The sequence below is a fragment of the Oncorhynchus mykiss genome, chromosome 27 (genome assembly GCF_057628025.1).
Source record: "Oncorhynchus mykiss isolate SJ-2025 chromosome 27, ASM5762802v1, whole genome shotgun sequence".
Lineage (NCBI taxonomy): Eukaryota > Metazoa > Chordata > Actinopteri > Salmoniformes > Salmonidae > Oncorhynchus > Oncorhynchus mykiss.
The window spans coordinates 42,500,501-42,644,679 of record NC_143048.1 but is presented as its reverse complement, the minus strand read 5'-3'; the positions used below and the strand labels follow the sequence as shown (position 1 = coordinate 42,644,679).

The following is a 144,179-nucleotide window of genomic DNA, read 5'->3' as shown; positions in this document are numbered from 1 at the left end:
TCAAATAATCCCATGTATTTGATCCCAGGTCTGTTTGTGTGCAATTGCATCGTCTGTGGATCTAGTTCAGTAAATGTTCATATTTCGATATTTGTTTCCTGACCTTGAAAGCAGTCAATGGACAAGGAGCGACTGCAATCCACACTTTGATTTTTGTTAAACTAGCCAATGCAAACATTTAGCAACATTAGCATTTGGGGATCAAGTCAATCTCAAAGACTCTTCCTAGAACAGTTTGGCCACCCAGCCAAACTGAGCAATCGATTTCAACAAAGTACTGAGTAAAGGTTCTGAATACTTATGGAAATGTGATTTATTTTAAATACATTTTTTTTAAATTCTAAAAACCTGTTTTTTGTTTTGCGATTATAGGGTATTGTGTGTAGATTGATGAAGACATTTTTTTTATTAGTACATTTTAGAATAAGGCTGTAACTTAACAAAATGTGGATAAAAGTCAAGAAATCAGAACACTTTTTCACTGGAAGTGAATATTTTCATGTTCAAACTGTGGTATTAATGAGACAATTGTCAACATCAAGGGATGCATGGATGAAAATCTTTTGTCAGTCAAGCCCCTAAATGTCTTTGAATATCGGTTTCCAACAATTAATTTCTTCATGCTGCCACTCATCTGGCAACAGGGACACTTTTGGTAAATATTTTTCTAAACCCTCATTCATGAGTTGGACAAGTTTCAACTGATCCTTACATGAGTTGGACAAGTTTCAACTGATCCTTACATGAGTTGTCTTGTTGTTTCTTAATGATCCCCCAGCCTATTGCACCAACGTATTGCTAGTTACTATTCTAAAACCGATTAGAGCTCTAACGTTAAACAATAATGAACTTAGCCGATTGCCTTGCGGTACACCACACTCAAATGAATTTGCATGAGAGAGACTTCCATTAACGAAAACCTTCTTTGTTCTATTAGAAACTTAACTCTCAATCCATGATAAGACAGAGGATGTAAATCCACCTACGTTTTTTCAGCAATATGTTAAGATCAATGACATCAAAAGCTGCACTGAGGTCTAACAAAACATCTCCCACAATCTTCTTACTATCATTTTTTTTACTAGCAATTTACTAGCAACCCCAACAACAACTGCTGCTCCCCAGGCGCTGATGATGTAGATGTTGATTAAGGCAGCCTCCCACACCTCTCTGATTCAGAGGGGTTGGGTTAAATGTGGAAGACCCATTTCGGTTGAATGAATTCTGTTGTAAAACTGACTAGGTGTCCCCCTTCCCCAGATGATGACGATTGTGATCAGGTTGTGACATGCCAGGGAGTCAAGGATCGCTCTCTTGACGACACAGGTTTATGTTTGCCTGTGTTTATGCTACAATAAAGTTATTGTAATTGTTATAACTATTAATCATAAGTGAATTATCAATTTAATTAATATTGTATTATTTTTTAAATATTATTGGTCATGTTGCTATATTTTCAACATAGTGACAGCTAGTAATGGTTGGTATTTGATTCTTCGAGAGGAGTCTATGTGGTTCCGGTTCTGACTCCGGTTCTGACTCCAGTTCTGACTCCAGTTCTGACTCCAGTTCTGACTCCAACTCTGACTCCAACTCTGACTCCGGTTCTGACTCCGGTTCTGACTCCGGTTCTGACTCTGGTTCTGACTCCGGTTCTGACTCTGGTTGTGACTGGTTCTGACTCTGGTTCTGACTCCAACTCTGACTCCAACTCTGACTCTGGTTGTGACTCTGGTTCTGACTCCAACTCTGACTCTGGTTCTGACTCCAACTCTGACTCTGGTTCTGACTCCAACTCTGACTCTGGTTCTGACTCCAACTCTGACTCTGGTTGTGACTCTGGTTCTGACTCCAACTCTGACTCTGGTTCTGACTCCAACTCTGACTCTGGTTCTGACTTGTTCTGACTATGGTTCTGACTCCAGCTATGTGTCCTGCTGTGGGGGAAGTCTCTGCAACAGAAACAGGATTGGCTATATGGGGACCTGCTTCTGTGTTGTCAAAAGTGTAAAAACATTTTCACTCCCAGGCCCACTAGAGTACTGTGGGGTCTGTTGCTTTTTGCTCATTAGAAGGTGGCTGAATATGAACATTCTGACACACACAAAAAAAAAACTTGATGGTGTTGGTAGTGAACAGAAACTCTTCTGGAAATGTTGCAATGGATTTATTAAACTTGTTAATGAATTTGTTAATAAAGCCAATTTACGTGTGTGTGTGTGTGTGTGTGAGTGCGTGCGTGCGCGTGTGTGACATATCATTATCTAATTATAGCTGTGTCAGTCATAGCTGTGTTACTTATCAAATGTACAATTGTTAAGGCTTCTAGGAGTAGTGGGTGGAGGAGTCAGGCGCAGAGAGCAGGTTTAGTTCCGAACGTGGATCTTTATTCCAAAGACAGTGAAAACGGACATGCCAAACACAAGGGCGCATGAAATAACCCGTCCAAACAAAGAGGACTAAACTGTCCGGAAAAATAGAATCCACAAATAATCCAAAACCAAGGGCCTAGTGCCCTTAAATAGCCCACACACAAAACTAAACTCAAAACAGGTGTAACCAATCAGACCAAACTAACAGAAACAAAAAAGGGAATCGATGGTAGCTAGTAGGCCGGCGACGACGTCCGCCGAGCGCCGCCCGAACGAGAAGAGGCACCATCTTCGACGGGATTCGTGACAACAATAGGTTTTGTGTGATCTTGTTGGGATGTATTGTGAAATCTAAACAGGCTGCAAAGTATAGAAACAACTTGGCTGACTTGCTTAAACAAATGTGGTTTCTACTGACAATTGAGATGTACAAACTACGGCGCAAGGGGACGACGAGTAGATAAGAGGAAATCAGTCATCTCAAAAGTGCTGAACAAACAGTTATATTGACTACGTCCGTCCTAGCTTGCTCATTAATGTCTTAATTGAAATTACAGATTGTCTCTTATCTGCTCGTCGTCCCCTCATGCCATAGTTTGTACATCTCAATTGTCAGTAGAAACCACATTTGTGGTTAACCCTAAACTCCCTAGAAATATAATATGACCTTTTGGGGACCAACAAAATGTCCCCAGTTGGTCCACATTTTTTTTGGTTTACAATTCTGACGTCAGAATAGATGTACAAGAGTAGTTAAACACGTCCACACACGCTGATATTTAACGTCGATAGGTGTACATGTACAGTGCTTTCAGAAAGTATTCACACCCCTTGATTTATTCCACGTAATTTTGTGTTACAGCCTAAATTCAAAATGGATTAAATATTTTTTTAATTTGTTCTCACCCACACAATAATATACCCATCTACACAATACTCCATAATGACAAAGTGAACACATGTTTTTAGAAATGTTTGCAAATGTATTGAAAATTAAACACAGAACTATTTAATTTACATAAAAAGCACCTTTGGGAGCAATTACAGCTGTGAGTTTTTCTGGTTAGGTTTCTAAGAGCTTTCCACAACTGGATACTGCAACATTTGCCCATTATTCTTTAAAAAAAAATCTTCAAGCTATATCAAATTGATTGTTGATCGTTGATAAACAACCATTTGCAGGTCTTGCCATAGATTTCCAAGTAGATTTAAGTCAAAACTGTAAATAGGCCACGAAGGAACATTCAATGTCTTCTTCATAAGCAATTTTAGTGTAGATTGGGCCTTGTGTTTTAGGTTATTGTCCTGCTGAAAGGTGGAATTAATCTCCCAGTGTCTGGTGTAAAGCAGACTGAACCAGGTTTTCATCTAGGATTTTGCCTGTGCTTACGTAGCTCCATTCCATTTATTTTTTTATCCTGAAAAACTCCTCAGTCCGATTACAAACGATTATGAGCATACGCACAACATGATGCAGCCGCCATTATGCTAGCAAATATAGAGAGTGGATTTTCCCAAAAATAGAACACTTTGTATTCAGGACCAAAAGTTATTTGCTTTTCCACATTTTGCCACACCTTAGTTTTCTCCTATCACAGCCATTAAACTCTGTAACTGTTTTAAATTCACCATTGGCTTCATGGTGAAATCCCTGAGCGGTTTCCTTTCTCTCTGGCAACTGAGTCAGGGAAGACGCTTGCATCTTTGTAGTGACTGAGTGTATTGATACACCATCCAAAGTGTGGTGAATAACTTCAACATGCTCAAAGGTATATTCGATGTCTGTTTATTTAAAAAATAATGTTTTACCCATCTGCCAATAGGTGCCCTTCTTTGGGAGGCAATGGAAAACCTCTCTGGTCTTTGTGGTTGAATCTGTGTTTGAAATTCACTGCTCGACTGAGGGACCTTGCAGATAATCAATCGTATGTGTAGGGTAATCAATCATTCCAAAATCAGTCCGTGCAACATATTATGTGACTTGTTAAGCAAATATTTACTTCTGAACTTATTTAGACTTGCCATAACAAAGGGCTTGAATACTTATTGACTCAGCTTTTCATTTTTTATTCATTTGTGAACATTTCTAAAAACATCATTCCACTTTGACATTATGTGTAGGCCAATGACAAAACATCGCAATTGAATTCATTTTAAATCCAACACAACAAAATGTGGATAAAGTCAAGGGGTGTGAATACTTTCTGAAGGCCCTGTAAATGACGATGAGTGGTGAGATCATTCGATCTCTCTTAAGACAGGTTTAAATCTAACGAGAAACCTGTCACTGCAAATTACCCATACTTAGAGCTTCACAGTGTGTGTGTGTCTTGCTTATTTGAGCTTTCATGTGAGATTGCATCAGCCCAGCCTCCTCCCCTCCACATCCTCTCTATTCCAGAATAATATCAAGAGGAAAACCAAGAGCACAGAGGTACACCCTTAAGTAGGGGATCACACACTGTTCACAAAAGATAAAGCACTCTAACACAGTCCTACTGTCTCTGTCTCTGTCTCACACACGCGCGCACACACACACACACACACACACACAGAGGCTTACAGGCTCCAGGAGACAGGGCTCAGGAAGTGTGTAAGTTCTGAGTGTGTATGCTTTCTCTCTGTGGCTGTTTTATACTCTGACATTTAACGCTTCAACTATTCATTTCAGATCATCTCAATGTTACTGCAGCTCTGTGGCAGTAGCGCCGTGTGTGTGTGTGTGTGTAAATGCATGCAATAATGGATCAGTGTGTAAATGTAACTTTGTGTGTGTCAGGATGACCGTAGATGTCCAGTCTTTTAGACCATAGGATGTCTGTATGTAGTATGTAAAAACACACTCAATGTCTGAACAATGTATTCCAGAAATTCAATTTTAACCTGTTTGTGACTTGGCCAGTGAGTTAAGAACAAATTCTTATTTACAATGACAGCCTACCAGGGAACAGGGCGTTTACTGCATTGTTCTGTACAAGAGCTTTTTATTTTGTCAGCTCTGGGATTTGATCCAGCAACCATTTTTGGTTACTGGCCCAACACTCTAACCACTAGGCTACCTGCCACCCCCTCTAACCACTAGGCTACCTGCCACCCCCTCTAACCACTAGGCTACCTGCCACCCCCTCTAACCACTAGGCTACCTGCCACCCCATCTAACCACTAGGCTACCTGCCAACCCCTCTAAACACTAGGCTACCTGCCAACCCCTCTAACCACTAGGCTACCTGCCAACCCCTCTACCCACTAGGCTACCTGCCACCCCCTCTAAACACTAGGCTACCTGCCACCCCCTCTAACCACTAGGCTACCTGCCACCCCCTCTAAACAATAGGCTACCTGCCAACCCCGCTAACCACTAGGCTACCTGCCAACCCCTCTACCCGCTAGGCTACCTGCCACCCCCTCTAAACACTAGGCTACCTGCCACCCCCTCTAAACACTAGGCTACCTGCCACCCCAAATGTCAAGACGCCAAAATATATGCTTGTCAGGCAATATTCAGCTTTTATTATGTGTCATATGATATTTCTCAGCTTGAGTGTGAAACTTTTATATCATCGTTTTCTACTGAAGGTACTGTAAGGTTATATATCTCATTAAGTCGGAGAAAATATCTGATAAGTAGACTTTAACAGTAATTTTGCGTGACCCAGAAGAAAAGGTACATATGACATAGCAGCATGTTCTAGGAAAATGGAACAAACATATATCGAATTGCAGGTCACGTTGCCATCTTGTTTTTCGATCTTTTGAGGTTGTAGAGTACAATCTGTTCTTAAAAGAGAGTTGTACTGTTCATCAGTGCTTCAGCTCAGCATGAAACACACCGTTACTGTCTTACTGGCCTTTCTGCTGCTCCGCGCTGGTAATATATTACACACCTTTGATTTTGTTAGTTATTTGTTAAATAAGACTATTGGGTTACTTTGTTTGAATGTTTCTTGTAGCCGTCTCTTTTTCAGCAGCTCATGGTCTGCGGTGCATCACCTGTAAAGATCCAGCAGACCCCACCTGCTCAGAACCAACCCTGGAGACCTGCGGTGCATCACCTGTAAAGATCCAGCAGACCCCACCTGCTCAGAACCAACCCTGGAGACCTGCGGTGCATCACCTGTAAAGATCCAGCAGATCCCACCTGCTCAGAACCAACCCTGGAGACCTGCAGTGCATCACCTGTAAAGATCCAGCAGATCCCACCTGCTCAGAACCAACCCTGGAGACCTGCGGTGCATCACCTGTAAAGATCCAGCAGACCCCACCTGCTCAGAACCAACCCTGGAGACCTGCAGTGCATCACCTGTAAAGATCCAGCAGATCCCACCTGCTCAGAACCAACCCTGGAGACCTGCGGTGCATTACCTGTAAAGATCCAGCAGATCCCACCTGCTCAGAACCAACCCTGGAGACCTGCAGTGCATCACCTGTAAAGATCCAGCAGATCCCACCTGCTCAGAACCAACCCTGGAGACCTGCGGTGCATCACCTGTAAAGATCCAGCAGATCCCACCTGCTCAGAACCAACCCTGGAGACCTGCGGTGCATCACCTGTAAAGATCCAGCAGATCCCACCTGCTCAGAACCAACCCTGGAGACCTGCAGTGTTCCACAAACACCAGCAGCTCTCTGCAATCGTCCGGTAATATGAAAACCTCTCGGACTGCAGTTGACTACTTTCATTCATCATTTACATTGTACATTTGAATGAACATACAATGTAGTATTATTATTGTCAAATGTTTAGTTAAAACTCTCAAAATCTGTGACTGGAATTGTTTTCATTAATTATGTTCGCAGTTTATTTATTTGATTTATTAGGATCCTCGTCATTAGCGATGCCATGGTGACAGCTAGTCTTACTAGGTCCGACACATAACAAAAAAATACATTACAGAAAGAAAATAGACTTTAAAATGTACAGTACATTTAAAAACATGATCATGTCGTGTGTGTTTGTGCGCATGTATCAGTTACACATACTGTACATGTCAGTAAATACACACAACAAACAGGTCACATGGGGGAGAGGCATTGTGCTGTGTGTTGCTTTATGTGTTTTTTGAAACCAGGTTTGCTGTTCACTTGCGCTATATGAGATGGAAGGGAGTTCCATGCACCCGTGGCTCTGTATAATACTGTACGTTTCCTTGAATTTGTTCTGGACCTGGGAACTGTGAAAAGACCCCTGGTGGCATGTCTGGTGGGGTAAGTGTGTTCTGGACCTGGGGACTGTGAAAAGACCCCTGGTGGCATGTCTGGTGGGGTAAGTGTGTTCTGGACCTGGGAACTGTGAAAAGACCCCTGGTGGCATGTCTGGTGGGGTAAGTGTATTCTGGACCTGGGAACTGTGAAAAGACCCCTGGTGGCATGTCTGGTGGGGTAAGTGTATTCTGGACCTGGGGACTGTGAAAAGACCCCTGGTGGCATGTCTGGTGGGGTAAGTGTATTCTGGACCTGGGAACTGTGAAAAGACCCCTGGTGGCATGTCTGGTGGGGTAAGTGTATTCTGGACCTGGGGACTGTGAAAAGACCCCTGGTGGCATGTCTGGTGGGGTAAGTGTATTCTGGACCTGGGAACTGTGAAAAGACCCCTGATGGCATGTCTGGTGGGGTAAGTGTGTTCCGGACCTGGGGACTGTGAAAAGACCCCTGGTGGCATGTCTGGTGGGGTAAGTGTGTTCTGGACCTGGGGACTGTGAAAAGACCCCTGGTGGCGTGTCTGGTGGGGTAAGTGTGTGTGTCAGTGCTGTGTGTAAGTTGACTTTGCAAAAAATTATGAATTTCCAACACATTGTTTCTTTTAAAAACAAGAATTGACGCAGTCAGTCTTTCCTCAACTTTCAGCTAAGAGAGACTGGCATACATAGTATTTATATCAGCCCTCTGATTACAATGAAGAGCAAGAGGTGCCACTCTGTGCTGCAGCTTAACTAGGTCTCTCCTTGCAGCACTGGACCACAGGACTGGACAATAATCAAGATAAGACAAAACTAGAGCCTGCAGAACTTGCTTTGTGGAGTGTGGTGTCAAAAAAGCAGAGCTTCTCTTTATTACAGACAGACCTCTCCCCTTCAGTTATGATGCCCAATTCCTGTAATAAGTGGGTATTTTATTAAGTACTATCTTATTAAAATATGATTATGATTAATTTGATTTTTTTTACCTTTCAGGTTCAAACTCAAGTATCACTGAGAGGATCGTGAAGGGATGCATGGACGACAGTCATTGTCAGTCCATCCCCAAAATGTCTTTGAATATCAGTTTCCACCAATTCACTTCTTCATGCTGCAACAGTGACACTTTCTCTGGTAAATGTTCTTCTGTACTTTGAACTTCATTGTTCGTTGTTGAATTAGATGTATTTAATGATCCTTACATGAGTTATCCTGTTGTTTATTCAGGCGACCCCCACAATGGACTTCAGTGTGTTTCTTGCACTGAACCAGAAGATGACGTTTGTGTTCAGCTTGTGACCTGTCAGGGAGTTCAAGATCACAGTCTTAACGACACAGGTACAGTACGTGCACAGCGTTTGTGTTTGCCTGTATTCATGCTTTACTTTTAGTCCATGTAATTATTACTTACAATTATAATCAATCTTAAGTTTATTTGAATTATCTGTGTATTATTCATATTTTATTATTTTTGATAATATTTTTAATGTTGCAATATTTTCTCCATAGTGACAGCAAGTAATAGTCGGTCTGTGACTCTCCGAGGCGGTGTCTCCGGGAATCTGTGTGACTCCGGTTCTAACTCTGGTTCTGTGTCCTACTGTGAGGGAAGTCTCTGTGACAGAAACAGTGCTATGAACATGGACAATGCTATGAATGACAACCAGTCTGTAGCACTTACAGTCCTCACTCTGCTTGTTGGGCTAACAACCACAGCACTTCTAATGACAACAGGATGCATTAGTTGGATAGTATTACTGTATTGCAGTCTTGGTGGAAAAATCTAAATAATTGGACTAAAAAGTAGGGTAGTTGTATAGACACATCTATGGACACAATGTGTAAATCAGCACTTGAATTTCATTTAAAAAAAAAAAAAAATGTGTGTGTCTTGTTTATTTGAGCTTTGAAGTGAGATTGCATCAGTCCAGCCTCCTCCCCTGTGGCTGAAGCGTCGTGTGTGCGCATCTGAGAGAGAGAGAGAGAGAGAGAGAGAGAAAGAAAGAAATAGTTCTGATAGAATGATCTATGAAGAGCTGCTATGTATAGATGGCCCAACTTCACTCCAATTGAGTGAGTGTACATGTGTCTGTTTGGGGCTTCTGTATGTTTATTGTATTTAACCAGGCAAGTGAGTTAAGAACAAATTCATATTTACAATGCCGGCCTACCAAAAGGCAAGAGGCCTCCTACGGGGACGGGGGCCTGGGATTAAAAAAAATAAAAACAATATAAATAAGAACACACATCTCTGTACTGAGTCTTCATATCGGGGTGGCAGGTAGCCTAGTGGTTAGAGCGTTGGACAAATAACCGAAAGGTTGCAAGATCAAATCCCTGAGCTGACAAGGTAAAAATATGTTGTTCTGCCCCTGAACAAGGCAGTTAACCCACTGTTCCTAGGCTGGCATTGAAAATAAAAATTTGTTCTTAACTGACTTACCTAGTTAAAGAAAGGTTAGAAAAAATAATAATTGAATGTGTGTCTGGGCCTTCTGTGTTTGAATGCAATCAATCTGTCTCTGTACTGAGTCTTCATATTGAATGTGTACATGTGAGAAAGAAAGGAGAAGGCTGAGTGGAAAATGTATTATATGCTTTCGGTCTTTGACAGGGTTTTTTCTCCTGCACACAACATATATATTTTTTTGTCTTAAATTCGTTAGCCTACTTCCCTTTGTTGGTGAATGGTTAACAGTACTACTCCTAGTAGGAGTGGGAACTATGGATGAGATTCTTCAATGAAGTGTTTGTTGTCATTCAATGAGAGACTACTAGTTTTCATTCACATTTTTTCACTTGAGAATTACTGCACCAAACATCAACAACAAGACCTCCTCAGCAAAAGCATCAAAATGTATTACAGATTTCTTGATTTTATACATTTTTCTTAGATTAATTCGTCCTTATTTTTGAAGAAGTGTTCCTTGGAATGTTGTAGGCTACAGTAGCTCAAGAGGAACAAACAACAATTATATTGACCTGGACACACAGTGCCTTCAGAAAGTATTCAGACCCCTTGACTTTTTCCACATTTTGTTACTTTACGGCCTTATTCTAAAATTGTATAATAAAAAAATAAAAAATCCATCAATGTGCACACAATACCCCATAACAACAAATATTTTTTTTTGTAAAAAATAAAAACCATTTTTGCTTATTTACAAGTATTCAGACCCTTTTCTCTGTACTTTGTTGAAGCACCTTTGGCAGTGATTACAGCATCAAGTCTTCTTGGGTATGATGCAACAAGCTTGGCACACCTGTATTTGTGGAGTTTCTCCCATTCTTCTCTGCAGATCCTCTCAAGCTCTGTCAGGATGGATGGGGAGTGTTGCTGCACAGCTATTTTCAGGTCTCTCCAGAGATGTTTGATCGGGTCCAAGTCTGGGCTTTGGCTGGGCCACTCAAGGACATTCAGAGACAATCCTACGTTGTTTTGGCTGTGTGATTAGGGTTGTTGTACTATTGGAAGGTGAACCTTCACCCCAGTCGGAGGTCCTGAGCACTCTGGAGCAGGTTGTCATCAAGGATCTCTGTACTTTGCTCCTTTCTTCTTTGCCTCGATCCTGACTAGTCTCCCAGTCCCTGCCGCTAAAAAACATCCCCACAGCATGATGCTGCCACCACCTTGCTTCATCGTAGGGATGGTGCCAGGTTTCCTCTAAATGTGACGCTTGACATTTAGGCCAAAAAATCTTGTTCCTCATGGTCTGAGAATCTTTAGGTACCTTTTGGCAAACTCCAAGCGGGCTGCCATGTGCTTTTTACTGAGGAGTGGCCACTCTACCATAAACACCTGATTGGTGGAGTGTTGCAGAGATGGTTGTCCTTCTGGAAGTTTCTCCCATCTCCACAGAGAAACTCTAAAGCTCTGTAAGAGTTACCATCGGGTTCTTGGTAACCTCCCTGACCAATGACCTACTCCCTGATTGCTCAATTTGGCCTGGCGGCCAGATCTAGGAAGAGTCTTGGTGGTTCCAAATTTCATCCATTTAAGGATGATGGAGGCCACTGTGTTCTTGGGGACCTTCAATGCTGAAGAAATGTTTTGGTACCATTCTCCAGATCAGTGCCTCAACACAATCCTGTCTTGAGCTTGGTTTTTGCTCTGACATGCACTTTCAACTGGGGGACCTTATATAGACAGGTGTGTGCCTTTATAAATCTATCAATTGAATTTACCACAGGTGGACTCCAATCAAGTTGTAGAAACATCAAGGATGATCAATGGAAAAAGGATGCACCTGAGCTCAATTTTGAGTCACATAGTAAAGGGTCTGAATACTTAGGTAAATAAGGTATTTATGTTTATTACTTTTAATATGTTTGCTCAAATTTCTAAAAACTGTTTTTGCTTTGTCAGTATGGGATATTGTGTGTAGATTGCTGAGGATTTGTATTTATTTAATCAATTTTGCAATAAGGCTGTAACGTAACAAAATGTGGAAAAAGTCAAGAGGGTCTGAATACTTTCCGAAGGCACTGTATGTATGTGGAATCAGACTTAACAAATGTAGTGTGGCACTCCAAGGGGACACTCAGAATGACGCATCAGCACTCTACTTCCTGGTTAACACTGAGGACCTGTTACCATGGAGACACTGATTGAAGGTCACCGTGGGTGACTGCATGAGAAAGAGCACACACACACACACAAACCCTAGCGGTTACAGTGTTGTGCCAGTTACCAAAAGGTTGCATGTTCGAATCTCCGAGCCGAAAAAGTGAAAAATCTGTCGATGTGCCCTTGAGCAAATCACTTAACACTAACTGCTCTAAGATAGACCCTGGCCGTGACCCTAGTCTCCGAGGGTATCTTAGGGAGAGAGGATAAGGTAAAACCAAATATCCAATTCACACTTGTGTATTAATACACACTTGATGAGAGGTGCCACTAGAGGGACCTGTTGGACTGCTGGTTCAAACCTGTGACACGCTTTTACACAGAGGTTAAAAAATACATTTCAAATCAAAATGTTATTTGTCGCATGCACCAAATATGAAGTGTATACTTACTGTGAAGTGCTTGCTTACGAGCCCTTCCCAATGATGCAGAGTTTAAAATAGTAACACAAGAGGAATAAAATACACTAGAATGGAGCTATATACAGGGAGTACCAGATCAATGTGGAGCTATATACAGGGAGTACCAGATCAATGTGGAGCTCTATACAGGGAGTACCAGATCAATGTGGAGCTATATACAGGAAGTACCAGTACCAGATCAATGTGGAGCTATATACAGGAAGTACCAGTACCAGATCAATGTGGAGCTATATACAGGGAGTACCAGTACCAGATCAATGTGGAGCTATATACAGGAAGTACCAGTACCAGATCAATGTGGAGCTATATACAGGGAGTACCAGTACCACATCAATGTGGAGCTATATACAGGGACTACCAGATCAATGTAGAGCTATATACAGGGAGTACCAGATCAATCTAGAGCTATATACAGGGAGTACCAGATCAATGTGGAGCTATATACAGGAAGTACCATGTCAATGTGGATCTATATACAGGGTGTACCAGTACCAGATCAATCTGAAGCTATATACAGGAAGTACCAGTACCAGATCAATGTGGAGCTATATACAGGAAGTACCAGTACCAGATCAATGTGGAGCTATATACAGGAAGTACCAGTACCAGATCAATGTGGAGCTATATACAGGGAGTACCAGTACCAGATCAATGTGGAGCTATATACAGGGTGTACCAGTACCAGATCAATGTGGAGCTATATACAGGGAGTACCAGTACCAGATCAATGTGGAGCTATATACAGGAAGTACCAGTACCAGATCAATGTGGAGCTATATACAGGAAGTACCAGTACCAGATCAATGTGGAGCTATATACAGGGTGTACCAGTACCAGATCAATGTGGAGCTATATACAGGGTGTACCAGTACCAGATCAATGTGGAGCTATATACAGGAAGTACCAGTACCAGATCAATGTGGAGCTATATACAGGGTGTACCAGTACCATATCAATGTGGAGCTATATACAGGAAGTACCAGTACCAGATCAGTGTGGAGCTATATACAGGGAGTACCAGTACCAGATCAATGTGGAGCTATATACAGGAAGTACCAGTACCAGATCAATGTGGAGCTATATACAGGAAGTACCAGTACCAGATCAATGTGGAGCTATATACAGGGTGTACCAGTACCAGATCAATGTGGAGCTATATACAGGGTGTACCAGTACCAGATCAATGTGGAGCTATATACAGGAAGTACCAGTACCAGATCAATGTGGAGCTATATACAGGGTGTACCAGTACCATATCAATGTGGAGCTATATACAGGAAGTACCAGTACCAGATCAGTGTGGAGCTATATACAGGAAGTACCAGTACCAGATCAATGTGGAGCTATATACAGGGTGTACCAGTACCAGATCAATGTGGAGCTATATACAGGAAGTACCAGTACCAGATCAATGTGGAGCTATATACAGGGTGTACCAGTACCATATCAATGTGGAGCTATTTACAGGGTGTACCAGTACCAGATCAATGTGGAGCTATATACAAGGAGTACCAGTCTGAGGTCCTGAGTGCTCTGGAGCAGGTTGTCATCAAGGATCTCTCTGTACTTTGCTCTGTTCATCTTTTCCTCCATCCTGACTACTCTCCAGTCCATGCCTCTGAAAATCATCCCCACAGCATGATGCTGCCACCACCATGCTTCACCGTAGGGATTGTGCCTGGTTTCCACCAGACGTGACGCTTGGCATTCAGGCCAAAGAGTTCAATCTTGGTTTCATCAGACCAGAGAATCTTGTTCCTCATGGTCAGAGTCCTTTAGGTGCCTTTTGGCAAACTCCAAGCTTGCTGTCATGTCCCTTTTTCTGAGAAGTGGCTTCCGTCTGGCCACTCCACCATAAAGGCCTGATTGGTGGAGTGCTGCAGAGAATTTTGTTCTTCTGGATTTTTGTTCTCCAGAGGAACTCTGGAGCTCTGTCATTGTGACCATTGGGTTCTTGGTCACCTCCCCGACCAAGGCCCTTCTCCCCTTATTTCTCAGTTTGAACGAGTCTTGGTGGTTCCAAACTTCTTCCATTTAAGAATGATGGAGGACACTGTGTTCTTTGGGACCTTCAATGCTGCAAAAATGTTTTGGTACCCCTTTCCCCAGATCTGTGCCTCGACAAAATCCTGTCTCAGAGCTCTACGGACAATTCCTTTGACCTCATGGCTTGGTTTTTTGCTCTGATATACACTGTCAACTGGGGGAGCTTATATAGACAGATGTGTGCCTTTCCAAATCATGTCCAATCATTTGAAGTTATCACAGGTGAATTCCAATCAAGTTGTAGAAACATCTCAAGGATGATCAATGGAGACAGGATGCACCTGATCTCAATTTAGAGTCTCATAGCAAAGGATCTGAATACTTATTTACCTAAGGTATTTCTGTTTATTACCTTTAATACAATTGCAAACATTTCTAAATACCTGTTTCTGCTTTGTCATTATGGGGTATTGTGTGTAGATTGACGAAGATAAAAAAGTATTTAATTCATTTTAGAAAAAGGCTGTAATGTAACAAAATGTGGAAAAAGTCAAGGGGTCTGAATACTTTCTGAATGCACTGTATAGTATTGTGGATGTACATAGAGCCAGTGCAAGATGGGGTCAGTGCAGATAGTTCATTCTTTTTCTATTTAGCAATCTTATAGCTTGAGGGGTAGAAGCTGTCTCAGAGCCTGTTGGTGTGAAAGTCGATGCTCTGGTACCGTTTACCGAACTGTAGCAGAGTGAACAGTCTGTGGCCTGGGTGGCTTCAGACTTTGCAATTTTTTTCAGACCTTCCTCTGACATCGCCTGATACAAAGTTTCTGGATGGTAGGGAGCTCGGCCGCAGTGATGTACTGGGCCATCCGCACTACCCTCTGTAGCTCTTTGTGATCGAGGGCGGTGCCATACCAAGCGGGGACGCAGTGATGTACTGGGCCATCCGCACTACCCTCTGTAGCTCTTTGTGATCGAGGGCGGTGCCATACCAAGCGGGGACGCAGTGATGTACTGGGCCATCCGCACTACCCTCTGTAGCTCTTTGTGATCGAGGGCGGTGCCATACCAAGCGGGGACGCAGTGATGTACTGGGCCATCCGCACTACCCTCTGTAGCTCTTTGTGATCGAGGGCGGTGCCATACCAAGCGGGGACGCAGTGATGTACTGGGCCATCCGCACTACCCTCTGTAGCTCTTTGTGATCGAGGGCGGTGCCATACCAAGCGGGGACGCAGTGATGTACTGGGCCATCCGCACTACCCTCTGTAGCTCTTTGTGATCGAGGGCGGTGCATTTGCCATACCAAGCGGGGACGCAGTGATGTACTGGGCCATCCGCACTACCCTCTGTAGCTCTTTGTGATCGAGGGCGGTGCCATACCAAGCGGGGACGCAGTCAGTCAAGATGCTCTCGATGGTGCAGCTGTAGATATGTTGAAGGATCCGAGGGCCCATGACAAATCTTTTCAGCCTCCTGAGAGGGAAGAGGGGCTGCCCTCTTCACGACTGTACGGGTGTGAGTGAACCGTGTTAAGTTCTTAGTGATGTGGACACCAAGGAACTAGAAGAACTCGACCTGCTTCACTCCAGCCCCGTAGATGTGAACGGGGGCGTGCTCTCTTTCTCCTGTAGTCCACGATCAGCTCCTTGGTCTTATTGACGTTGAGGGAGAGGCTGAGGGAGTTAATAACTTCCCGTTGGACTGGTGTTTCAACCCCATGACCTGCTGTTACACAGAGGTTAATAAATGTCCTGGAGCCAAAGTGAAATGTAGCCAAGGCCTATCATTTAGATACACAGTCTAGATCATAATCACTTCTTGAATTTTGGCAACGGGATACTGCATTTTCCCTTATGCTCACTTACGGTGAGTAGCAAAAACATTGAAGAAGCTTAAACTCAGTGATGATGAATGCTACATGAGGAAATTCCAGATGAACCTCTAAAGCTGGTGTTGGTATTTGGTATTTATTAGGAATCTCAATGATCGCTGTAAAAGCATCAGCTACTCTTCCTGGGGTCCATATGAAACATGACCCATGACATAATAAATAGCACAGAACGTTATTAGTCAAGGGCTGAAATACATACATTTAAAACAACACACATAGTTCACATTATCAGTAAATTCACACTATATCTATGTCTTATACAAATTACAATACACAATATATAAAATGGCTGTGTCTCTGAGTTGGGGGACCCTTCATTGACAACGGTGGCTGTTAGCTAGATACTGTAGCCTACCGTTTCCTCAAAGTATTGAGTGCCGAACCCTGTATTAGCAATCCCCTTTAGGATCATCACTGATCACCATAATGGATCCCTGCTGCGCCACCCTGCTTAATGGAATCAATTACCATAAGAAGAAAAGGGAAATAATTGAATGGAAACAACAGAACTGTCATGTTGTGTCTTGTCTCTGTCCTTTCCCTTCACCCTGTCTCCCTCTGCTGGTCGTTGTTAGGTTACCTTTTCTCCCCCGCTTTCTCCCAGCTGTTCCTTGTCTCCTCTAACTACCCATTCACCCCGTTTCCCACCTGTTCCCTTTTTCCCTCTGATTAGGTCCCTATATCTCTCTCTGTTTCTGTTCCTGTCCTTGTCGGATTCTTGTTTGTGTTTCATGCCTGAGCCAGACTATCGTCATGTTTGCTGTAACCTTGTCCTGTCCTGTCGGAATCTGCCGGTCTATCTGAGCCTACCTATGTTTGGTTATTAAAGAAGCTCTGTTTAAGTTAGTTCGCTTTTGGGTCCTCATTCACTCACCTTAACAGAAGAATCCGACCAAGAATGGACCCAGCGACTTCGGATCCTCTCCACTCAGCCGTCGGGATCCAGGGAGCGATGCTAGGCAGACACGAGCAGGAAGTGTCTGCTGCTCGACATGCCGTTGAGACCCTGGCCACCCAAGTCTCCAACCTCACAGAACAGGTTCACCATCTCCGCCTCGATCCACCGGCCACTTCCAGGGCTTTCGAATCTCCGGAGCCCAGAATCAATAACCCGCCGTGTTACTCTGGGGAGCCCACTGAATGCCGCTCGTTCCTCACCCAGTGTGATATTGTGTTTTCTCTCCAGCCCAACACTTACTCCAGGAGCACTGCTCGTGTCGCCTACGTCATATCTCTCCTTATTGGACGGGCTCGTGAGTGGGGCACGGCAATCTGGGAGGCAAGGGCTGAGTGTACTAACCAGTATCAGGACTTTAAGGAGGAGATGATACGGGTTTTTGATCGATCTGTTTTTGGGGAGGAGGCTTCCAGGGCCCTGTCTTCCCTATGTCAAGGTAATCGATCCATAACAGACTACTCTATTGAGTTTCGCACTCTTGCTGCCTCCAGTGGCTGGAACGAGCCGGCTTTGCTCGCTCGTTTTCTGGAGGGTCTCCGCGCAGAGGTAAAGGATGAGATTCTCTCCCGGGAGGTCCCTTCCAGCGTGGATTCCCTGATTGAACTCGCTATTCGCATTGAGCGACGGGTTGATCTGCGTCACCGAGCTCGTGGAAAGGAGCTCGCGTTCTCCGTTGCCCCCCTCTCCGCATCACTACCATCTTCCTCTGCCGGCTCGGGAGCTGAGCCTATGCAGCTGGGAGGTATCCGCATCTCGACTAAGGAGAGGGAACGGAGAATCACCAACCGCCTCTGTCTCTATTGCGGTTCTGCTGGTCATTTTGTCACTTCATGTCCAGTAAAAGCCAGAGCTCATCAGTAAGCGGAGGGCTACTGGTGAGCGCTACTACTCCTGTCTCTCCTTCAAGATCCTGCACTACCTTGTCGGTCCATCTACGCTGGACCGGTTCGTCAGCTTCCTGCAGTGCCTTAATAGACTCTGGGGCGGAGGGCTGTTTTATGGACGAGACCTGGGCTCGGGAACATGACATTCCTCTCAGACAGTTAAGGGAGTCCACGGCCTTGTTCGCCCTGGATGGTAGTCCTCTCCCCAGGATTCAGCGTGAGACGCTACCTTTAACCCTCACTGTTTCTGGTAATCATAGCGAAACCATTTCTTTTTTGATTTTTCGTTCACCTTTTACACCTGTTGTTTTGGGCCATCCCTGGCTAGTTTGTCATAATCCTTCCATTAATTGGTCTAGTAATTCTATCCTCTCCTGGAACGTCTCTTGTCATGTGAAATGTTTAATGTCTGCTATCCCTCCTGTTTCCTCTGTCTCTTCTTCACAGGAGGAGCCTGGTGATTTGACAGGGGTGCCGGAGGAATATCACGATCTGCGCACGGTGTTCAGTCGGTCCAGGGCCACCTCTCTTCCTCCACACCGGTCGTATGATTGTAGTATTGATCTCCTTCCGGGAACCACTCCCCCCCGGGGTAGACTATACTCTCTGTCGGCTCCCGAACGTAAGGCTCTCGAGGATTATTTGTCTGTAGCTCTTGACGCCGGTACCATAGTCCCCTCCTCCTCTCCCGCCGGAGCGGGGTTTTTTTTTGTCAAGAAGAAGGACGGGTCTCTGCGCCCCTGCATAGATTATCGAGGGCTGAATGACATAACAGTTAAGAATCGTTATCCGCTTCCTCTTATGTCTTCAGCCTTCGAGATCCTGCAGGGAGCCAGGTTTTTCACTAAGTTGGACCTTCGTAACGCTTACCATCTCGTGCGCATCAGGGAGGGGGACGAGTGGAAGACGGCGTTTAACACTCCGTTAGGGCACTTTGAATACCGGGTTCTTCCTTTCGGCCTCGCTAACGCTCCAGCTGTCTTTCAGGCATTAGTCAATGATGTCCTGAGAGACATGCTGAACATCTTTGTTTTCGTTTACCTTGACGATATCCTGATTTTTTCACCGTCACTCCAGAATCATGTTCAGCACGTTCGACGTGTCCTCCAGCGCCTTTTAGAGAATTGTCTTTTTGTGAAGGCTGAGAAGTGCACTTTTCATGCCTCCTCCGTCACATTTCTCGGTTCTGTTATTTCCGCTGAAGGCATTAAGATGGATCCCGCTAAAGTCCAAGCTGTCATTGATTGGCCCGTCCCTAAGTCACGCGTCGAGCTGCAGCGCTTTCTCGGCTTCGCGAACTTCTATCGTCGTTTCATCCGTAATTTCGGTCAGGTGGCCGCTCCTCTCACAGCCCTTACTTCTGTCAAGACGTGCTTTAAGTGGTCCGTTTCCGCCCAGGGAGCTTTTGATCTCCTCAAGAATCGTTTTACATCCGCTCCTATCCTTGTTACACCTGACGTCTCTAGACAGTTCGTTGTCGAGGTTGACGCGTCAGAGGTGGGCGTGGGAGCCATTCTTTCTCAGCGCTCCCTCTCTGACGACAAGGTCCACCCATGCGCGTATTTTTCTCATCGCCTGTCGCCGTCGGAACGTAACTATGATGTGGGTAACCGCGAACTGCTCGCCATCCGGTTAGCCCTAGGCGAATGGCGACAGTGGTTGGAGGGGGCGACCGTTCCTTTTGTCGTTTGGACTGACCATAGGAACCTTGAGTACATCCGTTCTGCCAAACGACTTAATGCGCGTCAGGCGCGTTGGGCGCTGTTTTTCGCTCGTTTCGAGTTCGTGATTTCTTATCGTCCGGGCTCTAAGAACACCAAGCCTGATGCTTTGTCTCGTCTCTTCAGTTCTTCAGTAGCCTCCACTGACCCCGAGGGGATTCTCCCTGAGGGGCGTGTTGTCGGGTTGACTGTCTGGGGAATTGAGAGGCAGGTAAAACAAGCGCTCACTCACACTCCGTCGCCGCGCGCTTGTCCTAGGAACCTTCTTTTCGTTCCCGTTCCTACTCGTCTGGCCGTTCTTCAGTGGGCTCACTCTGCCAAGTTAGCCGGCCACCCTGGCGTTCGGGGTACGCTTGCTTCCATTCGCCAGCGTTTTTGGTGGCCCACCCGGGAGCATGACACGCGTCGTTTCGTGGCTGCTTGTTCGGTCTGCGCGCAGACTAAGTCCGGTAACTCTCCTCCTGCCGGCCGTCTCAGGCCGCTTCCTATTCCCTCTCGACCGTGGTCTCACATCGCCTTAGATTTTGTCACCGGACTGCCTTCGTCAGCGGGGAAGACTGTTATTCTTACGGTTGTCGATAGGTTCTCTAAGGCGGCCCATTTCATTCCCCTTGCTAAGCTTCCTTCTGCTAAAGAGACGGCACAAATCATCATCGAGAATGTGTTCAGAATTCATGGCCTTCCGTCAGACGTCGTTTCGGACAGAGGTCCGCAATTCACGTCTCAATTTTGGAGGGAGTTTTGCCGTTTGATTGGGGCTTCCGTCAGTCTCTCTTCCGGCTTTCACCCCCAGTCTAACGGTCAAGCAGAACGGGCCAATCAGACTATTGGTCGCATCTTACGCAGTCTTTCTTTTCGCAACCCTGCGTCTTGGTCAGAACAGCTCCCCTGGGCAGAATACGCCCACAACTCGCTTCCTTCGTCTGCGACCGGGCTATCTCCTTTTCAGAGTAGCCTCGGGTACCAGCCTCCGCTGTTCTCATCTCAGTTCGCCGAGTCCAGCGTCCCCTCCGCTCAGGCTTTTGTCCAACGTTGCGAGCGCACCTGGAAGAGGGTCAGGTCTGCACTTTGCCGTTATAGGGCGCAGACTGTGAGGGCTGCTAATAAGCGTAGAACTAAGAGTCCTAGATATTGTCGCGGTCAGAGAGTTTGGCTCTCCACTCAGAACCTTCCCCTTAAGACGGCTTCTCGCAAGTTGACCCCGCGGTTCATTGGTCCGTTCCGTATTTCTCGGGTCATTAATCCTGTCGCAGTTCGACTTCTTCTTCCGCGATACCTTCGTCGCGTCCACCCGGTCTTCCATGTCTCCTGTATTAAGCCCGTTCTTCGCGCCCCCGCTCGTCTTCCCCCCCCCCCCCCCATCCTTGTCGAGGGCGCACCCATCTACAGGGTCCGCAGGATTTTGGACATGCGTCCTCGGGGCCGTGGTCACCAGTACCTTGTCGATTGGGAGGGGTACGGTCCTGAGGAGAGGAGTTGGGTTCCCTCTCGGGACGTGCTGGACCGTGCGCTGATCGAGGATTTCCTCCGTTGCCGCCAGGTTTCCTCCTCGAGTGCGCCAGGAGGCGCTCGGTGAGTGGGGGGGTACTGTCATGTTGTGTCTTGTCTCTGTCCTTTCCCTTCACCCTGTCTCCCTCTGCTGGTCGTTGTTAGGTTACCTTTTCTCCCCCGCTTTCTCCCAGCTGTTCCTTGTCTCCTCTAACTACCCATTCACCCCGTTTCCCACCTGTTCCCTTTTTCCCTCTGATTAGGTCCCTATATCTCTCTCTGTTTCTGTTCCTGTCCTTGTCGGATTCTTGTTTGTGTTTCATGCCTGAGCCAGACTATCGTCATGTTTGCTGTAACCTTGTCCTGTCCTGTCGGAATCTGCCGGTCTATCTGAGCCTACCTATGTTTGGTTATTAAAGAAGCTCTGTTTAAGTTAGTTCGCTTTTGGGTCCTCATTCACTCACCATAACAAGAACAAAGTCCCGAACGCTTGACCTGGAAGAAGACACAACAGAATTAAAGATCCCTATAAGGGAACCCCCCCAAGACACTACCATGTCAATTCTGTCCTACCTGCCCAATAATAGGATTCTATTATGAGAAACTAGACACGGAACCCTTTTTTGATGCAGAATCAATAAGGGGTGGAAAAGAGGACAGGAGAGAGAAAATATTTTAGGGACCATCTGTTGAGCTCACGAGAGAGAGAGAGAGAGAGAGATGTAGTATCCTTTGTTTGTGTGTGTGTATGTATATATGCTGTCTCTCCTCTTTAATGAGCAGTCAGGAAATTAATAATTAGCACACATGTGCACCTGGCGCTGTCCTTCTCCTCAGGGTGTATCACTCACTCCCCCACTGTAATTATTCTGGTGTACACAAACACAAACAGTAGCTAGCGCACACGCTGGGTGAGTCCCTGTCACAACACAGCTGACTGCTAATCTAGCCTATTTAACACTGCTACTGACTCCTGCAGGTACACAGCAGCCATTTAGTACTTACAGTAGGTTACAGTCACAGGAGAAAAAGGAGAACCATGAACTGAAAACCCCAGTCCCTCTGTAAATAAATGAAAAAGCATCAGCAAGGTTTGGACTTTATTAAGTCAGTCCAAAGTAAACTCAGATCCAGAATCAGCAGAGGAGATTATCTGACTAACTTGTTGTGATCCACACGTTGCCTCCCCAGGAAGCTTTTTAAAAGCCATTTTAGACCAATGGACTACTATTACTGGGAGTCCTGTCCAAAAACACACGCAGTTGGGGAAGAATTGAGTTACTCTGCTAAAAAGAGTTTAACTGTATGTTCAAAAGAATGAATCAAAACAATTTTTTTTTGACTGTGTCTTGAAACTTCAATTCAGACAGGGTTGAATATTTAATGTTTGATCCCATTTAAAATTCTGGCCAGGTTAGATAATGTTTCCACAGGAAGAACCTCAAATTAAATGATTCTCGACAGGACGTGTTGTTTGGAAAGAAAATACATTGCTGTAGTTTCACTTTAGTGCACTAGAGGGCAGTGGTTTTACATGGGACAAGGCTCCATGCATATAGAGGGCAGTGGTTTACATGGGACAAGGGTCCATTAATATAGAGGGCGTGGTTTTACATGGGACAAGGGTCCATTAATATAGAGGGCAGTGGTTTACATGGGACAAGGGTCCATGCATATAGAGGGCAGTGGTTTACATGGGACAAGGGTCCATGCATATAGAGGGCAGTGGTTTACATGGGACAAGGGTCCATGAATATAGAGGGCAGTGGTTTACATGGGACAAGGGTCCATTAATATAGAGGGCAGTGGTTTACATGGGACAAGGGTCCATTAATATAGAGGGCAGTGGTTTTACATGGGACAAGGGTCCATTAATATAGAGGGCAGTGGTTTACATGGGACAAGGCTCCATTAATATAGAGGGCAGTGGTTTACATGGGACAAGGGTCCATGAATATAGAGGGCAGTGGTTTACATGGGACAAGGGTCCATTAATATAGAGGGCAGTGTTTTACATGGGACAAGGGTCCATTAATATAGAGGGCAGTGTTTTACATGGGACAAGGCTCCATTAATATAGAGGGCAGTGGTTTACATGGGACAAGGGTCCATGAATATAGAGGGCAGTGGTTTACATGGGACAAGGGTCCATTAATATAGAGGGCAGTGGTTTTACATGGGACAAGGGTCCATTAATATAGAGGGCAGTGTTTTACATGGGACAAGGCTCCATTAATATAGAGGGCAGTGGTTTACATGGGACAAGGGTCCATTAATATAGAGGGCAGTGGTTTACATGGGACAAGGGTCCATGCATATAGAGGGCAGTGGTTTACACGGGACAAGGGTCCATTAATATAGAGGGCAGTGGTTTACATGGGACAAGGGTCCATGCATATAGAGGGCAGTGGTTTACACGGGACAAGGGTCCATTAATATAGAGGGCAGTGGTTTACATGGGACAAGGCTCCATGCATATAGTGATTTTATCTCTGGCAATGATTCAGTTTATCAATCCCACTCCATCTATTTATCTCTATAGTCTCTCGCTCTCCATCCATCTTTCACAGAGAGAAAGAGAGAGAGGAGACTGAGACAGAACACCATAGAGAGGAATGTCCGTGGTGGTGGTGGGGTCAGTTTCTCAGCAGGAGAGTAACAAAGCCTCAAATGACTGCAGATGTACTTCTCTCTCAGGGAACTGTGGCGGGAAGGAAACCACAAACAAACAACCACTTCAGATTTGGATAGAGATCTTTCCTATGACATGTTACAAAGTGCTCTGCAGAAACCTAGAACTAGAGCCCCCAGAGGAGTCAATGGGAGGGAAGAACTCCTTTGATAGGCAGAAACTCAGAGAGGAACCAGATCAAACAACCTATGATTCACAGTGATGACTGTCAGTACCAGGGGCCGGGTGACATTGGTGTTGAATCACATTTATTTTCTATGAGGAAATGAACTGAAGTGAGCAGCTGGTTCTGTGTCATATCTAATTAGAATCATGACCATCATTTAAATGGAAACAGAGCTTGGGAATTTTTACAGACAGTCAACATTGTAATGCCCCTTTATACGTCATCAGCAAACCACAGGCACACACACACACACACACACACAACCCAACGTTTATCCATAAAAGTCAAATTTCAAAGGTTAAGTTAAGGCATTAGTTCCAAATGGTTAATGTAAGGGTTAATGTTTGGGACAGGGTTAAAACCCCCAAAATCAAATACGAGTGTCTAGCACTGAGATTGAACAGCTGATCCTCAGAACCGGCTTACACCCATCACCTACACATATTTACAACACCCTAGCAAGCCGCAAGACAACTTGATGTGAAGAGCGCTCACTGTTGCTCCTAGTGGCTGGTTTCTACGTCATCTCCCGACTTCCTGGATACCTGGACGGATGTCGAATTTGACCTTGGACCTTGAGCAACCTGGCTGTTCACTCATCAAATGTACCCCGTGCCTCCCTTTCAGGTATGCACACACACACAGAAACATTTTAACCTCAGGTCATGTCTTTATCCAGACAGAGGGCAGTGGGTTTGTTTTGTCCCTGTGTGTTTTATCGGTGTTAGAGTGGCTGGTGGTCTGTGCCAGGGATAAAGCACACTCTCTGAGAGAAATGTCAAGCGCTCGTGACAGATGAAGACTATCAGAGTACATTCCCCTGGGTCCAGACCAACACACACACACACACACACACACACACACACACACACACACACACACACACACACACACACACACACACACACACACACACACACACACACACACACACACACACACACACACACACACACACACGTCCTCCAATGCAATAACACCTATATGACAGTATTATAGTGATGAATCAAGTACAGAAAAGAGTGTACCTGAACAACGGTCAAATCAATTTGAGTAACGTCATTGTGTATTCAACGCAGTTTTACGTCATCAAGCAACAAATCAACCTGCCTCTAGCAACTTACCCTGAAAATTAGTAGCCAACACTGCAACTAACTCTTATTCCTGCCTCTAGGCAAAAATATGCCCCCTACTCCAAATGAGTTCTGCTTTAATCCTATCATAAGAGTAAAACCAAACTTTCCAATTTTCTCTACTCCAAAATGTAAACGTATCATGTACATATTTATTAGAACATTTCGATGGGCACAACTATATCGTAATTGTCTCTTCGTTATTATTTAGAATTCATTAGATTTAGGGAACTGTCTCTTCTATGATTCAGCATTTTAAAAATCGACTCCATTCCCAATACGTTATTCCAGAGGGCCATTTAGGCAAGACAGCGTATTCCAACGATATCGCCCCGCTATTATTTAGCATGGATTGGTCTTTCAATTTAACCTAAACAATCTATTAAGAAAAAATGCAATTCATCCCTTCCTTCTATCAATTTGAACCAAACAATTAAAACGTTATTAAAACGTTCAGTTTATATCTTATACAAACACTAGCGGCCGTATCTTTCCAGGCAAACCATAGAAATAGTTGAATTACAATCAAAAACTCCGGCTTTAGTCAGAGAATTTACCGGGAACCAAACTCAGGTCTCAAGCTTAGAAGGCAGCTATTTAACCACCATCACTATTGGAATGAAGGAGCCTCCCCGCCAACAACCCTGTTATTATAATTGTCTGTAGTCGCAAACTCCGGCACCGAGACAATTCCCAGAAAATAGTCCTAATTTAAAGTCCAAGCTTTTCCCCAGCTCTCTCTCTCTCTCTCTCTCAAAACCCGGTATGTAACCCTCGACCTGCTGTTTCCCTTGACTTTCTCCCTTTCTCTACCTCTATTCACTCTCTCAATAAGTTTGCTAAATCCTGTCCTAGTTCGGTTAAATCTTTCCTGACTTTCCCTAGAGTAGCAATAATTATTAGATTCCTGTCTGTCCGCTCTCTCTCTCTGCTCTCTATCTACAGCCCACTGTAAAACGACCTCTTCCCCCTGTCCTGGGGTTCCCCTCTTCCTTTTACAGCCACCCAATCCTTTTTCTGTCTCATCTTCTTCTATGTGTGTGTTATTTTCTACCGCTATCCAATTACTATAGTTATGTTCTACAGTATATTTTTACAATCTAGGTGTATATATTTCTATGATCTATGTATGTGCTGTTTACCGTTACCTAGTTACTATAGTTGCACTCCTGCCTAACTATGTGTGTGTCTCTTTAATGCTTACAATCTACGTGTATGGAATTCTATATGCGTTTCTCCTTTCTAGAAACGTTATCTATAGCGTTGACTGTCGATTGGACATTAGATCTCACTTGCACAACTATAAGCTATTACCCAGGGGCTATACATTCCTAGTTAACCTCGGGTTGTTTTAGAGGGCTTTTAAAGTACCCAAATATCTTGTATCTCACTCCGCTACATTAGGTTTCCCTCTCCTCCTTTTTTGGATATTATTTCAGTATTGAATAGGTGAAGTTATCCTGTTCGCATAGAATTACCTTCCTTTCTCACCAAGCCTAGTTTATATCCTCACCTGTTTTAATATATCTACTGCTACTTTTCATAGTCAGACTACTTCCCATATACAGATAGACTACTTAGGTTAGGACTTTATTTAGGTATGTCTTTTGAATTGATGGCTATCCTATTTGTACAAAATTACCGTCCTATCTAACAACACCTACTATATCCCACCCTTAATAACCCTTTGGCTTGCAAGGCAAGGATCTATTAATATATTTTATTTATGGTAGTGCACCTTACCTCAGGTCATTTCGGACCTGCCACGTTATCGATATTGGTAAATCTGTTTGGAATAGCGAAGCTCCTATTATTGATAAATTCTAAACATTTTAGAACATCAAACCAAAGATAACTGAAATCATTCCCCCCAAATTCGAGAATAAAGACTACGGACCTTGTCGCAGACTGGGAAAAGCAATGTTGGGGTGTATACCGGCCTGTTAAGGAGCCCCAATGTCAGGGGACAGGACTTTGTTTTACGGGACCACAGCCCACCCGTGCACGGTTCTCGGCTTGTTACCTTCAGATGACAGGGACAGATATTTAGATCCGGCTTCGAAGGACCAATTGTTAGAGGAATTTAATTCCTATAAGTTCATTAACCAATTCAATTGTAACAAAGCAAAACACTTTGTCCGTTTCTAAGAATTTGTAAAGTTCTTATTTGCATAAAATAGACAAAGATCAGTCAAAAAATTACTCAGTAGCGTTTATTCCCGAGAGCTCTGAACATAAACCATGTACATTGGTTTATATACACCTCACATTTTGTCATAAATGTCCCTCCTCCTCTGAGATACAAAATAGTTCACAAGCCTTCTCACATTGTCTGCCACCTGTTAAACAATCTACTACAAGCCCAAGGTCTCTCCCCTCCCTGGGTAGGGACAGAATGTCCTGTAAGGAACACAGTATTCCAGCCGGTCTGAAGAAAGCTCCATTCGTTTCTAGCAAGGAAGAGAAAGTCCTTGTTCTAATTCTTGACTAAAACTACACACCTTATATTCAGTATTATGATTATAATAAGATTCATAGATTCATATAGTAACAGAGTAGTATTCTGTTTAGTTATAATTCTAAGCTAAATGTATATATATAATTTAGTCATTATTCATAAAAATCCCATAACAAACGTCCCAACAGCAAGTAGGAAAATAGTTTCCAGGCTGGGCAGGGCCTGGAAACTAACCATTATACTCTCTCCAACTCAGCACACAAACCAAACAACAAAGGCAACCAATACTGGGCCTATCAAACTCAAACACAATATGCAAACCAAACACGTACAGAATTTAACATTACCTCCACGTTCTCCCAAACTGTAAAGGCAGATTTCCTCTTCGTCTGAAGAGGAGTAAGGATCGGACCAAGACGCAGCGTGGTAAGTGTTCATGACGATTTATTAAAAGCGAACTGAACACTGAAATACAAAACAATAAACGATGTGATGAAACCCGAAACAGTACCGTGTGGCGACAAACACTCACACGGAAACAAACACCCACCAACCAACAGTGAAACCCAGGCTACCTAAGTATGATTCTCAATCAGCGACAACCAACGACACCTGCCTCTGATTGAGAACCATACTAGTCTGAACACAAAAACCAACATAGAAAAACAAACATAGACTGCCCACCCCAACTCACGCCCTGACCATACTGAAACAAATAATAAAATAACAGAACTATGGTCAGAACGTGACACAAACCAATACATTCAAAGATCCCGGATGAGCTCCCACTTGTCACAAACCGGCTCAAAGCCCGTAACAAAAAGGGAGACAAGGTGGAGATAAGGAGTAACAAAATATATATTTATTAAATAAAGTAAACTAAATACAATATACAATGGTGTGTGTGATCAGTAATCAGTAGTGTAAGTGAGTGTTTTGCATGCATGAATGTGATAATGCAGGGTGTTGAAAGGTGCCAAAGCAAACAACCAAAAGGCCTCCATGATACACAACAAAATCTGTAAAGGTGTCTGCATGGAGAGAGTCTCCCTCATGAATGGGAAAGTGGTGTATTTATCCTGGGACACACCGGGCCCAGGTGTTTCCCATGTAGCTGACGACCCTCCCAACTCCGCCCACCGGCATCCTAATAAGGAAACAAGAACAAAGAGAGAATACGGCAGACAGAGTGGGCGGGTCGTCACACCCGTAATAACAATGCACAGGAAGAGACCCGTAATAACAATGCACGGGACGAGACCCGTAATAACAATACACAGGAAGAGACCCGTAATAACAATGCACGGGAAGAGACCCTTAATAACAATACACAGGAAGAGACCCGTAATAACAATGCACAGGAAGAGACCCTTAATAACAATACACAGGAAGAGACCCGTAATAACAATGCACGGGAAGAGACCCGTAATAACAATACACGGGAAGAGACCCGTAATAACAATGCACGGGAAGAGACCCGTAATAACAATACACAGGAAGAGACCCGTAATAACAATACACAGGAAGAGACCCGTAATAACAATGCACAGGAAGAGACCCGTAATAACAATACACAGGAAGAGACCCGTAATAACAATGCACAGGAAGAGACCCGTAATAACAATACACAGGAGGAGACCCGTAATAACAATGCACAGGAAGAGAGCCGTAATAACAATGCACAGGAAGAGACCCGTAATAACAATACACGGGAAGAGACCCGTAATAACAATGCACGGGAAGAGACCCGTAATAACAATACACAGGAAGAGACCCGTAATAACAATGCACGGGAAGAGACCCGTAATAACAATGCACGGGACGAGACCCGTAATAACAATACACGGGAAGAGACCCGTAATAACAATACACAGGAAGAGACCCGTAATAACAATGCACGGGAAGAGACCCGTAATAACAATGCACGGGACGAGACCCGTAATAACAATACACGGGAAGAGACCCGTAATAACAATGCACAGGAAGAGACCCGTAATAACAATGCACGGGAAGAGACCCGTAATAACAATGCACAGGAAGGGACCCGTAATAACAATGCACGGGACGAGACCCGTAATAACAATGCACAGGAAGAGACCCGTAATAACAATACACGGGACGAGACCCATAATAACAATGCACAGGAAGAGACCCGTAATAACAATACACAGGAAGAGACCCGTAATAACAATGCACAGGAAGAGACCCGTAATAACAATACACGGGACGAGACCCATAATAACAATGCACAGGAAGAGACCCGTAATAACAATGCACGGGACGAGACCCGTAATAACAATGCACAAAACACGCAGCTCGAAAGTCAAAACAACAACACATGTACTCACAGGACCAACGGACATTGAAACAATTAAACCGACCAAGACAATGGGGAGCAGAGGGCACATATATACAATTACTAATCAGGGGAAATGGGAACCAGTGCTTAATTAGACAGTTCAGTCAAGCCTAGAAGGTTGGTGAAGTAGAACCGCACGGAATGAGCAGCAGTACAGGCTGGAATCCATGACACAAAAATAAAAAAAAATACCATTGGAAGTTTTTCAAACTGAGCCAAATACTGCTACAAAACAACATATGTCATGTGGGAACAATTAGAACAAGATAATCGGTTCATTTTCAAAATAAAAAGTCTAACACATACACAAACCAAGGTTGTTCCATTTTAATTCTTGTCAGTTCAATAGATTGGAACATGGAATTTCTCCATAGAGAAATGGATTCACAGAATTGATTGGAAATTACATTCCCCAACTAACAAACACATAACTCCTATCTGTTGCCCAACTATCTACTAGCTACTGTATCTCTCCCTTAGTCTGAGATCAAAGGTAGTCTGAAAGAAAATTGAAAACCTCCAGCTGTTAGGTAAATCAGCTTGACCTTAACAACCTCCAGCTGTTAGGTAAATCAGCTTGACCTTAACAACCTCCAGCTGTTAGGTAAATCAGCTTGACCTCAACAACCTCCAGCTGTTAGGTAAATCAGCTTGACCTCAACAACCTCCAGCTGTTAGGTAAATCAGCTTGACCTCAACAACCCAAGGTACCCAAGCAATGCAGGTGTAGAAGCACGGTGGCTAGGAAAAACTCCCTAGAAAGGCCAAAACCTAGGTAGAAACCTAGAGAAGAACCAGGCTATGAGGGGTGGCCAGTCCTCTTCTGGCTGTGCCGGGTGGAGATTATAACAGAACATGGCCAAGATGTTCAAATGTTCATAAATGACCAGCATGGTCAAATAATAATAATCACAGTAGTTGTCGAGGGTGCAGCAAGTCAGCACCTCAGGAGTAAATGTCAGTTGGCTTTTCATAGCCGATCATTAAGAGTATCTCTACCACTCCTGCTGTCTCTAGAGAGTTGAAAACAGCAGGTCTGGGACAGGTAGCACGTCGGTGAACAGGTCAGGATTCCATAGCCGCATGCAGAACAGTTGAAACTGGAGCAGCAGCACGGCCAGGTGGACTGGGGACAGCAAGGAGTCATCATGCCAGGTCCTGTGGCATGGTCCTAGGGCTCAGGTCCTCCGAGAGAAAGAGAGAAAGAGAGAATTAGAGAGAGCATACTTAAATTCACACAGGACAACGGATAAGACAGGAGAAGTACTCCAGATATAACAAACTGACCCTAGTCCCCCGACACATAAACTACTGCAGCATAAATACTGGAGGCTGAGACAGGATGGGTCAGGAGACACTGTGGCCCCATCCGATGATGGGTCATGATAGGACTGTGCCAGCTGAGGAGGGTACAAAGGTGGCACTGCCAACATGGGAGAGAAATGTGTGTGTTTGCATGCGTGTATTAGTATGTGTGTTTGTGTGTGACAGTATGACAGCATCTAGCACACAGCTTCCTTTGGGATGGATTTTAAGTATGTGACACCTGCATTGTCAAACATCTCAATCCAAAATCATTGTTCCCCCTTTTTGCTCCACTCTTCTGGGAAGGCTTTCCACTAGATGATGGAACATTGCTGCTATAACAGCCTCCACTCTTCTGGGAAGGCTTTCCACTAGATGTTGGAACATTGCTGCTATAACAGCCTCCACTCTTCTGGGAAGGCTTTCCACTAGATGATGGAACATTGCTGCTATAACAGCCACTCTTCTGGGAAGGCTTTCCACTAGATGTTGGAACATTGCTGCTATAACAGCCTCCACTCTTCTCGGAAGGCTTTCCGCTAGATGATGGAACATTGCTGCTTGGACTTGCTTCCATTCAGCCACAGGAGCATTATTGAGGTTGGGCAGTGATATTGGGGGATTAGGCATGGCTCACAGTCAGCCTTCCAATTCATCCCAAAGGCATGTTGATCTTAGGCATGCGTGTGGCTGCTCAGCCATGGAAACCCATTTCCTAAAGCTCCCGACTAACAGTTTTTGTGTTGACGTTGCTTCCATAGGCAGTTTGGAACTCTGTGGTGAGTGTTGCAACTGAAGACAGATGATTTTTATGCCCTACACGCTTCAGAACTCTACAGTCCCTGTTCTGTGAGCTTGTGTGGCCTACCACTTCGTGGCTGAGCCTTTGTCGGTCCTAGATGTTTCTACTTCACAATAACAGCACTTACGGTTGACCGGGGCAGCTCGAGCAGGGTAAAAATTTGACGAACTGACTTGTTGGAAAAGTGGCATCCTATGATGGTGCCATGTTGAAAGTCACTGAGCTCTTCCGTAAGGCAGTTATAATGTTTGTCTACGGAGATTGCATGGCTGTGTGCTTGATTTTATAGACTTGTCAGCGAAGGGTGTGGCTGAAATAGCCAAACCACTAATTTGAAGGTGTGTTCACATACTTTTGTATATATAGTGTATATATAATCTTTTGTTGCAGAAATGCAGTCTTCATTTTTATTTTTACCCCTTTTTCTCTCCAATTGGTAGTTACTGTCTTGTCCCATACGGACTCGGTAGAAGCGAAGGTCAAGGGCCATGTGTCCTCCGAAACATGACCCTGCCAAGCCGCACTGCTTATTGACACACTGCTCGCTTAACACGGAGGCCAGCCGTACCAATGTGTCGGAGGAAACACCGTACACCTGGCAACCGTGTCAGCATGCATGAACCCTGCACGCCACAGGATTCGCTAGCTCGCGATGGGACAAGAACATCCCTGCCGGCCAAACCCTCCCCTAACCCGGACGACGCTGGGTCAATTGTGCACTGTCTCATGGGGTCTCCCCGGTTGCGGACAGCTGTGACACAGCCTGGTCTGTAGTGACGCTTCAAGCACTACGATGCAGTGCCTTAGACCGCTGCGCCACTTGGGAGGCCCTAGAAACGCCTTCTTGTACATGTAAACTTTCTGATGCCTTAATTGCAAATTTATATGGGATTTGTAAATATGAATAAAACATGTATCATAAACTGACCCAATGGGCACACACTGGTTGAATCAACATTGTTTCCAGGTCCTTTCAATGAAATTGAACCAATGAGGAACAGACATTGAATTGATGTCTGTGTCCAGTGGGTAAGGAGAAAGCCCTGAGCTATTTAGATCTGTGATTGGCTGAGATAATGGAGGGGGAAAATAGAGAGGCTACGTTCCGGAGGACAATGTCCCGCTTTTACATGTGAATTCTTAAAGAGATGGGTGGGGTTAAGGTTTAAAAGGGTGTGAATGATGCTGAATGGGCATAAACAAAGAAGAGCTAGAGACGCCAGAGAGACTCCAGAAAGTTTAAAAATAATTCAAGGGCATTTCCTCCCACTTGTCTACAAAGTGGGATAACAAGTTGATCAAATGTCAAAGAAGCACAAACTTTCCCATGTTTCCCCAACTGCAGCCATTCTGGAAAATGTGTTATAAACAAACCTTCCTGAATTCGATCACACATATTCCCGGAGGAAATCAAACGAAACAAGCAAACAGTCGAGGAGGACTAACCACAATAAGTAATGCAATATGCTCACAATGACTCCAACTATTTTAAAAGGCTACAGGATGTGGATTCATATGCATGCTATTATTATGGGATATATTTAATGTGAAATCCATCAAATTGTTATCTACGCAATCTTCTGTAAAATTCTACTGAACCACTTTGCACAGACGCTAATTCAACCTAGCATGATGCTGCCACCACCATGCTTCATCATAGGGATGGTGCCAGGTTTCCATTTTTCAGGCCATAGCGTTCAATCTTAGTTTCATCAGACCAGAGAATATTTTTTCTCATGGTCTGAGAGTCTTTAGGTGCCTTTTGGCAAACTCCAAGCTGGCTTTCATGTGCCTTTTACTGAGGAGGGGCTTCCGTCTGGCCACTCTAACATAAAGGCCTGATTGGTGGAGTGTTGCAGAAATGGTTGTCCTTCTGGAAGTTTCTCCCATCTCCACAGAGAAACTCTAGAGCTCTGTAAGAGTGACCATTGGGTTCTTGGTCACCTGCCTGACCAAGGCCCTTCTCTCCCGATTGCTCATTTTGGCCGGGCGGCCAGATCTAGAATGAGTCCTGGTGGTTCCAAACTTCTTCCATATAAGAATGATGGAGGCCACTGTGTTTTTGGGGACCTTCAATGCTGCAAAATGCCAGAAATGACACAATTCTGTCTCAGACTTCTACGGACAATTCCTTTGACCTCATAGCTTGGATTTTGTTATTATTATTATTAGTTATTACAAAAAACATTATGTGGAATTGTGACCAAGTGATTGTTGATAACATCCTCAATCAATTTTTCTGTTAATTCTCTGCTTCCTGTCTCAAAATCATCCAGACACTCATTCATATTCTGTTTCTGAGTGTGTGTGTGTGTGTGTGTGTGTGTGTGTGTGTGTGTGTGTGTGTGTGTGTGTGTGCGTGCGTGCGTGCGTGTGTGTGTGTGTGAGTCTGTCTCCCCATGTGTGCACTTACCTAATGCTTGATCACACGTTATATTGCACCTTATGTCACTTATATTGTCTTCATCCTCAATGATGACAAGAATGAGCAAGAAACAGCAATATCAGCATTATTCCTACACTATACAGTAAATAAAACAGACAACATGTCATGAAAACCATCATGTTCTAGGTTATTACATTCTCTACCATCCTGTAGGTTATAACTCCAACACTGTTCCTGCAGAGCTATCATCCTGTAGGTTATAACTCCAACACTGTTCCTGCAGAGCTATCATCCTGTAGGTTATAACTCCAACACTGTTCCTGCAGAGCTATCATCCTGTAGGTTATAACTCCAACACTGTTCCTGGAGAGCTACCATGCTGTAGGTTTTAACTCCAACACTGTTCCTGGAGAGCTACCATGCTGTAGGTTTTAACTCCAACACTGTTCCTGGAGAGCTACCATGCTGTAGGTTATAACTCCAACACTGTTCCTGCAGAGCTATCATCCTGTAGGTTATAACTCCAACACTGTTCCTGCAGAGCTATCATCCTGTAGGTTATAACTCCAACACTGTTCCCGCAGAGCTACCATCTTGTAGGTTTTAACTCCAACACTGTTCCTGGAGAGCTACCATGCTGTAGGTTATAACTCCAACACTGTTCCTGGAGAGCTACCATGCTGTAGGTTTTAACTACAACACTGTTCCTGGAGAGCTACCATTCTGTAGGTTTTAACTCCAACCCAAGTTTTAATTCCCCTGATTTAGTTAATCAACCAGCTGATTATTAGAATCAGGTGTGCTAGATTAGCATTGGAGTGAAAGCGTACGGGAGGGTAGCTCCCCAGGAACTAGGTTGGAGAGCCCCCCCCCCCAAAAAAAAGCCATATTGCAACCTATGTGTTGTGATAATAGTATTGTTTTCTCTATAATCTGTTAATTCATATGCCTTGACACTGTGATATATAGGCCCAAGGCCGAGACAATAAGAAGACACAGTGGCAGAATAAATTCAACCACACCTTTGTTTCATCAAAACCAGAGAGCAAAAACTGTCAGGTGAAGTCCACAAAAAATATTGCAAGGAATAAACAGTTACATGACCTACAGCATGGTCAAACAAGGTAATGTTTCCAACATTTTTGGACTACTTAACAATTATTGATGTAGAACCACGGAGAGTTACCACAAGTCACAAAGAAAACGGGAGCTGCCTCCACTATTCCTGCACCATTTCAATTAAAACATTTCAACATCATCAAATCACCTCTGCTAAATGGTCTATGCCTCTGTCATATAGTACACACTTTTAGTGTTTGTTGTCCTAGGCTACCTGGCTAAAATGCTTGCTTGCTAGCCTAACTACCTTTCATGGGAAATGATGCGCCAGACCAGCTAGTTAACATTAGCATATTACGTCTAGCTTCATGTTGAACTTCCATCCTCTCAGGCCAGGGGCACAATGTATGAATAGCCACCGGAGGACAACGAAACAACGAGATGCAACCATTTTTTTTTGTTGGTAAATGTCGTTTGGCTTCTGATGTGATTGGTCTGAAGCCAAATCCAAACTGACTTACCTTGACACCTTATTTGGTGCGTCAGAACCATTGACAGTTGAGCTCACCCAGTTTAGCTCAACGGTGGTTGGCTACTATTTTATATTATTTGGGGAGAAATGTATGTTTAAAAACAATATATATTGGTCAATTTTGGGGGGAAGCCTGGCTTTCCTTGGCATCCATGAATACACGTCACTGGTTGGAGACCCCTGCCCTGTCTCAATGCCTCGTCTTCTATTTCCCACTGTTTTCTGCTCTCTGCTTTGGCCCAGAAACCCCATCTCTCTGTTTTCTCCTCTCTGCTTTGGCCCAGAAACCCCATCTCTCCGTGTTCTCCTCTCTACTTTGGCCCAGAAACCCCATGTCTGTTTTCTCCTCTCTGCTTTGGCCCAGAAATCCCATTTCTCCGTTTTCTCCTCTCTTCTCCATGACAGGAGGAGCTTAGTGTTTATTAAATCCCTCACTCTGAGTGACAGCTGAGCCTCTCCTCTGATGCTCAAGTGTGTGTGTGTGAGTGTGTGTGTGAGTGTGTGTGTGTATGAGTGTGTGTGTGTGAGTGTGTGTGTGTGTGTGAGTGTGTGTGTGAGTGTGTGTGTGAGTGTGTGTGTGAGTGTGTGTGTGAGTGTGTGTTAGTGTGTGAGTGTGTGTGTGAGTGTGAGTTTGTTTGTGAATGTTTCTCATCACTGCTTGTCCACGCCTCTTAGCAGAAAGATCCAGAAAATGATAAAAGGATGTTGGGAGTGAACTTCTTAAAAGGACGCAGTGACCTTATTAAAAAGCACTTAAGAGGACAGCTCTTTATCCTGCGTATTTTGAAGAGACACACCTTCATAGATTTGCTACAGTGGTTGGGCCTACGGTTTGTATTGAGCCTTGTTTCACCATCTAAACAGTCTGAGAACATGGTAATCTCATTCAAAGCAAGAGCCTGGGTGAGAGTAACAGGTGAGAGGAGAGGGGTTGACTGAGCTTATGCATGCAACTACAGAGTAATCTAGGAATTTGTAGGTATTTATAAAATGGATCCATAAATTGTGTAATTTGTCAGTGACCTATCCCTTTAAGGGAGTAGGGAAATTGTTGAGGGGGGGGCGATTATAGCGTCAAAAAGGTATTGGAGCAGGGCTTTCTACAGACAGGATTTCAATTTGATCAGTCTTTTGTTGCCGTGAATTTTCCTGAACCACTGGAAATGTAGATGAGCTTGGTGATTTACATAAATTCACTGAAAACCCACACTAACATACTGTTATATTGATGTTATTGCACTTTTCATGTAGCCTTACATTTGGCCAACTAACAGCCTAACCACATTATGGACTAAACTTGCAAATTATTTTGCTGCAGGATTATTTTGTTGTGACAATGTATAAAAAAAGACAATTTTGAAAATTTGACATAAACTCACCTTCCTGAATTCAGTCACATACACAGAGTGTACAAAACATTAGAAAACACCTGCACTTTCCATGACATACACTGACCCGGTGAGTCAAGCTGAAAGCTATGATCCCTTATTGATGTCACTTGTTATATCCACTTCAATCAGTGTAGATGAAGGAGGAGGAGAAGGATGTTTAAAGACTTGAGACAATTGAGACATGGATTGTGTATGAGGGTGAATGGGCAAGACACAATATTTAAGTGCTTTTGAAGAGGGTATGGTAGAATGTGCCAGGCGCACCGGTTTGTGTCAAGAACTGCTACGCTGCTGGGTTTTTCCTGCTCAATAGTTTCCCTTGTGTAATGACTAATGCAAAGCGTGACCACAGATCCCTCGCAATGACTCCAAACTATTTCAAAAGCCCACACGATGTGGAATCACATGTATGCTATTATTGTGTACTACGTTTAATCTAAAATGCAACAAATTGTTATGATGAAATAATGGAACATTTAATCTATGCAATCCCATGGATTTAAATGTCAGAACTCAATGTTTTATCATGTGTACTGGAGTGAGAGGGTTTGGTGTGTGAAGGCCAGTGTATTCCTGCTCGTTTGCGACATCTACTGGCCAGGAGAGAGGATGGCCCAGAATGGGTAAGGGCCTAATACACACACACCTGTATATAATTAACTTGGAGGTTGGGCTGTTGCTGTTTTAACCTGGCTTTGGCTGGATTAGTGTTTTGGGTCTGGAGCAGCAAGAGCTGACATGCAGGGCCCTCCAACACTGGGAGGGTTATTGAACCCAACTGGACAGGAACCAGTAAGGACAAGCCTGTTGGATTTTTTGTTTTCTTTTTTCCCCCAGATACGCCGGTTAACAGCTTAGTTGTCAGGTGGCAGAGAGGGACCGGAAGACCGTTGTAGAAAGGCTCAAAGACAGCTAGGTTTTGGGGTAATTGTTACCCAGCGCTGTGGCACATTCTGTTGTCTCTTTTATTCTGAGTCGTTTCCCTGGATGGCCATGTTGGTCTACGCTTGTGTTACTTCACACTCTCCTCAGTTAATGGCCAGCCGGATCCGCGCTGACCGCTACAGATGCAATCTACCACACTGGAATGTTTTCACTCACACAGGCATATGACGTCAGTAGGCTATTTGAAAATAAAGATGATTCTTTCTTTAGCACACTAGGAGTATTTGTGACCAATTGATTGTTGAAAACATCCTCAATAAATTGTTCTGCTTATTCTCTGCTTCCCGGAAACGAATAAATACGCATTTTGACGTCATAGATTTAGCCGGTGGTAACTTGTGGAATATCCACCTGCTTAAATGCAGTTTTAACCAATTAGCATTCAGGATTAGACCCATTGTATAATTGATAATAAAGAACAATAACTACAAAAAACATTGTGGAATTGTGACCAATTGATAACATCCTTAATCAATTATTCTGCTTATTCTCGGCTTCCTGTCTCAAAATCATCCAGACATAAAGTAATATTCTGTTTCTGACCGTGTGTGTGTGTGTGTGTGTGTGTGTGTGTGTCTGTCTCCCCATGTGTGCACTTACCTCGTGCTTTATCACACGTTATATTGCACCTTATGTCACTTATATTGTCTTCATCCTCAATGATGACAAGAATGAGCAAGAAACAGCAATATCAGCCTTATTCCTTCACAATACAGAAAACTGACAACATATCATGAAAACCATAATTTCCTAGGTTATTACAATCTCTATTACCCCAGAAGAACACTCCCTCTCTTTCCTATTCTCTATGTCAATTACTCTTCATATATTTCCCTCTGTTTGTTTCCTCTCTGCTTTGGCCCAGAAACACCGTGTCTCATTTCCTCCTCTCTGCTTTGGCCCAGAAATTCCTGTCTCCATTTTCTCCTTTCTGATTTGGCCCATAATCCCATTGTCTCCATTTTCTCCTATCTGCTCTGGCCGAGAAAACCCATGTTGTTTTCTCCTCTCTGATTTGACCCAAAAACCCCATGTCTCTGCTTTCTCCTCTCTGATTTGGCCCATAAACCCCTTGTCTCCATTTTCTCCTCTCTGCTTTGGCCCAGAAACCCCATGTCTCCATTTTCTCCTTTCTGATTTGGCCCAGAAACCCCATGTCTCCATTTTCTTCTTTCTGATTTGGCCCAGAAACCCCTTGTCTCCAAGTTCTCCTCTCTGCTTTGGCCCAGAAACCCCTTGTCTCCATTTTCTCCTTTCTGATTTGGCCCAGAAACCCCTTGTCTCCATTTTCTCCTCTCTGCTTTGGCCCAGAAATCCCATTTCTCCGTTTTCTCCTCTGCTCCATGACAGGAGGAGCTTAGTGTTTAAACCCCTCACTCTGAGTGACAGCTGAGCCTCTCCTCTGATTTTCTGGTGTGTGTGTGTGTGTGTGTGTGTGTGTTTGTGTGTGTGTGTGTGTGTGTGTGTGTGTGTGTGTGTGTGTGTGTGTGTGTGTGTGTGTGTGTGTGTGTGTGTGTGTGAGAATGTTTCTCATCACCGCTCGCCATGCCTGATAGCAGAATAATTCCTGAAAGATTCAGAAAAGGATAAAAGGATGTTGAGAGTGAACTAAAAGGACATGGTGACCTTGAAAAGTCCTGCTTCTTTTGAAGAGACACACCTCCATAGAGTTGCTACAGTGGTTGGGTAAACAGGTTTTGTATTTCAGGCTAAACAGCCTGAGAACATAGTCATCTCATTAAAACAAATGGTCTGGTTTAGAGCTGCAGGGGAGAGGAGAGGAATTGACTGAGCCAACACTCCACGGTTAAGTTTAGGCATTCATTTCTAGTGGTTAAAGTAAGGTGTATGGTTTGGGAAAGGGTTGCAACAGAAACACATCTAAATGAGTGTCAAGCACTGGGTTGAACCCACAATCCTTGGAGACCCTAGTGGATGGTATTGACGGCACCCCCTGACGTCTTGGACAAACGTCTAACACTGAAGAGAGAGAGAGTCTCTCTGGCAGAAATAGTTAGAAAATAACAGAATGAGAGTGTGAGAGAGACAGAAAGCCGGGGGAGAAGAGAATACAGTCTACATCTTATGGACGGTACGTTATAAGACTGGCTCTGATAATCAAATTCCTAACTTGAGATGGACAATTCGCATTTTCATTAAATCATATCGGGATATTTGAACAGCATGTTTTGAGTTGTTCTGTAGATCTCAAATTACGACTTGGCCCAGAGTGAGCTGTGTTTGGAGTTTTTGGACTGACATCAGCACAGACCTGGGATAAGATTACACTCCCCATATCATAACCTTAATCATTAGTTAGAGAAAAACAAAGTTGACCTTAGACCAGTGTCTGGGGCCTACGTCATGTGAATCATAAAACATCACCCAAAGTAACATAAAATATAGTTACATTTCAAACATAAGAGTCCTAATTCTCCTTAATGCCCTAAATGACCAACAGTGAAGTGCTCATTTCCTCTGTCAGTTCACTCCATGTTTCCAAATTCTTTTCATTCCTCTCCCGTCAACACCCTCAGCCAGGTGACTCTAAGAATACCCCTCCTTCTTCTCAGACTCACGTCTAGACTTTCACCCAGGTGACTGAGAATACTCTTCCTTCCTCTCTGACTCACATCTAAACTCTCACCCAGGTGACTGAGAATACTCTTCCTTCCTCTCAGACTCACGTCTAGACTCTCACCCAGATGACTCTGAGAATACTCTTCCTTCCTCTCAGACTCACATCTAGACCCTCACCCAGATGGCTCTGAGAATACTCTTCATTCCTCTCAGACTCACGTCTAGACCCTCACCCAGATGGCTCTGAGAATACTCTTCCTTCCTCTCAGACTCACGTCTAAACTCTCACCCAGGTGACTGAGAATACTCTTCCTTCCTCTCAGACTCACGTCTAGACTCTCACCCAGATGGCTCTGAGAATACTCTTCCTTCCTCTCAGACTCACATCTAGACTCTCACCCAGATGACCCTGAGAATACCCTTCCTTCCTCTCAGACTCACGTCTAGACCCTCACCCAGATCACCCATATCACCCTGAGACCTCACTTGTTTACTAAGTTAATCGGTGTGGCATGACCCTTTAGTGAACTCTGGGGAAGGTCATATACTATATGGTTCATTAGGCCTTTAATCTCTATATACTATACCTCTCTAAAGTAAGATAACTTACAGAACTGTATTAAAATGTTCATTGCATGGATCATTTAGCCATTTGATTTAGAATTGTAGACCCCTTTCATGTATAAACATATGTATATGCAAAGAGGGGCGGCAGGGTAACCTAGTGGTTAGAGCGTTGGACTAGTAACTGGAAGGTTGCAAGTTCAAACCCCCAAGCTGACAAGGTACAAATCTGTCGTTCTGCCCCTGAACAGGCAGTTAACCCACTGTTCCTAGGCCGTCATTGAAAATAAGAATTTGTTCTTAACTGACTTGCCTAGTTAAATAAAGGTAAAAAAATAGCTTAAACTGGCAGATTGTTATGTTATGCATCAGATTTTTAACTGGGTGGGTGGGTTCTACAAACATGAACTGTTGCTACAAAATCACCAATGCTTCCTGTCTCTCTGTCATGTTGTCTACTCACAATGTGTTTCCATATCTAATCATTTCACGAAAACACAACAGAGCTGATCAGTGTTATCAAGAAGTGGACATGTTTTCAAGTACACACAGCAGGGAAAGTTACAGGCATTGGTATGGCTCAAACTGGTCTTCTACAGTATAACCTGTCTCTGTCACACTGAAAGGAACGTAGGATGACATCATCAGTCTGATAAGGTCTGTATGCATCAATGGCTCATCATAGTATGAGGGTCATCTCCTGTATGGGTTTGGGTTAGTCTGTATGCATCAGAGGGTCATCGTATGAGGGTCACCTCCTTCATGAGAAAGAGTCTATGAATGAGGACATGGCCACAGAGGAACAGCTGAGGAACACAGGGTCATTCCATATGCGTTGCTATACAGGAGAGACTGATGGGGTCATTCCACGCTTGTGATTACATGTTCTGCTATGCAGGAGAGAATGATGGGTGATCACTTTCCTTTATTGAGGAAAAATGTATTACTATAATCAAGTTTCCATCCAACCTTTTAATGCGAGTAAAGTATGTTGGATAAAAAATATTATGACAGGCCTGATGGAGTGTTTTAATAAATAAACGCAACATAAAACAAGAGACACGAACAACGCACAAACTAAACACTGGAACAGAAACAATAACACCTGGGGAAGGAACCAGAGTGACAGATAAAGGGAAGGTAATCAGGGAAGTGACGGAGTCCAGGGGAGTCTGATGACAGGTGCGCGTAACGATGGTGACAGGTGCGCGTAACGATGGTGACAGGTGCGCGTAACGATGGTGACAGGTGCGCGTAACGATGGTGACAGGTGCGCGTAACGATGGTGACAGGTGTGTGAAACGATGGTGACAGGTGCACGATGGTGACAGGTGTGCGCCATAATGAGCAGCCTGGTGACCTAGAGACCGGAGAGGGAACACAGGTGACAGTACCCCCTCCCCGACGTGCGGCTCCGGCCGCAGGATACTGACCAAAAGACGATCCCGGGGATCAGGAGCAGACACCCCTGCTGATGCGCGGGAACCTGTCGCCGGCTGGGACAAGGGACCTGACAGATGGCTGAGGCACGTGATCCTCTGACGAGCCAGTGGAAGCAGGGGAGCCTGGTGATCTGGTGAAGGCATGAAAACCCGAAGAGCCGGCTGAGGCAGGGGAGCCTGATGACCTGGAGAAGGCATGAAAGCCCGACGAGACGGCTGAGGCAGGGGAGCCTGGTGATCTGGTGAAGGCATGAAAGCCCAAAGAGCCTGCTGGGGCAGGGGAGCCTGACGATCTGGTGAAGGCATGAAAGCCCAAAGAGACGCTGAGGCAGGGGAGCCTGACGACCTGGTGAAGGCATGAAAGCCCGAAGAGACGGCTGAGGCAGGGGAGCCTGGTGATCTGGTGAAGGCATGAAAGCCCGAAGAGCCTGCTGAGGCAGGGGAGCCTGGTGACCTGGTGAAGGCATGAAAGCCTGTAGTGGCTCCCGGACCCGAAGTCATTCCACCTGACACACACACACACACAAAAAACACTTCCTGATGCTTCCCTTAGGTGAGGCGTTATTCTGTAATGATATGCGCTGAGAGTCAGGAAGCAAGTTCAGGGAGTGAGTGTTTTAATAAATAAACAACATAAAACAAGAAACATGAACAACGCACAAACTAAACACTGGAACAGAAACAATAATGTCTGGGGAAGGAACCAAGGGAGTGACATACATGGTGTGCAGGTGTGCGCCATAACGAGCAGCCTGGTGACCTAGAGACTGGAGAGGAAGCACAAGTGACAAGAACATTCCAAATGTCGACAAAACAAAATAAACTAAACAAATGTGGGATCTTTTTGTGTAAAATGAATTAGTGAGAAATCTCTTTGGAAAAAACACTTTTATGCGCAAATATTCATATAATAACCATAACATCGAAGTAAACTTGGAGTCACGGGATGTCATGATGTGTGGTCCTCCCACTACAACTCGTTGGGAAAGCATGCAGTTTATAGCACTTTGTGACATCGGCTTTATAAATACATTTTGATTTGATTTTGAAATTAGGCTACAGATTAAATAAGATATGACGGACTTCCACTCTGCTGGCCATACAGGACTAATAAAGGTACATTTTGTTTTCATGAATTATGTTTGAAATGATGATTCATCATTTGTTGCTGTGGTAACTACAGCACCGGTACTCCGTGCCTATGTATATAATGCAACAACTTTTACCAATTTAATTTTTTGTTCCAGTACATTGGAATTTAACTTCAAAAGATAACGTTTTCAGCACTACGTCGTCACACACAGCTACTTTATCTGAAACAAGTCAATTTGATGGAAACACAATCTCTGGTGGGAAAATGCTCATATTGTTTTTATGCAGATTGTAGAATATTCACATGAAAATCTGTTTGCCAATTGGATAGAAACCTAGTTTATGATGGTAATATGTGGTTGTCTCACCTAGTTATCTGTAAGTCGCTTTAGAAAAGAGCGACTGCTAAATAACAAAATAAGAACTAATTAGAGGCACACTAACACAAAGAGCAATGCAAAATAGCCTACATCAACTAATATAAATATATATATATAGTAGCCTAGCGCTTTGCAGATTGTGCAGCAATGTGGTTTTAAAAGTGGGCTATGTGTCCAGTGTGACCACTTTGTGATTCCTCAATTGAAATGATTTTTCTGCATTTGTAAGCAATTCCTTCATTATGAAGACAGATCTCCATGTTAGTTATTTACAGTAGCAGACGCTCTCATCCAGAGCTTACAGATATCTAGGTGAGACAACCACATATCACATTCATAAACTAGGTTTCCATCCAATTGGCGACAGATCTCCATGTTAGTTATTTACAGTAGCAGACGCTCTTATCCAGAGCTTACAGATATCTAGGTGAGACAATCACATATCACATTCATAAACTAGGTTTCCATCCAATTGGCGACAGATCTCCATGTTAGTTATTTACAGTAGCAGACGCTCTTATCCAGAGCTTACAGATATCTAGGTGAGACAACCACATATAACCTTAATAAACTAGGTTTCCATCCAACTGGCGACAGATCTCCATGTTAGTTATTTACAGTAGCAGACGCTCTTATCCAGAGCTTACAGATATCTAGGTGAGACAACCACATATAACCTTAATAAACTAGGTTTCCATCCAATTGGCGACAGATCTCCATGTTAGTTATTTACAGTAGCAGACGCTCTTATCCAGAGCTTACAGATATCTAGGTGAGACAACCACATATCACCTTAATGAAACTAGGTTTCCATCCATATCTAGGTGAGACAATCACATATCACCTTAATAAACTAGGTTTCCATCCATATCTAGGTGAGACAATCACATATCACCTTAATAAACTAGGTTTCCATCCATATCTAGGTGAGACAACCACATATCACCTTAATGAAACTAGGTTTCCATCCATATCTAGGTGAGACAACCACATATAACCTTAATAAACTAGGTTTCCATCCATATCTAAGTGAGACAACCACATATAACCTTAATGAAACTAGGTTTCCATCCAACTGGTGACAGATCTCCATGTTAGTTATTTACAGTAGCAGACGCTCTTATCCAGAGCTTACAGATATCTAGGTGAGACAACCACATATAACCTTAATAAACTAGGTTTCCATCCAACTGGCGACAGATCTCCATGTTAGTTATTTACAGTAGCAGACGCTCTTATCCAGAGCTTACAGATATCTAGGTGAGACAACCACATATAACCTTAATAAACTAGGTTTCCATCCAACTGGCGACAGATCTCCATGTTAGTTATTTACAGTAGCAGACGCTCTTATCCAGAGCTTACAGATATCTAGGTGAGACAACCACATATAACCTTAATAAACTAGGTTTCCATCCATATCTAGGTGAGACAACCACATATAACCTTAATAAACTAGGTTTCCATCCATATCTAGGTGAGACAACCACATATAACCTTAATAAACTAGGTTTCCATCCATATCTAGGTGAGACAACCACATATAACCTTAATAAACTAGGTTTCCATCCATATCTAGGTGAGACAACCACATATAACCTTAATAAACTAGGTTTCCATCCAATTGGCGACAGATCTCCATGTTAGTTATTTACAGTAGCAGACGCTCTTATCCAGAGCTTACAGATATCTAGGTGAGACAACCACATATCACATTCATAAACTAGGTTTCCATCCAACTGGCGACAGATCTCCATGTTAGTTATTTACAGTAGCAGACGCTCTTATCCAGAGCTTACAGATATCTAGGTGAGACAACCACATATCACATTCATAAACTAGGTTTCCATCCAACTGGCGACAGATCTCCATGTTAGTTATTTACAGTAGCAGACGCTCTTATCCAGAGCTTACAGATATCTAGGTGAGACAACCACATATAACCTTAATAAACTAGGTTTCCATCCAACTGGCGACAGATCTCCATGTTAGTTATTTACAGTAGCAGACGCTCTTATCCAGAGCTTACAGATATCTAGGTGAGACAACCACATATAACCTTAATAAACTAGGTTTCCATCCAACTGGCGACAGATCTCCATGTTAGTTATTTACAGTAGCAGACGCTCTTATCCAGAGCTTACAGATATCTAGGTGAGACAACCACATATAACCTTAATAAACTAGGTTTCCATCCAACTGGCGACAGATCTCCATGTTAGTTATTTACAGTAGCAGACGCTCTTATCCAGAGCTTACAGATATCTAGGTGAGACAACCACATATAACCTTAATAAACTAGGTTTCCATCCAACTGGCGACAGATCTCCATGTTAGTTATTTACAGTAGCAGACGCTCTTATCCAGAGCTTACAGATATCTAGGTGAGACAACCACATATAACCTTAATAAACTAGGTTTCCATCCAACTGGCGACAGATCTCCATGCAGAATATTCAAACATCTGCAAAAATAAAATAATACCCATTTTTCCACCAGTGGTACGATTCCCCCAGAAGGACTTGTTGCCGATAAAAGTCAGAGCACACAACGTGCACTTTTTCATTTAATTTTCATGTACTGAATAACAATGTAATGTTCAATGTGTTTCTACTTAGTTTTGTCCAAAACTGTTGAGTTAAATAGCATTGCACCACTCTGGTCTTGGTACGTGAACCCTAGCCAACGGCTCCCAGATACAGTGCTGGTAGGATGTGTGGGTAGGGTGGTCTACATGGCGAGATTATTATGGAAAATCATATTTTTATTTGTTAAACGGCAGTCAAGCATCGATCATCATGTCACCAGAATAAGACCTTCAAAATTTATTGGAAAGGAACGTCAAGCTCATACCGTGCACTTTCAGAACCCTGTGAACTTCATCATAACTTATTTCATCTGTAGCCTAATAAACTGCATGGAGGAACAAACTCACTGAGTGACTCCAAATTTACTTTGATAATGATGGTTATCAGAGCCGGTCCTGACCTCCCTGGGGCCCTAAGCAAAATTCAGCTAAGGGGCCCTCCTACCTGACCTGTACGCCATGTAAACCATTTACCATTGTCACACAGTCACACCTGCCACCCCAGTGCTCCTACTACAATCCTCCACACAGTCACACCTGCCACCCCAGTGCTCCTACTACAATCCTTCACACAGTCACACCTGCCACCCCAGTGCTCCTACTACAATCCTCCACACAGTCACACCTGCCACCCCAGTGCTCCTACTACAATCCTCCACACAGTCACACCTGCCACCCCAGTGCTCCTACTACAATCCTCCACACAGTCACACCTGCCACCCCAGTGCTCCTACTACAATCCTCCACACAGTCACACCTGCCACCGCAGTGCTCCTACTACAATCCTCCACACAGTCACACCTGACACCCCAGTGCTCCTACTACAATCCTTCACACAGTCACACCTGCCACCCCAGTGCTCCTACTACAATCCGCCACACAGTCACACCTGCCACCGCAGTGCTCCTACTACAATCCTCCACACAGTCACACCTGCCACCCCAGTGCTCCTACTACAATCCTCCACACAGTCACACCTGCCACCCCAGTGCTCCCACTACAATCCTCCACACAGTCACACCTGCCACCGCAGTGCTCCTACTACAATCCTCCACACAGTCACACCTGCCACCCCAGTGCTCCTACTACAATCCTCCACACAGTCACACCTGCCACCGCAGTGCTCCTACTACAATCCTCCACACAGTCACACCTGCCACCCCAGTGCTCCTACTACAATCCTTCACACAGTCACACCTGCCACCCCAGTGCTCCTACTAGAATCCTCCACACAGTCACACCTGCCACCCCAGTGCTCCCACTACAATCCTCCACACAGTCACACCTGCCACCCCAGTGCTCCTACTACAATCCTCAACACAGTCACACCTGCCACCCCAGTGCTCCTACTACAATCCTCCAAACAGTCACACCTGCCACCCCAGTGCGCCCACTACAATCCTCCCTCCTTTAAAACACTTTGCTCCATCTGTCGGTGTCACGCCCTGACCATAGTTTACTTTGTATTTTCTATGTTTTGATTGGTCAGGGTGTGATCTGAGTGGGCATTCTATGTTTCATGTCTTGTTTGTCTATTTCTATGTTCAGCCTGATATGGTTCTCAGTCAGAGGCAGGTGTTCGTCATTGTCTCTGATTGGGAACCATATTTAGGTAGCCTGGGGTTCACTGTGTGTTTGTGGGTGATTGTTCCTGTCTATGTGTTTTTCACCAGATAGGCTGTTTTAGGTTTTCGTTACGTTCATCACGTTCTTTATTTTGTAGTGTTTGCATTGATTCGTGTTTTACGTTTGTTCATTAAAACATGGATCGCAATCTACACGCTGCATTTTGGTCCGACTCTCCTTCACATACAGAAAACCGTTACAGAATCACCCACCACAAAGGGACCAAGCAGCGTGTCAACAGGCAGGAGCAGCGCGAGGAGATGCGCAATAAGGATTTCTGGACATGGGAGGAAATCCTCGACGGGAGAGGACCCTGGGCTAAACCAGGGGAGTGTAGCCGCCCAAAGGTGCAGCGAGAGAAGAAACAACAGGCGCAGCCCAAAGAGGAGTACAGTATGGAGTATACGACTTGGGAGGAGATCGACAGGTGGGCGGCCGACCCAGGGAGAGTGCCGGAGCCCGCTGGAGCAGTGCGCGGAAGGATATAGGAGAATGGAGTTTGCGAAGCAAGCAAGGCGGCGCGGACGGAGGCCCCATAGTCACCCCAAAAAATGTCTTGGGGGGGGGGGCTCAGGGAGAGTGTGGCAGAGTCAGGAGCCAGACCTGAGCCAACTCTTCCTGTTTATCGTGAGGAGCCAAGGAGGAGACCAGAACCAGAGCCGGTGTTGGAGGTGAGCGAAACAGAGACTGTGAAGGAGTTAATGGGGAAATTGGAGGAGAGAGAAATGAGGGAGTTGCTGTGTTGGTGCATTTTGCATAGAATTCGCCTGACGGAACGTGTCAGGGATTTGATGGCACCTGGGTTAGCGCTCCATACTCGTCCTGAGGTCCGTTTTAGTCGGCTGGTGAAGTTGGTTCCAGTCTCACACATCAGGCCTCCTGTGCCCATCCCTAGCCTTGCACGTCCTGTGCCAGCACCACGCATCAGGCCTACAGTGCGCCTCGCCTCTCCAGCGCTGTCGGAGCCCTCCTCCTCTCCAGCGCTGTCGGAGTCTCCCGCCTGTTTAGCGCTGTTAGAGCCTTCCTTCTCTACAGCGCTGCCGGAGTCTCCCGCCTGTTCAGCGCAGCCAGAGCCTCTCTTCTCTACTGCGCTATCGGAGTCTCCCGCCTGTTCAGCGCAGCCAGAGCCTCTCTTCTCTACTGCGCTATCGGAGTCTCCCGACTGTTCAGCGCAGCCAGAGCCTCTCTCCTCTCCTGCGCTGCCGGAGTCTCCCGCCTGTTCAGCGCAGCCAGAGTCTCTCTCCTCTCATGCGCTATCGGAGTCTTCCGCCTGTTCAGCGCAGCCAGAGCCTTTCTCCTCTCTTGCGCTGCCGGAGTCTCCCGCCTGTTCAGCGCAGCCAGAGCCTTTCTGCTCTCCTGCGCTGCCGGAATCTCCCGCCTGTTCAGCGCAGCCGGAGCCTCTCTCCTCTCCTGCGCTGCCGGAGTCTCCCACCTGTTCAGCGCAGCCAGAACTGCCAGTCTGCATGGAGCAGCCTGAGCTGCCCGTCTGCAAGGAGCTGCCAGCCTGCAAGGAGCTGTCAGTCTGCATGGAGCAGCCTGAGCTGTCAGTCTGCATGGAGCAGCCTGAGCTGTCAGTCTACATGAAGCAGCCAGAGCTGCCAGTCTGCAAGGAGCTGCCAGTCTGCAAGGAGCTGCCAGTCTGCAAGGAGCTGCCAGCCTGCAAGGAGCTGTCAGTCTGCATGGAGCTGCCAGTCTGCAAGGAGCCGCCAGAGCTGCCAGTCTGCAAGGAGCCGCCAGAGCTGCCAGTTAGCATGGAGCAGCCAGGGCCGCCAGTCAGCATGGAGCAGCCAGTCAGCATGGAGCTGCCAGTCTGCAAGGAGCTGCCAGTCTGCAAGGAGCTGCCAGTCTGCAAAGAGCTGCCAGTTAGCATAGAGCTGCCAGTTAGCATAGAGCTGCCAGTTAGCATAGAGCTGCCAGTCTGCATAGAGCTGCCAGTCTTCAAGGAGCTGCCAGTCTGCAAGGAGCTGCCAGTCTGCATAGAGCTGCCAGTCTGTAAGGAGCTGCCAGTCTGCAAGGAGCCGCCAGAGCTGCCTGTCTGCAGGATGCCGCTAAAGCTGCCAGTCTGCAAGGAGCCGCCAGAGCTGCCAGTCTGCAAGGAGCCGCCAGAGCTGCCAGTTAGCATGGAGCAGCCAGGGCCGCCAGTCAGCACGGAGCAGCCAGGGCCGCCAGTCAGCACGGAGCAGCCAGGGCCGCCAGTCAGCATGGAGCAGCCAGGGCCGCCAGTCAGCATGGAGCAGCCAGGGCCGCCAGTCAGCATGGAGCAGCCAGTCAGCATGGAGCAGCCAGTCAGCATGGAGCAGCCAGAGCAGCCAGTCAGCATGGAGCTGCCTGTCAGCATGGAGCAGCCAGTCAGCATGGAGCAGCCAGAGCTGCCAGTCAGCATGGAGCAGCCAGTCAGCATGGAGCAGCCAGAGCTGCCAGTCATCATGGAGCAGCCAGTCAGCATGGAGCAGCCAGAGCTGCCAGTCGACCAGACTCTCCCAGATCTGCCAGTCGACCAGACTCTTCCAGATCTGCCAGTCGACCAGACTCTTCCAGATCTGCCAGTCGACCAGACTCTTCCAGATCTGCCAGTCGACCAGACTCTTCCAGATCTGCCAGTCGACCAGACTCTTCCAGATCTGCCAGTCGACCAGACTCTTCCAGATCTGCCAGTCGTCCAGACTCTTCCAGATCTGCCAGTCGTCCAGACTCTCCCAGATCTGCCAGTCGTCCAGACTCTTCCAGATCTGCCAGTCGACCAGACTCTTCCAGATCTGCCAGTCGACCAGACTCTTCCAGATCTGCCAGTCGACCAGACTCTTCCAGATCTGCCAGTCGACCAGACTCTTCCAGATCTGCCAGTCGTCCAGACTCTTCCAGATCTGCCAGTCGTCCAGACTCTCCCAGATCTGCCAGTCGTCCAGACTCTCCCAGATCTGCCAGTCGTCCAGATTCTCCCAGATCCGCCAGTCGACCAGATTCTCCCAGATCCGCCAGTCGACCAGATTCTCCCAGATCCGCCAGTCGACCAGATTCTTCCAGATCTGCTAGTCGACCAGGATCTGCTGAAACCGCCAGCCAGCCAGGTTCTGGTAGTTTCTACTACCTGCCTGGGCTTCCTCTCAGTGCTGAGCTTCCTCTCAGTGCTGAGCTTCCTCTCAGTGCTGAGCTACCCATCTGTCCCGAGTTACCTCTGTCCCGAGCTGTCCCTCTGTCCCATGTTATCATTGTGGTGGGTAACCTATTTAGGGACGTTTAGGAGGGGGATTAAAACTGTCATGGAGTGGGGTCCACGTCCAGCGCCAGAGCCGCCACCGCGGACAGATGCCCACCCAGACCCTCCCCTATAGGTTCAGGTTTTGCGGCCGGAGTCCGCACCTTGGGGGGGGGGGGGTACTGTCACGCCCTGACCATAGTTTACTTTGTATTTTCTATGTTTTGATTGGTCAGGGTGTGATCTGAGTGGGCATTCTATGTTTCATGTCTTGTTTGTCTATTTCTATGTTCAGCCTGATATGGTTCTCAGTCAGAGGCAGGTGTTCGTCATTGTCTCTGATTGGGAACCATATTTAGGTAGCCTGGGGTTCACTGTGTGTTTGTGGGTGATTGTTCCTGTCTATGTGTTTTTCACCAGATAGGCTGTTTTAGGTTTTCGTTACGTTCATCACGTTCTTTATTTTGTAGTGTTTGCATTGATTCGTGTTTTACGTTTGTTCATTAAAACATGGATCGCAATCTACACGCTGCATTTTGGTCCGACTCTCCTTCACATAAAGAAAACCGTTACAGTCGGTCTAAGAACAAGAACAAAATGAGGTATAAACAAACAATATTTATTGAATATAATATTTTCTGTAGAATCTTAAGATAAGTTAATATTAACATGAACATAAATAAGAAATTGTAGAAAATATAAAATATAAAAAGACAATAATAACATATAACACTGAGCATTGGCTCTGCTGCCTGGTAATTAGTCCAGTCCTCACAATATTATACAATTAGCTTTGTCTATACAATGTAAACATAAGCCCATAGTCTATGGCTGCAGCTATATGTCTTTAAAATAGTCAAATAAACCCTATAGAGCTGTGTGATTAAGGTAGGTTCCCTCTACAGCCTGGGCATTTTCAGCATCAGCATGGGCACCAGTCTATCTGGACTGTCTGGAGGAAATTGAAAAAGTATGTCACACAGTTAGTTAAGCAGTCATTTACACAAATTCACTTCTGCCATACAATCTTAAGTGTGTAAACATTTGAATGTTTGAATTAAAATCTTACCATCAAAATACTCCTCTACTGCACTTTCTTGAGGCAAAATCATCACAATGATGTCATCACAGGACATGTGTTTCCCTACATCATGATTTATGCTCATGATGGCCAGACCATTCAAACGCTCATGATGGCCAGACCACTCAAACGCTCATGATGGCCAGACCACTCAAACGCTCATGATGGCCAGACCACTCAAACGCTCATGATGGCCAGACCACTCAAACGCTCATGATGGCCAGACCACTCAAACGCTCATGATGGCCAGACCACTCAAACGCTCATGATGGCCAGACCACTCAAACGCTCATGATGGCCAGACCACTCAAACGCTCATGATGGCCAGACCACTCAAACGCTCATGATGGCCAGACCACTCAAACGCTCATGATGGCCAGACCACTCAAACGCTCATGATGGCCAGACCACTCAAACGCTCATGATGGCCAGACCATTCAAACGTTCCTGTGACATGGAAGACCTCAGGTAGCTTTTGATGTGCTTTCATTTTGAAAAGCTCCTCTCTGACGATGCTACTGTTACGGGTAGAGTGACTGCAATTCTTAGGGTTGGATAGAGTTCCTCCAGGGTTTTTTTCCTAACAGAGAAAGGAAAGCAGGTCAAAGGCAGTCATCTTATCTGATAGCAGATCAGGTTTGTTCTGAATCTCCTGTGTCAGATCCATTCCACTGATGTCACAGTCATCTATGAAGGTTAAGAGTGTTTTCAACTTCCATGCAGTGAGCCTTTAAAGATTCACTGGACATCTGAGAGGCAGTGTTGATGTTCAGCGGCACACTATATTTGGTTTTCACCTGGTTGAGGGTTTCAAATCTCTCATCCCTGGATGTCAAAGCAGAGTTGACCACAATGTTAAAGGTTTTTCAGTGCATCAGTCAGTGGTTCATCAGGAGCCTCAGCTGAAATGCCTCTTGCTGTTTCTCAGCCTCTTCTCTTTCAGAACAGCCTCCATTTTCATTTCTTCACAAATGCTTTTGGCTGTTGTCTGGGCCTCAGAGTATCCAGTTTCCCAGTATGTAGTGAGGGAGGACTTTGCATTTGAGATTAAATTCACTGCAATATCCAACCGCATTGAGGCGGATTGGAGGAGCTTGTTAACCTCGTTGGTCATTGTCAGTATCTCACACCATACGACACAGCAAACCAAGAAGCAGTGGGACCCAACTTCCTCTGCAAGTGCTTTTGCCTCCATTTTGGCCACTGGATCGTTGATTGTCTGTCTGCCTTCCAGTAATACCTCCAGAACCTCAGAAGCCTGATGCCTGATTGCATGAACAGTTTGGATCCTACTCTCCCAGTGTCACTCCATGACCTCACGGTTATGTTCACGTGTTTCTTCAGAACAATCCATCTTTGTGTGTCAGCTGAAAAGAAGGTGAAGAGCTTTTGCACATGCCCAAAAAACCCAACTGCATCTTTTGAAGATTTGGCAGCATCTGCAATGACAAGGTTTAAAGTATGTGCTCCACATGAGGCGAACACAGCTCTGGGATGTTTTATCAGTAGTCTGGCTTTACTCCTTGGTGCTTGCCCTTCATGTTGGTCCCATTATCATAAACTTGCCCTCTGCAATCTTCAAATGGAATCTTCAGCTTGTTCAGCTTATCTAAGATGACAGTGGACAGATTCAAGCCTGTTGTAACCTCAACATTCACAAAGCAGAGGAAGTGCTCCTTGATCTCTGGCTTCCCCTTTAAAGCCACGCTTCTCAGAATAACGGACATTTGCTCCTGGTGACTAATGTCAGGTGTACAGCCCAAGATAATGGAGAAGTACTTTGAGTCTCTTACTTGAGTCACTATTGCTTCCAGAATCTTGTCACTAACAATCTGTATCAGCTCATTCTGTGTGAGCTTCCCAGGGTAATGAGCATGTGTCTCTCCCTCTTTACTTTTGCTGAGATGATTTTTCATAACGGGGTCAAATTTTTCCAGTAATTCAACCTCTTTTAGGAAGTTTTCATTATCTGGTTGGAAGAGTTTGTCTGATGAACCCCTGAATGCTAGGTTTCTTTCAGCCAGAGACTGGGTGATACTCATTAAACGTGTAAGGACATCCCACCATCTCTTTCTTTCAGCCTCCAAATTGTCATTTGCATCTGGTCAAGAGTCTGTCCCCGACTTAGGCGCAGACCAAGTTCTCTCCACTTAAACATATTGTGTGTGTGTTCAGGACTACCCTCATGGTGTTTCAGAATGGCGTTGATATTTGACCAGTCATTCACACATTCCTTTATTATTTTGTAGTCTTCTGTAGAAAAGAGCTTAGAGCTAAAACAATACACAGCGTTGTTTTTAATTGAGTATGAAAGCCAGCTCCTGGTAATCTTTTCCCCATTTGACAGCTGTCTCTGTAATAAGCCTGAATGGAAACCTCTTCTAGACTTGTTTTTAGGGTAAGAAAAATCCAGTCCTAGTTTGAATGAACCTCTGCGCACTAACTCAGTCCTTATAAAGTCTGTTAAGACTGGGGATCAATCACCCGGGTCATTTGGTCGAGCAGCAACTGTTCTATTAGGGTCTGAGCTGCTTGTATCTGATGTTGACTGTACATCTCTGGTTGTGCTAGTACTGGCTAAGGCTGCCTGTACTTCATCTGGGTCTGTGTTAGTATTTGCTGAAGCCAGCTGTATTTGGTATGTGTTAGTATTTGCTGAAGCCAGCTGTATTGGGTATGTGTTAGTATTTGCTGAAGCCAGCTGTATTGGGTCTGTGTTAGTATTTGCTGAAGCCGTCTGTACTTGGTCTGTGTTAGAACCTGCTGAGGCTGGATGTGGATTGCTATTGAGAAAGGCCGCCGTAGGCAGAAATCAAATTTGATTTGATTTGATTTGGCTCTCAAGAGAAGACAGGCTATGTGCTCACTGCCCACAAAATTAGGTGGAAACTGAGCTGCACTTCCTGACCTCCTGCCAAATGCATGACCATACTAGAGACACATATTTCCCTCAGATTACACAGATCCATTTGAAAACAAACACGGTTTTGATAAACTCCCATATCTACTGGGTGAAATACCACAGTGTGCCATCACAGCAGCAAGATTTGTGACCTGTTGCCATAAGAAAAGGTCAACCAGTGAGGAACAAACACCATTGTAAATACAACCCATATTTATGTTTATTTATTTTCCCTTATGTACTTAAACCATTTGCACATTGTTACAACACTGTATATATATACACAACGACATTTGTAATGTTTTTATTCCTTTGGTACTTCTGTGAGTGTAATGTTTACTGTTTAGTTCACTTTACCTTATTATCTACTTGCTTTGGCAATGTAAACATATGTTTCCCATGTCAATAAAGTCCCTTGAATTGAATTGACTAGATAATCATTGTCTTGTTTTAAAATGATGTGCTCCTATGAGGAGTGCCAACACGCCTATATATTGTCTGGACTGGTCCCCACAGTGGTTGCTGCTGGAAAGTGGCAGTTTCATTTTGTGCGCATGCATGTTCACGAGCGACACGGTTATCTTTTTCGAGCTACTGTTTATAAACACCGTTGCCCGTTGGCATTTATCAAACGTAATAAATAGTTGTATTTCACTCTCACCTTTGTCAGAACAAAGTCACAGAACACCGCCCTGGAAGTGGCTGGCAAGCAAGACACAGACAGACCAAGAGATGCACTGGCCAGCTAGGTTAGCAAGACAGACAGACTAGAGAGAGAGAGAGAGAGAGAGAGAGAGAGAGAGCGAGAGAGAGAGAGCGAGACAGACTAGAGAGACAGAGACAGAGAGAGAGAGAGAGAGAGAGAGACTAGAGAGGGAGAGAGAGAGAGGAGAGAGAGAGAGAGAGCATACTTAAATTCACACAGGACACAGGATAAGACAGGAGAAATACTCCAGATATAACAGACTGACCCTAGCCCCCCGACACATAAACTACTGCAGCATAAATACTGGAGGCTGATACAGGAGGGGTCGGGAGACACTGTGGCCCCGTTCGACGATACTCCCAGACAGGGCCAAACAGGCATGATATAACCCCACCCACTTTGCCAAAGCACAGCCCCCACACCACTAGAGGGATATCTTCAACCACCAACTTACCATCCTGAGACAAGGCTGAGTATAGCCCACGAAGATCTCCGCCACGGCACAACCCAAGGGGGGGGGGGGGGGGGGGGTTGGGCGCCAACCCAGACAGGAAGACCACGTCAGTGACTCAACCCACTCAAGTGACGCACCCCTCCTAGGGACGGCATGGAAGAGCACCAGTAAGCCAGTGACTCGCCCCTGTAACAGGGTTAGAGGCAGAGAATCCCAGTGGAGAGAGGGGAACCGGCCAGGCAGAGACAGCAAGCCTTTCAGTTCACCTTCACACTCCTTGGCCAGACTACACTCAATCATAGGACCTACTGAAGAGATGAGTCTTCAATAAAGACTTAAATGTTGACACTGAGTCTGTGTCTCTCACATGGGTAGGCAGACCATTCAATAAAAATGGAGCTCTGTGGCCTCCCGGGTGGCGCAGTGGTTAAGGGCGCTGTACTGCAGTGGCTGCTGCGCCACCAGAGACTCTGGGTTCATGCCCAGGCTCTGTCGTAACCGGTAACCGTGTCGTAAACAGCCTTCAGCTGTTTGCTTAGAAACTATAGGGACAATAAGGAGGCCTGCATATGTAGCAGGCCCAAATTGGATGGCAGGACCAAATTGGAAAGATAGGAACAAGCCCATGTAATGCTTTGTAGGTTAGCAGTAGAACCTTGAACCTTGAAATCAGCCCAGGAAGTGTAGAAAGGCTAGCACTGGAGTAATATGATCAACTTTTTGGTTCTAGCAGCAGTTTAGCACTAACTTTAGCAATGACCTACTCTCCGGGTAGCTGGAGAGTAGGTCATTGCAGAAGTCTAACCTAGAAGTGACAAAAGCATGGATCAATTTTTCTGCATCATTTTTGGACAGAAAGTTTTGGATTTTTGCAATGTTACGTAGATGGAATCTAAGCTGTCCTTGAAACAGTCTTGATATGTTCATCAAAAGAGAGATCAGGGTCCAGAGTAACGCAGAGGTCCTTCACAGTTTTATTTGAGACGACTGTACAACCATCAAGATTAATTGTCATATTTAACAGAAGATCTCTTTGTTTCTTGGGACCTAGAACAAGCATCTCTGTTTTTTCGGTCTTTAAAAGTAGAACATTTTCAGCCATCCACTTCCTTATGTCTGAAACACAGGCTTCCAGCGAGGGCAATTTTGGGGCTTCACCATGTTTCATCGAAATGTACAGCTGTGTGTCATCCACATAGCAGTGAAAGTTAACATTATGTTTCCGAATGACATCACCAAGAGGGAAAATATATATTGAAAACAATAGTGGTCCCAAAACGGAACCTTGAGGAACACCAAAATTTACAGTTGATTTGTCAGAGGACAAACCATCCACAGAGACAAACTAATATATTTCCGACAGATAAGATCTAAACCAGGCCAGAACTTGTCCGTGTAGAGCAATTTGGGTTTCCAATCTCTCCAAAATAATGTGGTGATCGATGGTATCAAAAGCAGCACTAAGGTCTAGGAGCACGAGGACAGATCCAGAGCCTCGGTCTGACGCCATTAAAAGGTAATTTATCACCTTCACAAGTGTCTCAGTGCTATGATGGGGTCTAAAACCAGACTGAAGCGTTTCGTATACATTGTTTGTCTTCAGGAAGGCTGTGAGATGCTGCGCAACAGCTTTTTCTACATTTTTTTGAGAGGAATGGGAGATTCGATATAGGTCGATAGTTTTTAAAAATATTTTCTGGGTCAAGGTTTGGCTTTTTCAAGAGAGGCTTTATTACTGCCATTTTTAGTGAGTTTGGTACACATCCTGTGGATAGAGAGCCATTTATTATGTTTAACATATGAGGGCCAAGCAAAGGAAGCAGCTCTTTCAGTAGAGAACATACGTTTACTTGATTGCTGTTCCCGCAATTCACTCTTCACTCTCATGGTGTTTTTTTCTCCTTTTTTGACCAGAAGCATATTTCTGCTTAGTCCTCTCAACGAAGTTGTACACATTGACACCCGCTTTAACACGAGGGGGATGCGGGCCCATTGCGTAATTTGCGGGGCCCTACGCAATCTGATGGTTATTATATCAATAATTGCACCTAAAGGCGTTTCCACCACCATTTCTCGCACAATTAATTTGACCAAACCAAAAAGATCCCACCATGTCGAACGAACAAATTATTTGTTGCCATTTATGAAATTGTACCGAAACTACATGTTTCCATCACAGCTGTAATTTGTATACCTTATGACTTTATTCACATAAAAACTCTGGATAGGAAACATGGTTGTAGATATAGACTAAGTTCGAGTCAATGAAGGTCATTGCATTACACACTTTTAGCCCGCCTTCCCACCCCCGAACCAAGGTTCGTTGCAACTTGCAAGTTATTGAGAAAGGGGAGTTTGATCAACGAATAATGGAAGGAGTAACCATCATGATATCAGTGACTGACCGACCTGCGTTACAGGCAGCCTATTCGCTCATGGCGCAATCCGCTCGCCCCAGCTATTTAGGAGCGACTTGTGGCGCGCTCCTCATCTACTCGCAGCTCGCTTCGTTGACAGGCTCACTTCTAAACGCTGCCTTAAAGAGAGGTAACGTATCGGTAACCGCTAAGTGGGAACTTCACTGGGATACTTCACTGACAGGTCACACGTTTACTCGCGGGTCATTTGACTTTCCGTTGATTTATCCTACATTTCTCGCGGAAGCGTCCGTTCAATAGATCTAGAATAGAAATACAACCGTATTGGACTCTGGCTTGGGGGTGTTGTAGGCTCGTGGAGTTAACAGGTAGACGAGATAAGCTTGTGTTCACGTTCTTTGCCTGCAAGGGAAGAGCGAGGCGGAAATCTACAGACAGGCAGCGAGAAAGGAAGAGGAGATGCGGCACGTGCAGTAGCTAATGGGGATCCTAATAAACTAATCTAAACAGGTAGCCTACATTCTCACCAACTTCAATTTCCAGGTCGTATTCCCTCCGCGCATCTGATTGACTTTGATTGACGTTTGATTGGTTGATGTAATGCCCATATACATCATCGATCGAAAATTTTCAGAGATACCTGGTAAGTTGGGTTACACGTGCCAAATCTATTCTAACTATTGCTTTTTTGATGCTTGTTTTGTGTGTGGGACAAGTGACGTTCATCGGTTGATCATGTATTCCCACTGAGTTTTCTTTGCTCTTGTTTGATGTGCAACAGTTAGGAAATGAACTCGGTCGCCTAAGCGCATTCGGCTTCTTTCCCTTCTTGGTCATTCAGTGTCTCTCGCCAGATACGATCATGTGTTTATTGATGTCATAATTGTAGACAGATTATTTTTGCTCACCAAATAGATGTTTTAATATGACTAGTTTCCCCCTCGGACATGCTTCGCACAGACTAGAATGTGTTTGTGATGGATCTTTAAAAATAACATGTGAACGAACATATTTTCATTCCAGCTCTGTCATTTCTATATATAAAATACCGTTTGAATTGTTGTGTTGGGGACAGTCATGGACATATGTGTTCGTCTCCATTGAAATGATTCCCTGTAGGGGTTGGGTTCAGACTACATGGGTTTTTATAGTGTTTAGCCATTATTCAAAGGATTCATTTTAGTAATTTAAACGTTTCATCCCCTGGACATTTTGATGGTAAATAATGTCTTCCTGGAGCCTTAACTTCAGGGAATATGCTTAATCTACTGTGTGTTTTGTGGTTACAGTGAAACATGACTTTCATTTTGAAGGGGTTTGTGAGGTCTCATTGCAATGTTTCAAATTCATCAGAGTAACAGACAACAACCATAAATACAGCCTGTGAGCCCCCACGGGTCACACACAAACAGTGTGTGTGGTGCGTGCTTCTGTGTGTAAGACATAGTCCTACTAAAAGTACTGCCTACAAGTCACTCCTACAGTAGGAGGCCCCACTGTCTCACTCCTACAGTAGGAGGCCCCACTGTCTCACTCCTACAGTAGGAGGCCCCACTGTCTCACTCCTACATGCTAAATGCCATCTCTCTTCTAACATCTCTCCCTCTTTCCCCCCACCTCGCTTGCATATGTCAGAAGTCATTCTATCCTAGTGCTTAGACTTGACGTGCCTGGCAGGATTATGGCTCTCTCTCACACACACACACACACACACACTCATGGAGCACCCCCCATATCGAGACCCCGAACCCCCCCCTCAACATACACCTCGTGGTGTGACATTGTGAAAGCACACATGGCTGCTGTCGTCACCAAATGTAATCCCTGTGTGTGTGTGTGTGTGTGTGTGTGTGGAAACAGTTTTATGTGCTGTGCAGTATGCAGGCTAGAGTAACAGTAAGCTCTGATTAGTAGGTCAAACATAACGCTGATCTTCCTTGCGTTCTCTGCCTCTTTCTCTGCCTCTCTCTCTCGCTCTACCACTTCTCTTTTCAGAATACCCAGTGATCCTCATCCCTCCATATTTCTCTGTCTGGTCTGTGTATTCTCAGCCTATGTAATGCATTTCTTCCAGGTAATATATAACTGCATTGACATGCCACTCCTGGCAGTCAATCTTTGAACTGGAGCCAACTGGGAGGATGGAATAGGAATGAATGCATACGTGTTCACATGACGCCTGAGGAGATGGCACAGTTAGCATCTGAATTAGTTCCAGCTAAAGCAGAGTGTCTGGGCTTCTCGGCTCCCTTGTTGTAAAGGGCCAGTTATCTGTCCTCCTAATGCGCCTGACATTCGGTGTCTAATAGACCCAGGTTACAGGTGTAGAACAGTAATGGAGGGTGTTGTTCTGTCTTCGCATTCAGCCATTCTAAAGCCGTACTCCAAGTAGACATCAGGCCTGTGTGTGGTGTTGATGTGGTTGAAAGGGAGGCAGAGAGACTTTGTCCCCTGGATGGGTTCTCTCATCTCAGCCAGCTAACAGCAGGAGCCTCCCTTCTGCAGACTCAGGTCACTGAACCAGCTCGTGTGTGTGTGTGTGTGTGTGTGTGTGCGTGTGTGTGTGTGACAAGCGGGGATCAATGATTAATTGCCTGTTAAGGAAGAGGTTACTACTTGCTACATGCACTTTGCTGAGGAGTTGAACTATAACTTGGTGAGAGGCAGAGCTGGTCTTTGCTGAGGAGTTGAACTATAACCTGGTGAGAGGCAGAGCTGGTCTTTGCTGAGGAGTTGAACTATAACTTGGTGAGAGGCAGAGCTGGTCTTTGCTGAGGAGTTGAACTATAACCTGGTGAGAGGCAGAGCTGGTCTTTGCTGAGGAGTTGAACTATAACTTGGTGAGAGGCAGAGCTGGTCTTTGCTGAGGAGTTGAACTATAACCTGGTGAGAGGCAGAGCTGGTCTTTACTGAGGAGTTGAACTATAACCTGGTGAGAGGCAGAGCTGGTCTTTGCTGAGGAGTTGAACTATAACTTGGTGAGAGGCAGAGCTGATCTTTGCTGAGGAGTTGAACTATAACTTGGTGAGAGGCAGAGCTGGTCTTTGCTGAGGAGTTGAACTATAACTTGGTGAGAGGCAGAGCTGGTCTTTGCTGAGGAGTTGAACTATAACTTGGTGAGAGGCAGAGCTGGTCTTTGCTGAGGAGTTGAACTATAACCTGGTGAGAGGCAGAGCTGGTCTTTGCTGAGGAGTTGAACTATAACTTGGTGAGAGGCAGAGCTGGTCTTTGCTGAGGAGTTGAACTATAACCTGGTGAGAGGCAGAGCTGGTCTTTACTGAGGAGTTGAACTATAACCTGGTGAGAGGCAGAGCTGGTCTTTGCTGAGGAGTTGAACTATAACCTGGTGAGAGGCAGAGCTGGTCTTTACTGAGGAGTTGAACTATAACTTGGTGAGAGGCAGAGCTGGTCTTTGCTGAGGAGTTGAACTATAACTTGGTGAGAGGCAGAGCTGGTCTTTGCTGAGGAGTTGAACTATAACTTGGTGAGAGGCAGAGCTGGTCTTTGCTGAGGAGTTGAACTATAACCTGGTGAGAGGCAGAGCTGATCTTTGCTGGTTCTGGAGTCTTGTATTCTTTCTGCTGCACATTAAAAGGTAGTGTAGTATATACAGTATATTCATCTGGACCATTTTGTGGGCTTTTGTAAGGTTTGTACCTTACTGTGTGACCCCCCCCCCCCCCCCCCGCCTCTCTCTTACCGTCTTTCTCTTAGAATTTAGCTACTTATCTCTCTTTTTTTCTCTCTCGTTCTCTCTCTATTCATCTCTCTTTCTCTTCATCTTTTCCCTTCCACTTCTCTCTCTTTATCGTGGTGTTGGGGAGGGTTGTCCATTATTCTTTCTTTATGTAGTGTCTTGTGTCTTGTTGTGATGTGTGTTTTGTCCTATATTTTTATTTTTAAACCCAGGCCCCGTCCCCTCAGGAGGCCTTTTGGTAGGCCGTCATTGTAAATAAGAATTTGTTCTAAAGTGACTTGCCCAGTTAAAATAAAAATCATGGTGTTGGGGTGGGGACGGGGCGGGACGGTTGATCTTCATCTTGGGGGGGGGGGGGGCGTTGACCTTTATCGTGGTGTTGGGGGCTGTTGACCTTTATCGTGGTGTTGGGGGGGGGGGGGTGACCTTTATCGTGGTGTTGGGGGCTGTTGACCTTTATCGAGGTGTTGGGGGGGTGACCTTTATCGTGGTGTTGGGGGGGGGTGACCTTTATCGTGGTGTTGGGGGGTGACCTTTATCGTGGTGTTGGGGGGGGGGGGTGTGTGACCTTTTATTTTTACAGCTGAGTTGTTGCCACATCTTTCTATGAGATATCATGTTTACTTGGTTTATATTCTTCAAGGAGATTTATTTCAGAGTTAAAACCTTCCTTGTCTCCCCTCAGGTGAGTCGTTACAGCCAGCAGCTGAAGGAGTGTTGAGCATGGTGGAGACCGTCCCCCCTAAATCGGCTAAGAAGCCCCGCTGGACCTCTCTGGAGATCGGCCTGCTCACCATCGTGTCCCTCCTCTTCATCGTCATATTGGCTCTCATCGTCCTCTTCGCCACACAGAGGACTGACAGTGGTGAGTGGAGAAACTCATAGAACAATCACTGTCTATCAATCAATCAATTAATCTATTAATCAGTTAGACAGTCAAATCAGATGTAGTTAAAGCGTTATATAAAGAGCATTTAGCCATCTCAACAGATGTGCTATTGAAAAAAACAATCTGTTTACTATTCATATGGTTGCAATCTTGTGCGCTTGTATAACATACTTTCTGTCAGCGACGACCCTAAAACATACTGTTATGTCAAATGTCATGGCACATTTTAATATGTGGCTTTTAGACTTCGGAGGGGCAATATGCGTTGCAATTTTAACTTTTATATTAATGATATCTAACGTTACTCATTTTGATTCTTGAAGAATATAACTTTTGTTAGCCTAGGTCAACTCTTGTACCCCATTTAGAACACAAAATCTAAGATTTTTTTCTATGTTTGTAAACATTTTAAGTTGTAAACAAACATTGGTAGCCTAGTGGTTAGAGCGTTGGCCCTGTAACCGAAAGGTTGCTGGGTCGAATCCCCGAGCTGACAAGGTAAAAATCTGTTGTTCTGAACAAGGCAGTTAACCCACTGTTCCCCAGGCGATGAAGACGTGGATGACGATTATGGCAGCCCCCCGGGGGCACCTCTCTGATTCAGAGGGGTTGGGTTAAAAGCAGAAGACACATTTAGTTGTATCCGCCTTTCCCTTAAAACATGGTTAAAACTATACTTTTGACACCATGGATGGTCAGACCTTGCATCCATAGATCTGTCAATGAATTTGAAAGTGGTTACATTTCTCCAGCCCCATCCCACAGCTTTTTACCAAAACACTGTAGCAGGTAGTCTGCTTTGTTATTGTTCAAACTGCTGATTACCCTCTTTAAAGTTTGTCAGCTTAAGGGGAGCGTTAAAGCCTGTAGTGGCCTGGATACTGAAACCCACTAAGGTGCAGGGTTTTTCAACAGGTTGCTAGGGATGGCCTGTAGTGGCCTGAATACTGAAACCCACTAAGGTGCAGGGTTTTTCAACAGGTTGCTAGGGATGGCCTGTAGTGGCCTGAATACTGAAACCCACTAAGGTGCAGGGTTTTCAACAGGTTGCTAGGGATGGCCTGTAGTGGCCTGAATACTGAAACCCATTAAGGTGCAGGGTTTTCAACAGGTTGCTAGGGATGGCCTGTAGTGGCCTGAATACTGAAACCCACTGCATCTGTGCTAGAGACGTCACTACAGAAGCTGGTTAGATTCCAGGATGTATCACAACCGACCGTGATTGGGAGTCCCGTAGGGCGGCGCCCAATTGGCCCAGCGTCGTTAGGGTTTAGCCGGGGTAGACCGTCATTGTAAATAAGAATTTGATCTTAACTGACTTGCCTAGTTAAAGGTTAAATAACATGTAAATAAATGTGAAGCTTGTTGATCTAATGGCCATTGGAGATGGAGCCTTCCTAGTCCTTTACAGGCCAATTAACACTGTGTGATAGGAGCTATGAATGGGGCTTTGGGAATAAAATAGAACTAAGTCAATGTTCACACTGGTTTAGTTACAGACACGGAGATGTCGTGTTTACTAATCCATGACAATGGATAACTTAACATGGGCAGTACGTGACTGTCGATAAGCTTATTCCAAATGTGACCGTGTGCAACAGGTGAGTAATGATTGATAGTGAGAGATAACTGATTGGTTCTGAAAGGCACCACTTTCTTGTTTGCAGATAGAGGGATTAAGATATCCCATCAGTCATAGTAGTTGTCAGAAGTAGAACACTATCTGACCAGCAGTACTGTTTCCTTCAGTAGAGTTCAACTACTATTTATTTAGCCTTTTGTTTTATCAGGGAATCGTACTGAGACCAAGGTCTATTTTGCAGATGAGCCCTGAATTACAGAAATTACAGAAAATACACACATCAATAAAAATACAAGCAGAAAGAAAAACACAGTCCTAAACTACCACATTTATCAGTAATAAGGTCCTCAGTCAGCTGTCTGAATTGACCCTAGAGACACCAGAACATCACTCATCAGTAGTAAGGTCCTCAGTCAGCTGTCTGAATTGACCCTAGAGACACCAGAACATCACTCATCAGTAGTAAGGTCCTCAGTCAGCTGTCTGAATTGACCCTAGAGACACCAGAACATCACACTCCTCAGTAGTAAGGTCCTCAGTCAGCTGTCTGAATTCACCTAGAGGCACCAGAACATCACACTCCTCAGTAGTAAGGTCCTCAGTCAGCTGTCTGAATTCACCTAGAGGCACCAGAACATCACATTCATCAGTAATAAGGTCCTCAGTCAGCTGTCTGAATTCACCTAGAGGCACCAGAACATCACTCCTCAGTAATTAAGGTCCTCAGTCAGCTGTCTGAATTGACCCTAGAGACACCAGAACATCACACTCCTCAGTAGTAAGGTCCTCAGTCAGCTGTCTGAATTGACCCTAGAGACACCAGAACATCACTCCTCAGTAATTAAGGTCCTCAGTCAGCTGTCTGAATTGACCCTAGAGACACCAGAACATCACACTCCTCAGTAGTAAGGTCCTCAGTCAGCTGTCTGAATTGACCCTAGAGACACCAGAACATCACACTCCTCAGTAGTAAGGTCCTCAGTCAGCTGTCTGAAGGACCCTAGAGACACCAGAACATCACACTCATCAGTAGTAAGGTCCTCAGTCAGCTGTCTGAATTCACCTAGAGACACCAGAACATCACATTCATCAGTAGTAAGGTCCTCAGTCAGCTGTCTGAAGGACCCTAGAGACACCAGAACATCACACTCATCAGTAGTAAGGTCCTCAGTCAGCTGTCTGAATTCACCTAGAGACACCAGAACATCACACTCCTCAGTAATAAGGTCCTCAGTCAGCTGTCTGAATTCACCTAGAGGCACCAGAACATCACATTCATCAGTAGTAAGGTCCTCAGTCAGCTGTCTGAATTCACCTAGAGACACCAGAACATCACACTCCTCAGTAATAAGGTCCTCAGTCAGCTGTCTGAATTCACCTAGAGACACCAGAACATCACACTCCTCAGTAGTAAGGTCCTCAGTCAGCTGTCTGAATTCACCTAGAGGCACCAGAACATCACACTCATCAGTAATAAGGTCCTCAGTCAGCTGTCTGAATTCACCTAGAGACACCAGAACATCACACTCCTCAGTAGTAAGGTCCTCCATCAGCTGTCTGAATTGACCCTAGAGACACCAGAACATCACTCATCAGTAGTAAGGTCCTCAGTCAGCTGTCTGAATTGACCCTAGAGACACCAGAACATCACATTCATCAGTAGTAAGGTCCTCCATCAGCTGTCTGAATTGACCCTAGAGGCACCAGAACATCACACTCCTCAGTAGTAAGGTCCTCAGTCAGCTGTCTGAATTGACCCTAGAGGCACCAGAACATCACACTCCTCAGTAGTAAGGTCCTCAGTCAGCTGTCTGAATTGACCCTAGAGGCACCAGAACATCACACTCCTCAGTAGTAAGGTCCTCAGTCAGCTGTCTGAATTGACCCTAGAGGCACCAGAACATCACACTCCTCAGTAGTAAGGTCCTCAGTCAGCTGTCTGAATTGACCCTAGAGGCACCAGAACATCACACTCCTCAGTAGTAAGGTCCTCAGTCAGCTGTCTGAATTGACCCTAGAGGCACCAGAACATCACATTTAAGAACATGTTGAAGATTATTCCACAAACAAGGTGCAAGAGAACCTAAAAGCTGATTTGCCTAACTCGGTAGACACCAAAACTAATTTCCAGAGGTAACCATCCCTGAGACCATGGGTGGTGACTCGTATGTCTCAAGTTTAGTAAAGACATTACGAACAGTGGGACTTTTTGTAAAAGGGCTTTATGAATGAAAACATAGCACTGTATCAACCTACGTGACATCAAAGAGGGCCAACCAGCTTTCTAGTAGAGAACGCAGGGATGAATACTCAAAATGTAGCCTGTAATAAGTCACAGTGCGCTATGACAAACGGCATCTAATGGCTTTAATGAAGTGGCAGCTGTGTTCACGTAGATGATGCCGACAGAATCAAGAACCAATAGGAACATCGACTGAATAATCTGCGTTCTACTATTTAGCAAGAGGCAGGACCTGTTTCTATAGAATAAGCCCATGGTTTTTTTTTATTCGGATTCTTTACTAACTCGTCAATATTAGTGGTTAATTTGTAAATCGGGAGGTGCTGGTGTTGTGCCGAAGATCTTCCCCCTGCCAGAATCCCCCTCCCCTCACGTGAACGCGCACGCACTCAATTCTTCATTGCTGTGACTTGCTTGCTAGTTGAGACTTCTGCTCTTCACTCTGTTGTCAGTTCACATTTCACTGGTCTTTGTAGCAGAAAGTAGGTTTTATTTGTGTCCTTCAAGGCAGCTGTCAATGATCACGTTAGGCTGCAGTTTCATTTTATATGGCGGTTTGATCGTGGAAGAGGCACTAGTAACGGCTGCAGTTTCATTTTATATGGCGGTTTGATCGTGGGAGAGGCACTAGTAACGGCTGCAGTTTCATTTTCTATGGCGGTTTGATCGTGGGAGAGGCACTAGTAACGGCTGCAGTTTCATTTTCTATGGCGGTTTGATCGTGGGAGAGGCACTAGTAACGGCTGCAGTTTCATTTTCTATGGCGGTTTGATCGTGGGAGAGGCACTAGTAACGGCTGCAGTTTCATTTTCTATGGCGGTTTGATCGTGGGAGAGGCACTAGTAACGGCTGCAGTTTCATTTTCTATGGCGGTTTGATCGTGGTAGAGGCACTAGTAACGGCTGCAGTTTCATTTTATATGGTGGTTTGATCGTGGAAGAGGCACTAGTAACGGCTGCAGTTTCATTTTATATGGCGGTTTGATCGTGGGAGAGGCACTAGTAACGGCTGCAGTTTCATTTTATATGGCGGTTTGATCGTGGAAGAGGCACTAGTAACGGCTGCAGTTTCATTTTATATGGCGGTTTGATCGTGGGAGAGGCACTAGTAACGGCTGCAGTTTCATTTTATATGGCGGTTTGATCGTGGGAGAGGCACTAGTAACGGCTGCAGTTTCATTTTATATGGCGGTTTGATCGTGGGAGAGGCACTAGTAACGGCTGCAGTTTCATTTTATATGGCGGTTTGATCGTGGGAGAGGCACTAGTAACGGCTGCAGTTTCATTTTATATGGCAGTTTGATCGTGGGAGAGGCACTAGTAACGGCTGCAGTTTCATTTTATATGGCGGTTTGATCGTGGGAGAGGCACTAGTAACGGCTGCAGTTTCATTTTATATGGCGGTTTGATCGTGGGAGAGGCACTAGTAACGGCTGCAGTTTCATTTTATATGGCGGTTTGATCGTGGAAGAGGCACTAGTAACGGCTGCAGTTTCATTTTATATGGCGGTTTGATCGTGGGAGAGGCACTAGTAACGGCTGCAGTTTCATTTTATATGGCGGTTTGATCGTGGAAGAGGCACTAGTAACGGCTGCAGTTTCATTTTATATGGCGGTTTGATCGTGGAAGAGGCACTAGTAACGGCTGCAGTTTCATTTTATATGGCGGTTTGATCGTGGGAGAGGCACTAGTAACGGCTGCAGTTTCATTTTCTATGGCGGTTTGATCGTGGGAGAGGCACTAGTAACGGCTGCAGTTTCATTTTATATGGCGGTTTGATCGTGGGAGAGGCACTAGTAACGGCTGCAGTTTCATTTTATATGGCGGTTTGATCGTGGGAGAGGCACTAGTAACGGCTGCAGTTTCATTTTATATGGCGGTTTGATCGTGGGAGAGGCACTAGTAACGGCTGCAGTTTTCTGTTTGGCTATTTGTTTTGAAGTGTATAAGTCCTTAAATAAATCTCTTTGCCAAAATTCATCAAGTAGTTGTTCTGAAATGGGGGGGAGGGGAGATCTTCGGCACAACACCGGAGCAAAGCAGTCCAAAACGTAGAGGTGCCGGACCGTGGTCAATATGCTTTTAAAGAGACAGCGTCTCCATCTATCCAGATATTTGTAAGCACTGACACGATCAACACCCGAAGTACATATGTTTAAATCAGCAAAGTTATTTTTATGCGCTCTAGAGAACAACATATACTTAGTTTTACCTGCATTCAATACTAATTTCAGGTTTTCTGTAATACAATGAAGGCAGACTGTAGTTCAGATAGAGCCTAGTCAATAGTGGGGGCAATAGCAAGAGTATCATCGACATAGTAGTGCAGGTTACTGTTTTTTACAGACAAGTCTATATATATATATATATATATATATATATATATATATATATATATATATATATATATATATATATATATATATATATATATATATATATATATATATATATATATATATATATATATATATATATATATATATATATATATATATATATATATATATATATATATATATATATATATATATATATATATATATATATATATATATATATATATATATATATATATATATATATATATATATAATATATATATATATATATATTATATATATATATATATATATATATATATATATATATATATATATATATATATATATATATTATATATATATATATATTATATATATATATATATATTATATTAGTACAGTACCAATCAAAAGTTTGGACGCCTATTTATTCAAGGGATTTTATTTTCTACATTTTAGAATAACAGTGAAGACATCAAAACTATGAAATAACACATATGGAATCATGTAGTAACCAAGAAAGTGTTCAACAAATCAAAATATATTTTTTGATTCTTCAAAGTAGCCACCTTTTGCCTTGACAGCTTTGCACACTCTTGGAATTCTCTCAACTAGCTTCACCTGGAATTATTTTCCAACCGTCTTGAAGGAGTTCCCACATATACTAAGCACTTTTTGACTGCTTTTCCTTCACTCTGCAGTCCAACTCATCCCAAACCATCTCAATTGGGTTGAGGTCAGGTGATTGTGGAGGCCAGGTCATCCTTCTTGACCATTGGCGACTCAGACCTCCTTCTCGTGACTATTTGCACTTGGACTGGATAGGCTACAATGATAAGCAGAATATTAGCACTGTGTGTGCGCAGCAGCGATGGGTTCTGTTCTCTAGCAGTGGAAAAGACGCTCCACACCTGGCACATGCAGCATACATCAGCTGGTGAGCAAGCAATGAGTGTTGACAGGCAGGCTTGTCTGAAACCACCAGTCACCAGCCTGCTCTTTAGCTTTGCCTGATTTAAGAAACACAAACTGCTTTATGAAATGTAAAACAACACTAGTGTGGAGTATAGTAGTAAACAACAGTCTAGTTATTTGTCTCTCTCTCTCTCTCCCCTTGAGGACAGAGAAATAGGCTGTCTTTGAATTTGTTGTCTCTCTCCGACCTCTCACTTTCCCCCCTGCATCCCATAGCCAGGTTCTGACAAGTCTCAGATTAACCGAAAATTACAGACGTTACCTTCTTACTGAAGTATGTCGAGAATTTTCTGTTATTTTGCTTCATAACGTTCCTGTAGATTTTAAAACCATGATTTGGTCAACACCAGTAAAAGCATATGGAGCGTTGATGATGCCTGCTATGAAAGTATCAGCCTTGTCACTGTTTAACTGTCAGCTTCTGTGTGAGTGAGCCACTCTCACTCCCTCTCCCCATTGTGCTCACAGAGGAGGGAGAGATGCATTATGAGAAGAAACAAGCGTATGACCTTTGATCAAATGCAATTGTGGGGAAAAATACAGTTTTCAAAGCAACTACTGTTGTTCTAGTTACAGAGAGCTTTCTGTGAGTGCCACTTCACAACCGGAGTAGGCTGTAGCCTAGTGTGGTTTTGATGCATCCGCAGAGTGGGGCAGAGCATGCCATTTTGCAGTGAGTAGGTAACCTAGGACTATTGTTGGAAAGTCTTTGTGGACATAAGCCTACATTTGACTGATTTTAGAATAATCAATTAGCCATCGTGGCTATATAGCAACAATATCATATTTGGAGTTAACAATCTAGCTAATTGTTTTGAGTTCCCACTTCCTCAGGTAGTGTATAATATAGCCTACAGGCCAATATGCACAAAGATGGCGGCAAATTCTCTGAAGAGCAAAAACAAATTCGGATAATTCTGGATCCTATTTTGACAGGTTGCACATCAATATAAATCAGCAATTCCTGGATATGTTAGATGAAATAGCTTACTTTTTTAATCATAGGCTACCATCTTAGTTTCATAGGCTACCATCTTAGTTTCATAGGCTACATCTTAGTTTCATAGGCTACCATCTTAGTTTCATAGGCTACCATCTTAGTTTCATAGGCTACCATCTTGATTTCATAGGCTACCATCTTGATTTCATAGGCTACCATCTTGATTTCATAGGCTACCATCTTGATTTCATAGGCTACCATCTTGATTTCATAGGCTACCATCTTGATTTCTTTCATAGGCTACCATCTTAGTTTCATAGGCTACCATCTTGATTAGTTTCATAGGCTACCATCTTAGTTTCATTGGATACCATCTTAGTTTCATTGGATACCATCTTAGTTTCATAGGCTACCATCTTAGTTTCATAGGCTACCATCTTAGTTGTCCTACACGTCTCTGGAAGAAAATTGTAGCTGTCCATTAACTTTTTTTTGTTATATTTATTGTTATTCATTGATATATAAAAGTATTATATTTTGTGCTAATTTCCCTAATGTGGACATTTTTTCTATTTATTATACTGAACAAAAATATAAATGCAACAATTTCAAAGATTTTACTGCGTTACAGTTCATAAGAAAATCAGTCAATTGAAATAAATTTTAGGCCCTCATCTACCGATTTCACATGACTGGGCAGGGGTGCACAGAGGAGGGCATAGGTCCACCCACTTGGCAGCCAGGCCCACCCACTAGGGAGCAATCAGAATTTGTTTTTCCCCGCAAAAGGGCTTTATTGAAGAGCGAAATAATCCTCAGTACTGATATGGAGGTCCTGAGCTGGCGTGTTTACACATGGTCTGCGTTTGTGAGGCCGATTTGGACGTACTGCCAAATTCTCTAAAACCACTTTGGAGGCAGTTTATGGTAGATAAATTAACATTACATTTTCTGGCAACAGCTCTGGTGGACATTCCTGCAGTCAGCATATCAATTGCACACTCCCTCAACTTGAGGCATCTGTGCCAATGCGTTGTGTGACAACTGCACATTTTATTATCCTCAGCACAAGGTGCACCTGTGTAATTATTATGCTGTTTAATCAGCTTTTTGATATGCCACACCTGTCGGGTGGATGGATTATCTTGACAAAGGAGAAATGCTGACTAACTGGGATGTAAACAAAATCTGAGAGAAATAAGCTTTTTGTGCATATGGAACATTTCTGGGATCTTTTATTTCAGCTCATGAAACATGAGACCAACACTTTACATGTTGTGTTTATATTTGTTCAGGATATATTTTGCAAGCTCTCATTTTCACCACAAAACTGAGTGGTATTACACATCCTTTTTAATTTTTTTAACTTCAGAGTGGTGATATTAATGTAAACCGTTATCGTCCCGACAATGACCCTAAATTGTTTTCTTTAAACAAATTCATATCTTTGGTTAAGTACTGTTGATTTTTTGTACGCGACTCTCCATGGCAGCGCTGTTGTCATTTTCAAACCCAAATGGCAAAAGGGAACATCCGCTCATTATAAAAGTAGTTGGCCACAAATAGTCGGATTTGACAGTCAAGCTATCAGTCAAATGAGAGCCAACACCTGTCCCTATTTAGAACTACCAGTGGAGAGATGATTTGTTGACATTTTCCCATCTCAAAAGTGTTGCGTTTCTTTTTTCGTATTGACCATATGCTGTAAAAATCGTCCCAGAAGGAGACGACCACTACAGGTGGTGTAGTGTGTATATATTTAGTATACCCAAGCTCTTTGTGGTTTGTCTGTTTTTAAAAGAGTAGCAGCAGCAAATTGTCCCTGCTCCATTGATTTAAATACAATATCAATGTGTGTGAATAATTTGCATGTGTAAAGGACATCACACTGCTTGCTTAGCGAGGAGCACTTCCTCTCAAACTCATCCAATACCTGGCGTGAACTCGGGACCTCTGCCTCAAAAACACACGTGACCGCCCTCCTCAAGCCTCTTAGCCGATCGCCCCAGCTCGAAAGCTAACTAATGAGGCGAGGAGTACGTTGATTACAGGAAGTCATCTGACAGACAACTGTATGTGTAGTCCATTTTTATGTCACGTTTTCAAATTATAACAACCTATTTCAGTATATTGATTATGAATTTGGTGTTTTGACACTGGGCTATAAATTCGAGTTATGTTTTATGGAAATAAATGATTTTAACAGGGTTCTAGTTAACCATGAAAGTGCCATTGGGTCAAAATGTCATCATCTTTGAAACCCTTTTATTTTATCCTTCTGAAGTTGCAGGACTTTTAAGGAACTCGTTACCACAAACAAAACACTATTTACCAAGTCTGTTAGTGTGGAGGAATGAAAGATTATCTCTCTGTATAATAGTGGTGTGGGGCCGAGTTGAAAGTATGGACTCCACAGTAAACCAAATTTGGCACAGAGGTAGATGCTGTGCAGGGCTGTGAAAAAGTATTGCCCACTTTCAAATTTTATTCTACTTTTGCTTATTTTTGATACTGAATGTTATCAGATCTTCAACACAAAACCTAATATTAGATAAAGAGAACCTGAGTGAACAAATATCACAACAACGACATACATATTTCATAAACAAAGTTATGAAACACCCAATGCCCCTGTGATTTTTTTTTTCTTATTTTCTCCCCCTTACGCTCAATCACTGGTTGTGCCACCTTTAGCTGGAATGACTCCAACCAAACACTTCCTGTAGTTGTTGATCAGTCTCATGTCGCTGTGGATAAACTTTTTGCCCACTTTTCCATGCAGAACTTTGTAGTTTTTTTTTCAAGCATGAACTGCTCGTTTCAAGTCCTGCCACAACATCTCAATTGGGATTAGGTCTGGACTTTGACTAGGCCTTTCCAAAACATCGAATGTGTTGCTTTTTAGTCATTTTCATGTAGACTTGATTGTGTGTTTTGGATTATTGTATTGCTGCGCTTCAGCTCACAGACAGATGGCCTGATATTCTCCTATAGAATTGGCAAGTTGGCAAGTTGTGCAGGTCCCGAGGCAGAAAAGCATCCCCAAACCATCACACTGCCACCACCACGCTGACCCCAAACCATCACACTGCCACCACCACGCTGACCCCAAACCATCACACTGCCACCACCACGCTGACCCCAAACCATCACACTGCCACCACCACGCTGACCCCAAACCATCACACTGTCACCACCACGCTGACCCCAAACCATCACACTGCCACCACCACGCTGACCCCAAACCATCACACTGTCACCACCACGCTGACCCCAAACCATCACACTGCCACCACCACGCTGACCCCAAACCATCACACTGCCACCACCACGCTGACCCCAAACCATCACACTGCCACCACCACGCTTGACTGTTGGTATAAGGTTCTTACTGTGGAATGCAGTGTTTGGTTTTGGCCAGGCATAATGGGACTCATTTCATCCAAAAAGTTATACTTTGACTGATCTGTCCATAGAACATTCTTCCAAGAGTCTTGACGACCACCCAGGAGCTTCAAGGTGCTTTTTGGCAAACTTGAGTCAACTTTTTGGAGGACATGGGTCCCATTATGTCTGGTGAAAACCAAACACTGCCTTCCACAGTAAGATACCAACAGTCAAGCGTGGTGGTGGTAGAGCATGGATTTTGCAACGTCAGGATAGTGGGTTCAATTCCTGGGACTAACCATACTTAAAATGGATGCAGTCACTTCTATAAGCCATAAGGCGCTTTGGACAAAAGCATCTGCTAAATGGCATATATTATTACTAGGTGCCCATCCTCCCCAATTAAGGTGCCACCAGCCACCCATGGTAGAGATTGGCGTTGCCTTTTTTTAACTTCTTGGTGATTTTGGATATATATGGAGGGAATTAATCAAACAAAATGACAATTTCTGATGTTTATGGGACATATTGGAGTACCAACAAAAGAAGCTCGTCAAAGGTGATTTATATTTTTATTTCTGTGTTTTGTTTCGCGCCTGCAGGGTTGAAATATGTTTTCTCTCTTTGTTTACTATGGTGCTACCCTCATAATAGCATCGTTTGCTTTCGGCGAAAAGCCTTTTTGAAATCTGACATGTTGGCTGGATTCACAACACGTGTAGCTTTAATTTGGTATCTTACATGTGTGATTTCATGAAAGTTTGATTCTTATAGTAATTTATTTGAATTTGGCGCTCTGCATTTTCCCTGGCTTTTGGCCAGGTGGGACGCTAGGTGGGACGCTAGCATCCCACATATCCCAGAGAGGTTAAGCAAAAAACATGGTAAAAAGCCACTGAACGAGCCCCAAAACATGCTTCGGGTTTATTGGTTTTGATAATAGTCCAGCAATCTTGCCCAGCCAACTATAGCGGATCCATTTTGTAAATAGTCACAGCAGGCAGGATGCAAACAGGGAGCTAGTTTACCACGAGAGTCTCCGCGCCGCTCTGTGTGCGTCACTGTGTGTTCTGCCTCCATTGTGGTGCGATTTCTAGCGCCACCTGCTGAATGTTTGTTCTACTACACCTCGTTAACTGCATGCATTCAATGGTACTTCTGTGCTCCATTGGGATCAGGTGACCACATTTCATCACAGGAACATGTACTCCGGGGTATCTCTAGCCATCCTTGTTGTGTCTGCCTGCCAAAGCATTGTCTGTAAGTCTAACACGTTGTCTGCATGTTCATCTTGCTATATCAGAAGTTATTTTCCACAGAGGATGTTGTTGTTTGGGTTTTATGTCAGTTGTTTTGCTGAGTAGCAGCTTGCCTAATAAATCAGACTGTGATACCAATTCTTGGGATTCAGTCTGAAACAAAGCACTGCAAAACTGTGGAAAGTTTCCTTTTTCAAGACAGAATGTTGAATATAATTTACATTTTGAACTTACTCTACCGGGTGTCTGTGTAGTTGGTCCTTCAGTTGGTTAAAATTTGAAATGAAATGTCCACAGGAACGTATTATTTACCAAACTTAGAGCGAGGAACTGGAGTTGACATTTCTATGACCTGACACATGCTCAAAACCATGTAAACGCCTGCAAGACTGCGGGTGGTATGCATCGCCTGCGTGTATCATCGTCTTGTGCATGAGCAAACAAATCTTCATTGCCACACGGAGCCCTGAGTTTTGAAGTCTGTTTAATTATGCTTTCCTGTGGATATTTTGTCTCAAATTATAACCCACTGAAGGACAAACCCCACAAACAATCGGCAGAATGAGTTGAAATGTAATTTAAGTCAACCTTCGTAACAGACAAGGGACATTCGTTTTTTTTCCTATGTAATTGTGCTGTAACTTTGCATAGCCACAGCGGGACGATCTGGCAGATAGAATCACTTGCTAAATGTGATCTCTTCATGTCTTACGCAAGCATACAGGTCTATGTGATCTCTTCATGCCTTACGCAAGCATACAGGTCTATGTGATCTCTCCATGCCTTACGCAAGCATACAGGTCTATGTGATCTCTCCATGCCTTACGCAAGCATACAGGTCTATGTGATCTCTCCATGCCTTACGCAAGCATACAGGTCTATGTGATCTCTTCATGCCTTACGCAAGCATACAGGTCTATGTGATCTCTTCATGCCTTACGCAAGCATACAGATCTATGTGATCTCTTCATGTCTTACGCAAGCATACAGGTCTATGTGATCTCTTCATGCCTTACGCAAGCATACAGGTCTATGTGATCTCTTCATGCCTTACGCAAGCATACAGGTCTATGTGATCTCTTCATGCCTTACGCAAGCATACAGGTCTATGTGATCTCTTCATGTCTTACGCAAGCATACAGGTCTATGTGATCTCTCCATGCCTTACGCAAGCATACAGGTCTATGTGGGCAGTGTTTGAATTTAGAACATTGTTCATTTCAATATGCTTATTGGATACAGCTTTTACCTAAGCATTCTACTATATGTTATGTTGCACCATGGGTAATGTCTGAACTATATGTTCATTGTATTATTCTGTGTTCTTTGAAGTTTCACACCATTTCATTAAATCCTGGAGGTTTGGCAAAATCCTGACTCTTGACATGGTTTTTGAATGGAGTTTAGCTGTCTGTCTAATTACGGTTGAACACAGCCTGAGGAGGACAGTACAGTGTGTGTGGAGTGATCATTTTGTGATAATCAAAACTGAAATTCGCCACAGAAGGCTGATCCAACAGTGCAGCGTTTGCATTGGGTTAATGTTAGGGACGTCCCTAGGAGTCGATAGCGCTAACACACAGGCAGCCCAATTCAGATTTTATTATTTTTTTTTACACTTATTGGTCTTTTGACCAATCACTGCAGATTTTTCCACATCAGATATTTTTCAGAGCTGATCAGATTGGTCAAAGAGCAATTAGTGAGAAAAAAAAAATCAGTATTGGGCTGCCTGTGTAAATGCAGCTAATGAGTTTGACAGAGAACTGAAATTGTAATTATTTTCCCCAAGTCTGCTTTGGAGCACACCCACCATTACATGTAACTGTTACTTTTTTAAATTGAACATCACTATCAACATTAGCGTATTAGCAGAGAAAAGGAGCGATGTTTTCCCCCCCCGGCACTACACCGCTGACTCAAATGACCAGAGCTTGATAATGAGTTGGTTATTTGAATCAGCTGTGTGGTGGTAGGGCAAAAACCAAAACGTTCACCAAGAAACCTGTTCTATTGTAATCCCTTCATTACAGCACAGGAAACCAAAGCACTGTTCATGATTTCCCTCCTGGTTATTTCCTAGAAGGGGGGATCAACAAGGATTTATACGTAGATTACGCCAAACATTCATTACAAATAAACCATGAAGTGCTCTCCGGAGCCAAATGTTCATTCAGCCATTTAACCAAGTCAAACATTGTTCATTCAGTTCCGTTCACTTAGATGTGCATCTACTTCCTGTAGTACCGTGAGGTTTGTGACCGTGTGATCCATCTTCAATTTATCGAGATGTAATATACATTTAGAGTGCTTAAAGTGTTAAAATGTTATGTATATATTTTTTTAAAACAACCAAATCTCTATTGATTTAAGTGTCTTGTTATAGAAGTGTCTGGAAACTTAATTTAAAACATTTTCCATTTCCGTGCAGTACGGGGGCTCTGGAAAAAACAACATAAACACCCCGTCCTTTTAGAAACGGAGACGCTCTCAGTATAGTGACCTTAAGATGTTATACACAGGAAATTATCATTCTGAACTTTATCCGCAGCATTATATTCCTGTTTGTGCGACCCAAGCTTTCCGTTATCCAGCAGTTCCATTCTCCGTGTAGCCTGCTGCTAGAATGGACAGACAGGTATCGCTCGAGTCTCTTGAAAACCAAGTGAAATCGCAAAAAAAGGTGTTTGGACGCTTCTATAACATGCCATTACATAAAAAATTGAGATCTGGTTGTAAAAAAACAATGATCATTTTAAGTTGGCAGTAATGAATACACTTGTTTGGTTTATATTTTTTTCTCCCTTTTTTTAGATGGTGTCTGCACCACGGCGGACTGCACTCAGGCAGGTAAATATGCATACATGCATGCATACATACATGCATACATACATACACACACACACACACACACACACACACACACAGGTAGAATATGAGCTGTGTTTGTCTGTGTGCAGCGTCTCGTCTGATAGAGAACATGGATGCCAATGTGGACCCGTGTGACAACTTCTACCAGTACGCCTGTGGAGGCTGGTTGAAGAAGAACATCATCCCAGAGACCAGCTCCCGATACAGCACCTTCGACATCCTACAAGACGAACTGGAGGTGGTCCTGAAAGGTTTGAAAGTCTTGTAGCATGGCGCAGTTTGGATTCAGTGAGTTTTCCAGGGAGGTGTGAGGACTGGGTTTGGATCTGTTGGTCAGGGAGGTAGGAGTGAGAGGGGGCTGGGTGTGGATCTGTTGGCCAGGGAGGTAGGAGTGCGAGGGGGCTGGGTGTGGATCTGTTGGCCAGGGAGGTAGGAGTGAGAGGGGGCTGGGTGTGGATCTGTTGGCCAGGGAGGTAGGAGTGAGAGGGGGCTGGGTGTGGATCTGTTGGCCAGGGAGGTAGGAGTGAGAGGGGGCTGGGTGTGGATCTGTTGGCCAGGGAGGTAGGAGTGAGAGGGGGCTGGGTGTGGATCTGTTGGCCAGGGAGGTAGGAGTGAGAGGGGGCTGGGTGTGGATCTGTTGGCCAGGGAGGTAGGAGTGAGAGGGGCCTGGGTGTGGATCTGTTGGCCAGGGAGGTAGGAGTGAGAGGGGCCTGGGTGTGGATCTGTTGGCCAGGGAGGTAGGAGTGAGAGGGGCCTGGGTGTGGATCTGTTGGCCAGGGAGGTAGGAGTGAGAGGGGCCTGGGTGTGGATCTGTTGGTCAGGGAGGTAGGAGTGCGGGCTAGGGTGTGGATCTGTTGGTCAGGGAGGTAGGGGTGAGAGGGGCCTGGGTGTGGATCTGTTGGCCAGGGAGGTAGGAGTGAGAGGGGCCTGGGTGTGGATCTGTTGGCCAGGGAGGTAGGAGTGCGGGCTAGGGTGTGGATCTGTTGGTCAGGGAGGTAGGGGTGCGGGCTAGGGTGTGGATCTGTTGGCCAGGGAGGTAGGAGTGGTGGCTGGGGTTTGTGTGGTTGGAGGATTTGCTGGGGTTACAGCAGCTTGTCCTTCAGGGAAAAACAGGGTCTCTAGGAATAGTCACTGTGGTTAATGGTGTCATCTATCTGCAGCATTTACTGCCAACGCAGGAACATGTTTTTATTTTTTAAAGTGCATAGAGGACAAAGTGTCATCTGATGAAATCCCGACCTTAGAATAGTTGGAGGCGTTAACACCATCTGGTTAGCACCATCTTGACAGTAGATTGACAGGAAGGCTTCCCTTACACCTGAAGGATTGGGTGGTGGTGGTGGTGGGGGCTCGGTGGTCTGTCTGATTACATTGGATAAATGTATGTCCCTGCACATGTGCCAAGTCAAATTGTAAACTCAGCAAAAAAAGAAACGTCCCTTTTTCAGGACCCTGTCTTTCAAAGATAAGTTGTAAAAATCAAAACTCTTCATTGTAAAGGGTTTAAACACTGTTTACCATGCTTATTCAATGAACCATAAACAATTAATAAACATGTACCTGTGGAACGGTCGTTAAGACACTAACAGCTTACAGACGGTAGGCAATTATGGTCACAGTTATGAAAACTTAGGACACTAAAGAGGCCTTTCTATGGACTCTGAAAAACAAAAGAAAGATTCCCAGGGTCCCTGCTCATCTGTGTGAAATAAATTGCAATGTCTGTACTTGGAGACACCTAAGACAGCGCTACAGGAGGGACAGCTGATCGTCCTCGCAGTGGCAGACCACGTGTAACAACACCTGCACAGAATTGGTACATCCGAACCTCACACCTGCGGGACAGGTACAGGATGGCAACAACAACTGCCCGAGTTACACCAGGAACGCACAATCCCTCCATCAGAGCTCAGACTGTCCGCAATAGGCTAAGAGAGGCTGGACTGAGAACTTGCAGGCCTGTGTTAAGGCAGGTCCTTACCAGACATCACCGGCAACAACGTCGTCTATGGGCACAAACCCACCATCGCTGGACCAGACAGGACTGGCAAAAAGTGCTCTTCATTGACGAGTCACGGTTTTGTCTCACCAAGGGTGATTGTCGGATTTGCGTTTATCGTCGAAGGAATGAGCGTTACACCGAGGCCTGTACTCTGGAGCGGGATCGATTTGGAGGTGGAGGGTCCGTCATGTTCTGGGGTGGTGTGTCACCGCATCATCGGACTGCCTGCAATGGCAACAAGCTCAATCTCAATACTCTGCGTTACAGGGAAGACTCTGATACCCATCCTGCAGGCTCATCCTGACACCCTCTAGCATGACAATGCCACCAGCCATACTGCTTATTCTGTGCATGATTTCCTGCAAGGCAAAAATGTCATTGTTCTGCCATGGCCAGCTGAAGAGCAATCCCATTGAGCACGTGTGGGACCTGTTGGATCGGAGGGTGAGGGTCATTTCCCCCCCCAGAAATGTCTGTGAACTTCCACGTGTCTTAGTGGAAGAGTGGGTTAACATCTCACAGCAAGAACTGGCAAATCTGTTGCAGTCCATGAGGAGGAGATGCACTGCAGTACTTAATGCAGCTGGTGGCCACACCAGATACTGACTGTTACTTTTGATTTTGACCCCCCCCCCCCCCCCCTTTGTTCAGGGACACATTATTCAATATCTGCTAGTCGGATGTCTGTGGAACTTGCTCCGTTTATGTCTCAGTTGTTGAATTTTGTCACGTTCATGCAAAAATAAACTTAGTTGACAGTGAGGACGTTTTATTTTTTTGCTGATTTAATTTGTCACAATCGCCGACTACAACACCGTGAAATTCTTACTTCCATGCCCTTAACCAACAATTAATATTTATTTTTATTTTTGAAGACAATATTAGCAAAAAAAGTATAATAAACTAAAGTAAGAAAATAAGTAGCACAATTAATATAATAAAGAAGCTATATACAGGGGGTCGGTAACTTAAAGGTCACTGGTTCGAATCCCAAGCCCAAACATCTGATGTGCCCTTGAGCAAGGCACTTAACCACAATTGCTCCTCTAAGTCGCTCTGGATAAGATTGTCTTCTAAATGTAAACATGTGCGGAGTTACAGGTTAGTCGAGGTAAATGTAGGGCTAAAATTACTGCATAGGGAATAAACGGCGAGTGGCAGCAGCGTAAAAAAAGGGGGTTGATGCAAATAGTCTGGGTAGCCCCTCAAATAACTGTTTAGCAGTCTAATGGCTTGGAGATGGAAGCTGTTACGGAGCCTTTTGTACCTAGACTTGGCGCTCAAATACTGCTTGCCGTGAGGTAGCAGAGTGAACAGTCTATGACCAGGGTGGCTGGAATCTTTGATAATTTTTCACTACCCTTTGTAGCGCCTTGTGTTCGGCTTCTGAGCAGTTGCCATACCAGCCAGTGATGCAACCAGTTAGGATGCTCTCGATGGTGCAGCTGTAGACCTTTTTGAGAATTTGAGGATCCTTGTCAAAGCTCCTGAATAGGCGTTATCGTGCCCTCTTCACAACTGTCTTGGTGGGTTTGGACCATGATAGTTTTTTGGTGATGTGGACGCCAAGGAACTTGGCTCTGTCGATGAGAATGGGGACGTGCTTGGTCCTCTTCCTGCAGTCCACAATCATCTCCTTTTTATCTTGATCACGTTGAGGGAGAGGTTGTTATCCTGGCACCACACGGCCAGGTCTCTGACCTCCTCCCTATATACCCCTGAGGGGTCCCCGTGTTGAGGATCAGCATGGCGGATGTGTTGTTACCTATCCTTACCACTTGGGGGCGGCCCGTCAGGAAGTTTAGGATCCAGTTGCAGAAGGTGTTTAGTCCCAGGGTCCTTAGCTTAGTGATAAGCTTTGAGGGCACTATGGTGTTGAACGCTGAGCTGTAGTCAATGAACAGCATTCTCACATAGAGTTGAAGTCTGAAGTTTACATGCACTTAGGTTGGAGTCATTAACTCGTTTTTCAACCACTCCACAAATTTCTTGTTAACAAACTATAGTTTTGGCAAGTCGGTTAAGACATCTACTTTGTGCATGACACAAGTCATTTTTCCAACAATTGTTTATAGACAGATTATTTCACTTAGAATTCACTGTATCACAATTCCAGTGGGTCAAAAGTTTACATACACTAAGTTGACTGTGGCTTGGAAACAGCTTGGAAAATTCCAGAAAATGATGTCATGGCTTTAGAAGCTTCTGATAGTCTAAATTACATAATTTGAGTCAATTGGTGTACCTGTGGATGTATTTCAAGCCTACCTTCAAACTCAGTGCCTCTTTGCTTGACATCGTGGGAAAATCAAAAGAAATCAGCCCAGAACTCAGAAAATAAATTGTAGACCTCCAAGTCTGGTTCATAATTGGGAGCAATTTCTAAACGCCTGAAGGTACCACGTCCATCTGTACAAACAATAGTACGCAAGTATAAACACCATGGGACCACGCAGCCGTCATACCGCTCAGGAAGGAGACGCTTTCTGTCTCCTAGAGATTAATGTACATTGGTGCAAAAGTGCAAATCAATCCTAGAACAACAGCAAAGGACCTTGTGAAAATGCTGGAGGAAACAAGTACAAAAGTATCTATATCCACAGTAAAACGAGTCCTATATCGACATAACATGAGACTGCTCAGCAAGGAGCAAGCCACTGCTTCAAAACCTCCATAAAAAAGCCAGACTACGGTTTGCAACTGCACATGGGGACAAAGATCATACTTTTTGTCCTCTGATCTGATGAAACAAAAATAGAACTATTTGGCCATAATGACCATGATGAGGAAAAAGGGGGAGACTTACAAGCGAAGAACACCATCCCAACCGTGAAGCACGTGGGTGGCAGCATCATGTTGTGGGTGTGCTTTGCTGCAGGAGGAATTGGTGTACTTCACAGAATAGAAGGCATCATGAGGATGGAAAATTATGTGGATATATTGAAGCAACATCTCAAGACATCAGTCAGGAAGTTAAAGCTTGGTCCCAAATTGGTCTTCCAAATGGACAATGACCCCAAGCATACTTCCAAAGTTGTGTCAACATGGCTTAAGGACAACAAAGTTAAGGTATTGGAGTGGCCATCACAAAGCCCTGACCCCAATCCTATAGAACATTTGTGGGCAGAACTGAAAAGTGCATGTGAGCAAGGAAGCCTACAAACCTGACTCAGTTACACCAGCTCTGTCAGGAGGAATGGGCCAACATTTACCCAGCTTATTGTGGGAAGCTTGTGGAAGGCTACCCAAAACGTTTGACCCAAGTTGAGCAATTTAAGGCAATGCTACCAAATACTAATTGAGTGTATGTGAACTTCTGACCCACTGGGTATGTGATGAAGGAAATAAAAGCTGAAATAAGTAATTCACTCTGCTATTATTCTGACATTTCACATTCTGAAAATAAAGTGGTGATCCTAACTGACTTAAGACAAGGCATTTTTACTAGGATTAAATATCAGGAATTGTGAAAAACTGAGTTTATATGTATTTGGCTAAGGTGTATGTAAACTTCCCACTTCAACTGTAGGTGTTCCTTTTGTCCAGGTGTGCAAGGGCAGTGTGGAGTGCAATAGAGATTGCATCATCTGTTGGGACAGTATGCAAATTGGAGAGGTTATAGGTTTTCTGGGATAAGGGTGTTGATGTGAGCCATGACCAGCCTTTCAATGCACTTCATGGCTACAGACGTGAGTGCTACGGGTCGGTAGTCATTATTTAACTAGGCAAGTCAGTTAAGCACATTCTTATTTACAATTACGGCCTACCGGGGAACAGTGGGTTAATGGCAGAGGGGGTTACCCTCTGTTAAAGATCCCCCTACAGTGTAGAAAATGATTTTCTTCATCTAAAATTAGTCTGGAAAAATGGTAGACAGGTGTATGCAGATGGGTGGAAATATGAGACTCTCAGCCCTCTCTTTTAGCTTATTTTACTGTCTTCCTGTTCCACTTCATTGCCCTCCTCTCCTCTTCTCATCTCCCTCTGTTATGCTCTCCACCTCTTCTCCTACTTTCCATCTTTTGACGCTTCAAGTATCTGTGATGAACTTGTATGGCTTTTTAAAGCGCACTGTAAATCAGCGGTAGAGTACTCTTGGGGGATTCTAATTTGTCTGAGAGGAATGGGCATGATTGTCCACTGCCAAAGCCTGATTTACCAAAAAAAAAAAAAAAAGTGTCTGTTTTTGATTCTCAGGTTTATGTCTCTGATTTGAATTACAGTAATCAGTCTCCACACTTTCTCTATCAGACGTCATTATCACCCGAACAATACTGTCAGAAGAAAAGCCTGGTACCAGACGGGTAATAACAGTCAAGACAAAATTCACAGGAACAAACTGTATGAAAAGATAAGAGGGGCAAAATGAGGTTGTGTTTTGTCATTGTTCCTGATGGTCTAATCTTCTGCTGTCGCACACTGAATCCTCACGTGATGAAATGCGCTTTGTGCCCAATGGAAGAATGTTGCGTTTGAAATCCTGACGGGACAGAGATGTGGGATGCTGTATGTGTACTGCCATGTCTGTATGTGGAGAGTCCTGTCACATCCTGTAGTAACCTCAGGACCATGGAGCCTGACTGACAAGTGTTCTGCCTGGTCAGCATATCCTGTATCTGTTTACAGCTGCCTGCGGCCTGTCCAGGCCAGGGGCGCTGCTCTGGCCTGGACAGCTGTTAACATCAGGTGTAAACAGCAGTAAATAACGTGTGTGTGTGTGTGTTTGTACTGAATGTTTTGTATAGGCCTAAGTGTGTGCGAGGGTTTGTGGCTGCTCATAAATGCCTCACATTGTTCTCCACTGCAATAGAAAGTCATAAAGGAACCATAAAGCCGCCCACATACTAGGTTTGGTCTCCTCGGCAATGGCGACACGAACATCCGTGCCTCACTCACTCACTCCCTTAAAAGACCTTCAGCTTAAAAAAAATAATGAGTGTCAGTATTACTGTTTCTCTCTCGAGACGCTGCAGCAACAACAGCCAGTACACACTTCCTCAAAATAGTGAAAATTAATCTAAAGGTAAATTAAAAAAAAAAAAAAAAATATTGTTGATTTAATTTAGACGTTTCTGCTGAGGAGATCCATTTAAAACTAAGATGTTTGGTCCAGTATTTCTCAAGATAAAGAATGTGCATGGAAAAACTACTCCTCTCTCATGTAATGACAGCAAACCTGTCCACAGTTCCCCCTCCTACTCGTACCCGTTCAGTACGAGGACATCGGTTCGGGTCTGCATGGTGAAACCGAAACGAATACATCAGAAAATGACCATCACTAGGTCTATAGGCTCTCACTAGGCCACTAGGTCACTAGGCCTATAGGCTCTCACTAGGCCACTAGGTCACTAGGCCTATAGGCTCTCACTAGGCCACTAGTCACTAGGTCACTAGGCCTATAGGCTAAGCCTACGCTGCGTTGTATGCCTCTTGAGTAAATCTGAGCTGAAAGAACATTTCTGTTTAAACAACTAGAGGCCTTCATGTTAAATTTTATAACCATTGTGTGCACGAACAGCGGGGGAAACAAATCACACCAAAACGAACTAAAACAACAACCTCTTGTCATTAATATATGCACAAACTGTTTTGACGGGCTTAATGAGGCACTACTCTTGGCTCTTAACCACAGCTGTGTGTGGGTAGGACATTTTTCCACCGCTCTCTCTTTGTTTCAGGTATGGCATACTCTGCAATAATTTGTTCAATTGACCGTGAGCTTTTTAATTGTACCTTGTTTGTGCTGGAGGGGGAGGGAGAAATAGGAAGGAGGGAGGGAGAGACACTGGTTCAAGTCCAAAAGAGAGAGATGTAGAAATATGGGGATGAACTTTAGAGAAAGGGAAGTGAGGAAATGGGAGGTGACATGGTTGTTATCTCTGTGGGAAGGGCCCAATGAGCTGTCGGTGACATCACAATGTTTAAAAACATTGTCTGATATGGCGATTGCATGAACTTTATAAAAAAAATCAAAGGTCATTCACTTTTGACTGCAGTCAACTGCAAGTTTCTGCAATTGCTCTTCACCAACTTCATCCTGCAGCCCTCACCTGCATTGTGGGAGGCTCTATCGTCAACCAGACTTTGTTTTTTTTGTCTTTTTTTGACCCATGCGAACACGACCAAAGAAATATCTGAAACAAGAACCAGCTTTGCCTTGATTCATGTATACAGGATATATATACTACCATTCAAAAGTTTGGGGTCATTTTGAAATGTCCTTGTTTTTTTTTTAATGAAAAGGAACATTTTTGTCCAATTTTAAAATAACATCAAATTGATCAGAAATACAGTGTAGACATTGTTAATGACTATTGTAGCTGGAAACGGCAGATTTTTTTTTTTTTTATTTATTTTTTTAATGGAATATCTACATAGGTGTACAGAGGCCCATTCATCAGCAACCATCACTCCTGTGTTCCAATGACACGTTGTTAGCTAATCCAAGTTTAGCATTTTAAAAGGCTAATTGATCGTTAGAAAACCCATTTGCAATTATGTTAGCACAGCTGAAAACTGTTCTGATTTAAAGAAGGAATAAAACTGGCCTTTAGACTTCTTGAGTATCTGGAGCATCTGCATTTGTGGGTTCAATTACAGGCTTAAAATGGCCAGAAACAAAGACCTTTCTTCCGAAACTCGTTAGTCTTATTCTTGTTCTGAGAACTTAAGGCTATTCCATGTGAGAAATTGCCAAGAAACTGAAGATCTCGTACAACGCTGTGTACTACTCCCTTCACAGAACAATGCAAACTGTCTCTAACCAGAATAGAACGAGGAGTGGGAGGCCCCGGTGCACAACTGAGCAAGAGGACAAGTACATTAGTGTCTAGTTTGAGAAACAGACGCCTCACAAGTCCTCAACTGGCAGCGTCATTAAATAGTACCCACAAAACACCAGTCTCAACGTCAACAGTGAAGAGGCGACTCCGGGACAGAGTTCCCCTGTCCAGTGTCTGTGTTCTTTTTCCACATCTTAATCTTTTCTTTTTATTGGCCAGTCTGAGATGTGGCTTTTTCTTTGCGACTCTGCCTAGAAGGCCAGTGGCTAGTTGTAAAATCTGTCATGATTGATTGTATTGTTACAGGCTCACTATGTGGTTGCGAAAGTCCCATTTTGGGGAGAGATGGCAGTTTTTCTCTCCATAACATTTTAGAAGTTGTCCCTTTTTTTTCAGGTTTAGAAGAAGTGGCTGCTAAATTCTAACTCCCATTTGTGTTAGCAAGGCTAGCATACAGAAATGAGTGGTGGTAGTCTGTTTTTAACTGTAATGCAGTAGATTGGTGACAATGACATATGTATTCGGGTTCGACATCCATACAAGCATTATACTCAGATTTTAACCTCCCATATAGTATGAAATACACATTGTAAACAATATCATACATATATAGGCACATTTTGCTGGGGGGCAATTAAGAGATTTGGGATATTTGCCCACGCATTACCATGGCACTTCAATTGTTTAGGTTGAGTTCGATTGACCTCTTTACCGCATGTTGGTTAGACAGAATGTCTGTAAGTCAGACATCTTATGACAGAACAGAGGGTCAGAGGGCACCAAGTCAGAAGTCAAGTCCAACAAATCGGTGCTCCATGTTCAGCTTGTCAGCAATACTGCAGTTGTTTCCTGGGTCTGTAGAACATATACATGGAGGATTTGCTCTGCGGAGACACTAAACTAAATACTTCCTGTTTAGTTCCTTTTTATCAGGATGGGCCCTGATGTTGGTGCCAGATAAGGTCACATTATTTAAGTGTGTGTGTGTGTCTCACGAGCATCATGTGGTCTTTAATCCATATGTGTGTGTGAGTACAGACACACACACACACACCAGTCAGTTGTTAATCCAATCATACACACATGATCTGTGCCCTTTGGCAGGAAGCTCCCTATGAAGGGTTCCTAACCCAGAGCTTCATTAAGATTAAATGAGCAGATAAATAGTGTGCACACTAGGCAATGAGACAGCAGGGGTTCTGCCCTAACCAGAAGAGGGGGTGATGGGAATCTGGGTAGAGGGGAAGAAGGAAAGAGGAAGATTGAGATGACAGCTGTTACTGTAAGGATGAAAAAAGAGAGCGGGCAGAGAGCTTTTACTGTCAGAATGACGGGGGGCAGAGAGCTTTTACTGTCAGAATGAAGGGGGGGGGGGGGCAGATGAAAGGTAGAAACACAGGGGGTGATACAAAAAGGTAGAGAGAAAAATAAAAGAACATTATTTGACCTAACTCTTTCTTCCTATTATTACCACTGCTAGTGCATGTGGGAAGGACCTCTGATTTTAAAGCATTGTTTTTTACCCTGCTTGTTCTTTGTTCTGTGATGTTTCTCAATGTTTGTTATGTGGTGAAAAGCAGCGGTGCCAGCAGACAGACGGCTCCTTGGCCTGGGGTCTGGCTGAGTTCTGTCTGGCCTGGATAGACCTGTTGCGGTCTCTCTGGGGGGGGGGGGGGGATTGTATTGTCCTCCAAAACACAGATTCTATGCTCCATGTTTCTCACAACACTTGCAGCTGAACTGACCCCCCCCCCCCCCTCATTATAGATGTTTTGGAGAAAAGCGTGGAGGGGGAGGCCAGTGCCCTCACTAAAGCCAAGACCCTCTACAGATCCTGCACCAATGAGAGTGAGTCTGCTGGTCCGTTTTGTTGGGGTCAATGACATTTTAAGTTAAGACATTTCAGTCAAATGAGTTGTCTACCTTTTTAAACTGTGAGTTAACCTTGGTCACTTCCTGTGTTTGTTTTCTTTTCTCCCACCTCTGAAGGTCAGATTGAGAAAAGGGGCGGAGCTCCTTTACTAGACATGCTCCCTAATGTATTTGAATGGCCAATGGCAACAGACCACTGGGAGAGTGTCTATGGTAAACTACACTACTCTTCTAGCACTGTGTTTCCTACACCCATTTTTGTTTACCTATCCACAATCCAATCCAATTCAATCGTCCTCTGTCCTCTCCTCCTCTCTCCTCTCCTACTTAGGTGACACATGGAAGTTGGAGGATGCCATTGCCAGACTAAATGAAAAATACGGAACTCATGTCTTGGTTAATTTTTTTATCGGCACTGATGACAAAGACTCCAATTCACACATCATTCATGTAGGTGGCCGTCACATGCGCACAGAGACGCCTGTACTCCGTCACATGCGCACAGAGACGCCTGTACTCCGTCACATGCGCACAGAGACGCCTGTACTCCGTCACATGCGCACAGAGACGCCTGTACTCCGTCACATGCGCACAGAGACGCCTGTACTCCGTCACATGTGCCCTTTAACCCTCTTGGGTAGGGATTTAGTGTACCTATTTGCTCAAACTACTAAATCTTTTGTATACCTTTTTATATCTAACAGTGTGAGGTATTCACACACTAAACTCTCTGAACCTTCTACATTAGCAGTACGTGCTAATGGTCACACAACCTCTGTTTTTACAGAAACACACACAGATCCGTCTGCATGTATTTATCAGCCATTGTTATTTAGACCTGTTTAACTGGGCAAGTTGATTTAAGAACAAATTCTTATTTTACAATGACTGCCTACACCGGCCAAACGCTAAGCAGGACGACGCTTGGCCAATTGTGCGCCGCCCCATGGGAATGCCCTATTATGTGTCTACGAATGAGCCACTGCTCCCCTTAAAGTATCCTGTTAAGTTTAACAGTCATACCAACTATTAACGATGCAGTTTCTGACCTAATGAGTAATATGGATAGGCTGTATGGTCCGGGTGTTTAGTGTTTAGTGAGTGTATTGGCTTTCTCCTACTGTTGGCTGCTTGTGTCCTGATTATTATTTTTTTTTTTTTTTTTTTTTTTCTCCCGCTCTCGCTCTCGCTCTCCTTCTCTCCCTCTCTCTCTCTTGCCAGTTTGACCAGCAAACCAGCCTTGGCCTTTTATCCAGAGATCACTATAGCTGTACTGGGTCCTATGCAGAGGTAGGCATGTACCCGCTAAGCACATACGCACGTTATTTCTCTGTCTGGAGTTGTGGCGGAAATGAGTTCTCTGTACAGGTATGTCTGGGTTTCCTGTTGTTCTGATCACTGTTCCATCCACCCAGAACACACAACGACCCACATCAGCATAGACTCCAAGCCCTCAGCATCAGTTTAGGATAAGATCGGTATCTCTCATTATAGTTACAGTGATGTGAATACAGTATCTCTCATTATAGTTACAGTGATGTGAATACAGTATCTCTCATTATAGTTACAGTGATGTGAATACAGTATCTCTCATTATAGTTACAGTGATGTGAATACAGTGTCTCTCATTATAGTTACAGTGATGTGAATACAGTGTCTCTCATTATAGTTACAGTGATGTGAATACAGTGTCTCTCATTCTAGTTACAGTGATGTGAATACAGTATCTCTCATTCTAGTTAGTGATGTGAATACAGTATCTCTCATTCTAGTTAGTGATGTGAATACAGTATCTCTCATTATAGTTAGTGATGTGAATACAGTATCTCTCATTATAGTTAGTGATGTGAATACAGTATCTCTCATTATAGTTAGTGATGTGAATACAGTGTCTCTCATTCTTCCTTAGCTACCCAACTACTTATGACTGCTTTTCCTTTCTGTTGATCCTACAATACGTGTTTTTAAGGCGTGTTTCTGTGTGTCCTCCCAGCCATGTAGAGCATACAAACAGTTCATGATAGACTTAGCCAAGCTTATCCGCACCGACCGCAGCCTGGTGGTCAACGAGACCCAGATCAGAGAGGAGGTCACCAGGGTCATTGAGCTGGAGAAGGACATCGCCAATGTAAGTTCCACTCCGCTGTTCTAGGAAACACCTGCTTTACTCACAAGCTGCTGTTGTGTTGTAACAAATGACTGTGAAGATGAGTGAGAGATAATGGTGGTCCTCTAGATCAGGGGGCGGGCAACTCCAGTCCTCGAGGGCCTGATTCGGTGTCACCTTTTTTGGTGTCACTTAGACATTTCCTTGTTTTTGAAAGAAAAACACTTTTTTTTGTCCATTTAAAATAACATCAAATTGATCAGAAATACAGTGTAGACATTGTTAATGTTGTAAATGACTATTGTAGCTGGAAACGGCTGATAAAAAAAAAGACAATCTACAGAGGCCCATTATCAGCAACCAGCTAATTGATCATTTGAAAACGCTAGCACAGCTGAAAACTGTTGATTTTTAAAGGACACTATTTTTGGTTACTACAGGTTTCCATATGTGTCATTTCATAGTTTTGATGTCTTCACTATTATTCTATAATGTAGAAAATAGTAAAAATAAAGATAAAACATTGAATGAGTAGGTGTTCTAAAACTTTTGACCTGTGGTATACACATCTACAGTTGAAGTCGGAAGTTTACATACACTGAGGTTGGAGTCATTAAAACTAGTTTACATACACTTAGGTTGGAGTCATTAAAACTAGTTTACATACACTGAGGTTGGAGTCATTAAAACTAGTTTACATACACTTAGGTTGGAGTCATTAAAACTAGTTTACATACACTTAGGTTGGAGTCATTAAAACTAGTTTACATACACTGAGGTTGGAGTCATTAAAACTAGTTTACATACACTTAGGTTGGAGTCATTAAAACTAGTTTATATACACTGAGGTTGGAGTCATTAAAACTAGTTTACATACACTGAGGTTGGAGTCATTAAAACTAGTTTACATACACTTAGGTTGGAGTCATTAAAACTAGTTTACATACACTTAGATTGGAGTCATTAAAACGAGTTTACATACACTGAGGTTGGGGTCATTTAAAACTAGTTTTTCAACCACTCCACACATTTCTTGTTAACAAACTATATTTTTGGCAAGTCGGTTAGGACATCTACTTTGCATGACGCAAGTCATTTTACCAACAACTGTTTAGACAGATTATTTCACTTCTAATTCACTGTATCACAATTCCAGTGGGTCAGAGGTTTACATGCACTAAGTTGACAGTGCCTTTAAACAGCTTGGAAAATTCCAGAAAATGTAATGGCTTTAGAAGCTTCTGATGGGCTATTTGACATCATTTGAGTCAATTGGAGGTGTACCTGTGGATGTATTTCAAGGCCTACCTTCAAACTCAGTGCCTCTTTGCTTGACATCGTGGGAAAATCAAAAGAAATCAGCCCAGAACTCAGAAAATAAATTGTAGACCTCTACAAGTCTGCTTCATCCTTGGGAGCAATTTCCAAATGCCTGAAGGTACCACGTTCATCTGTACAAACAATAGTACGCAAGTATAAACACCATGGGACCACGCAGCAGTCATACTGCTCAGAAAGGAGACAGAACGCAGTCTCCTAGAGATGAACGTACATTGGTGCAAAAGTGCAAATCAATCCTAGAACAACAGCAAAGGACCTTGTGAAAATGCTGGAGGAAACGGGTACAAAAGTATCTATATCCACAGTAAAACGAGTCCTATATCGACATAACCTGTAAGGCCGCTCAGCAAGGAAGAAGCCACTGCTCCAAAACCGCCATAAAAAAGCCAGACTGCTGTTTGCAACTGCACATGGGGACAAGGATCATACTTTTTGTCCTCTGATCTGATGAAACAAAAATAGAACTGTTTGGCCATAATGACCATTGTTATGTTTGTAGGAAAAAGGGAGAGGCTTGCAAGCCGAAGAACACCATCCCAACCGTGAAGCACGTGGGTGGCAGCATCATGTTGTGGGGGTGCTTTGCTGCAGGAGGGATTGGTGCACTTCACAGAATAGAAGGCATCATGAGGATGGAAAATTATGTGGATATATTGAAGCAACATCTCAAGACATCAGTCAGGAAGTTAAAGCTTGGTCCCAAATTGGTCTTCCAAATGGACAATGACCCCAAGCATACTTCCAAAGTTGTGTCAACATGGCTTAAGGACAACAAAGTCAAGGTATTGGAGTGACCATCACAAAGCCCTGACCCACTGGGTATGTGAAGATGGAAATAAAAGCTGAAATAAATCATTCTGTCTGCTATTATTCTGACATTTCACAGTGGTGATCCTAACTGACCTAAGACAGGGAATTTCTACTATGATTAAATGTCAGGAATTGTGAATCTGAGTTTAAATGTATTTGGATAAGGTGTATGTAGACTTCTGACTTCAACTATACATGCATACATACATACATACATACATACATACGTTAGTGTTTACTCCTGTCCTTCCTCATCCTCTCCCATCTATTTCTGATGTCCATCCGGGTTTTCTATTTGCCATATCTTTCAAACTGCTCTTTCACAAACGTTCTTAATCAATATACGTTTTACAGCTCTGGTTCTTACCAGTTGGTGTGGTAACCAGGTGCTGCTGGTTCTTACCAGTTGGTGTGGTAACCAGGTGCTGCTGGTTCTTACCAGTTGGTGTGGTAACCAGGTGCTGCTGGTTCTTACCAGTTGGTGTGGTAACCAGGTGCTGCTGGTTCTTACCAGTTGGTGTGGTAACCAGGTGCTGCTGGTTCTTACCAGTTGGTGTGGTAACCAGGTGCTGCTGGTTCTTACCAGTTGGTGTGGTAACCAGGTGCTGCTGGTTCTTACCAGTTGGTGTGGTACCCAAGCCCTGAGCCCATGTGCTCTTTCTAAACAGATTTGTAACAGGTCCCATTGCTCAGTGCTACACTGCTGCCTTTGACAACAGAACCATAATTTTCTGGTACTGACATTTACAGTGTAGGGAACCCTTGGCCTCAAAATGCTGTTTATTGGAGGTCTGTCTGGACCTACACTGCTGTGTGTTTATTGACAGACAGGCATTTATGATGTGTCCAACAGTGCCTGTTGTTGATTAACATACGGTTTATCAACAGGCCACTGATACTCCAGAGGACCGTAACAACCCAGTTCTCCTCTACAACAACATGGAGCTGGGTGTTCTCAATGCGAACTTCAGCCTGGAGGTCGACACACAAGTAAGCGACTGTGTGTGGATGTGCGCGTGCTATGCGTGAGTTTTCTGCTCTGTTAACTATGTCTGATGATGAACCCCTCCTCTCAGGTGTTTGACTGGAGTTACTTCACCAGGAAGATCATGGGGACGGTCGGCATCACTGTGCCTGACACGGAGAGTGTCATCAACTACGCACCAAACTACTTCAGACGACTCAACCCTGTCCTGGCCAAGTACACCAAGAGGTGAGCACATTGACTCAGCCTTGTCCTGGCCAAGTACACCAAGAGGTGAGCACATTGACTCAGCCTTGTCCTAGCCAATTACACTGAGGTAAGAACGTTGAAAAAGACACAGAATTGTGAAGTGATGATAAGCATCAGTTATTCAAACATTCTAGTCTAGTGCATTGTAGCTAGTTGCTGGTGTAGTACATCCATGTTGTTGTTTCCAGAGACCTGCAGAACTACATGGTGTGGCGTTTTGTCATGAACATGGTGGTGGGTTTGAGCAGACAGTACAGAGACACCAGGAAAGCCTTCCGCAAGGTACAGACGCGCCATCTCCTCCTTTTACTCTCCCCTCCCGCCTTTCTCTCTACGCAGTCTTCTCTTCCTACATCTCACTATCTCTCTGTGTGTGTGATGTCATCAGTGTGAGCCATGCTGCGTTGTCCCCCTGCAGGCGTTGTACGGTACCACGTCGGAGGCGGCAGTGTGGCGGCAGTGTGCCATCTACGTCAACAACAATATGGACAACGCTGTTGGAAGGCTGTACGTAGAGGAGGCCTTCTCAGGGGAGAGCAAAGAACTGGTGAGGTTAACGAGGGGGTGGGGGTCGGGGGGGGGGGGAAGTGTGTGTGTACCCCAGCCCTGTATGTTTTACTTACGATACAGCAGTAGTGAGGTAGTGAATCTTTGTGTGTGCTGAGCAGTGGTTATTACTCATCTGTTCTGGTGCTGAGCTCCTCACACACTGTCCACTGTAACACCTGGAGCCCCTGTCCACTGTAACACCTGGAGCCCCTGTAACACCTGGAGCCCCTGTAACACCTGGAGCCCCTGTAACACCTGGAGCCCCTGTAACACCTGGAGCCCCTGTAACACCTGGAGCCCCTGTAACACCTGGAGCCCCTGTAACACCTGGAGCCCCTGTAACACCTGGAGCCCCTGTAACACCTGGAGCCCCTGTCCACTGTAACACCTGGAGCCCCTGGCCACATGTGGCCTGTCACATGAGTGTGTGTTTTAAATACCACCTGTGTGTGTAGAGGTATCTGATTGCATGGCTGCCCTTTTTAAATGTGTGCCACACTGCCTATTTCCCCTCTTCTGTGTCTTAACTGTCCTGTATGTCCGAATGATTCGCTGTGTGTGTGTGTGTGTGTGTGTGTGTGTGTGTGTGTTTACATGCATAAGCCTGTTCTGATCACCTGTTGGCTGACACAATAAGGTCTCATACCATTGAGTTAACTCTTACACAAATCATAATCTAAACACGCATATTAGCAATCAAACGTTGAGTCAGCCCCCTCATACATACCCAGCTATTTTAAACTCACGATGACAACCATAACATTTCAATGCTCACGCTAAAGCATTTCTTTCTTTAACATTCTGAAAGGAGACATCTATCACGTTCTGTTTCAGAGGAACCTGGTCTGAGATCCACTGGTGAAATTATCAGTACATGCTGATCTGTGAGTGTGTGTGTGTGTGTTAGATGGAAGAGATGATCTCTGTGATCCGCGAGGTGTTCATCAGTAACTTAGACCACCTAAGATGGATGGATGTCGAGACCAAGAAGGCTGCTGAGGAGAAGGTGAGACTCACCTGCCGATTTCCACCTGTTGACCTTGAGCGGATCTTTTTATCTGTCTCTGTATTACCTGTCCGTCTCTCTTCTACCTGTCTCTTCTAACTGTCTCTTCTCTGTCTTGTTTTGCCTGTCTGTCTCTGTTTTGCCTGTCTCTCTTCTACCTGTCTGTCTCTTCTACTCTGTCATTATCACCCTCAAACTCTCCAATCCTCTATAGGCACAAGCTATCCGAGAGCGGATTGGCTACTCCAACAACATCAAGAATGACACCTACCTGAATAACGAGTATAGAAATGTGAGTGTTGAAAGATCATAATGCATTTCATCAGTGGATGTGATACAGTGGACACAGGGTTCAAACTATCATATTTGCCATTGACACCAATGTGTTTGTGTGTTGGTGTTAGTTGAGCTACAGTGCAGAGGAGTACTTTGAGAATATCCTCCAGAACCTGGACTACGTACAGAAGAAACGTCTGAGGAAGCTACGGGTCAAAGTCAACAAAGAAGAGTAAGATCCTCCCTTTCCAAAACCCATTGTCAGCGCTGGCTAAAATAGCAGCCACGGCGCTAAGATTAGAGTAGTTATTAACTTCTGTTGGAAAATTCATGGAAGAGTTCATAATTCATGTGAAACATCTTCCCGTCTCATCACCAGATGGGTAACGGGAGCAGCCATTGTCAATGCTTTCTACTCTTCAAGCAAAAACCAAATAGGTAACAAGAGTCCTCTCTACCATCGCCTCTACTGTCTCCTCCCATCGCCTCTACTGTCGCCTCTACTGTCTCCTTCCGTCGCCTCTACTGTCTCCTTCCGTCGCCTCTACTGTCTCCTTCCGTCGCCTCTACTGTCTCCTTCCGTCGCCTCTACTGTCTCCTTCCGTCGCCTCTACTGTCTCCTTCCGTCGCCTCTACTGTCTCCTTCCGTCGCCTCTACTGTCTCCTTCCGTCGCCTCTACTGTCTCCTTCCGTCGCCTCTACTGTCTCCTTCCGTCGCCTCTACTGTCTCCTTCCGTCGCCTCTACTGTCTCCTTCCGTCGCCTCTACCGTCTCCCCCCGTCGCCTCTACCGTCTCCCCCCGTCGCCTCTACCGTCTCCCCCCGTCGCCTCTACCGTCTCCCCCCGTCGCCTCTACCGTCTCCCCCCGTCGCCTCTACCGTCTCCCCCCGTCGCCTCTACCGTCTCCCCCCGTCGCCTCTACCGTCTCCCCCCGTCGCCTCTACCGTCTCCCCCCGTCGCCTCTACCGTCTCCCCCCGTCGCCTCTACTGTCTCCTCCCGTCGCCTCTACTGTCTCCTCCCGTCGCCTCTACTGTCTCCTCCCGTCGCCTCTACTCTCTCCTCCCGTCGCCTCTACTCTCTCCTCCCGTCGCCTCTACTCTCTCCTCCCGTCGCCTCTACTCTCTTCTCCCGTCGCCTCTACTCTCTTCTCCCGTCGCCTCTACTGTCATCTCCCGTCGCCTCTACTGTCTCCTCCCGTCGCCTCTACTGTCATCTCCCGTCGCCTCTACTGGCTCCTCTACTGTCATCTCCCGTCGCCTCTACTGTCATCTCCCGTCGCCTCTACTGTCATCTCCCGTCGCCTCTACTGTCATCTCCCGTCGCCTCTACTGTCTCCTCCCGTCGCCTCTACTGTCATCTCCCGTCGCCTCTACTGTCATCTCCCGTCGCCTCTACTGGCTCCTCTACTGTCATCTCCCGTCGCCTCTACTGTCATCTCCCGTCGCCTCTACTGTCATCTCCCGTTGCCTCTACTGGCCCCTCTACTCTCTCCTCCCGTCGCCTCTACTCTCTCCTCCCGTCGCCTCTACTCTCTCCTCCCGTCGCCTCTACTCTCTCCTCCCGTCGCCTCTACTCTCTCCTCCCGTCTCCTCTACTGTCTCCTCCCGTCTCCTCTACTGTCTCCTCCCGTCTCCTCTACTGTCTCCTCCCGTCGCCTCTACTGTCTCCTCCCGTCGCCTCTACTGTCTCCTCCCGTCGCCTCTACTGTCTCCTCCCGTCGCCTCTACTGTCTCCTCCCGTCGCCTCTACTGTCTCCTCCCGTCGCCTCTACTGTCTCCTCTCGTCGCCTCTACTGTCTCCTCTCGTCGCCTCTACTGTCTCCTCCCGTCGCCTCTACTGTCTCCTCCCGTCGCCTCTACTGTCTCCTCCCGTCGCCTCTACTGTCTCCTCCTGTCGCCTCTACTGTCTCCTCCCGTCGCCTCCCGTCGCCTCTACTCTCTCCTCCCGTCGCCTCTGTCACCCCCCTACAGTCATCTCTACTGTCACATCACCTCTACTGTCTCCTCCCATCACCTCTACTGTCCCATCACTTCTACTGTCCCATCACCTCTACTGTCCCATCACCTCTACTGTCACATCACTTCTACTGTCACATCACTTCTACTGTCACATCACCTCTACTGTCACATCACCTCTACTGTCACATCACCTCTACTGTCACATCACCTCTACTTGCTCCTCCCATCACTTCTACTGTCACATCACCTCTACCGTCTCCTCCCATCACCTCTACCGTCTCCTCCCATCACCTCTACCGTCTCCTCCCATCACCTCTACCGTCTCCTCCCATCACCTCTACCGTCTCCCATCACCTCTACGTTCTCCTCCCGTCACCTCTACATTCTCCTCCCGTCACCTCTACGTTCTCCTCCCGTCACCTCTACGTTCTCCTCCCGTCACCTCTACTGTCTCCTCCCGTCACCTCTACTGTCACCTCTACTGTCTCCTCCCATCACCTCTACTGTCACATCACCTCTACTGTCACGTCACTTCTACTGCCTCCTCCCATCACCTCTACTGTCCCATCACCTCTACCGGCTCCTCCCATCATCTCTACTGTCATGTCACCTCTACCGGCTCCTCCCATCATCTCTACTGTCATGTCACCTCTACCGGCTCCTCCCATCATCTCTACTGTCATGTCACCTCTACCGGCTCCTCCCATCATCTCTACTGTCATGTCACCTCCACTGTCTCTTCCCGTCACCTACTGTCTCTTCCCGTCACCTCTACTGTCTCCTCACATCATTTCTGAAATGTGAGCTCCTTCCTGTCTCTCTCTCTCCTCCTATGCTCTCAGTGTTTCCAGCAGGCATCCTCCAGCCTCCGTTCTTCGGTAAAGGCCAGACCAAGTCTCTGAATTTTGGAGGTATCGGCATGGTGATCGGACATGAGATCACTCACGGGTTCGATGACAACGGTAAGAGACTGTGCACATACAGTTAGCTTCATAAGAATTGACAGTCCAATTTGAAAGTGTTGTTTTATGACGTGTGGACTAGCTGGTCAGCTGTCCGTAACAGTTTGTTTGTCCGGTTGCCAGGTCGTAACTACGATAAAGATGGTGACCTGAAGGAATGGTGGACGCCAAGCTCCACCCAGAACTTTGTGAATCTGTCCAAGTGCATTGTGGACCAGTACGGAAGCTTCTCCTGGGACCTGGCCAATGGACTGAATGTATGTTGTCCTCTCCTGTCCCTTTTTCTCTGCATCAGTTTCCTCTTTTCTCCTCTCTTTCCCAGGAAATGTGCACTGGGTTCACATCAAATTGTATTTGTCACATGCGCCGAATACAACCTTACCATGAAATGCTTACTTACAAGCCCTTAACCAACAATGCAGTTCATGAAGTAGAGTTAAGACAATTTTAATCTAAAGTTAAAAAGTAACACAATAAAATAACAATAACGAGTCCTATATACAGAGGGTACCGGTACCGAGTCAATGTGGGGTGGCGCCTGTGTGTCAATGCACATAGTCTGGGTGGTCATAGTCAATTTTGCTGCTACTCGCTGTTCATTATCTATGCATAGTCACTTCACCCCTACCTACATGCACAAATGACCTCAACTAGCCTGTACCCCTGCACACTGACTCAGTACCGGTACCCTCTGTATATAGCCTCCACATTAACTCTGTACCGGTACCCCCTGTATATAGCCTCCACATTGACTCTGTACCGTAATACCCTGTATATAGCCTCCACATTGACTCAGTACCGGTACCCCCTGTATATAGCCTCCACATTGACTCTGTACCGGTACCCCCTGCATATAGCCTCCACACTGACTCTGTACCGGTACCCCCTGTATATAGTCTCCACATTAACTCTGTACCGTAATACCCTGTATATAGCCTCCACACTGACTCTGTACCGGTACCCCCTGTATATAGCCTCCACATTGACTCTGTACCGGTACCCCCTGTATATAGCCTCCACATTGACTCTGTACCGGTACCCCCTGTATATAGCCTCCACATTGACTCAGTACCGGTACACCCTGTATATAGCCTCCACATTGACTCTGTACCAGTACCCCCTGCATATAGCCTCCACACTGACTCTGTACCAGTACACCCTGTATATAGCCTCCACATTGACTCTGTACCGGTACCCCCTGTATATAGTCTCCACATTAACTCTGTACCGTAATACCCTGTATATAGCCTCCACACTGACTCAGTACCGGTACACCCTGTATATAGCCTCCTCATTGACTCTGTACCAGTACCCCCTGCATATAGCCTCCTCATTGACTCTGTACCAGTACCCCCTGCATATAGCCTCCACACTGACTCTGTACCGGTACACCCTGTATATAGCCTCCACATTGACTCTGTACCGGTACCCCCTGTATATAGTCTCCACATTAACTCTGTACCATAATACCCTGTATATAGCCTCCACATTGACTCAGTACCGGTACACCCTGTATATAGCCTCCACATTGACTCTGTACCAGTACCCCCTGTATATAGCCTCCATATTGACTCTGTACCGGTACCAAACCTGTATATAGCCTCCACATTGACTCTGTACCGGTACCCCTGTATATAGCCTCCACACTGACTCTGTACCGGTACCCCCTGTATATAGCCTCCACACTGACTCTGTACCGGTACACCCTGTATATAGCCTCCACATTGACTCTACCGGTACCCCCTGTATATAGCCTCCACACTGACTCTGTACCGGTACCCCCTGTATATAGTCTCCACATTGACTCTGTACCGATACCCCCTGTATATAGTCTCCACATTGACTCTGTACCGGTACACCCTGTATATAGCCTCCACACTGACTCTGTACCGGTACCCCCTGTATATAGCCTCCACATTGACTCTGTACCGGTACACCCTGTATATAGCCTCCATATTGACTCTGTACCGGTACACCCTGTATATAGCCTCCACACTGACTCTGTACCGGTACCCCCTGTATATAGCCTCCACATTGACTCTGTACCGGTACCCCCTGTATATAGCCTCCACATTGACTCTGTACCGTAATACCCTGTATATAGCCTCCACACTGACTCTGTACCGTAATACCCTGTATATAGCCTCATGTTATTGTATTATTTTTTTACTGTAGTTTATTTGGTAAATATTTTCTTAACTCTTGAACTGCACTGTTGGTTAATAAGGGCTTGTAAGTAAAGCATTTCACTTGTTGTATGTGGCGCATGTGACACAGTTTGATTTGATACCCTCTAAAAAAAAAAAGCATGTCTTTGGGGTATGAGTGTTGGGGTATGAGTGTTGGGGTATGAGTGTTGGGGTATGAGTGTTGGGGTATGAGTGTTGGGTGTCTACTTTTGTCCTGCTCCCCTAAAATGGGAGAACTATGTAAAAAAATTACAGCACGTTCTGTAACGGTTTACCCGATATGGATGAAAATAGCATCAAATTAAAGCTGACAGTCTTCATTTAGTCATTGTATCATTTCCAATCCAAAGTTCTGGAGTACAGAGAGACAAAACAACAACAAATGTTTCAGACTGTATTGATCTGGATGTTTTTGTTTTCTGTAAGCAGCTCAATGGGAATATCACTCTGGGAGAGAACATTGCAGACAACGGCGGGATTCGCCAGTCGTACCAGGTAGGAATGCAGAAAGACACAGATTTTACAGAAGGGGAAAAAAACACAATCTGTGGAAAACAAATCAAGGAGTTTGAATACTTTCTGAAGGCACCGTAGTTGGGTACTTCAATAGCCTTTAATACTTTACATTAGATAGACAGGTACTTCAATACTTTACATTAGATAGACAGGTACTTCAATACTTTACATTAGATAGACAGGTACTTTAATACTTTACATTAGATGGACAGGTACTTTAATACTTTACATTAGATGGACAGGTACTTTAATACTTTACATTAGATAGACAGGTACTTTAATACTTTACATTAGATGGACAGGTACTTTAATACTTTACATTAGATAGACAGGTACTTTAATACTTTACATTAGATAGACAGGTACTTTAATACTTTACATTAGATAGACAGGTACTTTAATACTTTACATTAGATAGACAGGTACTTTAATACTTTACATTAGATAGACAGGTACTTTAATACTTTACATTAGATAGACAGGTACTTTAATAATTTACATTAGATAGACAGGTACTTTAATAATTTACATTAGATAGACAGGTACTTCAATAGCCTTTCATACTTTACATTAGATAGACAGGTACTTTATTGGGCTTTCATACTTTACATTAGATAGACAGGTACTTTATTGGGCTTTCATACTTTACATTAGATAGACAGGTACTTTATTGGGCTTTCATACTTTACATTAGATAGACAGGTACTTTATTGGGCTTTCATACTTTACATTAGATAGACAGGTACTTTATTGGGCTTTCATACTTTACATTAGATAGACAGGTACTTTATTGGGCTTTCATACTTTACATTAGATAGACAGGTACTTTAATACTTTACATTAGATAGACAGGTACTTTAATACTTTACATTAGATAGACAGGTACTTTAATACTTTACATTAGATAGACAGGTACTTTAATACTTTACATTAGATAGACAGGTACTTTAATACTTTACATTAGATAGACAGGTACTTTAATACTTTACATTAGATAGACAGGTACTTTAATACTTTACATTAGATAGACAGGTACTTTAATACTTTACATTAGATAGACAGGTACTTTCATACTTTACATTAGATAGACAGGTACTTTATTGGGCTTTCATACTTTACATTAGATAGACTGGTACTTTATTGGGCTTTCATACTTTACATTAGATAGACAGGTACTTTAATACTTTACATTAGATAGACAGGTACTTTAATACTTTACATTAGATAGACAGGTACTTTATTGGGCTTTAATACTTTAAGATAGTTTATTAGATTTTACTTTACGATAGATGCGCACTGTCAACAGTTTTTATTCAACACTATTATAAAACATCAAATGTGCTTCTCCCTACTTCCACTGCAGCTGCACTGAATGAGTAACCAAGTGTATCGATGCCCTGCATTTATATTATTATTAGCAACTCGTTGTGTCTATTTTTATATAAGGAATATTTCACTTTCGCTGGTCATAGGAACAACATGAATTTGTGCATAAACCTGATGCGGTTTGACTTGAGTTTCACCATCAGGTGTAAGACGGTGCCCCCTCTCTCTCTCTGGTCAGTCTCACCGTAGGACAGGAAGGATAGAACGGGGACCATGAGAGGCAGACCCTCTGCTGCTCTCTCCCTCCGCTGAGACTAATGTCGTATTCAAAACCCAAAAAAAAGAAAACGAGATCCGAGTGCGGAATTTTTTTCTTCTCCTCCAATGGTCATCCAACTCGGAAACGTGGGTGTCTTTCTAGAGCTACGACTTTCCGATCAGAAGATCACTGACGTCATGATCTGACCTCGAAAGCATTATGACCTTCCCAACAGACACCGGGAGACAGATCCACCTTTCAGCAGCACAATAACGGTACACTGTATACCGGGGTATTTGGAAATACTCACAGGATGCTTTTTCAATACCATCAAAACTATTTTGAAGCTTTTCAATACATTTTTATATTTGTAGCTACTTTTTAAGGAAATACTTGCAGTCAACTTGTGTAATATGTTAGCATTTACAGCAGATTTCGTTAATTTCATTTATTTTACGTGATGAATCTTGCAGTAGTTCCCCAGAACATTCGGAAATATCACAATGGGAGAAAGTGGGAGCCGTGGGGTCCAGCTGTGCATTGACAGGGGTCGCATTTATATTGCTATATATATATATATATATATATATCTTTTTGCCTCAAGAATGATCAGGGATGTGCAACTATAGTTTTCCTTCACAGAAAATACATTATTGCAACACATTTGTCAGAAAAAGGCTTCATTTTCATCAGATGACAACAGAAGTGCTATTTGTCTGGCGGGAACACAAATAAATGAGCTTACAATGAAAAGGTGAGTGTCGTAGTGGTCTAAGGCACTGCATCTCAGTGCAAGAGGCATCACTACAGTAGCTCCACATCAGTCTGTCTGCTGATAGAATGATGGACAACAGTAGCTCCACATCAGTCTGTCTGCTGATAGAATGATGGACAACAGTAGCTCCACATCAGTCTGTCTGCTGATAGAATGATGGACAACAGTAGCTCCACATCAGTCAGTGCTGTCTGCTGATAGAATGATGGACAACAGTAGCTCCACATCAGTCAGTGCTGTCTGCTGATAGAATGATGGACAACAGTAGCTCCACATCAGTCAGTGCTGTCTGCTGATAGAATGATGGACAACAGTAGCTCCACATCAGTCAGTGCTGTCTGCTGATAGAATGATGGACAACAGTAGCTCCACATCAGTCAGTGCTGTCTGCTGATAAAATGATGGACAACAGTAGCTCCACATCAGTCAGTGCTGTCTGCTGATAAAATGATGGACAACAGTAGCTCCACATCAGTCAGTGCTGTCTGCTGATAGAATGATGGACAACAGTAGCTCCACATCAGTCAGTGCTGTCTGCTGATAGAATGATGGACAACAGTAGCTCCACATCAGTCAGTGCTGTCTGCTGATAGAATGATGGACAACAGTAGCTCCACATCAGTCAGTGCTGTCTGCTGATAGAATGATGGACAACAGTAGCTCCACATCAGTCAGTGCTGTCTGCTGATAGAATGATGGACAACAGTAGCTCCACATCAGTCAGTGCTGTCTGCTGATAGAATGATGGACAACAGTAGCTCCACATCAGTCAGAGCTGTCTGCTGATAGAATGATGGACAACAGTAGCTCCACATCAGTCAGTGCTGTCTGCTGATAGAATGATGGACAACAGTAGCTCCACATCAGTCAGTGCTGTCTGCTGATAAAATGATGGACAACAGTAGCTCCACATCAGTCAGTGCTGTCTGCTGATAAAATTATGGACAACAGTAGCTCCACATCAGTCAGTGCTGTCTGCTGATAGAATGATGGACAACAGTAGCTCCACATCAGTCAGTCTGCTGATAGAATGATGGACAACAGTAGCTCCACATCAGTCAGTGCTGTCTGCTGATAGAATGATGGACAACAGTAGCTCCACATCAGTCAGTGCTGTCTGCTGATAGAATGATGGACAACAGTAGCTCCACATCAGTCAGAGAGCTGTTTGCTGATAGAATGATGGACAACAGTAGCTCCACATCAGTCAGTGCTGTCTGCTGATAGAATGATGGACAACAGTAGCTCCACATCAGTCAGTGCTGTCTGCTGATAGAATGATGGACAACAGTAGCTCCACATCAGTCAGTGCTGTCTGCTGATAAAATGCCCATTTGTGAATTCTCATCCAAGTGGAGAAGTGCAACTGAAGAACTAAATGTGTCTGAGGCTGAGCAGAAATTACAATAAGTATTTTTGATCTGCGTTTACAAAACGTAGCAAGAAATTGAAAATGCATAAGAAATATTTCTCCTGCGTAAAAAAACGCACAATTATGCATTTAATGTGACCCCTAAGTTTATCTTGCTAGTTATCTAGTGGCTGAATTAATAAGGTGACAGGACATCATATAGTGTTGGCTTTCTGCCGTGTTTGAGAAGGTAAAAGCCCTTTGGATGAGTTATCTGTACAGCTGCCACTGCTATCTTTTGATTTCTCCTATCTGTTCTCGGCTGGACTGCTCTTCCCCCCTCTTCTTTGAGCAGAGCAGGCAGACCCGTTGACCCAGCGACTCCAGACTCCACACAGGCACAGCATGTACACATGCTGCTCCAGAGCCAGTACTGTTCTTCCTTCAGAAAAGCAAAACATTTATAAGTGAATGTCTACCGTTCACATTCACTTATAAATGTCCTAACTCACCAAAAATTATATTCGGTAGCTCCTACCTATACATGTATAACTTTATGAGCTGGATTGCCTGTCTTGGCAATTTGTTTATTTTTGTTTGCACTTGATAGCATATTTAGCTATTACTTGTGCTGATTTTGTTAACATTCTGATAATAGACGCCCAGTGGACTTTTTTGTGGTTTTTTTTTACGTCCCCTTGTGGACTACGCCGGCAATACCGTAAATCCCAGGATAAGAGCAGGACGGTATGAAGATTTTAACTTCTACATAGCACCCAACCCTACCTAAAACACAAGGCCAAATATACACTGGAGTTGCTAACCAAGATTCCTGAGTTAGTTTTGAATTAAATCAGCTTAAATCTATGGCAAGACTTGAAAATGCCTGTCTAGCAATGATCAACAACCAACTTGAGTGCTTGAAGAATAATGTGCAAATATTGTACAATCCAGGTGTTCAAAGCTTTGAGATTTACCCAGAAAGACTCCCAGCTGTAATCGCTGCCAAAGATGATTCTATCAAGAATTGACTCTGGTTTGAATCATGTATTTAATCCACATATATTCGTTTTATTTTTATTAAAAAAAAAATATTTGTCTTCCACTTTGACTTCACAGGGTATTTTGTGTAGATCGTTGACAAAAAAATACTATTTTAATCCCACTTTGCAACACAACAAACTTTGGAAAAATTTGAGTGTGAATGCTTTCTGAAGGCAATGTATTTATTGTAAAGTATTAAAGGCTAATAAAATACCTATGTATCTTTCCTGAAGGAAAAGTGGCGTTGTTGATTTCAGGCCTATTGTACCCAGTAATACTGTATGTGCGGAAGCTCAGAGAAGATGAGTGTAAAATAAGTCTCTGTTATATACTCAGATGGAAGTGGGGTTGTAATGATTTCAGGCCAGAGAGAGGATGGAATGATTTCAGGCCAGAGAGAGGATGGAATGATTTCAGGCCAGAGAGGATGTAAGTGGTGGTGTTATGATTTCAGGCCTACCTGAACTATGTGGAGAAGAATGGGAATGAGCCTCTCCTGCCTGGAATAAATCTCAACCATCAACAACTCTTCTTTCTCAACTTCGCTCAGGTCAGACTGGATGGATGGATAAGTGCAGGGATGGATGGCTGGATAAGTGCAGGGATGGATGGATAAGGGGACGGATGGATGTATAAGGGGAATAATGGATGTCACTCCCAATCACACTCCTGTCTCTTCCTCCAGGTGTGGTGTGGAACACATCGGCCACAACAAGCTGTCAACTCCATCAAAGTAGATGTACACAGTCCAGGGAAGTTCAGGTACGATCTCTCATTCCTCTCCTGTATCACTCAATGCCACTTCCTCTTCCACTAACCCCATCTCTCCTCATATTAACTCTTTGTGGCCCTCCGTGTCTCTGGTTTACCTTATTTAATTTGAATGAGTGTGATTTAGACCTGGGACACCAGGTGTGGGGATTGCCTTGTCATTCTGGCCACTGATTACCATTTCCTGTTTCCTGTTCAGGGTCCTGGGGTCCCTCCAGAACTTCCCTGAGTTTGCCAAGGCCTTCAACTGTCCCAAGAACAGCTACATGGTGCCTGACAGTATCTGCCGAGTCTGGTGATACTGTAGTCTTGACACTAGCCTACCCTGAGGCTGGTAGGGGGTGAGAGGTGGGCTTGTGTCCTCTTTCCCTTCCTAACCACCTCACCTTTCCCCTGTTAGAGCACTAGTCTGGAACAGAGGTATGTTCTATGTTCCCTGCAGGGTGGACCAGGACTGCTACACTGACTGTACAGAACAAACAGATTCAATGGTCTACAGAGTGCTGTTCATAGCCAGCTCCCAGACTCTTCACCAGATCAGCAGGGTCACTGCTTTCCACGGGATACAGTCACGTCGATTCAATCTTTTTTTTTGTGTGTTTTTGAAAATGTACTTTTCAATTCTACTTTTTTCCCCCTCTACATTTCAATCATGACAAATTATTATTTTTTGTATACAAAATGTGAGACTAATTTGAGCATCTTGAACAACAGACAAATATCCACTTATTCTAAACTGCAGCTCAGTTTGTCCTAAATGCTGTTTGTTTTACACTATGAGGTGGGCCTCAATATAAACCAAAAATATACTGTATAATCAATACATTATAGATGAATATACATTGACAGTAATCAATAGTCACACTTGGGGGGGATTCTATTTGATTGTATATTTAAGAAAATCACATTTTATTTTACTGAATATTCACCAATGAGTATAACAAGAATTTCATAAATGTTTTTTCTGTATATGTTAAATGTTTCTAAATGGATGCCAACTATTTATGTCTAAGCATTGTACCAAACATTTAAGTTGTTGCCTTGGAATCAGTTGGGCGACTTAGCTGGTCAGGAATTGACATACATCAAACATATTGCTGTTTTTATTTTACAGTAAGAATGTGACCTTGATTCAAACTGCTCTGTCCAGCAGAGGAGGCTGGTGGGAGGTGCTATAGAAGGATGGTCTCATTACAGTGGCTGGAATGGAACCAACGGAATGGTACCAAACAAATGGAACCAATGGAATGGTACCAAACAAATGGAATCAACGCGTTTCACTCCGTTTCTTTGAATTCCATTCCAGCCGTCACAATGAGCCCGTCCTCTTATAGGTACTTCCACCAGCCTCCTCTGGTGTTCAGTATGTGTGTGTTTTTGTCTTTTTGATGTGTGTTTTTTTTATCCGGATGTAACCACTACATTTTTCAACAAACTGATGAAGCCTTGCATGAACCATGGTGCTACTGCTGTTTTGTGTGTGTGTGTGGGGGGGGGCTGAGGAAGTCAGGTTTGTAGCTGGACCCCCTCCCCCCCACACACTGTTTACGCCAAAGATTTTTAAGTCTGAAATATTTTCCTGACTTAAAAATGTGCCACAAAGAACCTCTTCTTTCTCCCTCTCTTTATATTCGTTTTCACACACAGACACGGCAAACAAAACCTGTTGTCCTTGTTGATTTTCAGCATTATCACGGTGTCTTTAAGGTACAGAAGTAACTAAGTGTTAAGTTTTTGTCTCTTTTATTCCTTTCTGGGAGAAGCAGATTTAATATTTGCGCCTGTTAAGGTGTTTGGTAAGTCCTGGTTTGAAACACACTATCCTTTTAGATCCTCTATGTAAAGGGAAATGAGGTTCAGTCCACAATGTGTCATGGGACTCAAAACATACCATTTCTCAAAAATGGCACCCGTTTATGTTGCCATGTTTTCTGTGTGTATGTTTTCCCTCCTACACATATACATACATACATACATACAACCATCTCACCTGTAGAAGGATAGACGGATATACCTCAGTTGCCTGTATTTACATACTTTGTAATAAAAAAAATCCTTAAAGAGAATGTGGTATGTTTCAGACGTATTATTTGTGTGGTATAGAGTACATGCTAGAGATATGGAGGGAGAGGGTGTGTCATTGTGCCTCCAGGGTCTATCTGAGATGACAACCAGTGGATGGATGTGTGCAGCCAGGCAACAGTTTTCCTTGGCTTTTTCCTAATTGCTGAGACAACCCAGCTCTGTGAGATCCAACACTGCTCTTTTCTATATGTCAATGTGCTACTACCTCATGTGTTTGGTTGAGGAGGTCCTATATGATTTAAAGCAGAGCTACTTCTTCCTTCCCTGGGGCGGGCTGGCTCTCATCCACCTCTTCTGGTTGGTTTTGAGCTGGCAAACCAGGTGTGTGTACAGAGCCCTTAGCCAATCAGTGACAATTGTTCAGAAACCAAACATGTCAGGAAGGGACAAACAGAATCCAGCAGGACTGTGACTGTCAAGAAGTCATTCCTCAACTGAACACACAAACTGTTATACCATCCCATTTTGCCAACAGTCACAATAAGAGCGATGTGTTATACCATTGACCTAAGTCATTGGTTTTGGCTTGATTGTGACATAAATGATCAACTTATGTCCCAGGGAGAGTAATGACTCTAGGACGGTGTCTCTCCACAACTCGAGTTGTTCCCCATTGACACTAGGTGAGTGTTTTCAGGGTGTTTTGGCTGCGTTGATGGACCTGGGTCATGTGTGCAACGTCTGAGCAGGGGACATCAACCAATGGTTGCATGACGTGTCATCGACTGACAGATTGCTGTAATTTTCTGATGTGGTTAGCGGCAGTTACAATACCTATCCAGGCGTGGTAAGATCTGGCATGCGTCAGCAACACCTGAGCAGAGGAACGCGCCCTCCCTCCCCTGAGCCTGGTTGGTGGAGAGAGTATCTGCGGTATCTTAATGGCCGCCCCGGGGACATGTTAAATATACCCCACACTGTCCTGCACCTGATTAGAAGCACATTTGTTGGCACTCAGGAGACAGCCTGCAGAGAGAGATACTGACACATGAGAGGGAGAGCGAAAGGCTTACTGAGAGGAGAGAGGGGGAGAGAGAGGCTTACTGAGAGGAGAGCGGGGGAGAGAGAGGCTTCCAGAGAGGCTTACTGAGAGGAGAGAGAGAAGCTTACTGAGAGGGGAGAGAGATAGGCTTACTGAGAGGAGGGAGGGAGAGAAGCTTACAGAGAGCGGAGAGAGGCTTACTGAGAGAGGAGAGAGGCTTACTGAGAGAGGAGAGAGGCTTACTGAGAGAGGAGAGAGGCTTACTGAGAGAGGAGAGCGAGGCTTACTGAGAGAGGAGAGAGGCTTACTGAGAGAGGAGAGAGGCTTACTGAGAGAGGAGAGAGGCTTACTGAGAGAGGAGAGAGGCTTACTGAGAGAGGAGAGAGGCTTACTGAGAGAGGAGAGAGGCTTACTGAGAGAGGAGAGGCTTACTGAGAGAGGAGAGAGGCTTACTGAGAGGAGAGAGAGGCTTACTGAGGAGAGAGAGGAGAGAGGCTTACTGAGAGAGGAGAGAGGCTTACTGAGAGAGGAGAGAGGCTTACTGAGAGAGGAGAGAGGCTTACTGAGAGAGGAGAGAGAGGCTTACTGAGAGAGGAGAGAGAGGCTTACTGAGAGAGGAGAGAGAGGCTTACTGAGAGAGGAGAGAGAGGCTTACTGAGAGGGGAGAGAGAGGCTTACTGAGAGGGAGAGAGAGGCTTACTGAGAGAGGAGAGAGAGGCTTACTGAGAGAGGAGAGAGAGGCTTACTGAGAGAGGAGAGAGAGGCTTACTGAGAGAGGAGAGAGAGGCTTACTGAGAGAGGAGAGAGAGGCTTACTGAGAGAGGAGAGAGAGGCTTACTGAGAGGAGAGAGAGAGGCTTACTGAGAGGGAGAGAGAGGCTTACTGAGAGAGGCTTACTGAGAGAGGAGAGAGAGGCTTACTGAGAGAGGAGAGAGAGGCTTACTGAGAGAGGAGAGAGAGGCTTACTGAGAGAGGAGAGAGAGGCTTACTGAGAGAGGAGAGAGAGGATTACTGAGAGAGAGAGAGAGAGAGAGGCTTACTGAGAGAGGAGAGAGAGGCTTACTGAGAGAGGAGAGAGGCTTACTGAGAGAGGAGAGAGAGGCTTACTGAGAGAGGAGAGAGAGGCTTACTGAGAGAGGAGAGAGGCTTACTGAGAGAGGAGAGAGATGCTTACTGAGAGAGGAGAGAGAGGATTACTGAGAGAGAGAGAGAGAGGCTTACTGAGAGAGGAGAGAGAGGCTTACTGAGAGGAGAGCGGGGGAGAGAGGCTTACAGAGAGGCTTACTGAGAGGGAGAGAGGCTTACTGAGAGGAGAGAGAAGCTTACTGAGAGGGGAGAGAGATCGGCTTAATGAGAGGAGGGAGGGAGAGAAGCTTACTGAGAGAGGAGAGGCTTACTGAGAGCGGAGAGGCTTACTGAGAGAGGAGAGAGGCTTACTGAGAGAGGAGAGAGGCTTACTGAGAGAGGAGAGAGGCTTACTGAGAGAGGAGAGAGGCTTACTGAGAGAGGAGAGAGGCTTACTGAGAGAGGAGAGAGGCTTACTGAGAGAGGAGAGAGGCTTACTGAGAGAGGAGAGAGGCTTACTGAGAGAGGAGAGAGGCTTACTGAGAGAGGAGAGAGGCTTACTGAGAGAGGAGAGAGGCTTACTGAGAGAGGAGAGAGGCTTACTGAGAGGAGAGAGAGGCTTACTGAGGAGAGAGAGGAGAGAGGCTTACTGAGAGAGGAGAGAGGCTTACTGAGAGAGGAGAGAGGCTTACTGAGAGAGGAGAGAGGCTTACTGAGAGAGGAGAGAGGCTTACTGAGAGAGGAGAGAGGCTTACTGAGAGAGGAGAGAGGCTTACTGAGAGAGGAGAGAGGCTTACTGAGAGAGGAGAGAGAGGCTTACTGAGAGAGGAGAGAGAGGCTTACTGAGAGGAGAGAGAGAGGCTTACTGAGAGGGAGAGAGAGGCTTACTGAGAGAGGCTTACTGAGAGAGGAGAGAGAGGCTTACTGAGAGAGGAGAGAGAGGCTTACTGAGAGAGGAGAGAGAGGCTTACTGAGAGAGGAGAGAGAGGCTTACTGAGAGAGGAGAGAGAGGCTTACTGAGAGAGGAGAGAGAGGCTTACTGAGAGAGGAGAGAGAGGCTTACTGAGAGAGGAGAGAGAGGCTTACTGAGAGGGAGAGAGAGGCTTACTGAGAGAGGAGAGAGAGGCTTACTGAGAGAGGAGAGAGGCTTACTGAGAGAGGAGAGAGAGGCTTACTGAGAGAGGAGAGAGAGGATTACTGAGAGAGAGAGAGAGGCTTACTGAGAGGGAGAGAGAGGCTTACTGAGAGGAAGAGAGAGGCTTACTGAGAGAGGAGAGAGAGGATTACTGAGAGAGAGAGAGAGGCTTACTGAGAGAGGAGAGAGAGGCTTACTGAGAGAGAGAGAGAGAGAGAGGCTTACTGAGAGAGGAGAGAGGCTTACTGAGAGGGAGAGAGGCTTACTGAGAGAGGAGAGAGGCTTACTGAGAGAGGAGAGAGGCTTACTGAGAGAGGCTTACTGAGAGAGGAGAGAGGCTTACTGAGAGAGGAGAGAGGCTTACTGAGAGAGGAGAGAGGCTTACTGAGAGAGCAGAGAGGCTTACTGAGAGAGGAGAGAGGCTTACTGAGAGAGGAGAGAGGCTTAATGAGAGGGAGAGAGAGGCTTACTGAGAGGGAGAGAGAGGCTTACTGAGAGAGGAGAGAGAGGCTTCCTGAGAGAGAGAGAGGCTTACTGAGAGGGAGAGAGAGGCTTACTGAGAGGGAGAGAGAGGCTTACTGAGAGGAGAGAGAGAGGCTTACTGAGAGAGAGAGAGATAGAGGCTTACTGAGAGAGAGAGAGAGAGGCTTACTGAGAGGGAGAGAGATGCTTACTGAGAGGGAGAGAGAGGCTTACTGAGAGGAGAGAGAGGCTTACTGAGAGGGAGAGAGGCTTACTGAGAGAGGAGAGAGAAGCTTACTGAGAGAGAGAGAGAGACTTACTGAGAGAGAGAGAGGATTACTGAGAGGGAGAGGGAGGCTTACTGAGAGGGAGATAGGCTTACTGAGAGGAGGGAGAGATAGGCTTACTGAGAGGAGGGAGAGATAGGCTTACTGAGAGGAGGGAGAGAGAGGCTTACTGAGAGGAGGGAGAGAGAGGCTTATTGAGAGGAGAGAGAGAGAGGCTTACTGAGAGGAGAGAGGGAGAGAGAAGCTTACTGAGAGGATAGAGGGAGAGAGAGGCTTACTGAGAGGAGGGAGAGAGAGGCTTACTGAGAGGGAGATAGAGAGGCTTACTGAGAGGAGAGAGGGAGAGAGAGGCTTACTGAGAGGATGGAGAGAGAGGCTTACTGAGAGGAGAGAGAGAGAGGCTTATTGAGAGGAGAGAGAGAGGCTTACTGAGAGGGAGAGAGAAGCTTACTGAGAGGAGAGAGGGAGAGAGAGGCTTACTGAGAGGAGGGAGAGAGAGGCTTACTGAGAGGGAGAGAGAGAGGCTTACTGAGAGGGAGAGAGAGAGGCTTACTGAGAGGGAGAGAGAGAGGCTTACTGAGAGGGAGAGAGAGAAGCTTACTGAGAGAGAGAGAAGCTTACTGAGAGAGAGAGAGAGACTTACCGAGAGGGAGAGAGAGAGGCTTACTGAGAGGGAGAGAGGCTTACTGAGAGGAGGGAGAGAGAGGCTTACTGAGAGGAGGGAGAGAGAGGCTTACTGAGAGGAGGGAGAGAGAGGCTTACTGAGAGGAGGGAGAGAGAGGCTTATTGAGAGGAGGGAGAGAGACGCTTATTGAGAGGAGAGAGAGAGGCTTACTGAGAGATGAGAGAGAGGCTTACTGAGAGAGGAGAGAGAGGCTTACTGAGAGGAGGGAGAGAGAGGCTTACTGAGAGGAGGGAGAGAGAGGCTTACTGAGAGGAGGGAGAGAGAGGCTTACTGAGAGAGGAGAGAGAGGCTTACTGAGAGAGGAGAGAGAGGCTTACTGAGAGGAGGGAGAGAGAGGCTTACTGAGAGAGGTTTACTGAGAGGGAGCGAGAGAGAGGCTTACTGAGAGGAGAGGAGAGAGAGAGAGGCTTACTGAGAGTTAGAGAGAGAGGCTTACTGAGAGGAGGGAGAGAGAGGCTTACTGAGAGGGAGATAGAGAGGCTTACTGAGAGGAGAGAGGGAGAGAGAGGCTTACTGAGAGGATGGAGAGAGAGGGTTACTGAGAGAGGAGAGAGGCTTACTGAGAGAGGAGAGAGGCTTACTGAGATAGGAGAGAGGCTTACTGAGAGGAGAGAGGCTTACTGAGAGAGGAGAGAGAGGCTTACTGAGAGAGGAGAGAGAGGCTTACTGAGAGGAGAGAGAGAGGCTTACTGAGAGGGAGAGAGAGGCTTACTGAGAGAGGAGAGAGAGGCTTACTGAGAGAGGAGAGAGAGGCTTACTGAGAGAGGAGAGAGAGGATTACTGAGAGAGAGAGAGGCTTACTGAGAGAGGACAGAGAGGCTTACTGAGAGGAGAGCGGGGGAGAGAGGCTTACAGAGAGGCTTACTGAGAGGAGAGAGGCTTACTGAGAGAGGAGAGAGAGGCTTACTGAGAGAGGAGAGAAAGGCTTACTGAGAGGAGAGAGAGAGGCTTACTGAGAGGGAGAGAGAGGCTTACTGAGAGAGGAGAGAGGCTTACTGAGAGAGGAGAGAGAGGCTTACTGAGAGAGGAGAGAGAGGCTTACTGAGAGAGGAGAGAGGCTTACTGAGAGAGGAGAGAGAGGCTTACTGAGAGAGGAGAGAGAGGATTACTGAGAGAGAGAGAGAGGCTTACTGAGAGGGAGAGGCTTACTGAGAGGGAGTGAGAGGCTTACTGAGAGGAAGAGAGAGGCTTACTGAGAGAGGAGAGAGAGGATTACTGAGAGAGAGAGAGAGGCTTACTGAGAGAGGAGAGAGAGGCTTACTGAGAGAGAGAGAGAGAGAGAGGCTTACTGAGAGAGGAGAGAGGCTTACTGAGAGGGAGAGAGGCTTACTGAGAGAGGAGAGAGGCTTACTGAGAGAGGAGAGAGGCTTACTGAGAGAGGCTTACTGAGAGACGAGAGAGGCTTACTGAGAGAGGAGAGAGGCTTACTGAGAGAGGAGAGAGGCTTACTGAGAGAGCAGAGAGGCTTACTGAGAGAGGAGAGAGGCTTACTGAGAGAGGAGAGAGGCTTAATGAGAGGGAGAGAGAGGCTTACTGAGAGGGAGAGAGAGGCTTACTGAGAGAGGAGAGAGAGGCTTCCTGAGAGAGAGAGAGAGGCTTACTGAGAGGGAGAGAGAGGCTTACTGAGAGGGAGAGAGAGGCTTACTGAGAGGAGAGAGAGAGGCTTACTGAGAGAGAGAGAGAGGCTTACTGAGAGAGAGAGAGAGAGAGGCTTACTGAGAGGGAGAGAGATGCTTACTGAGAGGGAGATAGAGGCTTACTGAGAGGAGAGAGGGGCTTACTGAGAGGAGAGAGAGGCTTACTGAGAGGGAGAGAGGCTTACTGAGAGAGGAGAGAGAGGCTTACTGAGAGAGAGAGAGAGAGAGACTTACTGAGAGAGAGAGAGGATTACTGAGAGGGAGAGGGAGGCTTACTGAGAGGGAGATAGGCTTACTGAGAGGAGGGAGAGAGAGGCTTACTGAGAGGAGGGAGGGAGAGGCTTACTGAGAGGGAGAGAGAGAGGCTTACTGAGAGGGAGAGAGAGAGGCTTACTGAGAGGGAGAGAGAGAGGCTTACTGAGAGGGAGAGAGAGGCTTACTGAGAGGGAGAGAGAAGCTTACTGAGAGAGAGAGAGAGACTTACTGAGAGGGAGAGAGGCTTACTGAGAGGGAGAGAGGCTTACTGAGAGGAGGGAGAGAGAGGCTTACTGAGAGGAGGGAGAGAGAGGCTTACTGAGAGGAGGTAGAGAGAGGCTTATTGAGAGGAGAGAGAGAGAGGCTTACTGAGAGGAGAGAGGGAGAGAGAAGCTTACTGAGAGGATAGAGGGAGAGAGAGGCTTACTGAGAGGAGGGAGAGAGAGGCTTACTGAGAGGGAGATAGAGAGGCTTACTGAGAGGAGAGAGGGAGAGAGAGGCTTACTGAGAGGATGGAGAGAGAGGCTTACTGAGAGGAGAGAGAGAGAGAGAGGCTTATTGAGAGGAGAGAGAGAGGCTTACTGAGAAGGAGAGAGAAGCTTACTGAGAGGAGAGAGGGAGAGAGAGGCTTACTGAGAGGAGGGAGAGAGAGGCTTACTGAGAGGGAGAGAGAGAGGCTTACTGAGAGGGAGAGAGAGAGGCTTACTGAGAGGGAGAGAGAGAGGCTTACTGAGAGGGAGAGAGAGAAGCTTACTGAGAGAGAGAGAAGCTTACTGAGAGAGAGAGAGAGACTTACTGAGAGGGAGAGAGAGAGGCTTACTGAGAGGGAGAGAGGCTTACTGAGAGGAGGGAGAGAGAGGCTTACTGAGAGGAGGGAGAGAGAGGCTTACTGAGAGGAGGGAGAGAGAGGCTTACTGAGAGGAGGGAGAGAGAGGCTTATTGAGAGGAGGGAGAGAGAGGCTTATTGAGAGGAGAGAGAGAGGCTTACTGAGAGATGAGAGGCTTACTGAGAGAGGAGAGAGAGGCTTACTGAGAGGAGGGAGAGAGAGGCTTACTGAGAGGAGGGAGAGAGAGGCTTACTGAGAGGAGGGAGAGAGAGGCTTACTGAGAGAGGAGAGAGAGGCTTACTGAGAGAGGAGAGAGAGGCTTACTGAGAGGAGGGAGAGAGAGACTTACTGAGAGAGGTTTACTGAGAGGGAGCGAGAGAGAGGCTTACTGAGAGGAGAGGAGAGAGAGAGAGGCTTACTGAGAGTTAGAGAGAGAGGCTTACTGAGAGGAGGGAGAGAGAGGCTTATTGAGAGGAGAGAGAGAGAGGCTTACTGAGAGGAGAGAGGGAGAGAGAAGCTTACTGAGAGGATAGAGGGAGAGAGAGGCTTACTGAGAGGAGGGAGAGAGAGGCTTACTGAGAGGAGAGAGGGAGAGAGAGGCTTACTGAGAGGATGGAGAGAGAGGCTTACTGAGAGAGGAGAGAGGCTTACTGAGAGAGGAGAGAGGCTTACTGAGAGGAGAGAGGCTTACTGAGAGAGGAGAGAGAGGCTTACTGAGAGAGGAGAGAGAGGCTTACTGAGAGGAGAGAGAGAGGCTTACTGAGAGGGAGAGAGAGGCTTACTGAGAGAGGAGAGAGAGGCTTACTGAGAGAGGAGAGAGAGGCTTACTGAGAGAGGAGAGAGAGGATTACTGAGAGAGAGAGAGAGAGGCTTACTGAGAGAGGAGAGAGAGGCTTACTGAGAGGAGAGCGGGGGAGAGAGGCTTACAGAGAGGCTTACTGAGAGGAGAGAGGCTTACTGAGAGAGGAGAGAGAGGCTTACTGAGAGAGGAGAGAGAGGCTTACTGAGAGGAGAGAGAGAGGCTTACTGAGAGGGAGAGAGAGGCTTACTGAGAGAGGAGAGAGGCTTACTGAGAGAGGAGAGAGAGGCTTACTGAGAGAGGAGAGAGGCTTACTGAGAGAGGAGAGAGGCTTACTGAGAGAGGAGAGAGGCTTACTGAGAGAGGCTTACTGAGAGAGGAGAGAGGCTTACTGAGAGAGGAGAGAGGCTTACTGAGAGAGGAGAGAGGCTTACTGAGAGAGCAGAGAGGCTTACTGAGAGAGGAGAGAGGCTTACTGAGAGAGGAGAGAGGCTTAATGAGAGGGAGAGAGAGGCTTACTGAGAGGGAGAGAGAGGCTTACTGAGAGAGGAGAGAGAGGCTTCCTGAGAGAGAGAGAGAGGCTTACTGAGAGGGAGAGAGAGGCTTACTGAGAGGGAGAGAGAGGCTTACTGAGAGGAGAGAGAGAGGCTTACTGAGAGAGGAGAGAGAGGCTTACTGAGAGAGAGAGAGAGACTTACTGAGAGAGAGAGAGGATTACTGAGAGGGAGAGGGAGGCTTACTGAGAGGGAGATAGGCTTACTGAGAGGAGGGAGAGAGAGGCTTACTGAGAGGGAGAGAGAGAGGCTTACTGAGAGGGAGAGAGAGGCTTACTGAGAGGGAGAGAGAAGCTTACTGAGAGAGAGAGAGAGACTTACTGAGAGGGAGAGAGGCTTACTGAGAGGGAGAGAGGCTTACTGAGAGGAGGGAGAGAGAGGCTTACTGAGAGGAGGGAGAGAGAGGCTTACTGAGAGGAGGGAGAGAGAGGCTTATTGAGAGGAGAGAGAGAGAGGCTTACTGAGAGGAGAGAGGGAGAGAGAAGCTTACTGAGAGGATAGAGGGAGAGAGAGGCTTACTGAGAGGAGGGAGAGAGAGGCTTACTGAGAGGGAGATAGAGAGGCTTACTGAGAGGAGAGAGGGAGAGAGAGGCTTACTGAGAGGATGGAGAGAGAGGCTTACTGAGAGGAGAGAGAGAGAGAGAGGCTTATTGAGAGGAGAGAGAGAGGCTTACTGAGAGGGAGAGAGAAGCTTACTGAGAGGAGAGAGGGAGAGAGAGGCTTACTGAGAGGAGGGAGAGAGAGGCTTACTGAGAGGGAGAGAGAGAGGCTTACTGAGAGGGAGAGAGAGAGGCTTACTGAGAGGGAGAGAGAGAGGCTTACTGAGAGGGAGAGAGAGAGGCTTACTGAGAGGGAGAGAGAGAAGCTTACTGAGAGAGAGAGAAGCTTACTGAGAGAGAGAGAGAGACTTACTGAGAGGGAGAGAGAGAGGCTTACTGAGAGGGAGAGAGGCTTACTGAGAGGAGGGAGAGAGAGGCTTACTGAGAGGAGGGAGAGAGAGGCTTACTGAGAGGAGGGAGAGAGAGGCTTACTGAGAGGAGGGAGAGAGAGGCTTATTGAGAGGAGGGAGAGAGAGGCTTATTGAGAGGAGAGAGAGAGGCTTACTGAGAGATGAGAGAGAGGCTTACTGAGAGATGAGAGAGAGGCTTACTGAGAGAGGAGAGAGAGGCTTACTGAGAGGAGGGAGAGAGAGGCTTACTGAGAGAGGAGAGAGGCTTACTGAGAGAGGAGAGAGGCTTACTGAGAGAGGAGAGAGGCTTACTGAGAGAGGCTTACTGAGAGAGGAGAGAGGCTTACTGAGAGAGGAGAGAGGCTTACTGAGAGAGGAGAGAGGCTTACTGAGAGAGCAGAGAGGCTTACTGAGAGAGGAGAGAGGCTTACTGAGAGAGGAGAGAGGCTTAATGAGAGGGAGAGAGAGGCTTACTGAGAGGGAGAGAGAGGCTTACTGAGAGAGGAGAGAGAGGCTTCCTGAGAGAGAGAGAGAGGCTTACTGAGAGGGAGAGAGAGGCTTACTGAGAGGGAGAGAGAGGCTTACTGAGAGGAGAGAGAGAGGCTTACTGAGAGAGGAGAGAGAGGCTTACTGAGAGAGAGAGAGAGACTTACTGAGAGAGAGAGAGGATTACTGAGAGGGAGAGGGAGGCTTACTGAGAGGGAGATAGGCTTACTGAGAGGAGGGAGAGAGAGGCTTACTGAGAGGGAGAGAGAGAGGCTTACTGAGAGGGAGAGAGAGGCTTACTGAGAGGGAGAGAGAAGCTTACTGAGAGAGAGAGAGAGACTTACTGAGAGGGAGAGAGGCTTACTGAGAGGGAGAGAGGCTTACTGAGAGGAGGGAGAGAGAGGCTTACTGAGAGGAGGGAGAGAGAGGCTTACTGAGAGGAGGGAGAGAGAGGCTTATTGAGAGGAGAGAGAGAGAGGCTTACTGAGAGGAGAGAGGGAGAGAGAAGCTTACTGAGAGGATAGAGGGAGAGAGAGGCTTACTGAGAGGGAGATAGAGAGGCTTACTGAGAGGAGAGAGGGAGAGAGAGGCTTACTGAGAGGATGGAGAGAGAGGCTTACTGAGAGGAGAGAGAGAGAGAGAGGCTTATTGAGAGGAGAGAGAGAGGCTTACTGAGAGGGAGAGAGAAGCTTACTGAGAGGAGAGAGGGAGAGAGAGGCTTACTGAGAGGAGGGAGAGAGAGGCTTACTGAGAGGGAGAGAGAGAGGCTTACTGAGAGGGAGAGAGAGAGGCTTACTGAGAGGGAGAAGAGAGAGAGAGAGGCAGAGCAGAGGTCAGGATCAGAGCTCCTGCATTTTTCAGCATTTTCTTTAAAAAAGATAGGTTAGGAGTTAGATAAACTTGGATTTTTTGTCAGGAACACATACTGGATTCTACCCTCTTCAACATAACCCCTACTTCAAATCAAAACTTAAAACCTACAACCTCATTTTGGACGGAATTACGGAATCACCTGGAAAGTTCACAACAACCAAGGATTTTTTACCCTATACAGCAAATTCTCTGGAAAACAACAGAAACCTGAAAACACCATCCAACCTGTAACTGAGTGAGTAATGTTTAGTCTGAAACAATATTTTATTTCCAAAAGCCAAGAAGAAAAATACACAACATTACTTTATAAGGACTGAATTCTAACATAATTCTGCCAAGCTTGATACAGCTTCAACTAGCACTGACGTGTCAAGTGAGAGGTGTCAAAGCCCATTAGCCCAACAATGGCAGGAGAGTCACACAGTCTACCCCAACCAAATGGAGAGGCCTTAGAAGCTCCCTCCCGCTGTTCAGAGGTAATTAAAATACAGTACCCTTTGCATGTAAAGAATGATAAGGCAAGAAAAGACCACAAGAAGAAGCTCCTTATGGAAAATCAAGAGACACTTTTTGCTGACTATTACAAAAATGGGAACATCAGCAACCTCATCTTCCACACAAACCATCCCCTGGCATGGCACAGTGCTATATTAGCACACTACCCCTTTGTTACGAGAGGGGGGATTAACGAGGGGTGGAAACTCAGAATACTTGATAACGAGGACTCTGAGTTAAGTAATATAAATATCTATAAATCCGGATCAGTAATGGTACAGAATAACCACAAACAGTTTCAGCTGGACTTTCACCTAATCAAAGAATTAGCCCAGCAGGAGAAGCTCTGCCTTGATAATGATACCCCCACACAGAGCGGGTCAGACCAGACCTCTTCATTATGTAACCCCACAGATGAGCAACCCCCAGTGGAGAGTCAACCTCCCAGCACAGATTACCACTCCCTCATTGAAATGAAGGACAAATTCACCCAGCTGGAGGTAAGACAGGTGGAGCTGGAACAGCAGGTGATTACACTTCAGTCAGCGCAGACCCAGACAACAGTCCAGCACAACAACAGCCCCTTAACCAGACCCGGAGAGCTGGAGGTGGACAGAGACATATCTGCACTTTGGACAGTGGTGAGACAAATACAACAGGAGAAAGAGGAGCAGAACAGAGCACTAGAGGAGAGTATCAGACTGCTGGTGGAGGAGAGGTTGAGGGGGATGGAGGAGAAGTTGATGGGGACGGCGTGTGACAGAGAACAACCCACTAGAGAGGTGGCCACCCCCACAGAGAAGCCAGCAGAACAGCCCACTTCAGCACCCAACAAAAGTCTCGACACCACAGCAGAACAGTCCACACCAGACCCTGAACATAGAGTCGACACCACAGCAGAACAGTCCACACCAGACCCTGACCATAGAGTCGAAATCACAGCAGAACAGACAAATGAAGAACCCCAAGCCCAGAGGCTCTCACCCCCTCTGAGCACCCCCCCTGTCAGCCACCCTGATAGCCCTTTTGACAACCCCCCCACACCCACTGAGGACAAACACAAGACACAGATTGTACTACTTATGGACTCAAATGGGAAATATATAGAAGAAAAAAAACTTTTTCCCAAACACAGTGTGTCTAAACTCTGGTGTCCAAACACCCAGCGTGCCCTCGACCTTCTGTCTGAGGCCAAACTAGGCTCACCCAGCCACATAATAATACACACAGGCACAAACGACCTGAGAGCACTGCAGGAAAGAGTGGCCACAGCACTGAAGAGAGTGATTGAAAAGGCTTCTTCTACTTTCCCCAACGCACAAGTGGTTATCTCCACCCTGCTACCACGAAAAGACTTCCACCCTGCCACAATACAGCGGGTAAATGCAAGTATTTCCCGTGACTGTGCCTCAAAACCAAACGTTTTCCTGGCCCACCACTCCACCCTGGACTTGAACAGCCTCTATGACCAGGTCCACCTCTACAAGGCAGCAGTGCCCACCTTTGCCCGAACTCTAAAGGACATCGCTCTCAAACGTATCCCCAACACTTCACACAGGAGCAACAGATCAATAGACACCCCATCCAGACCAGCGAGACACCCTCCCAGATCTGCAGGACCCCCCCCTGGACCTACACATAGAGGACCCACGCCAAGAGGAATTACATCCAGACCACAGTACACCCAGACACATCCACACCCCCACCCCAACCAATCAACACCCCCCCACGTCAACCATGCCCACACCCCATTTAGGCCCACCCAGGTCAGACCTATGCCACTCCTGCCCACCCCATGCACCCCACCCCCGCAAAGAGGGCCTCAACATGGAAGCCACACATACGCCCAGGTAGTGAGCGGGCAAACAGTCCCAACCCCCACTCTCACACTCGCCGAAGCCAATGGCATGTACCAGATGCTCAGCAGGCTCTGCTCACACTTACTGGCCTGAGGCCAAACCACGACCAACAACATTGGACACTCTATGGAACAAAAAGCCTTCACTATATTATCATGGAATATCCAAGGCCTGAGGTCATCTGCCTTTGGCCTAAAGAGCAGAAACCCGGACTTCACCAAAGAAATCGGTAATACAGACATTGTCATCCTGCAAGAAACCTGGTATAGAGGAGACGGACCCACTGGTTGCCCTCTAGGTTACAGAGAGCTGGTAGTCCCATCCACCAAACTACCAGGTGTGAAACAGGGAAGGGACTCAGGGGGTATGCTAATTTGGTATAGAGCAGACCTAACTCACTCCATTAAATTAATCAAAACAGGAACATTTTACATTTGGCTAGAAATTCAAAAGGAAATTATCCTAACAGAGAAAAATGTCCTCCTGTGTGCTACCTATATCCCCCCACTAGAATCCCCATATTTTAATGAAGACAGCTTCTCCATCCTGGAGGGGGAAATCAATCATTTCCAGGCCCAGGGACATGTACTAGTCTGTGGCGACCTAAATGCCAGAACCGGACAAGAACCTGACACCCTAAGCACACAGGGGGACAAACACCTGCCTGGAGGTGACAGCATTCCCTCCCACATATGCCCCCCTAGGCACAACTATGACAACATAACCAACAAAAACGGGTCACAACTCCTGCAGCTCTGTCGCACGCTGGGTATGTACATAGTCAACGGTAGGCTTCGAGGGGACTCCTATGGTAGGTACACCTATAGCTCATCTCTTGGCAGTAGTACTGTAGACTACTTTATCACCGACCTCAACCCAGAGTCTCTCAGAGCGTTCACAGTCAGCCCACTGACACCCCTATCAGACCACAGCAAAATCACAGTCTACTTAAACAGAGCAATAATCAATCATGAGGCATCAAAGCCAAAGGAACTGAGTAACATTAAGAAATGCTATAGATGGAAGGAATGCAGTTTGGAAACCTACCAAAAAACAATTAGGCAACAACAAATTCAATCCCTTTTAGACAATTTCCTGGGTAAAACGTTCCGCTGTAATAGTGAAGGTGTAAACTTGGCAGTAGAAAATCTTAACAGTATATTTGACCTCTCAGCTTCCCTATCAAATCTAAAAATCTCAAATAGAAAACCGAAGAAAATTAACAATAATGACAAATGGTTTGATGAAGAATGCAAAAATCTAAGAAAGAAATTGAGAAACCTGTCCAACCAAAAACATAGAGACCCGGAAAACCTGAGTCTACGCCTTCACTATGGTGAATCACTAAAACAATACAGAAATACACTACGGAAAAAGAAGGAACAGCATGTCAGAAATCAGCTCAATGCAATTGAAGAATCCATAGACTCTAACCACTTCTGGGAAAATTGGAAAACACTAAACAAACAACAACAAGAAGAATTATCTATCCAAAATGGAGATGTATGGGTAAACCACTTCTCCAATCTCTTTGGCTCTATAACAAAGAATAAAGAGCAAAAACATATACATGATCAAATACAGATCTTAGAATCATCTATTAAAGACTACCAGAACCCACTGGATTATCCAATTACATTGAATGAGTTACAGGACAAAATAAAAACCCTCCAACCCAAAAAGGCCTGTGGTGTTGATGGTATCCTCAATGAAATGATCAAATATACAGACAACAAATTCCAATTGGCTATACTAAAACTCTTTAACATCATACTTAGCTCTGGCATCTTCCCCAATATTTGGAACCAAGGACTGATCACCCCAATCCACAAAAGTGGAGACAAATTTGACCCCAATAACTACCGTGGAATATGTGTCAACAGTAACCTTGGGAAAATCCTCTGCATTATTATTAACAGCAGACTCGTACATTTCCTCAATGAAAACAATGTACTGAGCAAATGTCAAATTGGCTTTTTACCAAATTACCGTACAACAGACCATGTATTCACCCTGCACACCCTAATTGACAACCAAACAAACCAAAACAAAGGCAAAGTCTTCTCATGCTTTGTTGATTTCAAAAAAGCCTTCGACTCAATCTGGCATGAGGGTCTGCTATACAAACTGATGGAAAGTGGTGTTGGGGGTAAAACATACGACATTATAAAATCCATGTACACAAACAACAAGTGTGCGGTTAAAATTGGCAAAAAACACACACATTTCTTCACACAGGGTCGTGGGGTTAGACAGGGATGCAGTTTAAGCCCCACCCTCTTCAACATATATATCAACGAATTGGCGCGGGCACTAGAAAAGTCTGCAGCACCCGGCCTCCCCCTGCTAGAATCCGAAGTCAAATGTCTGCTGTTTGCCGATGATCTGGTGCTTCTGTCACCAACCAAGGAGGGCCTACAGCAGCACCTAGATCTTATGCACAGATTCTGTCAGACCTGGGCCCTGACAGTAAATCTCAGTAAGACCAAAATAATGGTGTTCCAAAAAAGGTCCAGTCACCAGGACCACAAATACAAATTCAATCTAGACACTGTTGCCCTAGAGCACACAAAAAACTATACATACCTTGGCCTAAACATCAGCGCCACAGGTAACTTCCACAAAGCTGTGAACGATCTGAGAGACAAGGCAAGAAGGGCATTCTATGCCATCAAAAGAAACATAAATTTCAACATACCAATTAGGATTTGGCTAAAAATACTTGAATCAGTCATAGAGCCCATTGCCCTTTATGGTTGTGAGGTCTGGGGTCCGCTCACCAACCAAGACTTCACAAAATGGGACAAACACCAAATTGAGACTCTGCACGCAGAATTCTGCAAAAATATCCTCCGTGTACAACGTAGAACACCAAATAATGCATGCAGAGCAGAATTAGGCCGATACCCACTAATTATCAAAATCCAGAAAAGAGCCGTTAAATTCTACAACCACCTAAAAGGAAGTGATTCACAAACCTTCCATAACAAAGCCATCACCTACAGAGAGATGAACCTGGAGAAGAGTCCCCTAAGCAAGCTGGTCCTGGGGCTCTGTTCACAAACACAAACACACCCTACAGAGCCCCAGGACAACAGCACAATTAGACCCAACCAAATCATGAGAAAACAAAAAGATAATTACTTGACACATTGGAAAGAATTAACAAAAAAACAGAGCAAACTAGAATGCTATTTGGCCCTAAACAGAGAGTACACAGCGGCAGAATACCTGACCACTGTGACTGACCCAAAATTAAGGAAAGCTTTGACTATGTACAGACTCAGTGAGCATAGCCTTGCTATTGAGAAAGGCCGCCGTAGGCAGACATGGCTCTCAAGAGAAGACAGGCTATGTGCTCACTGCCCACAAAATGAGGTGGAAACTGAGCTGCACTTCCTAACCTCCTGCCCAATGTATGACCATATTAGAGAGACATATTTCCCTCAGATTACACAGATCCACAAAGAATTCGAAAACAAATCCAAATTTGAAAAACTCCCATATCTACTGGGTGAAATTCCACAGTGTGCCATCACAGCAGCAAGATTTGTGACCTGTTGCCACGAGAAAAGGGCAACCAGTGAAGAACACACACCATTGTAAATACAACCCATATTTATGCTTATTTATTTTATCTTGTGTCCTTTAACCATTTGTACATTGTTAAAACACTGTATATATATATATAATATGACATTTGTAATGTCTTTACTGTTTTGAAACCTCTGTATGTGTAATGTTTACTGTTAATTTTTGTTGTTTTTCACTTTATATTTTCACTTTGTATGTTGTCTACCTCACTTGCTTTGGCAATGTTAACACATGTTTCCCATGCCAATAAAGCCCTTGAATTGAATTGAATTGAATTGAGAGGCTTACTGAGAGGGAGAGAGAGAAGCTTACTGAGAGAGAGAGAAGCTTACTGAGAGAGAGAGAGAGACTTACTGAGAGGGAGAGAGAGAGGCTTACTGAGAGGGAGAGAGGCTTACTGAGAGGAGGGAGAGAGAGGCTTACTGAGAGGAGGGAGAGAGAGGCTTACTGAGAGGAGGGAGAGAGAGGCTTACTGAGAGGAGGGAGAGAGAGGCTTATTGAGAGGAGGGAGAGAGAGGCTTATTGAGAGGAGAGAGAGAGGCTTACTGAGAGATGAGAGAGAGGCTTACTGAGAGAGGAGAGAGAGGCTTACTGAGAGGAGGGAGAGAGAGGCTTACTGAGAGGAGGGAGAGAGAGGCTTACTGAGAGGAGGGAGAGAGAGGCTTACTGAGAGAGGAGAGAGAGGCTTACTGAGAGAGGAGAGAGAGGCTTACTGAGAGGAGGGAGAGAGAGGCTTACTGAGAGAGGTTTACTGAGAGGGAGCGAGAGAGAGGCTTACTGAGAGGAGAGGAGAGAGAGAGAGGCTTACTGAGAGTTAGAGAGAGAGGCTTACTGAGAGGAGGGAGAGAGAGGCTTACTGAGAGGAGGGAGAGAGAGGCTTATTGAGAGGAGGGAGAGAGAGGCTTACTGAGAGGATGGAGAGAGAGAGAGGCTTACTGAGAGGAGAGAGGGAGAGAGAAGCTTACTGAGAGGAGAGAGGGAGAGAGAGGCTTACTGAGAGGAGAGAGGGAGAGAGAGGCTTACTGAGAGGAGAGGGGAAGAGAGAGGCTTACTCAGAGAGAGAGAGGCTTACTGAGAGGAGGGAGGGAGAGAGATGCATGAAAGGAGGTAAATAAAGGGAGAAATGCAAAGAGAAAAATATAGTAGCGTAAAGAGAGGGAGGGAGTGATGGAGGGACTGAGGTCGAGACATGTAGAGATATGCTGAAGTTCACTGATTGCTGACCTGGGTGTGAAGGAAGGCTGGAGGTTCATATTTCATTCTCTTTCTGCTGGCTGTCAAAACTGTGCCAATAAATGCCTTGTTATGCCTGCCATCTCCATGTCCCTTTCTGTATCTCTCACTCTTTATTTCTGTCTCTCTCTTTTTTGTGTGTGTGTATATATATGTGTGTGTGTATATATGTATATGTGTGTGTATGTATATATGTGTGTGTAGCTCTCTCTCGCTCTCTCTCTCTCACTGGTTGACAGCTTGCTGTAGGTTAACACCACCCACTACCCTATGGTAGCAGCAGCAGTGTTTCCACACCATTCCCACTCACACCTTCAGTGCTATTAGTGGCTACGCTACCTAGCGTCACAGCTAGCATTACAACACCTCAGCATGTTCCCGGCAACCTGCCTGCCATTTGGCTTGCTGGGTCACTGTGACCAAGTCAGAGTAGTTTGGTGGGGGCTGGTAGACATAGTCCCAGTCCCTTTTCATGTTTGCAACTCAGAGTGTTGAGTTTGACAATTTCAAGTCACCAAGACCTGTACAACTTGATAATAATAGGCCCATTCAGTGGTAGTATTCAGTGGTAGTATTCAGAGGGTAGTATTCAGAGGGTAGTATTCAGTGGTAGTATTCAGAGGTAGTATTCAGAGGTATTATTCAGTGGTAGTATTCAGAGGTATTATTCAGTGGTAGTATTCAGAGGTAGTATTCAGAGGTAGTATTCAGAGGTAGTATTCAAGGGACTTTACACTGGACTGAACAGAGGAAGACGAGGGAGTGAGAGAGGTGTAGATAATTTATCCAGATCTGACTATCACAGTGTCTGACATTCACTGCACTGTAGTCAGCCCTGTGGTCAGCACTGTGGTCAGCCCTGTAGTCAGCCCTGTGGTCAGCCCTGTGGTCAGCACTGTAGTCAGCCCTGTGGTCAGCCAATTGGTCAGCCCTGTGGTCAGCCATGTAGTCAATGAAATAGATGACCAGTGTAATGTCCAGTTTAGGGGACGAGAGGAAGACAGGTGATCAAGCAGCAGGTTCAACCATGACGGTTGGTAACTTTCCAGTCACTGATACAATGTCCATATCTCCCCTGCCTCCACCTTCTTCCAAATTCTTCCAGAGTTGGGAGGTGACCTACCTCATGTTTCTATGCCCCCTTGCCCATACCCTCCCTCTTCTCTTCATCATTCCAGCCGATGTGTGTTCCTCACCAGTGGGGGTTGTTTTGATGTCTTTCCCCTGTAGCCTCTAGATGGCCCTCAGTGGGTTCTGTGGTCTGTGTGTTGGTCCTGTAGCCTCTAGATGGCCCTCAGTGGGTGCTGTGGTCTGTGTGTTGGTCCTGTAGCCTCTAGATGGCCCTCAGTGGGTACTGTGGTCTGTGTGTTGACGCTGTAGCCTCTAGGTGGCCCTCAGTGGGTACTGTGGTCTGTGTGTTGGTCCTGTAGCCTCTAGATGGCCCTCAGAGTGGTTACTGTGGTCTGTGTGTTGACGCAGAGTGGGCGCTGTGGTCTGTGTGTTGGTCCTGTAGCCTCTAGATGGCCCTCAGAGTGGGTGCTGTGGTCTGTGTGTTGACGCAGAGTGGGTGCTGTGGTCTGTGTGTTGGTCCTGTAGCCTCTAGATGGCCTTCAGAGTGGGTTCTGTGGTCTGTGTGTTGACGCTGTAGCCTCTAGATGGCCCTCAGAGTGGGTGCTGTGGTCTGTGTGTTGACGCTGTAGCCTCTAGATGGCCCTCAGAGTGGGTGCTGTGGTCTGTGTGTTGACGCAGAGTGGGCACTGTGGTCTGTGTGTTGGTCCTGTAGCCTCTAGATGGCCTTCAGAGTGGGTACTGTGGTCTGTGTGTTGGTCCTGTAGCCTCTAGATGGCCCTCAGTGGGTGCTGTGGTCTGTGTGTTGGTCCTGTAGCCTCTAGGTGGCCCTCAGTGGGTGCTGTGGTCTGTGTGTTGGTCCTGTAGCCTCTAGATGGCCCTCAGAGTGGGTGCTGTGGTCTGTGTGTTGGTCCTGTAGCCTCTAGGTGGCCCTCAGTGGGTGCTGTGGTCTGTGTGTTGACGCAGAGTGGGTGCTGTGGTCTGTGTGTTGGTCCTGTAGCCTCTAGGTGGCCCTCAGTGGGTGCTGTGGTCTGTGTGTTGACGCAAAGTGGGTGCTGTGGTCTGTGTGTTGGTCCTGTAGCCTCTAGATGGCCCTCAGAGTGGTTACTGTGGTCTGTGTGTTGACGCAGAGTGGGCGCTGGGGTCTGTGTGTTGACACTGTAGCCTCTAGATGGCCCTCGGATTGGGGGGGGTGCATGTTGATGCTGTAGCCTCTAGATGGCCCTCAGAGTGGGTGCTGTGGTCTGTGTGTTGGTCCTTTAGCCTCTAGATGGCCCTCAGTGGGTGCTGTGGTCTGTGTGATTCCCCTGTAGCCTCTAGATGGCCCTCAGAGTGGTTGCTGTGGTCTGTGTGTTGGTCCTGTAGCCTCTAGATGGCCCTCAGAGTGGGTGCTGTGGTCTGTGTGTTGGTCCTGTAGCCTCTAGATGGCTCTCAGAGTGGGTACTGTGGTCTGTGTGTTGGTGCTGTAGCCTCTAGATAGCCCTCAGAGTGGGGGGGGGGGGGGGGGTCTGTGTGTTGATGCTGTAGCCTCTAGATGGCCCTCAGAGTGGGGGGGGGGGGGGGGGTCTGTGTGTTGATGCTGTAGCCTCTAGATGGCCCTCAGAGTGGGGGGGTCTGTGTGTTGGTCCTGTAGCCTCTAGATGGCCCTCAGAGTGGAGCTGTGGTCTGTGTGTTGGTGTTTGCTCACAGAATGTTTGGAATGCCCTGGCAGATGTCATGTGACAGCTCCTGGTGTTTTAGACATCACACTGGGATGGAAGAGGGAACTGACGCCGGCACACACACATACTGGCACACACACATACTGGTACACACACACACATACACAGAAACATACACACACACACACACATACTGGCACACACACACACTGGCACACACACACACACACACACACACACTGGCACACACACATACTGGCACACACACATACTGGCACACACACATACTGGCACACACACACATACTGGCACACACACACAGACACACACACACACACACACACACATACACACATACATACATACATATACTGGCCCAGGCCAGTAACACTGACATGTTTTTACTGTGTGGGAGGTGGTGAATATTTACTGTTGGGTGTGAAGTTCGTGTTAACTTCAGCAGGAACATTTACTGTTGGGTGTGAAGTTTGTGTTAACTTCAGCAGGAACATTTACTGTTGGGCGTGAAGTTCGTGTTAACTTCAGCAGGAATATTTAATGTTGGGTGTGAAGTTCGTGTTAACTTCAGCAGGAATATTCACTGTTGGGTGTGAAGTTCGTGTTAACTTCAGCAGGAATATTTACTGTTGGGTGTGAAGTTCGTGTTAACTTCAGCAGGAACATTTACTCTTTGGAGTCGAGCCCACAGCAGTGAAGTGTACACTTATTTTGGAGTACCAATTTGCTTGGAAAGAGACACTTTACTCTATACTTGACAGACAGACAGGTTGTAGGAACAGATGTCAGAAGAGAGAGAGACTGTGGAGAGGGCCATGATCTCAACCATTACTGTGAAGTAACCACTGTGATCACACTGACAGACAGACTGTAGCTGTAGGAACAGATGTCAGAACAGAGAGAGACTGTGGATAGGGCCATGATCTCAACCATTACTGTGAAGTAAACACTGTGATCACACTGACAGACAGACTGTAGCTGTAGGAACAGATGTCAGAACAGAGAGAGACTGTGGATAGGGCCATTATCTCAACCATTACTGTGATGTAACCACTGTGATCACACTGACAGACAGACAGGCTGTAGGAACAGATGTCAGAACAGAGAGAGACTGTGGATTGGGCCATGATCTCAACCATTACTGTGATGTCACCACTGTGATCACACTGACAGACAGACAGGCTGTAGGAACAGATGTCAGAACAGAGAGAGACTGTGGAGAGGGCCATGATCTCAACCATTACTGTGAAGTAAACACTGTGATCACACTGACAGACAGACAGGCTGTAGGAACAGATGTCAGAACAGAGAGAGACTGTGGAGAGGGCCATGATCTCAACCATTACTGTGAAGTAACCACTGTGATCACACTGACAGACAGACAGCACTTTGGAATCAGACGAGGAGGGATTGTAGCCAGGAGGAACCATCAGTACGACTGTTATGATGATTTCCAGCATTGATCAAAGTAAGAAATGAAATGGGGGACAATCTCTCTGCACATTTGTGTCATTCGTCACGTAACGATGTCATGTTTCTTACTGGAGACACAGATCATTGACAATGTATGTGACTGAAAACGGACATCTGTGGCCAATATGGCTGGGTGCTGTGTCGTTGACGCTACGGTAACCATGACAACAGACAGTAGAATACTGCAGGTCACAGACACTCCACAATGGTGACATATCCCCCCGGGGAATTATTACAAACCTCATGTTAAATGACTGACATGGATTCAGTCCAAGACACATTGTAGAGCAGTGCACTAGACAGCCTACAATACGCCTTTTAAAGACATTTTCTCTGTTGTTTGCAGAGATCGCATCCACGGTAAACACTACCGTCAGCTAAAGTATAAATTCATTTTAAAAGCCTGATATAGTAGCCTGCTCTATAACGAGCCTTTGATTGAATCCTGGCCTGTTGCCTAACACAGAACCAAACATCTTTCCTCTTGGTCTAACTAGGCGAAACAGTGACACCATGTGGCTAGTTATAATACTGCACACAGAGTTACGTTTAAATGAACAGTATGTGAGAGAATTGAGTTTTAGTGCAACTAGTAATCCTATCCAAGATCCACAATGCCTTCTAACCATTGGATCTGGAATGAACTTGTTAAAGCTTTTTTCTTGTTTTATCACTCATTTTGCCTCTGCAGATTGTGTTTGCAGAATATCACTGTAAGCAACACTGCGTTTCATACTCATACCGCTTATTCTAACACATCTGAAGACTGTTGCCACTTCCTAAATTCCCCCGAGGGTTTCAAATCTACGATGATTCAAACGCAGTGTTATCTCACGACTGTTTGAGAAGTGAGTTGGTAATACCTATTAATGGGGGACTAAAGATCCAGCCAAGATTCTTTATGGAAACAGACCATAGAACACCCAGCAGACCTGACATCAGTTTATGTTCTTGAGTCAGTGTAGTTTACATTACGTTAAGTGATGATCTCATCTGATTCTTGATCAGCATGCCGGGGTACTTTCCACCCTGGTTACAGGGAGGAACAGTACACTTAACCTCGATCGAGATGCCTAACACCAACACGGTGTTTATGATCACATACTGTACATTGTGTTTGGAAGGAACAGCTTTGGCCTGAGGCATTTATACACACCTATTTTCCCAACGACGTGCGCATTCCTGTGTGTAAAAAAAAATTAAAATCCAAGGTAAAAAAAACACATGAATAAACACATTAAATTCAATGTGGGTGTTGAGCTAATGCCCTGCACCTGGAAGTCATTTTTATTACACAATAACATTTTTATTACACAATAACATTTGGTGTACTCAGGGCCGACCCAAGGCATAAGTGACATAAGCGGTCACTTAGAACCACGGCCAAATGTATTCAAATTTAGGAACTCAGTCGGGGTCTCAACATACTGTTGAGATTTAGAATAGTAGAATACACCAAGGTTTAGTTTCAAATGTGGTTGTCAATGTGGTTGTCAATGTGGTTGTCAATGCGGTTGTCAATGCGGTTGTCAATGCGGTTGTCAATGTGGTTGTCAATGCGGTTGTCAATGTGGTTGTCAATGCGGTTGTCAATGCGGTTGTCAATGTGGTTGTCAATGCGGTTGTCAATGCGGTTGTCAATGCGGTTGTCAATGCGGTTGTCAATGCGGTTGTCAATGCGGTTGTCAATGTGGTTGTCAATGTGGTTGTCAATGTGGTTGTCAATGCGGTTGTCAATGTGGTTGTCAATGTGGTTGTCAATGTGGTTGTCAATGCGGTTGTCAATGCGGTTGTCAATTTGGTTGTCAATTTGGTTGTCAATTTGGTTGTCAATTTGGTTGTCAATTTGGTTGTCAATTTGGTTGTCAATGTGGTTGTCAATGCGGTTGTCAATTTGGTTGTCCATCAGTAGTTTTCCTCTTGTTATGTCAGTCACTCACAGACACTCAATTAGCCATGTCAGGAAACATTGTTTTTTGTTGGTAAAATAGTCTAATGGCCAGCTATCTAAACTTGTAGTAATCATGGCCAAATTACCGACCAGGCACGAAGGGCAAGTGCCCAGGGGCCCTGACCTCCATGTGGCCCCCATTGGTTATGATTAATTAATGGGATAACAGAAAGGTGTCACGTTAGTTTTTTCTCGCAAACATCCTTTCTGAATTTAAAAGTAATCCAAGAAGTAATCATCTAGTTTTTTTCCAAAGTATCTGTAATCTGATTACAATATTTTTTGCTGGTGCTTTTAAAGGCCAGACATCAACTTTCATTCTTCTCTTCCCTCTTCCTCCTCAACCTCCTTCACAAGAAGTGTTCGCACTCTCACTTATGGAGGGGGGTGGGGTAACCATGGCAACCACATCATCACATCTGATGTTTTTGATAGGTATTACCAAAAGTGTGACACACACACACAGACACACACATACACACACACACACACACAGTTACAGAACCAATACTTTTAGCACATCATGTAACAAGAGAAACTGATAATGGATAGCTGAAGGTTCATCTCCACTCAAGGACATTACATCACCACAGCTGAACCATGGTGAGTTCATCAACACTCAAGGACATTACATCACCACAGCTGAACCAAGGTGAGTTCATCAACACTCAAGGACATTACATCACCACAGCTGAACCATGGTGAGTTCATCAACACTCAAGGACATTACATCACCACAGCTGAACCAAGGTGAGTTCATCAACACTCAAGGACATTACATCACCACAGCTGAACCATGGTGGGCTCATCAACACTCAAGAACATTACATCACCACAGCTGAACCATGGTGAGTTCATCCCAACTCAAGGACATTACATCACCACAGCTGCTCACACTGAGAATTTCACAAGACAGTGGGTCATTTAGGGTCACAGGCATCTTGTCCAGAAGGGTTGTTTTACTGTATAGCATCACAGCCTTTACATGCAGACTAGACTGGGTGTGTTCATGCGTCTGCGTGCGTCATGGCTCGCATGTTGATTTTGTCCTCCCACACCAAAATGAACTCGGAACCAACTATACTAAATTGGGGACAGGTCAAAAAGCATGAAACATTTATGTCAATTAAGCTAGTTAGCTTGCTAGCTAATTTGTCCTGGGACATAAACATTGGGTTGTTATTTTACCTTAAATGCACAAGGTCCTCTACTCCGACAATCCTCTACTCCGACAATTAATCCACAGATAAATGGGTATACCGAGTTAATTTCAATTCATCTCTCCTCCTTCAGGCATCTTCTTCTTTGGACTTTACATGGCAGTTGGCAACTAACTTTAAGGTGCATTACTGCTATCAACTGGACTGGAGTGTGAACCTCAGTCAATATTTCAATCACCCACGTGGGTACAGTTGAAGTTGGAAGTTTACAGTACATATACAGTGGGGAGAACAAGTATTTCATACACTGCCGATTTTGCAGGTTTTCCTACTTACAAAGCATGTAGAGGTCTGTAATTTTTATCATAGGTACACTTCAACTGTGAGGGACGGAATTTAAAACAAAAATTCAGAAAATCACATTGTATGATTTTTAAGTAATTCATTTGCATTTTATTGCATGACCTAAGTATTTGATACATCAGAAAAGCAGAACTTAATATTTGGTACAGAAACAACTACAGAGATCATACGTTTCCTGTAGTTCTTGACCAGGTTTGCACACACTGCAGCAGGGATTTTGGCCCACTCCTCCATACAGACCTTCTCCGGATCCTTCAGGTTTCGGGGCTGTCGCTGGGCAATACGGACTTTCAGCTCCCTCCAAAGATTTTCTATTGGGTTCAGGTCTGGAGACTGGCTAGGCCACTCCAGGACCTTGAGATGCTTCTTACGGAGCCACTCCTTAGTTGCCCTGGCTGTTTGTTTCGGGTCGTTGTCATGCTGGAAGACCCAGCCACGACCCATCTTCAATGCTCTTACCGAGGGAAGGAGGTTGTTGGCCAAGATCTCGTGATACATGGCCCCATACTTCCACCCCTCAATACGGTGCACTCGGCCTGTTCCCTTTGCAGAAAAGCATCCCGAAAAAATGATGTTTCCACCTCCATGCTTCACGGTTGGGATGGTGTTCTTGGGGTTGTACTCATCCTTCTTCTTCCTCCAACACGGTGAGTGGAGTTTAGACCAAAAAGCTCTATTTTGTCTCATCAGACCACATGACCTTCTCCCATTCCTCCTCTGGATCATCCAGATGGCCATTGGCAAACTTCAGACGGGCCTGGCCATGTGTTGGCTTGAGCAGGGGGACCTTGTGTGCGCTGCAGGATTTTGATCCATGACAGCGTAGTGTGTTACTAATGGTTTTCTTTGATACTGTGGTCCCAGCTCCCTTCAGGTCATTGACCAGGTCCTGCCGTGTAGTTCTGGGCTGATCCCTCACCTTCCTTATGATCATTGATGCCCCACGAGGTGAGATCTTGCATGGAGCCCCAGACCGAGGGTGATTGACCGTCATCTTGAACTTCTTCCATTTTCTAATAATTTCGGCAACAGTTGTTGCCTTCTCACCAAGCTGCTTGCCTATTGTCCTGTAGCCCATCCCAGCCTTGTGCAGGTCTACAATTTAGCCCTGATGTCCTTACACAGCTCTCTGGTCTTGGCCATTGTGGAGAGGTTGGAGTCTGTTTGATTGAATGTGTGGACAGGTGTCTTTTACACAGGTAACGAGTTCAAACAGGTGCAGTTAATACAGGTGGAGAACAGGAGGGCTTCTTAAAGAAAAACTAACAGGTCTGTGAGAGCCGGAATTCTTGCTGGTTGGTAGGTGAATACAAATACTTATGTCATGCAATAAAATGCAAATTAATTACTTAAAAATCATACAATGTGATTTTCTGGAGTTTTGAAAATCGGTAGTGTATCAAATACTTGTTCTCCCCACTGTACCTTATCCAAATACATTTAAACTCAGATTCACAATTCCTGACATTTAATCCTAGTAAACATTCCCTGAATTAGGTCAGTTAGGATCACCACTTTATTTTAAGAATGTGAAATGTCAGAATAATAGAGAAAATTATTTATTTCAGCTTTTATTTCTTTCATCACATCCCCAGTGGGTCAGAAGTTTACATACACTCAATTAGTATTTGGCAGCATTGCCTTTAAATTGGTTAACTTGGGTCAAACGTTTCTTGTAGCCTTCCACAAGCTTCCCACAATAAGTTGGGTGAATGTTGGCCCATTCCTCCTGACAGAGCTGGTGTAACTGAGTCAGGTTTGTAGACCTCCTTGCTCGCACATGCTTTTTCAGTTCTGCCCACAAATTGTCTATGGGATTGAGGTCAGGGCTTTGTGATGGCCACTCCAATACCATGATTTTGTTGTCCTTAAGCCATTTTGACACAACTTTGGAAGTATGCTTGGGGTCATTGTCCTTTTTCCTCCAACCATAATGATGGTCATTATGGCCAAATAGTTATATTTTTGTTTCATCAGACCAGAGGACATTTGTCCAAAAAGCTTGATCTTTGTCCCCATGTGCAGTTGCAAACCTTAGTCTGGCTTTTTTATGGCAGTTTTGGAGTAGTGGCTTCTTCCTTGCTGAGCAGTCTCATATTATGTCGATACAGGACTCGTTTTACTGTGGATATAGATACTTTGTACCTGTTTCCTCCAGCATCTTCACAAGGTCCTTTGCTGTTGTTCTGGGATTGTTCATGGTATCTTCAGATGTTTGGAAGTTGCTCCCAAGGATGAAACAGATTTGTGGTGGTCTACAGTTTTTTTCTGAGGTCTTGGCTGATTTCTTTTGATTTTCCCATGATGTCAAGCGAAGCAGCACTGAGTTTGAAGGTAGGCCTTAAAAATACATCCACAGGTACACCTCCAATTGACTCAAATTATGTCAAATAGCCTATCAGAAGCTTCTAAAGCCATGACATCGTTTTCTGGAATGTTCCAAGCTGTTTACAAGCCACAGTCAACTTAGTGTAGGTAAACTTCTAACCCATTGGAATTGTGATACAGTGAATTATAAGTGAAATAGTCTGATTGTTGAACAAATTACTTGTGTCATGCACAAAGTAGATGTCCTAACCGACTTGCCAAAACTATAGTTTGTTAACATGAATGTTGTGGAGTGGTTGAAAAACTAGGTTTAATGACTCCAACTTCAGTGTATGTAAACTTCTGACTTCAACTGTATATGCTCCTAAAAACCAATGAGGAGATGGGAGAGGCGGGACTTGCAGCGCGTCAAGCATCACAAATAGAACCAAGTTCCATTTTAGTGCCTGGCTACGCAGACGCTCGTTGACGTGCGAGAGCAGTGTGGATGCAATGATTGAATAACATGTATGTGCACATTATTTTTTGTATTTTTTGTGGTTTGGTCAGTTTGTTAAACTAGATAAACATCCATCTCAGATTGAGTACAGACAAATCCTTTATGAAACGTCATAATATGAGTCACAGATAGAAAGGCAGTATAAGATCACACATTGACACTGACATAAGGACTAGATTACATCAGATCCACGCTAGCCGGCGGTGTTTGATGTGGAACTGTGTTAGAGCTGTCAAATCTGCAAGCGACTCCCATCGTTGTACCTAAAGAGGGACAATGCCATTGGCTGCAAGGAGTTGCGTTGATAAGCCAAATTAACAAGTTGGAAAACTGGAATGTGTGATGTAATCTACACCTCCATTATGCTGATAGAAATCATGGTTTTCTATTTGAGCTTCATTAGTTCTATATAACCTACACAGTCTTGTTCTGAACTTCTTCCGTGAGTGGGGTGGGTGTGGCTTCATGACAATGATCACAAAAGCAGCTGCTCACTGATTTGACAACTCCAATGCACAAAACATGATCAAACGCGTGATCTGATTGAATCTAGGCCTAAGAGTAATTTGGGCGTGCCGGTAGATTCTGCCTATTATTTACAGACATGCACAACGTACATAATTGCTAAGACAGAAAAACACATTTTTCTTGGTGCTTTGCTTTGTCTTCTATTCAGCTTCCTGTCGTCAGGAGGTGAGTTCCAACATGAAGCACAAGGACTAGACTTCTCTTCTGTTGGGAGAGAGGGCAGGTGTTCATACTCAACTTCATTATATCCATACTGTAAAATGTGTTTTCTCACACACACACACACACACACACACCGTACCTAGGCGAAGACAAAATAGATTACCACCATGCAGCCAACGATCCATGCCGCCATCAGTAGAGCAGGAAACAGCCTGCAGGACGACGCCACCTGACCTGAGGCTGCATGATATAACACATCAGAACACCTCAACACACACAACTGGAGACAGTAGCTCTGGGTCATGGACCCCTCTTAACACAATTCATTGTTAAAAGTCTTAGCCGTTGTGAGGTGGTTGAATCGTTTTAAGACGGTCATAGTGTGGATCATTTAGCTGTTTGATTTGGAATTTGAGGACCCCTGTATGTGTAAAAAAAAGTATATAAAAAAGTATTTAAAGTTTTTATTTTGGCCATCACCACTATAGTCCTGAGAAACGCATTGAATAACACTTCCACAAATGGCAAAAAATAATTACAAACAAGGTTTTGAAGTGTTTGTTCTATATCTAGGAGCTATAATAAGTATCATGACACAAGGTGAGACCCAGATGCAGACACAGGATGTAGATGGTTGGAGTCTTACAATGTTTATTAATCCAAAGGGGTGGACAAGAGAAGGGTTATGGACAGGCAAAAAGTTCAAAACCAGATCAGGAGATACAAAGTGGCAGACAGGCTAGTGGTCAAGGCAGAGATAAATACACTGGCAGAGAGAGACAGGAAACACAGAGATAAATACACTGGTACAGAGAGACAGGAAACACAGGGATAAATACACTGGTACAGAGAGACAGGAAACACAGGGATAAATACACCGGTACAGAGAGAAAGGAAACACAGGGATAAATACACTGGTACAGAGAGACAGGAAACACAGGGATAAATACACTGGTACAGACAGACAGGAAACACAGGGATAAATACACTGGTACAGAGAGACAGGAAACACAGGGATAAATACACTGGTACAGAGAGACAGGAAACACAGGGATAAATACACTGGTACAGAGAGACAGGAAACACAGGGATAAATACACTGGTACAGAGAGACAGGAAACACAGGGATAAATACACTGGTACAGACAGACAGGAAACACAGGGATAAATACACTGGTACAGAGAGACAGGAAACACAGGGATAAATACACTGGTACAGAGAGACAGGAAACACAGGGATAAATACACTGGTACAGAGAGACAGGAAACACAGGGATAAATACACTGGTACAGAGAGACAGGAAATACAGAGATAAATACACTGGTACAGAGAGACAGGAAACACAGGGATAAATACACTGGTACAGAGAGACAGGAAACACAGGGATAAATACACTGGTACAGAGAGACAGGAAACACAGGGATAAATACACTGGTACAGAGAGACAGGAAATACAGAGATAAATACACTGGTACAGAGAGACAGGAAACACAGGGATAAATACATTGGTACAGAGAGACAGGAAACACAGGGATAAATACACTGGCCCAGAGAGACAGGAAATACAGAGATAAATACACTGGTACAGAGAGACAGGAAACACAGATAAATACACTGGGGAAAACAAGCGACACCTGGAGGGGGTGGAGACAATGAGGACAGGTGAAACAGATCAGGGCGTGACAATAAGAAAGCTCAGGAAATATATATATATATATTTTTTTTTACACATATTCAACCTTTTTTTTGGGTAGGCACAAAACTACTTTCATAATTCCATTCATTTTTTAAAACCAGTACCGGTTACCTTTAGACAAGTCATGTGACAATTGTGGGGGTCATAGAGCAAAATGAGAGTCTCCCCTTTCCATACAGTGGTCATAATAGTTTGTAGGTCAAACTGTTTGGACGCTACAGACATTTTCGTGAGAAGACCGATATTCTGGATGTCTCCTGGTCTGACAAACATCGTTCTGGCTCTGCCACCTTTCACCTCAGATGTCTCATGTCTCACTGCTCTAGCTCTGCCACCTTTCACCTCAGATGTCTCATGTCTCACTGCTCTAGCTCTGCAACTTTTCACCGCAGATGTCTCATGTCTCACTGCTCTAGCTCTGCCACCTTTCACCCCAGATGTCTCATGTCTCACTGCTCTAGCTCTGCCACCTTTCACCTCAGATGTCTCCTGTCTCACTGCTCTAGCTCTGCAACCTTTCACCGCAGATGTCTCATGTCTCACTGCTCTAGCTCTGCAACCTATCACTGCAGATGTCTCATGTCTCACTGCTCTAGCTCTGCCACCTTTCACCTCAGATGTCTCATGTCTCACTGCTCTGGCTCTGCAACCTATCACTGCAGATGTCTCATGTCTCACTGCTCTAGCTCTGCCACCTTTCACTGCAGATGTCTCATGTCTCACTGCTCTAGCTCTGCAACCTTTCACCTCAGATGTTTCATGTCTCACTGCTCTAGCTGCCACCTTTCACCTCAGATGTCTCATGTCTCACTGCTCTGGCTCTGCAACCTATCACTGCAGATGTCTCATGTCTCACTGCTCTAGCTCTGCCACCTTTCACTGCAGATGTCTCATGTCTCACTGCTCTAGCTCTGCAACCTTTCACCTCAGATGTTTCATGTCTCACTGCTCTAGCTGCAACCTTTCACCTCAGATGTCTCATGTCTCACTGCTGTAGCTCTGCAACCTTTCACCTCAGATGCGGAAGTTCAACATCGCCAGATGCGGTGGATTAAGATTCATCCGATGCAAAAACTGATATCTCTATCTTAAACTGACTGATTTTTAAAAAAAAATGATGTTACTTAGATCGACCCTAGAGGATTAAACCATGCTAAAACATATCCCACAAATCCTCAAAGTTGCTAAATGCCTGTGGAATACACAGCCAGGTCACCCGTGATATAAGTCAGTAGTCGACGTCCATCCATGTCTGAGGACGTTGGGAGATGACGTGGAAACCGGCCACTAGGGGCAACAGTGAGCGCTGTGACCTTCAAATAGTTTTCAGATTAGCTAAAGTGTTGTGGACGGGGATGGTGGATGGGTGTAAAGCATTTGTTTTGTTCAAATGGTTTTAAGCCTATCCCCAACCTTTAACCTTTAACCTTTTACCGTTCAGAGTTCATTCTAGATGTTGGAGTGAATGCCTAAACTTTAAATGAAACTCTTAAAAATGTGACGTTTTAAAATAGCTTTGGAAATTTGCCGTTCGGTAAACAAGGATGAATGTCTTTTTCTGATTTGTGAAAGTGTTTGGAATGACCGAACTATAATCATGCATATTTCTCATAAAGATAACCTTTTAGGAAATGTATTTTTATTATGCTATTCAACTAGTCCAGAACAAATTCTTATTTACAATGATGACCTACCCTGGCCAAACCCTAACCCAGGCGACGCTGCCCTATGGGACTCCCAATCACAGCTGATTATAATACAGCCTGGAAACGAACCCGTGTCTGTAGTGACGCCTCTAGCACTGAGATGCAGCGTCTTAGACTGCTGCGCCACTCGGGAGCCTCTTGCATACAGATGCTTGGTAAGCATACAAGTATTTATCAGAGCCAAAGAAATCACTCATTTACTCACTCACTACACAGTTTTGAAGAGAGAGTATTGAAGAGGTTTCTTACCTCTTGGCTCCATAGT

The 144,179-nt window shown here is 45.0% G+C and overlaps 1 protein-coding gene across 9 annotated transcripts; it reads left to right on the top strand.

The window, feature by feature from the left end:
* Positions 1-59,702: 59,702 nt before the first annotated feature.
* LOC110508054 (neprilysin) lies at positions 59,703-111,104 on the top strand. 9 transcript variants are annotated; one of them, XM_036964884.2, is made up of 23 exons: positions 59,703-60,384; positions 64,124-64,303; positions 79,851-79,886; positions 79,997-80,158; positions 90,459-90,539; positions 90,681-90,776; positions 90,895-91,013; positions 91,785-91,853; positions 92,557-92,691; positions 95,710-95,811; positions 95,898-96,034; positions 96,244-96,337; positions 96,474-96,602; positions 97,512-97,610; positions 97,825-97,902; positions 98,015-98,118; positions 98,266-98,324; positions 100,688-100,807; positions 100,931-101,064; positions 103,426-103,491; positions 108,722-108,817; positions 108,953-109,029; positions 109,238-111,104. In XM_036964884.2, exons 1-23 carry the CDS (start codon positions 60,342-60,344, stop codon positions 109,335-109,337), a joined length of 2,316 nt encoding a protein of 771 aa, XP_036820779.1. In that variant the 5' UTR covers positions 59,703-60,341; the 3' UTR covers positions 109,338-111,104. The 9 variants fall into 9 exon arrangements, 8 of the variants coding, with proteins under 8 accessions (XP_036820779.1, XP_036820778.1, XP_090080132.1 ...); XM_036964883.2 differs by having other exon boundaries at positions 103,423-103,491; XM_090224006.1 differs by having other exon boundaries at positions 59,711-59,910.
* Positions 111,105-144,179: the final 33,075 nt, after the last annotated feature.

Bases quoted from the DNA above. Each gene is read 5' to 3' on its own strand.
- LOC110508054 (XM_090224005.1), top strand. From the start codon at position 59,733: ATGGAAGGAGTAACCATCATGATATCAGTGACTGACCGACCTGCGTTA. The intron at 90,540-90,680 runs GTGAGTCTGCTG...CCACCTCTGAAG, and splicing joins CAGATCCTGCACCAATGAGA to GTCAGATTGAGAAAAGGGGC. The intron at 92,692-95,709 runs GTAAGTTCCACT...GTTTATCAACAG, and splicing joins TGGAGAAGGACATCGCCAAT to GCCACTGATACTCCAGAGGA.